The sequence below is a fragment of the Eschscholzia californica genome, unplaced genomic scaffold (genome assembly GCF_041429995.1).
Source record: "Eschscholzia californica isolate CP2 unplaced genomic scaffold, dmEscCali1.0.p SCAF_3, whole genome shotgun sequence".
Lineage (NCBI taxonomy): Eukaryota > Viridiplantae > Streptophyta > Magnoliopsida > Ranunculales > Papaveraceae > Eschscholzia > Eschscholzia californica.
Window position 1 is genome coordinate 19,058,912 of NW_028238420.1, and position 144,179 is coordinate 19,203,090.

The window sequence follows — 144,179 nt, forward strand, 5'->3', positions numbered from 1 at the left end:
TTGTAAAACACTAGTTATTTCATCATAACGGCTTTGACTTCCCAATTTTTGAGGTATTTTTTTCATTATATGTCACAAACACCAAGGGTGTTTGGTATTAGGGAATACCTTTGAAGTTGCACCATTTCATTGCTTGATCTTGATCAGTAATTATACCCTGGTGAGGAGCAACATTATACATGCATTCATGAAATTCTTAAAATAGCCAAATAAATGATTTGGTATCCTCATTAAAGATCAATCCGAAACCAAAAATGGTTGATTGACCATGGTGATTGGCCCCCACAAATGATGCAAATGTCATCTGGTACCTATTTGTCAAGTAGGTAGTATCAAATGTGACAACCTCTCCAAATTCCTTATAGGCTTTTCTACTACGCCCATATGCCCAAAACACATTTTTTGACCAATCTTAATTGTCACATTCGATTTTGAAGAAGAATCCTTTGTTTTGTTCATTCATTTTCAAGAAATAACGGTTAACTGCAAGTCCATCTGCCTCGCTTAGTCGTTGTTTTCTTGATACGTACATCTAAATAATTCCAGATGTCTTTTTCAATAAATGGTAAATTTTCATACCCTCCAGCTTCAATTACTAGTCTGTTGTAACTCTTAGTTGGACAAATTCCAGCTTTATCACCTAACTCGAGTTGTCGCTTAACAGGTTTACTAGGGTATCTATTACACCGAAAGTAGAGAGATTTTGTAGGAGTAATAATCTCATGATTGTGGTCGAAATAAACTTTGGTCAACATCCATTGACCATCAAATTTCAATCTTCCGGCAACCTTAACCTTACAACCTGTTTGTGTGGTAAGCCTTGGTTGCAATGATTTGCTAGTTTTAAGAACATTTTTGCCTTTGTCGAGAACACGAAAATGTGGCATATCTATAATTGCCATTAAAATCCACAGAAAATCCCCTTTTACTAGCATAACTTTTGAAAAGCTCAAATAATTCTTCACGCGAACTAAATTTCATACCAACTTTAGGTTTAACCATTGTTCTTCGTCCACAATAGGTTGTTGAACTTATTCATCAGTGATTAACTAACTCTTTTTCCACTACATTATAATGTACACCAAAACTATGATATGTAATATAACAACACATGGTAAGACAAAATATGTAATTTATGTATTCATGGTATCTATCCTATACTGAAATTTGTGATATCTATGTTGCAATTGTTTTACTATATGGTGCAATGGTTTTTAGTCTTTGTTGTAATATAAAAAGTTCAATAATGATAATAGTCCATAAATTCAAATGGGGAATATCCCCTTGGGGTTCACCTCCAATTTCATGGATGCTTTCATATTCGATTCTCACACAACAATTAAGGAAAGCTGTAACAAAATCACTACCAAAATTTAAAATGATGAGCGTACAATTCACAAACTCATATTAGTATAAATAAAACCATAACCCTAAAATCAGTAGCATAAAACTCTAAAATCAGTATAAATAAAACCCTAAACCCTAAAATCAGTAGCGCAAAAACACTAGTACGTTTAAATCCATAGCAAAAAGCCCTAAAAATCCTAAAATCAGTAACATAAAAACCCTAATAACACCCTAAAATCAGTAGAAATATTCCAAAGGAAGAGAGAGGTCGAAGTTTAAAGCCACTTAGTCGAGCTCCACTTTCTTGGTCGGCTTCCTCCTTGATCACGCGAGCTCCGACATTATTCTCCTATTTGATCGAATGAAGAAAATGAGAGGAAAAATGAGGAACCTTACTCTCTCTCTAAACGGCCGAACTAGGGACGAAAAGAGTGGGGGATGACGTTAGTGTTTTTGGATATTTAATCTGGGACGTTCATGTATTAACGACCCAGATTTAGTCAAAAAATTCAAACACTTCGCCACGTCATTTCGTAAAATCTTCCGTCAAAAAATTTCGTAAGTCTACCATTTCCGTATGTTTTATTAGAAATTTGTGAACAAGAAAACATGAACAAGAAATAACTCGAGTGTAAAACATATTATTAAGTCATTGTTTAAGAAACATTCAAGTTAAGATGAAAAACGCGAGATATGAATTCGGAGACAACTAAGAGTTGGGACAATTGGGAGTATCTCGAAGTCAGTTAAATCAGGAACCACTGATGTGACATGAAAATGTCACATTTGATGCGCCTAACTTGGACTAACTAGTTCGTTTTGGGTGTTATTTCTAATAACTTGTGCATGTTTTTATGATAGGTGACAAACATGAAGCTAAGCACGAGTTTGGAATAAAACTGAGCAAAACATCACATTTTCATCTCATGCGACCGAAGGAGGAAAAGAGAACTAGGATTATTTTGGTCATTTTGGTCAAAATTAGAAGTCAAATGACAAGTGGGGTCAATGGCAAGTCCGGCGGTGAAAACGGAAGTCAATTCGGAGTTCGGACGAAGAAATTATGGAAGATATAAGCCGATGTCGTTTCTTGAAACTATATTGGTAGAGAAGAAGCTGAAAGCACCCCCTTAGTTCTAAATGTAGAGACAAGATGTAGGCACCCTCCTTGTTTCTAAAGAAAAACCCAAGTGCAACTCAAAGCCTGAGAACCTAAAGAAGAAAAAGAAGAGATACCTTATGGGCACCCCTTTTAGTCCAAGTCAAAAGAGTCTAAGTTGACCAATGTTTGAGGGATTGAAAAAGTCTTTGGGTGGTCATCTTCTATGCTAAGTCTGGTTTTGGAGAGAGAAAGAACCTAGGGTTTTCTTCTAGGGTTTCTAAGTTCTTGGAGGTTAGAGAGAGAGGGTAAAGAGTGCCGGCCAAGCTTAGGCCGGCCAACACTCAAGGTCGGCCAAGCTCGGCCAGCACGGGAGAGCAAGTCGCGACCGAGTAGCAGCTCGTGACGATCTGTCTGAACCAAGCAACAACAATGACGGGAAGGGATCATCTATTCCGGTCGGACTCGAGCACTCGAGTAGCAGCAGCCTAACATGGGAGCACGAGACGGCTCGGGACGGGCAGCACAAGCTCGGAACAACACCTCCTTTGGCCGGATCTTCAAGGGTTTGCTTGGCCGAATTTTTACTTTTTTGGCCGAGAGTTTCTAGGTGTTCCGACCACATTCTTGGCCGGAAACCTTAAGGCTTTTGTTCCCATCATCTATACCTAGCTACCCCTTGTGTTTGATTTGATCTTGGGCTAAAATTTCTAAAGAGAGAAAGCTAGGGTTAAGCTTTAATGGTGGTTGATTCTAAATGAAGAAGATGATGTTGATTACTATGGGGAACCCTGATTTTTGCTAAGGGGAGATCAGCTGCACCTAAACGCTCATTTTTTCCTACGATCTTAGCCTCGCACCACATCGAGAAAGGGGGATTCTCTCTTCATCTTCTCGTCATTTATTACTCATTAACCATGTTTAGCTAACTTTAGTGTGTTGATTATGTGATGAAATGTGATGAATTTCTGATTATGTTGAATATGATTTGATGTTTTGACTATAGATTGATGTTCATTTATCTCGATTATCGTTTCGATCGTATTTTCATGTGTCTTGTCATGCACCTCACAAAGTTAATAGGTGAAACGAAGTATTCGATATCGATGGTAGTCTAAGTCATATTTTCATGTGTCTTGTCATGCACTTCACATAGTTAGGCGACTAGACAACACCCTCGACGACTCGGGTTTAACCGATTATGACGTTTGTTTGACTAAGTATGATCTTCGGATATACGTAGTACTTAGAGACATCTACTTTAGGAGTCAAACATCGATTATACTTTGGAACATTAGATCGGACTACACATAGTCGTAGGTTTATCATATCGGATTCCCGGTTCGACACCTCTCTCACGTATTTGTTGCCTCCCGACTCTTGTTCCTCCGACTCTTCTCTCGAATCTCTCTCGCCCATTTTACTTTGACTGTTTAGTAGTTTTATTTATTTTCTTTATTTCCTCTTAAACCAATCATTAAAAACCTCCCATTTATCTTTGTTCTTTTCCGTTTTGTCTAAGTTAGCTAGTGACACCTATACCGGTGGACTAGCTTCGATATCCGAGTTACCCTCCTATCCTTGGATCGACTCCGGCTTTGCCGAGTTACTACTTAATACCTTCGCTTGGGTGTGCAACCTTTTCGGGTGCATCAACCACATAGTTTGGCAATTTCTCATCTACCACGGTATATCCACCTACATAGAAATCCAGAATTGTAATAAAAACCTGGCAGTTATTAAGTTAGTAGTATCTATGTATATTTCGGGAATTAGAAAGAGAGAGTTGGTGAGGCGGTGTGTCGGTGTGTCGGTGTGCTTTGGGTTTTAGTAGCTATATAAACCGAAACAATAGGGATATCTTATTCATTCGCAAGGAATCTCTTGTTTAACTTGTTATTTATATCATAGTGAATATCATCTCGTCGTTGTTCGCCTTAGAGTAAGTCTCACCAACCAAACCACGTAAATTTCTTTGTTCTTTATGATTGTTTACTTTTCTATTGCTTTTCTTTGTAGAGTAGGTCTTAGGTTTAGATGGGCCTTAAGCTAATAAGGCCCTTTTAGTAATTGTAAGGACAATGCTTGTTTTTTTCTTCTACTTTTAAGTTACTGAGAGTATCGAAAAGTGTAACGCATCAACTTCTTCGAAGAAAATTACGAGAACTCCACCAACTACGAGAGTTCTTTTAATAAAAAATAACTTTTAGATAATTTGAATACGAAATGAGTATTAATTTAAAAAGATTTTAAGAACTACAAATGGTTATTTCTACTTGAAAAAAGAACATGAATCATTACAAATGACATATGTTATTAGAATTTTACTGACATAGCAAGTTTTAGAAAAATAAAGTCCAAACCAACTAATGCTTCATAAAACATAATTGGTGACCGAAAAACAAGTGACACATAAATAGCCTCCTATTAATCAAAATAAAACTTATTTAAACTACTAAGTGCACAATTTCCCTCAATTGCATACCAAACACTTGGAAAACCTTCATTTTAGAGAATTTTTTACTATTTTCTCCGGAAAAATGTGTATCAAACACAACCTTAATGGGGCTTTTGAACAAACAAAATTTTAATGGCCACGTCATTTCAACATTTTAATTAATTACAATTTTTGGGTTTATAGTCCTAAAAACTACACCTAAACCCACTTTTAGTCCACCCTAATCCTAATACGAAAATTTAAACTAAAATATTAATTTAAATAGAAATCTAGTCCAAATGGGTCCATCTCTATAGAAGACACAAATCTCTAGGTTTCATATTATTTCATAATACCCATAATGACCTTATATATAATACAATACCATCTTTTTATTATAAATCCCCAAAAATTTTATTTTATTTTTTATCTCCCACGGTTTCTCTCCAATCTCCTCCCAAATAGTAACAGAAACCCTTTATTCTCTCTCTCTAAAACCGAAACCGAAACCCTTTATTTTCTCTCTCTAAAACCGAAATCCTTTTTATGATTCAATAACCATTATTCATTCTCCATTTTTGAAGCTCGAAATCTTCTTCCAATCTATTTCCTTCATGAAACCACCATCGTTTATTTCGAATCCCATCATCAAATAATCAGGTTCGTATTCATGAGTACAACAACAACTGCTTGTTATGGTTAAAGTATCAAGATTCATCTTTCTATTTATTGTTCTTTATCATCATCTTTAAACATATTCATGATTTTCATTGTAATCGGTTTCATCTAATTCGTTTGAACTTTTTATCGGTATCATCTTTAAACATCTTCATCATTATAAATTTTCTCTCTCTAAGATTCATTACTTGTTTTTCATCATTGTTAAATCCGTGGCTGCATTTCATTATCTTCGATTATGTTATCATTATCTCCATGTCTTTTGTTACTTTTCATTAGTTTTAGGTTTTAGATTTTGATTGATAAAACTTCTATTGTAACCAGATGAAGGTTTCCGTACAATTTTTGAACTAGATGAAGGTTTCCGTACAATTTTTGAACCAGATGAAGGTTTCCGTACAATTTTTGAACCAGCTGAAGGTTTCCTACCATTTGATTGTAACAGATTTTAAATTATAAATATTTTACAAACATTATGTGTATTTTATTAAACATAACACATATTATTTCACATAACAGTAGGCGTCTTATTCAAACTAAAGTTTTGTTTTTATCAAACACACAATGAATTTTATTCAACATTATACATACTTTACCACATTTTTTACCGTTGTTTTTCATAAATGATACTCATTGTTGACTAATATTTACATTTTTGTTTTTGTAATCTAGTTGATACTGATCGAATTTCCTACAGAATCATCCAACGTAAGGAAGAAGATATACTAAAATCTTATGGGTGGGATAAAATCTTTACTGAAGTTGGTCAGTTATTTCCTGATGGTGCTAAAGCATTTCGATTCGCCCTTCGACAGTATAGTATAAACACAAGACATGATTTCAAGTTTGTTAAAACTGATTTAAAGCGTGTAACTGTTGTTTGTCTTGTTTACGACTGCAATTGGCGAGTACATGGATGGCCACCCTTGAAATGCGAATCCATGTTTATTTTGAAAGAAATGAAATTACACATGACTGTGCTGATTTCATTAAAAAGAAAAAAAAACCCAAAATTAGTAGGTCTTTTATGTAGGGTTGTGGTGTCTTCTAGTGTTCTAAGCGGAATCTCAGACATCTCATGGCTAACACTAGTAGGTCCCAAGATCATCATGCATAAGCTAATAATTAACTAAGAGTTTAGGATTACCTAAATCACTAAATTTTCCCTGGAACCTTTCCAATCGAATGTGAAGACCAAGAGCTCCAAGTGTTGCTCCTCTACTCAAGACACCCGAATGATCAATTTGATCTCCCACCTTGTAGTTAGCTAGAACTCCAATGGTGGTTTGATTAGAAGAACTCCTTCTTCTTTATGACTAGTTCATTAGCTTGAGAATTAGCTCTTTTTCTTTCTTTACTTGTTGTTATAGAGTAAGAAAGCTTCTTGAGAAATTCCACACCTTATTCAAGTCCCAAAGAGACGTTATAAAGAATCCTAGTTAGAGTCCAACCCCAATAAGTTTCTTAAAAGTCCATTTTGAATAAGATTAAGGAAATACTCCAAAATAGAAACTAGTTTCTATTTCTTTGTTTCCTTATTATTGGCCGGCCATATCAAGCCCATCTTGGGAAGATCTCGCCGGCCCCTATAGGGACGCACGGCCAAGTTTGGCCGTGCCCTTTTGGCCCCCAAATCTCCTCCTATGGTGCCCGACCCAAATACCCTTCTTTTGGGCCTTTTGTGTTATCTTTGCCTAAACTTCTTTTAGGCCTATGACACATGTTTATGAGACTCTCCCATGATTATATGTCTCATCCCACTAGTCATATCATCCGATCAAGTAGACATTCTTATGTGTAACCCAATGTAGGATCTGGTCGAAGTTAGCCGCGTATGACTTAATAATTCGACGATCGTAGTTGATTTCTAGATAAACACTACAACCCCTAAATCGTCCGGACTTGATGATCTTCTTCATCAATTGTCCTATCTGACAAATTGCTCGCATTACATCTTTGGTCGAAGGACATCTCCCTCAGACCCCCACTTGTACTTAGAACAAGTGCAATGCTCGATTCTGGTGTCAATTTGTATCCCATCTGATAAGTCACATCTTTCAGACTTTCTTGGTACCGAGTACAACTGTCAAAGACAAATGATTAACTTTTAATCTATTTGAGCGCGGCCACACATTTTCAGCTGTTACTTATCAATCGGCCTTGAGACACTTTTTCCTAATGTAATTAGGATGACACAATCCATTCTTGTACTCCCACTCAGCTTCATATCTATCATGTCTTTCCCAGTATCCGCTTTTATAACCTCCTTTTACAGCGCGACGTTTGGCGGAACCAAAGTCGGGCATTCCTTACATAAGATGAGCGGAACACTCATGTTTTGTCAATGAGAAGCGTTTGACGTTCATAACAAATGATGTACTTCTCATTTGAGGGTTATCCGATGCATAATCCGTATTATACACCCACGTAGTCGATTCCAATACTCCTATTCCTATAGCCCATGAAACAACGCTATCTCGTCGACCTCAGGTGTTAGTCTTCCTGAGTCATTATTGTCCATTCAATGACCTGGACTAGGGAGATGATAATGAAATATTCCAAGTTCACCTAATTGGGTTTCAATCATCAGATCACGTATCTGACAAACCTATTTGGAATGTTTTATTATCCGTGGACTGCCGTTTAACCACTAAATCAAATTTAGACGATCGTGAAATAACTAATTTATTTACGATAACGAGAGTTTGTAAATTTGAGCCTCTTCTGTAAAACCCCTTTTACATACTCAATTTACTAGTCAAGGTTACTTTCAAAATTACCTTTGTCTTAGACATTTTGTATGGCTCTCATACTTTTGTCTTAGGTGACAGTTTAGTTGACTATGTATTTGGTCCGATTAAATCTTGCTTATCAATTAATCAAAGGTTGCTTCTTTTGATTTCTATTGATAGTTTCTAGTAACCCTTTACTAGAGTTAAGACTTCCATTCTTTCGTTTTGTAGAGTCTGCAACAGTTCCCTGCTCGAAACACTTTCAGCCTATTTTCCTTCAATGTTTGGAAGTTTACATTAACATGTTCAACTTTCTCCACTCTAACTCATCCTACCAATTTTGCAAGCCTTTTAGGATGTTAGTTGTGGTTTCAGATATTCGAGATTTCTTAGGCAAATGCTAAATCATGTCCCACATGATCGATCTTATGCGTATAGCATAACTATCTTCCTCATGCGTGCTTGCTCATCAGGGTTCCCGACTCTGAGTCTTGCCGAGCTATGGGACATGAGGTTTGGGTCGAATATCTCTTTTAGAGTCTTTCCATTTTGGACTATTAAGAACCCCAAGTTTTCTTGTCCTATCATCTTTTGGTCTATACTCATAGATCTTTGATGCCCAAAGCATTTCATCCTTTGTGGTCCTTCTTTAACTGATTCCAACATCCCTATGCTGTTCTCAATTTGGGTGTGTACACTGCACACCGGACCTGAAAAGCGTTACTCCCACTAACCTTATTGAAATCCTGAGATTTAAGATTTTTTTCATTCTTTAGGAGTCAAACGTCTTTGATTTCCTCTTTTGAATCGAAGATTCCAACTCTTGCTTGCTTCATTCCTCCGTAGCATGTTTGTTTACTAATCACTAAAGTCGGCGACCGTATTGGTTTTTGACTTCCTTGTGTTAGTTATGGACTTAAACATACACTTATGTAATCTCGTTCATAGTCTCTTGGTATGAATCCACGATCTTAATCTTTTCGTCTAGTTTTGGAAAACTCCAATGTTTCTATTCTTCTCAGTTTTCTTCCTTGAAAACTAATTTCTGTCTAATGGTTTCGCTCCATTGACCAAATTATCAAGTTTTTTATCTTGATAAGAAAGGATTTTCATCATCTATCGACTCCTAGCCATTAGTAGAGTTGATTTCCGTCTCTGCGCAGGTCTATGCTCTTATCTCTTATCAGTAAGATTTCAATCTTCTGAGCTTGTTAGATAAGTAGTAATGACTTTGAGGGCTTATGAGCAACATGATACTTTCAACACTTGAGATATCTTATTTTGAGTAACTTTCAACTGCTTGATAGTTCTCTGACAAAATTTTATTCGTCTTGCGAGGTAATTACTTAGACTTTTCCTCCCACTGTTCTATAACAGTTTTGTTCCTCTTGGTCGAAGCATTCGACTTTTCCTCCCACTTATCCTACGTAACTAATTATTCCTTTCAAAACTAATTATTAGGAGGATACCATCACGAGCAACAAACACTTTGTTCTCTTGATTGGTTGCGTGAAGCCGGATTTGTTTTAAAGAAATTGCGTCAGATTTTCTAATTTATGCCTTGTATTCCTCGTACATGGCCTTTTAGCTTTTAGACGGATTTTGGTAATGTGTGGGAATTCTGTGTCTAGACATAGTGTTTATTGGAGGACAGAGATTGATTCGTACTCTTCAATGTATATCTTTTTGGACGTTCCAACTTCGATAGGTTAAAAGTGACGATCAACTTCTGTTTTTTACTCAAGACTTTATTTTTGTCAATTCGGTTCTTTGTTTCTCAAGTTTCTTTTTGTTATGTTGGAAACTCTTTCATCATCCCTTTGTCATTAGGATGATCATGTTGCATGAGCCACATTATTATTTGTCTCTTTTACATGTATAACCAAGTTTAGAATCTTTCGGTATATGTTGTTAATTTAGCACCTTTAAGACATCTCAATTTAAGAACTAAACTCTTTTATTGATTCTCCGTAATACTTAGTACAAAGATGATGTCTAACTAGAAAAACAAATTAATCTAGACTAGTGTCTAAAGAAGATTTTGATCCCGGTCAGCATCCTTAGCAGTCTTGACTTCTGCTCCCTCTTGGATCTCTTCTCCTTTAGCCAAATACTTAGTTCCATGTTGCTCCTATACATTCATAATGATAGGGCATTAGGTTTCTCATACCAAATTGGGAAATTTTCAGTATTTGATAAATTAATCGCTAATACCTGAAGTAAAAGTTATTGTTTCATTCTTCTTGTCCTCTAAGAACTTAGGCCAGTTTCTCTTCCAATTACCCTTGCCATCACCGTAGAAGTGCTTTATATCAGAAGGTGGACTTTTGTCCTTGGATTTGGCAGTTCGTTTGCCGTTTCCTTTGGACATAGTTTTCTTCTTCTGTTTTCCACTCTTCTTAAACCCTCTGTCCTTTTGAATCATGAAAATTTCCTTCTTATGATCCACTGCAGCTACATCCTGTTCGGTAGTCTGAAGCATCGCATGAAGTTCCTCTAATGTCTTGTGTCATCCATTCATGTTGTATTATTAAACCCACTATGGAGGGAGTGAAGGATAGTATCTGTCAATGGCGAGGCCAAAAATATTTTTTGACGGGGGCACTTTTTACTAATAAATATAAATAAAAAAAGTTTCATAACAAAAGCATTATATTGGTTAACTCGTAATATATTAATTCATTTCCGTCTACAGTTACTTTCGAGCGAGTTTAAGACATTGCATACACCTTCATGTCAATAATATCAAGGACACACTTCAAAATAAGTGAGTAACTTATCAGTTATTCATTTGTTTTCTGTTCGAGTGGTAAATCCATAAAACAGAGAAAATTAAACTATCTAGATAAAGACAATAAAATGGCACACCATTCGAAGTTCTTTTACCAAACATAGTATTTTATTACATTATTGTTCAAGAGATGCGAGACATTTTAGACTCTTATTTTATAATAATTATTTAATATGTCAAATTCGAATGTTAGGGATCTTTTGATATTTTTACGTTTATATTGCAAAGTTATTTGTTTTTTAGACTTAAGAGTAAATAATGATGAAAACCCTTCAATTGGGCGGTATCCTCCTTAGGAGGATTAAAGTTTTAAAAATCATTGTATTAGGAAAAATATAATAATTAACGAAATTCGTTTCAAAAGAAAATTGAAATATATTATTATGTTTGTAGAATTGTGTAAGAAAAGAAACAACTTTTGCTTAGGAAGGAAAATATTGAAATAATTGTTTCCAGCATATTGATTAACATGAAAGAAGGTAATAAGGAAAAAGTTCATGCCATGACATTACAAATACATGTTTGAGCTTTGAATTTACTAAAGTTGGGTAACAAAAGTTAACTAAATTTGAATTTTGGAGACAAATTTTGTTAAGTTGGGTATCGGTAGCCGCTTCTTGACTATAAGGAAAACCCAGTTTAGCCAGCTTACCAATGAGCTTGATCATCTGACAAACATGAGGCCCAACTGGTTTTCCTTTCTCAAGGCGCATGTCTAGTACTGTCCTCGAGGTTTCAAACCTCTCCGACCTCGACTGCTTCTGGAACATTTCCCTAAATTGTCGAATCATGGAGTAGGCATCCATGTCTATGAACTGCTCTTGAAGAGTGGGTTCCATTGTTGCCAACATCAGGCATGTTACAGGTTATGCCCTTCTTCGAATACTCTTTTTATGTTCCTTTTCTTTAGGGGTCGAACTAGAATCCAATATTGAAATTGGAGTTTCTAGCACATTCAGCTTGCCTTCCATCCTGAGAACTACTCCCAGGTTCCTCTTCCATTCGAGGAAGTTGTGCTCACTCAGTTTCTCCTTGTCGAGAAGTGAGCGAAAGTTGAATTTCTCTTTTGTCATTTAAAACTACATGAAAGAATTGCAAAGTTTTAAACTCGTTATCGTTTTTCGGAATAAAATCGTTTTTCCACATTATTAAAAAAAAAATCGTCCCTAATTGAATAAAGTCATTCCGAGATCCCGGTTCTCCGAAGTTAAGCAGACTAGGGCCCTGCCCTCAACTCCATTGTTTTAGGTGAGTGAACTACTTCACAGATCATACTCTTATGAATATAACTCGTATTTTTTTTCAAATAACACAAAATTGATGGACCAACATAAACCCTAAACCCACAAAATCGCAAATAAACAAGAAATAAGTTTAAAATCTTTCAAAATCTTACCAAAATGCTGAAACAAACTTCATTACAACGAAAAATAAGCATGCAAGATGAAATATAAATAGTTTTCACATGAGATTAATGATGGTTCGAGATTGAAACGGTTCAAAACGATGTAACGTTTGTATGGACCTCGTTTATCTTTTCACCTGAAGCTTTGTGTGAGACGATTGAAGAAGAAGGAACGATTGAATAGAGAGTTATGGATGTTCGGTTTCTAGGGTTTCAGGGGATTCGTTGTTCTTGTTCTTCGGAAGAGAGAGAAAGAGATATAAAAGTTTCTAAATCTGAAAGTAAGAGAGAGAAAGTAGTATATTCTTTACCGTTTTAGAAACCCAAAATCACGGTGATTTTGGTTGTTTAATATTTCGTTCGGCTTTGTCTACAAATTTGAGCGGGAATTGTAGTGGGATATGGAGGAAATTGGTTTGTCTAAAGAGGGTACATCAGTCCAAAATGGAAAAAGACTAAAATCCATTTTTCTGAGAAGATTTGACCCTAATCCCTTTTTGAACTTTATTTTGGGCCTAAAACCCATTGACCCTTTTAATTATTTAGAATCGTAGATAATGCAGTTTTCCAAGCGAGAACCAAGGTATTCGTCACAAAAATTTACTCATCAAAAAAGAATAATCAACTAAATAACATAAAATCCTTATTAGAACCATCTTCAAACTTAATAAAGAAAATTGAAATCCAAAGGCATCTCTATGAAGTACAAAAATTGTAACTGAAAATAAAAGCTGTAGAGATAGTGTGAACTGATCTTAGAATCCCTTGAGTTACCAAACTGTTGGTTGCCAGCTGAGCTGCACCTAACTTTGTAACTTTATTCTATGTATGCTTTCCTTACGGAGATTAAAGGGGCCCTTATAATCCATGCAAATGATTGGGGCTCAAAGACACTACTTTGGTGGTTTTGGGCCCAGTTACTTAATTTTGTCACAATATTTATAAGTTTTTGTAACGGTTGCAGTTTGTTGCACGAGGCTATCATGTATTCTTGTGTGAGAGAAATTGACGAAGTGAAGTGAATGTGTGCATATAACAAATTTAGTTCTTCATACTACTTGTGATGATCGAGTCCCACGAATTATATATAGTTGTTTTCTTTTGACATCTTGGTCCAAGCCTAATGAATGCAAGTTTTGTTCCTGATGAGAGCTCTAGAAAGGACAAACCACCCCAAAAAGGCCTGGGCTCTAGCAAAATTTAAGCTTTTTTTTTTTAGTTGAAACAATCACATTTGAGCTTGCACTATGCTTCTGACACTCCAATCACATTTGAGCTTGAACTATCACAAAAATCACCTTATAGATCCATTTGTCCAAGGCCGCGGCTTTGGGGAATAAAGAAAATTCTCCGGGGAATAAATTCTCCAGGGAATTCAGATTTTTTTTAAAATTCTCCGGGGAATAAATTTTTATGGGGAATGCAAATTAAATTTTTTTGAAAGTTCTCTTCCATCTCATCTCTTCTCTCTGCCACTTCATCTTCTCGCCACCTCATCATCTTCTCCGGCGAAAGTTGCCGGCCGAGAAATCCGGCCGGCAACCTTCAAAAAATTTTTTTTTTTTTTTTTCTCTCTTCCTCTCTCTCTCTCTCTCTAATATACTCCGGCGAAGGTAGACCTTCGCCGGAGATCCGGTCTGTCCATGAACAGACCAGATCCGGTCTGTCCACGAACAGACCAGATCTGTTCGTGGACAGACCTTGAAGGTCCGTCCAGGAACAGACCTTCAAGGTCTGTTCGTGACAGACCTTGAAGGTCTGTTCATGGACGGACCTTCAACGTCTGTCCACGAACAGATCTGGTCTGTTCGTGGACAGACCTTGAAGGTCTGTCCATGGACAGACCGGACCTCCGGCGAAGGTCTCCCTTCGCCGGAGTGTTAGAGAGAGAGAGAGGAAGAGAGAAAAAACTTTTTTTTTTTTTTTTTTATGTTTGGAGGTCGCCGGAAAATTGGTCGGCCGGCGACCTTCGACGGAGAAGATGATGAGGTGGCGAGAAGATGAGGTGGTAGAGAGGTGATGAGTTATATCATCTTCTAAAATTAAAAGCCCCTTAGCAATAAAAAATGAACAAAAAAGTCAATCTTATTTGACTAGTTTTAAGAAAAGTCTTTATTCCCCGGAGAATTTTTTTTATTCTCCAAAGCCGCGACCTTGTCCAACCGCACTTTCCAACCTGAATGGTGGGTCTTGACTCTTGAGATGCCAACTAGACTTGCCAAACATAAGTTTTCTCAAGTCGTCCACTACTGCACTTGGTAATTATTCCTCCACGCCATTGACATTGACTTGACAATTTTCTAATTATCCGTTAATCCTGCCAGAACTGATGTCTTTTCTAAAACTTTTTTCCATATGGTATTGGAAAGTCAAAGTCGTACTTCAAGTGCTTTTTAGGAGTAACATTTACTTCATACTCCATGATCCCATGGAAAATGTATCACAAGACTGGGCCAAGACTAGATAACCAATATTAAAGGACACTAATTAAAAAGGTCAAAATAATGTTAAAAATGATTAGAAAAAGAGCGCGTCTAAAGGGGCCTCCCCATATTGCTGTAGGCGCCACCTCAGATGACCGTGGTCAAACACCCGACAACCGTAGGCGCCTCTCCTCAGGCTGATCAGTCCGAGGCCCAAAGTCTCGTCTCGGACTGGCCCAGCCGAAATGAACCGGACTGTCCAGTCCGAAACCATGCATTAGGTCTTGGACTGAGAGATGAAATATCACCATTATTTTATATATAGAGAGAGAGACTCAACGATTCCGCTACTCATTCTGTATTTTTTTTTTCTGATTCAAGGTATAACTTACTGATTCTTGTTGGGTTTGATTTCCATCTGTTATCATTTTAGTTTAATTTCGATTCAGGAAAAAAATGGAAGAAGTTGATATTTCATCCCCAAATCTAGGTTGGTTTCTTCATCCCCAAATATAGGTTGGTTTCTTCATCCTCTATCTAGTGTTTATTCATCTCAACAAAACCTAGAATCTTAAGCTTGATAATTAATGGTTTTTGTGTTTCCTTTAAGCTTGAAGATCTAAAAAGAAACCTAGGTTTTTTATATCCTTCATGATGTTTAATCTTTCATTGGTTAATGAGTTTTTGTTGATAGATTAACGAATTTTGTTAGGTTTGATCTTTGATTGATTTTGGGATTGAGAATTGAGAGAGAAAGTAGAGAGAGAAAGAAATTAACGTAATGGATCTTTTTTTGCTTAATATTTGTTGGTTGAGTTTCAGATTTGAAGATCCAAATTAAGAAAGTAGAGAGAGAAAAGAGTTGAAGAAGAAAAGAAGAAGAAGGGCGCGGGGATGGAGAGACCGTATGGGAGGCGCCAACATTGGGAGGCCCTTACAGCAATTCGAGGAGGCGCCTACAAAGGCGCCCTTAAAAAACACCAAACATTTCATAATTATTTATTTTTTTTGTATTACATACAAAGATTAAGGTACCCTTTTGTCATTTTGTGTAACTAATTTTTTTATTTTTTAAACTTTAAATCTATATAACTTTATCTTGAGATGTCAAATTTGCATACTATTTATAAAGGATTTTTCATTAGTTCCCAAACAAGTTCCACTTTCAATAACTTTTTTTCGAAAAAAAACGTCATTTTTTCTAATTGTCTGCAAACTGTGTTTGCAAAATGTAAATTCCAAACTGGGATTTCTGAAATGTAAATTGCAAACTAGGGTTTTGCAAAATGTAAATTGCAAACTAAAGTTTGCAAAATGTAAATTGCCAACTGAATTTGCAAGCTTTATAGAATGTAATCTCGGTTTCATATTTTGCAAACTCAATAGCAAAAAAATCTAGTTTTATCTTCAAATCTGAAAAATTTCATCTTCATCATCATCAAATAAACTAAAGTTTCGAATTTAAGAGAGCACATCATCATCAACATCAAATTTCAAGCTCATATCACATAACCTTTCCTTAGTCTACATTGACCGTCATATCTTACCCATCTCTCCTCTAAAAAATCTCAGACCTTCTCATTATTTTCTATCTCCTCCACAGACAGTTTTGAACAAAGCCCTTTCAGTCCCTAAATGTGTTTCTCTCTCTAAATATATGCCCATGGTTTATGCGCCCTAAAGAGATCAAAGATTATGGTACACCAAAAGCCACTGAAGGTGCCTTGTTTGATAATCAAAGATCTTGTTACATGTGGTACTTTTGTGTTAGAATTCGTTGCGCCACTCAAAAGAGGTTGGTTTGAAGGTGATTGATGTTGTTGTTTTGATCGATCAAAAACAAGGAGGAAGAGAGAATCTTGTTGAGAACGGGATTCACTTTTATTTCATGATTGTTGAGATTTTGAGGAAACATGGGAAGGTTTCTCAGAGAAGGTGAAGAGGTTCTCAGCCGAGAAGAAGGAGACAACAAACCCTAAATTTTCTTGGTTTTTTTATAGAGAAAGTGAGTTTTAGTGGGAGGGCATTTTGGAAACGAAAAAAAAAATTGAAAAATGACCTAATTACTTATTACCTATAATATTTTGAACTTTATCTATCTTTACACTTAATATTTTGGTGACTTCTTGTCATTAGAAAAAGTTCCTTGTTTTTTTAACTATTATGAATAATTTTTTGACCCAAACAACCATTTTCTCCAATATTAGTACGGCCAAAACTTAAAGTGGGTAATACAAAAAAGTAACAAATCTTATGTCGCTAAAATAATTATAAGGGGTACAAATACACTACATCTAAACTGATATCCCCAGAGGATTTAATTTTTTAGATAAGTCCATCCTTTTAGATAAACCCTAGACTTTTTTCTTCTTCTTTTCAAATTACTAAGTGTGGACGGGTAAAAAGTCACACGGTTAGAAGGATCGTTAGGTGGGCACCAGCAACTAGGCTTCGGGCCTTCAAATAAACGGGTTAACGGGCAGAAGGTCGGTTCTGGTAGTCGGGTAGATGGGGTTTCGTGGATGCTTCTAGCCAGAATCTCTGTCTTAGGCTAGCTTAGACCAGAGGTCGTCGGAGTAGGTGATTTGTATCCGGAGCTTAATATAGAATGAGTGAAGTGATCGGAGTAGAGCTTCTGCAGTGCTAAGTAGAGAATGAGTCAATAGTTTCGAGTCAGAATCAGATTCCCTTCCCAATAGCGAGGCTTCCTCTATTTATAGAGTGTAGAGGATAGTAACCGCATGCTCGTCAGATCCGCAATAGTAGGATCTCACTAGACCGTTTCCGTAGCCGTTGATCTCTTGAGGGGGAAGGGTAGCCCTACGATACCCGCCACCTTAGTCTGCTCGTTGCCAGTAGAAATGGTCCACTACTCCTTTAAAGTAGCGTAAGACTCGAGCTTCTTCCATGACTCTAACTTGTAGCGACATGTTAGGATTAGACTGACTCAATCTCTAACGACTAGTCCACGTGTGCGCACAACTAGCTGGAGTGTGGGTGGATTGTCATGGCAGACCATATCCCAGCATGCCAGAAGCTTGGGCTTGAGCAAACATGCTAGACTTTCTGGGCTTACGAGGTGTGTTAGGCTTTCGGTGGGCTTCCTTACTAGGCCATTGAGGCTACTGAAGGCACCCCTCTCATGTAGTATGGGGTGGGCGCATAAGGAAGGCCCAATGCTATTTTTTGCCAATACACTAAGCTTTAGAGAGACAAAGTGTTAGAAGAACATTGTTGAAGATGGCAAGAACAAACAATGCAAAAGCACCCATAGTTGAAGAACCTTGTTAAAGAGAAAAAAACATTTTCTTCTTCAAATCCAAAACTTTAATATGTTAGGTTTTTCTTCATCAACTCACTTGAGTTTAGTTAAATAGCTATACAAATCTTGGATTTTGAGGAAAGACTTGAGTTTAGTTTAGGATCAATTCCGTTTTGGCCTCTAATTTGTGACCAACTCACTCATTGAACTTTTTTCGGAAGTACCCTAGGGGGCCAAATTGAATTAATCTTCAAAAACATTAAATCCACCGCATCTCTCCCTCTCACTCCTTCATTTCATCACCTCTTTCTTCCACTTCATCCCTCTAGCCACCTCATCATCTTCTCTAGTGCAGGTCGTCGACCGACCAATTTCCGGCGATCTTCAAACATTAAATTTTTTTTTTTTATTTTTCTTTCTTTCTAATCTTCTTCTCCATCTTCATCTCTCTTCTTTTTTCCTTTACTTTTTTTTTCCCACTTTCTCTACTCTCACAGTGGGCGAAGGGGAGGGGCCCTTTCCCCGGACTGTGAGAGTACAGAGAAAGAGTGGAGAAAGAGAAAAGAAGAAAGGGAAAAACAGGAGAAAAGAAGAAGAGAGGAAAAGAAGAAGAAGAATAAGAATAAGAGAGAGGAAGATTTATAGGAGGAATCAGTTAGGAAATCGAAGTGATAAGACGCAATAATCAAGAGGAATAATGGCAAATTAAAGAGCAATGAGCGCCAAGAAGCGCCACGTGGAGAGATGAAATATAACGCTCCAAATAGAGTTTTCCACGTCGGCCGCCATGAAAACCTATATTTAAAGGATTTCTCTATAAAACAATAAACATAATCGATGTATTCATCCAAAAAGACAAACAACACCAATTATGAAGCTCATAAGAAAAATAAATCAATTAAAAGAAACTTTATTAAGCTTTCAAAACTCAAATGGTGTCTCCAAATCATCGACACGTAGGTCAGACAAGAATGAATAAAACAAAAGTAACCTCTTAGGATATGCACCTCCAAATAACTACCTAAGAAAGAAAGAAAACAGGCACTCCTCCAAGGGCTAACTACGACTCTAGTAGGTGGCACTTTTCGATTTCCTTGACCTGAAAAATAATAGGCTGGGTCAGAACCCAGCAAGTAGATTTCCAAGTCCCTATAGCCTTAATAAACAACTTTAAGATCTATCAAGACAAAAAACACAACTCTGTAACATATATAAAGGTGTTCACATTAGTATTCAAGTGGTGACAATTACAATAAAGAAAACCACAATTTGTAACAAACAACCCAAACGTGATATACTATGTTGGTGTCCACCAGGGAAATCAGATACTTCATCTGAACCTTCCCCATAACCCTCGTTGAATGAGAGTGCGGTCCACCAGGCTACCCTTGTGTTGGCGCCGACCCTATAAGCTCTATAGCTAGGTTGTACCTCCGTACACCTTTACGATACGAACCCATCACTCACCGCAACAAACATTCGATAGAGCGGGTCGGACCAACCACAAAACTCATACAACCCTCCACCAACTCTATCACATCACACACACATAATAGCATCCCACACATATAATAGTATCATGCCATAACATACATAAATGAAAATCATATTCGCCAATATATTATTATAATCTACTAGTTTCATGCCGATAACGTTAGACAAGTAGTGATCTATGTGTACCAATAACTTAAACATCATACATTCTCATATTATGCGGAATTCTGTCACCTATTTTTGCATCTATATACAAGGAGTTCATTTATTAGCAAGAGGTGCCTAATTACAAGAATCATATACTTAAGTAATGTCAAATAAATTAATAGGGTTTCAAGCCATTACTTTGATTGTAATACTTGTTGAATTTTCCTATCATCGTACTAACTTAGATACTTATACATGAATTTAGCATAGGAATGATAATAAAGATTGTATTCTTCATTATCAAGATCATTAAGGCAAGTTTTCTTGAAAATCGAGCATATAGATGTGATTCAAAGTGACATAAAATTCTGGTTTTATAGAAGTGATTAATTTACTACTTCTAACGTGTATTTGTTTCATGAACCCTAATTTGTATTTGAATAATATCAAACCTAGGGTTTATGGTATTCTCTAATTGTCTAGATTTATCTATGAAACTGGTCATACAAAGGAGGTAGAAAGCTACCTTCAATCCGAAGTAAAACAATCCCCACACGAAGAAACAATGAAGAAAAGATCACCAACTTCAATACCTCATTCATCTTCTTGTTGTTCATGTCTTTCTCACTCTAAAAATCAAAATCTCTCTCTCCCTTTCCATCTCATGGTTGCAGTCAAAATAAGAAAAGAAGGATAGAAGTGAGAAAGTAGGTGTAGGTTTTAGAAACGAAAAGGCTTTTAAGGGATTTTTATGTTACACCCCGCCTCGAACCTCTATTGAAGTCTCTCACTAAAACTAAGATCCCATCCTTAAGTTTCTTCAATGGACTCACAAACCCTAAAATCTAATTACAAGGCTCAAACGATACGCAGATTGTATAAAATTGAAATTAAAATTATTACATCGTCCACACATTTGTTCTTAAAACAAGAATCCAAGATAAACAACTTTCTATGACATGCATGATATTCACAATAATCAATTAAATATCATGCATATCACATACATTCACATAATATTCACAATAATCAATTATGTATGCATGATTAACTCCGGGAGATACTGTGTTGACATATCTATGCCAAATGGACCTTAGGTCTATATTCGAAGAATTTATACCAATGACGCGTTTTAGCTTTGTTCTTAATGGTTTTGTTCTTAATGATTTCCATCAGATGGCCCGGGTTAGTTTTGGAAAAATACGTGTGGAACCGGGAGAAAAATCAAATTTTAGACGAAAAAACTCCTTATCGGGTCAAGGCCCGGAAAAATCTCTCCACGCGGTTCGAGATCGATCTCCGAATCACACGAGACAAGCCTTGGTCAAAGCTTGAGACCCTCTTGGTCAAGGCCCATGGGCTTGTCTCGACCAAAGACAAGACATGCCTTGGCATGGGCCAAGCATGGCTCGGTCATAGGCCAACATACTTTGGCCCGAGCCAGGCCCTTCTTTGCATGGGACAGGCGCGTTCTGGCCCCTACGACTTAGATGCATCCCAGCCCTAGGCTGGGACGTGCCCATCTTGGCCCAGAAGCGTCTGTCCCTTGGTTGATCCTAGGCCGTTTCGGTCTCCAAGATCAAGACGCCTTAGGAAAAGCCAGACGTGTCCCAAACGCGTGTGGCTGAGTCCGCTCCTTTCGCATCTCACACTCCAAGTACTAGACACGTTTGGATTTCTCAGTCGCGTCCTAGGATGCGACTTGAAGTCTGAGATGCGCGCGTCTGGCCCAGACAAGAGCTTCTCTGACGAAATTTTTTTTTTTTTGTTTTTGTATTTCCACCTATTGTTTTGAACGAATTTCAAAACTCAATTTGGATTTTCAAAAACTTCTAAAATTCATTAATTACCATCTCTTTTGAGACTCTTTTCAAAATCGAAATCTTCTGAAACCTTTTTCAACCTTGAATTTTGAAATCAATTTGAATAACTTTTAAATCCAATTCAAAACTAAACAAATTGATGTCCAAAACTCTTTTCGGAGTCATCCATCTATCTAAGCAAGTCTGAATTTAGTCTGAAACTTAGCAAAAATTATCTTCGTGCAAGAGGCTTTGACACCACTATTGGTTATGGTGGCTCGAAAACTAAGAGCTCTAATTGTAACTCCTGTACTTGAGACACCCGGACAATCAACTTGATCTCCCGCCTTTCCAGTTAGCTAGAGTTATCTCCAACAGTTAGACGAAGAACACATTATTCTTTAGACTAGATAGATAGTTGGAAACTATTTTCTCTCTCTCTACTTGATGTTTGTAGAGACAGAGATCTCTTTGAGAATTTTCAACACACGTTTTGTGTCCTAAAAAGGCCCTTATACATAATCGTCAGAAGTCAGAATCACATTCGAACAAGGATTCCTTAATGGCCACATAAACAGGTATCTAGGTCCCACTCAGATTGGAATTCCCAGATGAGATAATCATCTGGGAAACCCTAACAAGGTGGCCGACCTGATTTGCCCCTTATTGGACTGGCTTGGCCAACACCGATAGCATGACCGACCATGCCTTGGCCGACCTTCCATTTGGTCGGGCCTTTTGTCCGACCCATTACCCTTTTGCCTTGAACTTTTGCTATCTTTGTCTATAGGATTTTGGACATATTTATGGATCTAGTCCGTACTTTTATTTCTCATCCCTCAAGTCATATCTTCCGATCAAATCGACACTCTTTCGTGTAACCTGATGTAGGATGTCGAAGTTAGCCGCGAATCACCCGATTGATTCGACGATCATAGTTGGTTTATAGCTAAACATTACGATCCCTAAATTGTCCAAACTTGATGATCTTCTTCACTATTTTTCATATCTGACATATTAATCGCATTTCCACCTTGGTCGAAGGACATCTCTTTCAAAGACATGATAGATATAAAGTTGAGAGGGAATGAAAAAGAATGGATTATGTCCTCTTAAATAAGTATCTTCGGGCCCCTTGAAGAGTAGCAACTGGAAAATGCATGATCGTGCTCAAATGGATTAAAAGTTAATCATTTGGTTGAAAGTTGCACTCTAGATTAAGAAAATTTTACACGTATGACGTATCAGATGAGATGTCCTTCGACCAAGATGACAAGTTGGAAACAGAAGGAGATGTCCTTCGACCAAGATGACAATGCGCTTTATTTGTCGGATAAGACAATCATCAAGTCCGATCATACTAGGGATCATAATGCTTAGCTAGAAGACAACTAAGATAGTTGAATCACTCAGATGATTTGCAGGTAACCACTATAAAATCCTGCTATCGTTACACCAAGAGAGTCAATTTGATCAGAAATATATGACTAGAAAAAGGTTGGATTAGATCTACTTTGAGAGTCCCAAAAAGGTTCAGATAATAGACAGACAAAGATGGAAAAAACCAGGCCAAAATAGGAGGCCCAGACATTTAAAACGGGGGGGGGGGGGGGGGGGTTGCAACCAGCGCTTCCTTGGCCAACCACATCAAAGGCACGTCCCAAATGGGACAGAACCACCATATGGGAGTCCCACTTAAATCTGGATTCGAAGTCTTTCTATTTTTGTGGTCTTTTAAGGAAGCCTAATTTGATTATATAAGGACCTCATTAGAACCGGCAGAGGTGTGAAATTTTCTCAAGAATATTCCTATCTCTGCCAAGAGAAAGAGAAAAAAACTCCCAACTATCTATCTAATCTAAAGAAAAATCAGTTTTTCATTTTAACCTCTAAATAAAGGTCCTAGTTGACTCTAAAGGAGGGAGATCAAGTTGATTCGGGTGTCTGAAGAAGAGGAGTTGCAATTTGGGGCTCTCAATATTCAGATAAAGCAGTCAGTTTAATTCGCGGGAAAGCGATTCAGGTATAATTTTAACCCGAACTAGTTCATCTTTAGTTTATGCATGAGATGTAGGGAAACATATTTTTAGACATATAAACGTCTGAGATCCCGCTTAAAACATTACGTTCAACGTTTATAAAAGCCAATAAACCCATCCTATTAATCTTACTTCTCCATGTGGATGATATTGTTCTCACTGGTAATGGCTTTAAACAAAAATGACTTCCCTTATCAGTTCTCCGATGCTAAAATTTGCTACAAAGGGAACTTGATTTTCTGCACTTCTTTCCGGGAATTGACGTTACAAGAAGCATTTCTGCTAATATATCAAATTACATTTTCGTTTTCTGTTTTAAATCTCTGATATTTTCGAAAGTGTTTTGTTCATTGAGTTGTATCTTTGTATAGACTTAATCGTGAAATTCATAATCACCAATCACCACCACCACCACGATCACCAGAACCATTGTCACCACCACTGTCGCCAGTATTGTCACCACCACCCCTCTCATCACTCTTTCATACAATCTTTCTATCTCTTTCTTCTGTCTATCTCCTTATTTTCATTTTTAATTTCACTTTTTCTTAGGGTCCTAGAAGAAAGAACCCTTCATCTAGAATGACTTTCCAAACGAGCAGGGTTTTCAGATGAAAGGAATCTTTCTTCATCTGATGACTTAGGTTCTTGGCCGGTGCTAGAGAAGACAATGGTGGTTGTAAAATGTAAGATGAGAAAGATAAATGGGAGTCTCCATCATCATCATTCTTTTTAAAATATTTCCACCCTTTTCTATTATTAGAGCATCTCCAATGCAACACTCAAATTGAAAAACTTATAGTGCCACCTAGGATATTTTGAATTTTTTTATAAAAAACTCTCTCCAATGTAACACTCAATTTGGATTTTAAAATGACGTGGCAATGTGGCATCATTTCAATTAATCTTTACTATTCATATTCCTGACCAAATCAAATAATAAAATGAGGTAGAATCCCTAATATGAATCATATTAAAGAATAGTTGTTCTTGGTAATGCTAATTATTTCGTGTACGCCAAACATAGTCTTTGTGTTTTTGTCACTAATAGTAAGTCCAAGGGGGTAAGTTCAATTACCCATTATTAAGGGTGGGTAAACTCACTTACCAATTAGTGATGAGGGGGTAAGCCGAGAAAACCTGGGTTTTTTGAACTTACCCCCTCACAATTAATTGGTAATTGAGTTTACCCCCTTCAGTAATTGGTAATTGAGCTTACCCCCTTGAATTTAGTTTTTTTTGTCAAAACTACTAAGGATATGTTTGGTATGTGATAATAAAATCAGAAAGTAAATAATATATAAACAAAATTAATCTTTACTAATCATATTCCTGACCAAATCAAACAATAAAATGAGGTAGAATCCCTAATATGAATCATATTAAAGAATAGTTGTTCTTGGTATAATGCCAATTATTTCATGTACGCCAAACATAGTCTTTGTGTTTTTGTCACTAATAGTAAGTCCAAGAGGGTAAGTTCAATTACCCATTATTGAGGGGGGTAAACTCACTTACCAATTAGTGACGAGGGGGTAAGCCGAAAAACCCTAAAAACAAATCTAACAATCTATGAAATGACACCTAAATTATTTTTAAGTTTTTAGAGTGTTGCATTGAAAATGTCTTTTCAATTAAGGATCTCAACATTAACATCAAGAAAGAGAAACTCAATTGAGCCTTGACCCACAGGATAATTTGAGTTTTTGTTGAGTATTGCATTGGAGATGCTCTTAGGCTGAAATAACATATAATTAATAATATATAAAGGATTTCAAAAAGAGAAAGTCACCACATTTTTCAACATACTATTGAGCGAGCGTGCAACTATCAATGAATACAAACTACCAAGACAGCTTAAGACAAAATTACCCTCTTATTAATTACAATTATGCAATAACAGATTAAAATACACCTCTCCCTTAATGTACTACACTATCATATGATTAATAATAATACCTTCATTAACTTCACAAGTCAAACGAGACGACAACAACAACAGGCAACAGCAACTACTCTCTCTCCACTTCTACTCACTTTCTCTCTCTAAGAGGTAGAGAGAGAGAAAGTGAGAAAGAAAGAGAGAGAGAGAGTTGAATTTTCTTCAGAAAACCAGAAAAACAACAATGGAACACAAATTCAACTTTGTTATGCTCAATCACCTCTTCTTTCTTCTTTCTCTCCTTCTCTCTGCTCTTTCTCTTTCCTCTTCTCTACCGGGTAAACAATCCTCTCTCTGTCTCTCTACCTTTATACATTACGGTTTTTGTTCCGATTGTCAGAATAGTCCCACATTGAACGACTGACTCATTGCCAATTCATTTTGAGTTGGATGACCACGAACTTTATGAATAAAAATTTGTATGTTGTTTTGTAGAACCATATTCGATGCGAATAAGTTGTGGAGCTCGTGAAGATATTCATACACAACCAACAAATACACTCTGGTATAGAGATATAGCTTACACAGGTGGAAGACCAGCTAATGCTACTACAACTAGTTTCATTGCTCCTCAACTTAAAACCCTAAGATATTTCCCTCTTTCTGATGGTCCTAATAATTGTTACAAAATTAATCAAGTTCCTCAAGGCCATTACTCTATTAGGGTTTTCTTTGGATTAGTTGCTGATTCTAGTATTGAAAATGAACCCCTTTTTGATATTTCTATTGTGGGTACTCAAGTTTATTCACTTAATTCTGGTTGGACTACTATAGATGATCAATCTTTTATTGAATCATTAGTTATTGTTACTGATGGTTCGATTTCGATTTGTTTTCATAGTACTGGTCATGGAGATCCTGCTATTTTATCTATTGAAATTCTCCAAATTCATGATGAAGCTTATAGTCCTTATTGGGATCAAGGAAATATACTTAGGGTTGCCAAAAGAGTTACTTGTGGTACAGGGAAATCTGCTTTTGATGCAGATTATAATGATAATGGAGATCATTGGGGTGGAGATAGGTTTTGGAGTGGTGTTCAAACTTTTGAGAGTGATTCTGATAAACCGATTTCGACTGAAAAGAAAATCAGTAAGGCATCACTGACACCAAATTATTATCCTCAAAATATTTATCAATCAGCAATTGTAAGTACTGATACTCAACCAGATTTAACTTATACAATCGAGGTAGAGCCTAATAGAAACTATTCGATTTGGTTACATTTTGCCGAGATTGATAATGATGTTAAAAGTTCAGGGCAAAGGGTATTTGATATCCTGGTAAATGGTGATATTGCTTTTAAAGGTATTGACATTGTAGAGATGAGTGGTGATCTTTTTACTGCCCTTGTTTTGAACAAGACAGTTGCTGTGAACGGAAGAAGCTTGACGATAACCTTGCACCCAAACGAAGGAAATCACGCCATTATTAGTGCAATTGAGGTCTTTGAGGTACTTCTTGCAGAGTCAAGAACTGACATAAAAGAAGGTTTTGATCCAACTCTTTTATTTCTCTTCCAAGTTTGTATTTTAGGTTTATACCTTCCTCATCAAGCTTACTTTCTTTTTGTCACGTTCATGGGCTATACTGATTTTCGAGGGCAATATAAGTAATTTTGTTTTCGAAAAGGGTAACAGTTACAACAAGACCGCATTTCAGTATATTCTCCTACGATTGACTCCATGAATGATCATTTATAAGGCAATTTTTCCATGTGATTCGAATCCCTATCAAACTCAATCAATAACTCTCTTGCATGGGCATGATTTATGAACCTCTACTAATTTGATCTCATACTCAATTTACAGTTGAGGCGTTGCAGACATTGAAGCATGCATTAGGGCTTCCTCTTCGTCTTGGGTGGAACGGTGATCCATGTGTTCCCCAGCAACATCCATGGAGTGGAGTGGACTGCCTAGTAAACAGAGATAGCTACATATGGGTCATTGATGGAATGTACTTCATCTTCATCTCCTAATTCAGTACTTTCTTTTAGTTGTTATTTAATATTTTCATATTGTTATTTAATATCAATGTAAACTCTTGCAGAAAGCTTAGGTTTGAACTTCGAAATGAGAATATAACTAGAACCAGAAGAATGAAAAGAAATAAAATACTTGAAATAAATTGCATAAATTTGAAATAACCTTGATACTTAGATTAGAACTCTATGATAGACATAAGAGAACTTGAACTAAACTATGCATAAACCTGAAACGTTGTTTCGAAAATTAAGAGTTGACTCAAATTTTAATCATACTCCTCTATCTTTCTGCAAGACCTTGTGGATACTTAAAAGAGAGAGGGCATTCTCTTTTCGTTTCTACTCTCTAATTTCGGAAAATCCCCACTTTACCTCATTCCTTATATCCAAAGCATCTCTAAGTATATGCAGACGTAATAAGTTGGAATTGAATTACATACTTTAACAAGTTAGACAATTTCTTCTCTATCTATAGTTACCTTTGCATGTTCACGGAATCACGGGGTAGTTTAGTTTAGCATTCTTCTATGATTGGTCTTAATTTTATTTCATGATGTAAAAGATATGTTTTTTGTATTTGAAGTTACAAATTTATTTCTATTTAGCTGATTATGTGTTTTGTTTCTACATGTCAGTGGTCTCGATAACCAAGGACTCGGGGGCTTATTGCCAAATGACATATACAAACTCCAGCATCTACAGAGCATGTAATGTTAATTCTTCTATCGTACTTTTATCGGATCTCATCCTTACGGTATCTTAATTTATTTGTTTACTTTTTCGAGCAGAAACTTGAGTGGGAACAGTATACATGGGGTAATTCCATCCTCACTTGGAAATATAACTTCACTTGAAACATTGTAAGTACTTCCATTCTATTTAGTGCTTATATTAGTTTTCATTCCATCATTCGAATGACCTACTTTTAGTTTTCTTCTAATCAGACCTACTCTATGTCATCAAAAAAGTTTATTTGCTTCGTGGTTTGATGAATTTATCATACTGTTATATCGTTTCCTTCCTGCAAGATATTGAATGAAGAGTTGGGTGTAGGCTAATACTTGCAATATGCGAGGAAAATTAGTTGCTTTATATCCTCCGCGGTACGGTTTTAGCATAAATAGTTATTATGTTAAAATTTCCAATCTCATATACATTAATCCTCACTTGACTACAAAAATAAGTTCATTCGTTTAAAAGTGAGTTGATTTCATGCGATTTTGGATTATCAATGTTTTGAATTGCACAAACATGTCTACATATTTATTTCTGTGAACTTATTTTCACTTACTGTTTGGTTATTCTCACTTAATTTCAAGATGATTAACTGCATCTAGTTATTGGACAGGGATCTATCGTTCAATGAATTCAATGGTTCTATCCCCAAAAGCCTTGGAATGTTAACATCATTACGGATACTGTAAGAACATTTTTGCACAGCCTCACACATATAATTCCCCTCTATATGGCCTGTCGCCTAAGATGATATATCTACCATAGTGTTCCTAAACTCCTGAGTGAACCCTGATGCTGCAGCAACCTTAATAGCAACTTCTTATCTGGAAGAGTCCCCGGTGCACTAGGAGGACGACTTCTCCACAGAGCTAGTTTCAAGTACGTACCAATGTGTACAAAAGTCATCAATAAATAACCGTGAAGTGAAGTGAATTGGAGAAAGCGGAGATCGTAGTACAATTTAGTGGGTCGGCTTTCCTCCGATTCGTGTCACATAGATCTCAAGAAACGAATTATTTACCGTTTGCTTGTACAGTTTTACTTCTAATGCAGGTCTCTGTGGTATACCTGGCTTACATAGATGCGGCCCCCAACTTACAACCGGTGGTAAGATAGGAGTTGCAATAGGTGTAATTGTGGCAATTCTACTCATCGTTACTTGTTCAATTTGCTGGTGGAAACGACGACAGAATATCATCCGGATACAGCAATTTGCAGGTATTTTATCACACACTTCTTTCTGGAAACATCACAAGGAGGAACTAATTTATTCGAAAAACAAATTTGTAAGGATGACACTCTGTAAATTACAACACTAGCTGGAATTCAACCAAATCCCTGAAAGAACTTGGTGATAAAATCTATCTAAAGAATTGGATTTGTGCAACTCTAAAATACAATGTATCCACTTTGTCTAGCCTAGCAAGCCCTACGAAAATGCGAGGAAAATTACTAACATAAGCCATTGATGCTTGAGAAGCTAATCCCAGACTCACCGTATGATCCAAAGTTGCAATTAAGCTCACGCGTTAATGGTTTTTCTCCTGAAGGATGAGATATATAATGTACTTGCTTTTTTTTAAACAGCGAGAGATGCTCCTTATGCAAAAGCAAGGACCCATTATATGCGCGACGTGCAAATGGCTAGGCAACACAATTTTGGAAACTCAAGAACCGCTGGAGACAATATTTTACTCTCTTGATTGACCGACCACCCTCTCACTATGTGATAAATTTTGCTCCTTTCAGATGCTTACTGGAATGCTGACTTTGTTGTTATCGAAAGGATTTCTCTACGTGCCAATCTTACAGGTTTTCATCTAATATCTTTATATTCTGCCTTCTTTAAGGTGGGTTTTTTTTTTTTCTCTCATCAATGTAAAATTTCATTTTCAAGGCCATGAATCATGATCGTCGACTTGTTCCTTAAGGCTTGGAAAAACTGTATTGTTGTTATAAATTCAAAATTTCATGTATATCTTTTTTCATTTTTAAGTTTCACAGGAGGAATGTAACAAAAAAAAACAGAATATATTTCTAAATTGAAGTATGGTTCCCTCAAACTTAACCAAGATATGATTCATCAACTATATTAGACACTAATTTAATCATCTTCTTTTTGTGATATCAAAATTAGACTCACAAAGCAAAAAAATCTGTGTTCGATCCACTGATTTTTTGTATTTTGAGGATCAGATGATATTAGATTTCGGGATACGTACTGCTTTGGTTGATTCACGTAAGTGCATATTAGATCAAATGGTGATCAGTGGCGGTTTAATCGTTTCCACTGATTATGTGATTACTTCATCAAATCAACTAATCCGTCCACCCGATCTTTATTGTTCGATAATCAAACTCCGAACATCATACTAAGAGATAGAGCATTGGCGACTGGAATCAAATCTGACTAATTCTCGCCTAGTGATCTATAATTTTATACAAGTCCATGCCAGATCAATTTTGAAAATACAAGACCCTGCTAGCTCCTGGTCACATGTAAACCTACAAAGCCATCCAAAACTCAAGGAACTTTCCAAACACACCCTCATTTATAAAGGATTTCAGAGTTTCGGTTACATATTCTTGCTCATACGAGTAGTTTCGGGAGTTAAAGTTTTGACACTAGATTTGGAGCAAACAAAAGACATAGATACAAACAACTTTAAGATGAAATGGGTTCCTTCACAAGCAGGAAAGCAAAATGAAACCAAATATTTTACCACTTTGTTCTACATTTAACAACAGATAAGTTCAAGTCATGGCAATTCTTAGACACTTAAAGAGGCAGAAGGGTCATACCAGCCATGGTGAATTTCCACAGCTTTCTTTCTTCTGGCAAGCCGAGACTTCCTGTTGGCTCCAGTATTCCTGTGCAACGATCCTGCTTTAACTGCTTTATCAATAGCTGAATATGCTTCAGCGATTAGTTTCTCAACTTCGACGATTTCTTCAGATTTTGCATCTGTTTTCTTCACTAGTGTACCCAGTGCTTCAAAGACCTGCAATAGAAGGATTCAATTTAAACACCATTCATCATCACTTGAGCAAATTCGGGTTCATTCTCGCCACTCGGAGTCACATATGAGTATAGAAGTTTATCTTATAATTATAAACATAGAACTATATCAAATACATACGTTAATACTTAATACGAATGGACAATGTGTGGAGAAGTTAGTGTATATTGAAAAGTAAACGTAGCTACTATTAGCATTACCCCACAAAACCTGTGCATTAGTATTTGTGAAGTAGATAGGTTTTGGGTAATCCTTTCCTAGCAAAGAGTTAGGCCCAATTTCATCATTATCAGTTACCAACCATCAAAGATCCTCAACAAGAAGCAATAGATAGTGAACTGAAGTTACTGAACTTGAAGCATTCTAAAAGTAGATTCAATAGGATTCATGTAAACATGCCACGTATAACCCAAACAATCATTTTTTTTTTATTCTAACGTGGGTTCTGGAACATGCAAACCCCGCACATGCCACGAATGACAACCCCAGCAATATATCCCTCGATTCGGTGCAAGTACTCAAACCATTTCTCGGAGTTTTTTCGGATAATGCAAACCCCCTCATTTGTAAAGCATCTAAGACTTGTGAGAGTTGAGTGACTTCAGAGGCGTGTAAGCAGTCTTAGAGTTCTTTTTGTATTCTTTAAGTTCTTAACAATAAAGTGTTCAAGTTGCTTTCAAGCCATCTTTGAGTACTTTATTCTTTCAAGCTCTTGCTTGTGTTGGATCTTTGCCTAGTTAGTCAAGGTTACTCTTGGCTTGTGGGAAGGCTGAGACTTGTGCTAGTAAAGGGGCGAAATTAGTAACAAGTGCCGCACGATGTCCAAAGTTCGAGGCGTGAAACTTTACCCTGTGACATTTAGCTTAGCAGTTGATGCATATATGTATATCTGAAGCTGATCTTCCGATAGAAAATGGGCAAATTGTTGTATGTCGTACTGAACTTGAAATTAGATATACTAAATAATTGCATCATTTGACAAAAATCTTTTATCAAGCTCATACATACTAATCTTAGCGTGGAACTACACATATATGACTTCCTAAGATGATAATAAATCCCCAATGAGTTACGATGTTCGGGAAAGTTTAGGTTCTTATTCTACTTGTTTCTTTTTCAAGAATTTCGAAAAGATAGGGTCTTGGTAATAGGTTATATTTAGAGACATTAACTCAGCATTTTGTGAAGTTCCATCTCTACCAAAGAACAGAACAAACAACTTCTTCACCCCACAAGAAGCAATTCATAGAAACTTAAAACCAGTGAAAGGTCAAGAAAAGAAAATGAAACCCATCTCATGAAATGCTAGGGCATAAAGTTAGTCAATTGAGAAGTGAGGTACCTTCTTCATTCTGGTTTTCATCTCAGATTTCTTGCCTTTGTTGTAAAGGCGTCTTTTCTCCGATTGTCGAGCTCTTTTAGCTGCCGAATCAGCTTTCTTGGTTGGAGCCGCTTCACAAACAACTGAAGGACGTGATTGTCTTCCACCTATCTTCAATGCTAGACTACCTGAAAAGAAGACCCACGAAAATATAAAACGAAAAGACAGAAAGAAGAACGATGAAAATGATGAGACAGAGTACCTTTTGAGAAGGGACTATCAGAGAGGTTATTGGAGAAACTGAGAGACATGAAAGTAGCAGAGTTGCTGCTACTGCTGATTCCTGTGAAGTGCTTGGGAAATGTCAAGCAAGAAGAAAGGCATTGAACTACAGCCATCTCTCTCTCTCTATACTCTATAGTTTCTTATCTCTGTAGTTTCTTGTGCCTTATCGGGTTGGACTCTCTCCTATTATCCAGTTAGGTAACAAGAGACAGCTTCCTATATTCATCTCAAAAGGTTGAGTGTTGATTTTGTATACCCATTTTTGCAGTGGGTAAATAATACACCAATCAGTTTTGGGAGATTTTACACGCAATGCCCGAACTTGTTATAGACAATCTAGATAAAAACAATTCCTAGTTTGGTTAAAAGTAATGTGTGTTAAGAGACAATCCATGTTTGACCTAACGACGTCGTCGTCGTTCGCCGGGGGCAGCTGATTTTTGTAAATATTTCTATTTTCTTCTCCACGAGCTGAACCTGAACCCTAACTTCTTGGGACTTCTTATGATTTCTGTTCCAGCCAAATCTAAGAAGAATAAAAAATCACTCGATCCCTCTCTCAATCAATTACGAGTAATTTTCTTGTTCTTCCAAGACTCAATTGGAGAAGAAATTGTAAGAGGTCCTAGGAAGTTAGGGCTCGGGTTAAATTTGTGGAGAGAAAATAGGGATATCCAGAAATTCTTGATATCCCTATATATGGGGTTGGGGGTAAAAAGGGAACGAGAAAAATGTTATAGTTTATGGCTGCCCTGTGATATAGTTGCCTAGAGACTACATCATGACGGGTGCCTGTAGACTTAATCTTATTTTAGTGGATGCCTTCAGAATTGCCAACTTGATATCCAATTGGCATTGCCTTTCATTCAACCAATAGGAGATTGAGGATAAGGGTCCAATAACATCCAATCCTTTGGTTGCAAGCTTTGTTAGTCTTTCGAGGTTACTTGCCGACTCAAGGCACCTCCTCCAGATCTTTGCCTATATATTCCTCATGCCCATTTGTATTCTGGGACTTGTATCTTTCTTTCACCATAATTTATAGAATTGAATTTTTTCCTTCACTTGTAAGCTTTAAGAGAGTACATAATATTTCATCTTTTCTCTCCATCTTTATCTATTAATTTTATCACGTTATCAGAACGAGCCTCTAGGAGAGTTCGTTATTTATTCGTTCTTCCAAGTCGAACAACTAAGCCTCACTCTTCCCGTTTGTCGACGCCAAAGATCGAACAACTAAGTCGTTACTCTACCCGGTGAAAGGTACAATATTTTTCATTTCCATTTCAAGATGTCTAATTTAGCTAGGCTTGATTTTGCAGCTCTTGATGTAACAGGTAAGTATTATATGGAATGGGCAGTTGAAGCTAGACTGACTCCAAAATATAAAAATCTTCTAAATACTATCGTTAAAGGAAATAATGCAGATTAAATGTTACGGGCTCATGCTTTAAGTTTTCTTAGACGACACATACATGATGACCTGAAGTCAGAATACTTGTTTGTGGAAGAGCCATTAGCTTTGTGGAATATATTAAAAGATTGGTATGATCACCGGAAGATGGTCATCCTTCCAAAAGCTCGAAATGATATCATTAATCTCCGACTACAAGACTTCTCTTCTTTTTCTGCTTATAATTCGAGTCTTTGTAAAATTGTTGCAAGATTAAAAGTGGGAGGTAATATTATCACTGATGAACAGATGATAGATAAAACATTGAGTACGTTTCATGCCTCAGATATTATCCTGCAACCACAATATCGAGAGCGACGTTTCTCTAAAATTCTCCCAGTTACTGACCTATTTCTTGGTCAATGAACAGAACAACCAGTTGTTGCATAATCATGAATCTCGACCCACTGGGTCTGCACCTGGCCTGAAGCACATGCAATATTACCAAAAGATCATGGAAGGAAACAAAATCACAAAGGTAAACGTGGTTCTGGAAGAAACCACCAACGTGGGCCCCGCACGAAGAAATGGGAGAAAAACAGACAAACCCCTTACCACCGAAAGTGAGAAAAGGGAGAAAATTCACAGAATTATGCAGCAAGAAAGCCTGATAAAGCAAAGGATAAGAATTATACCCCTCTCAAAGCTCGTGAAACAGCTTGTTACCATTGTGGTATGGAAGGTCACTGGTCCCGTACCTGTTGTACGACGAAACACTTGGTTGACCAATATTAAGCATCTCTGAAATCTAAAGCTGCACCAGAGATGAATCTTATGGAGCTTGATCCACCATTATCTATTGGAGATTGTCTCCCTGAAGGAGTCAATCAAACAGATGATATGTTTAATATTACTGACTAGTGTATTATGTTTCTAACTATTATACTGTTATATTGTAATGTGTAAGATAACTTTTGTTTGTAAGATATTAGATATTAGCTTATCTATACTTGTAATAGTTTTGTTTATACTATTAGTATAAATAGTGTGGTTTGAATCTTATATCATATTCTTTAATTTTATGAAAGGTATGAATTTCGGAAGAAACATATCTAAAAGTGATGAAGATACATGTCTAGCAGACAGTGGGACCACAAATTCGACAATTCGAAATACAAAATATTTCTCGACCTCAAAATTATTTGAGGCAAATGCGATTACTATCGCTGGCTCATCAAGCCTTATAGAAGGCTCCGGAAGAGCTACTATAATATTGCCTCGTGGTACTAAACTAATTATAGACGACGTTTTGTACTCGACCAGATTTCTGAAGAATCTGTTGAGCTTCAAAGACATATGCCGAAATGGGTATCACGTCGAAATTGGGTGTGAGGATAATAATGAATATTTATATATCACCTCGAGTATATGATGTCAGAAGCGTGTTCTAGAAAGACTTGAAGCTCTTTCTTCAGGGTTATATCTTACAGAGATTAAAATAATTGAATCTTATGTTGTTGTCAACCCGAAGTTGCGCGATCCAAATACTTATAAGATTTGGCATGATCGACTAGGACACCCAGGCTCTACCATGATGAGTAGAATAATACAAAACTCTTAAGGACACCCTCTTCAGAACCAGAGGTTTCTGATAGATAAGGATTTTACTTGCACAGGTTGTTCATTGGGAAAGTTTATAACTCGCCCATCCCTGACAAAATCGAATCTCCCAAATTTTTGGAAAGAATTCAAGGTGATATATGTGGCCCTATACACCTGCAGTGTGGACCATTTAAATATTTTATGGTATTAATCGATGCATCAACTAGATGGTCTCCTGTTAATTTGCTCTCTACCCGTAATCAGGCGTTTGCAAAGTTACTAGCTCAAAAATTCGTTTACGAGCTCACTTTCCTGATTATCCGATTAAGTCGATTCGTCTAGATGGAGCAGAAGAATCTACATTAGGTACTTTAGATTTCTATTGTCTCTCAGTTAGAATTAATGTTGAACATCCTGTAGCTCATGTTCATACTCAGAATGGTCTAGCTGAATCATTCATTAAGCATATCCAACTGATTGCGAGACCTATGTTGATGTGGACGAATTACCTGCCACTGCATGGGGACCCGCGGTCCTCCATGATGTAGCCTTGATAAGGTTACACCCTACTTTAAATAACCACGCCTTTGCAATATGTTCAAGGCCAGCAGCCCAACATATCTCATTTGCGTATTTTTGGTTGTGCTGTATATGTTCCTATTACAGCTCCACAGCGTACAAAGTTTGGGCCTCAACGCCGACTAGGAATATATATTGGTTTCGATGCACCATCTATTATTCGATATATCGAACCATAGATGAGAGAGACTTTCCCTGCACGCTTCGTCGATTGTCATTTTGATGAGACAGTTTTCCCACCATTAGGGGGAGTGAATTTTCCTGAAGCAAATATAATGAAAAAGGAACTATCTTTGGTTTACTCCAAATTTGTCTCACTTTGATCCTCGTACTAATCAATCTGAAGTTAAAGTAGAAAAGATAATACATCTACAAGAGATTGCTAATAAAATACTTGACGCATTTAATGACGCAGTGAGATTGATAAAATCTTATATACCTGTTGTTAATGTTCCGCCAAGGATAGATGTCCCTGAAGGACAAGATAAAAATATTACAGCAAATGAATCGTCCAAAACACGTCTGAAACTTGGACGACCAATCGGTTTTAAAGATATAGTTTCCCGGAAGAGGAAAAACCAATCACAAGCAAATAATGTCCCATAAGAGACAACAAATCAACAAGCTACAACTTTAGCTAATACACCCCTAGAAGTGGGTGAAGCCTAAGAAGAGGCAGAAGCTCTAGAAGAGCATGAGCTATCTCAAAATGAAGAGATATCTATAAATTATGCTTGAAATGGTAAAGTGTTGAATCGAGATAACATAATCATCGATGATATATTTGTGCTTTCGGTAGCCACTGATATTATCACCAAAAATAATGATTATGAACCACATTCCATTAAGGAATGTCGGAAAAGGACCAATTGGGTAAAATGGAAAGAAGCAATACTGACAGAACTGAATTCACTGTCAAAACGTAACGTTTTTGGACCTGTAGTCCTGACACCCAAAGATGTAAACCCTGTAGGTTTCAAATGGGTATTCGTTAGAAAACGAAATGAGAACAATAAAGTTGTTCGCTATAAAGCAAGACTTGTGGCACAAGGTTTCCTGCAGAGACCAGAAATTGATTATGAAGAAACATACTCTTCAGTTATGGATGGAATAACTTTTCGATATTTGATCAGTTTAGTAGTTCTGGAAGAACTCGAGATGAACTTAATGGACGTGGTCACTGCATATCTATATGGAAAATTAGATACTGACATTTATATGAAAGTTCTTGAAGGATTTAAATTGCCTAAAGGCAACCCATGTACCATGTATTCCCTAAAGCTTAATCGAGCATTATACGGACTGAAACAATCTGGACGAATGTGGTACAATCGGCTTAGTGAATATCTGGTCAAAGAAGGTTATGTAAATGACCTCATTTGTCCATGTATATTTATCAAGAAAGTGGATGCTGGATTTGCTATTCTCGCAATCTATGTTGATGAGATCAACCTTACAGGAACTCCGGAAGAACTTTCTAAAGCAGCAGAATATTTGAATAAAGAATTTGAGATGAAAGATCTTGGAAAAACAAAATTCGGTCTTGGCTTACAAATTGAAAGAAGTACCAGCGACATACTTGTACATCAGACTTTATGCACTGAAAAGGTCCTGAAGAGCTTTAACATGGAGAATTCTTATCAAATGAGTGCTCCCATGGTTGTTAGGTCCCTCGATGCTCTGAAAGATCCATTACGTCCTAAAGAAGAAGATGAAACACTCCTTGGTCCAGAAGTACCATATCTGAGTGCTGTTGGTGTATTATCATATTTGGCTCAATGTACAAGACCGAATATTGCTTTTACAGTAAATTTATTAGCCAGATATAGCTCTGCACCAACTAAGAGACATTGGGTCGGAGTAAAGCAAATTCTTCGATATCTTAGAGGAACTACTGACCTAGGATTATTTTATTCTAAGAATTTATCTGGTGATTCTCAAGTAAAGAGAGACACAGATGCTGGTTATATTTCTGATCAACACAAAGGGATTTCACAGACAGGTTATGTTATCACAAGCGGAGGTACAACTTTCTCATGGCGATCTAGTAAACAAACTATGCCTGCAACCTCATCTAACCATGTAGAAATTATTGTTCTCCATGAAGCCACAAGAGAATATGTATGGCATAGGTCCATTATTGAGCACATTAGAAGCTCAAGTGGTCTTCTCTTTATCACAAATTCCCCCACAGTTATTCATGAAGATAATTCGGCATGCATCGCACAGATCAAGAAGGCTATATAAAAGGCGATGGAACTAAGCATATCCCCCCGAAGTTGTTTTACTCACACCATATCGAAAGAATAATGAGATTGGTATCAAGAAGATTCAATCATGTGAGAATTATGCTGACTTGTTCACCAAATCTTTGCCTACTACAACGTTCAGAAAACTAGTAGAAGGCATCGGTATGCGACGTGTGAATAGTCTAACGATGTAAGACTACATCAATCTATCTAATACTCATCAGGAGGAGCCAATTATAATATGGAGGTTTCTGCACCATTAATAATGGATATCTACGCTCTGTACTTTTTTTTTTCCTTCGTTCAGTTTTGTCCGAAAGGGTTTTCTAACAAGATTTTAACGAGGCAGCATTTTGCTTATCCAGTTCCACTCAGAATATCTTCTATTGTACTCTTTTTCCTTCATCAGTTTTGGTCCCCTTGGGTTTTTCTCACAAGGTTTTAATGAGACCATTATTTATAGTGGTGGCCATCCAAAGGGACGTGTTATAGTTTATGGATGCCCACTGATATATAGTTGCCTAGAGACTACATCATGACGGATGCCTATAAACTTAATCTTATTTTAGTGGATGTCTTCAGAATTTCCAACTTGATATCCAATTGGCATTGCCTTTCACTCAACCAATAGGATATTGAGGATAAGGTCCAATAACATCCAATCCTTTGGATGCAAGCTTTGTTAGTCGGTTTTGAGGTTACTTGCCGACTCATGGCACCTCCACTAAATCTTTGACTATATATACTCATTCCCATTTGTATTCCGGGACTTGTATCTTTCTTTCATCATAATTTATAGAATTGAATTTGTTCCTTCACTTGTAAGCTTTAAGAGAGTATATAGTATTCCATCTTTATCTATTAATTTTATCAAAAAAGACATTCTTGCAGTATCCAAAACTTGTGGCCAATATATGGACAACTAATTTTCTTATATGGACAACTAGAAACATTAAAAATGTTATATAGCCAACAATTTTTCTGGGGACACCACTATATTATTTTTCACTCATGTCCTATAAGAATTAGATGTTTTATTTTAAGTCCTCCCCCTTTTCTTCCATAAACCCCATACTTTATTATGTTTCTTCTTCTTCATCACCCACAAATTTGTAGATAAAGAAACTTTGGAGAGACATTGTTGATCACGGCACCAAGAAATCAACGAAAATTATTAAAGAATTTTCCCACAGAGAAAGGTAAGGTTTGTTCCAACATAACACTTAGATTTGAGATGTTTTTTCGTCGAATTTGTTAGATTTTTGTTTGAATCTTCCCCAAATATAAGTTGTTGAACAAAACCAACCCAGTCCAAGGAAGATCTGGTTTCATGTGCATGTGTAGCGCCCCGACCTTCAAGTCAGAAATTCGGACGAGTTAAAGCGTCGAGCAGAACTAGTGGTTTATTTTGGATTTAACTTTAGATACTTATTTTAGTTGATTCAGACAGCTCATCGGTTAGATCTCGAGAAAACACGCATTTTGACTGGTGACGTGTGAAGAACATATATTGTTTAGCTATTATTCCGTATTCGGCAATTTTATTCGTAATCAAATTTTAAGGGTTAAGAATTTGTTCATGGTTTGTTGTGGGAGGAAAAGAAAATAAAGACTTAAAGTGAGGGTTATAAAGTGATTAATTAGGGTTGAATTATCAGGATATGAATATGAAAGGACTTACTTATTTGTTGTATATGAATAGAGGGACTTAGAATTAATTCTATATCATGGCCACTTCATAGCTAGACATATGGCAGTATTTGTTCTTTTTAAATAAACCAACCCCCACCTCACCTCCCCACGTAGCTTCTATCAAACCTATCTCATATGAAACTATTTTCATTCCTTGTTAGCCTTATTTGCAAAACAGGAAAGTCGAGAAATCGAATGAGTTTTTGGCGGCGAAGGATTCCGAAATTTCAGTCGTCGATTTTTTCGCGAGTTTCCGTCATAATTTAATGAAATTTCTTCCATATTTAGCGGTTCAGAATTTTAATTTCGTCCAAATTTGATGGTTTTATTGATGGTTAAATCGATAACTGTATAGTTATACTAATTTCATTTGGGATCAAAATTTGGAGCTATTTAGACAATTATTATTCAATTTCTTCGAATGGTTTGTGTTCAGAAACATGTTTAAGAGATTGTAGACTATTTTGGGGTGTCCAAATATAGACGGGGTGGTGCCGAATTATTTTAGTGGTCGAATTTCATATTTGGAATAGTTTTGGAAACGAATTGGAATATAGATGGTTACCCGAACTTTGTCGTATTTAACATAAATGGATAGGTTGAATTATGGATTCGTAACATTAGGTTAATTTTATGATTTGATAGTACAAGATTCATAGTATTTGGTTCGTTATATAATTTGTCAGCTTATGGGATATCGGAAATGTAAAATAGAGTTTGTGGGAAGTTGGTTGGTTGATTTGTTTGTATTTCAGTTATTTGATGGGACGTCTCAGTGATCTCTTTAGTTCCGATAAGACATTTGTAGAATAGTTTCATTCATTTTATGCATTCGTGCTCGGCAAGAGGACTCTTGACAGTTATGTAACTGTCAAATGATCGTTTTGCCCTTTCATATTTCAGTAGGACTAATGAACTGCAATAGGGAGCTCGAGAGAAGTGGAGCTTAGTCAGGAGCACCGTTGGAAGCGCAAGAAGAGGTAGGATCCTATGAATCTTACTTGGAGCACGGGTATTCCCCGTTTCACCATTATATATATATATATATATTGAGTTATTATCTTCTTTTTATCTTTATCTAAATCAAATTATGATATGATATGGCATGACGTGAATGTATGTGGTGTACTCTATGTTATGGATGTTTATCTTTTCAAAACAATTTTTTTGAAAAATAATCACATGGTGGCGGAATCGCTTGGCCTGTGTGATCGTTTTGTGTGAACTGTAAACACGTGGTGGCGGAATCGCTTGAGCTGCGTGTATATAACATGGAGGTGGAATCGCTTGATCTGTGTTACGTGTATTGATTGTTTGATGTCAGGCATTGGTTGGTCCCCTTGTTTATATTTTTGTTTACATTTATGATATCCAATATTAGCCATGAATTCATGTCAAGGGTTACACTCGGTGCGTGTGGCCATCCGTTTGGTAACGACCGTTCTTGTTTACCCGGAATGGGGTCCGAGAAAGATTAGGAGTTGGGGTATTCCGACCCTTGGAGTGATTAGGGGACTGACCAGTGTCATGTTTGTTTATTTATTCTACTAAGCCACTGGTGAGTGTGATTGGAATTCTGTAATGACTTGTGTTTGATACTTACAATGTTTCACCGAACTGAAAGAGGGTGTTTACCCAAGTTTTCTTAATAAGAAAATACTTAATCTCTGAAAGTGGAAACTTGTAAAAGCTTGACTTTAAACAGGGTTTACCCTACCTTGAGACACAAAAACGCTCTTCTCCTTCAGTTGCTGGGACTTGTTAGGAGGGCTCTGTTCTTGTAGCTTTAGGAGCCTATCAGATCATTTAATATTATTATAGGTTCATGCATATGTTTGGGTATTCTTCGAATGGTTAATGAATTACCTTGCGAGGGAGCGTCAGATCTGGCCAGAGGTAAGACGCGCCTCAAGACGAGATAATTGTATTGTCGTGGGTATATGGCTCTACTAAGCGACGATATTCTTATAGTCGTCTGGGTAAGTCATGACATATTCTAAGCGTATCATTGTTTGGGTGAGATTTACTATTCGATTCGTATTGAGATCACAAGCCAGCCCGATGGGCGATGATGACGAAGGGAGAGTTATGGAAGCTCTTACCGAGGTATTACGTGGATCCATGTGTACACTGCAGTAGTCAAACGTTCGATAAGGAGCCAGCTGCCTACACACTAACAAAGGCTGAAAGGTTCTTCCTAGCCGAATAGTAGGTGAGCCCGACTGAGGGCGTATTCAGTCGTGATCTTGGTAAGCTAGAAGAATTATCTTGCTATATTGCTTTACTTCGTGTGCATCTTGATATCTCTGTATATATATAACACTTATAACTTTTTATATATTAAAATGTTGATGTGCGTGGTGCGGGTAGGATGTCTAGGTATCCTACTGAGCGACTTTCGGGTTATCTCATTCCTATTGGTTGTTGTTTAGTTGCAGGTATTGGTGACCCAAAGTGACATAGTTTACTTCGACGGCTCACATTATGTAAGATTATAATTTTTATTATATTTTCAACATAATCACAACGTTAATATTATATATGTATCGTCTAGAATAGTTAGGATCATTCACTCACTCGTTTGCGCTTGTACACATGTAAATAGTATGCACATTATCACTTTTTTTATTTGATGCTATTGATATTTAGAAATTTGTGAGATATGTATGAATGTTTGACAGGTTTTCAGGTTTGATATGTTCAATTTATAAAGGAGACTCTGTCCTAATCCAGTCCCTTCTGTGAATTGTTCATATAAATGAATTCAAGTTATTTTATCTTTATAAAAAACTATTTTTGGGTTACATACATTTTCCGAGCATATTTTCAAAAGGTTTAAACTATATTGATTTTCCGCTGCGTTTGTTCTTGATTTGTAACCCGTGATGAGAGTTTTGGCTTGGGTTTATATTTGAAACTAGTTTGAGTCAGTATTAGACCGAGTTTCTTTTATAAACTGCCTGGCAAACCGTGATTCGGAACACGGGGGGTCACAGCATGGGGCAACGAAACTAAAGGAAAAGGAAAAATAGAAACTATTTTCTATTTTCGACTATTTCCTTAATCTTATTCAGAAGGGACTTTTTGGGTATCCTAATTAGGGTGGGACTCTAACTAGGGTTCTATGTAATGTTTCTTAGGGACTGATGTGCCACGAAAATGTCACATTTGGAGAGCCTAACTTAGACTAATTATTCCTTTTCGAGTGTTTTCAATAATATTTTATGTGTTTTTCATGTTAGGTACTTATTTTGGAGTTAAGTGTGTGATTCGGAATAAAAGGAGCGAATTATCACTATCATTTCATGTGCCGAAAATGAGAGAAAAAGACTTCAAGCAAATCAAATGACAAGTATAGTCAATGACGAGTCCGACGGTGAAAACGGTATTCAATTCAGAGTTCGGACGGGGAAGATATAAAAGAAAGAATTCCGAGGATATTCTAGTCCTTTGTGAGAATTTGAAGATGTAGAGACAAGGATGGAGGCACTCTCTTGGTTTCTAAATCAAAGTCCAAGAGCCCAAGGAAGAATGACAAAGAAGAATTATATGGGCACCATCTCTTTATGGATCCAGGCTAACATAGTCTAAAGAAGTTGACTAAGTCAAGGGACCTTAGGGTTTGAGTAGTAAACACAAGTTAGAGTTTACTATTCATCATCTTCAACCTTGGAAAGGTGTTAGGGAGAGAGGGGGAGCTAGGGTTTTGAGTTTTGGGAGTTTGAGAAAACTAGGATCCGAAATATGAAGAAATAGATACGCCTATAATACTAGATTCTATGGATAAAATATCTAATTGATAGGGGAAGCGCCGTAAAGATCAATTAGCGAGGTTTTGGGCCGATACAATAAGAACTGCTTACTTATGTCATGATATGAGATAAAAGTTAGGAATCAACTTATGTAATAGAGTCGATCCACTAAAGTATTGAGCAGCGGTGTAGCATCAGATCCCAAAGATAGTAAGTCCTTTCTTTCTTATGGAGGAAAGTCTTTTTCAAAGATTCTATATGAATTTCTATATGAAACCGAGATAGTTACCTTTCAGAAAATTCTAACGATAGCGGGGATGCCTATGCTTCATTTTTCTGAAGGTGAGAGAAAAGAGAAAACTGATTATTAATAAAAATTCAAGTTTGAAACTCATGTAAATGTAATTAACCTCTTCTGGTCTGGTTAACCCGTTTTTGGTAGAGGAAGGGAGAAAAAGAGAGAGGAAGGTGAAGGAGGCCGGCCAAGCTAGGCCGGCCAGCACTAAGGCCGACCTAAGCTTGGCCGGAACAGCAGCTCGGGTTGAAGAGCTCGGGAGCCAAAGGAAAACCGAGAGGAGCAGCAAGATATCAGCTCGGGTAAGCTCCCATTGCTCGGGAGCAACAAGACCGGAACAGCAAGCAGCAGGCTAGCACGGGCCGTTCTTCACAGCAGCTCCAGACGCAAGGCAGCAGCCCGAGCTCCATTGGAGAAGCTCGGGATTTCTTCTCCCAAGATAGGATGCAACCAGCTCGGGACGGACAGCACGGGACAGAAACAGCTCGGAACAAGAAGAAGCAGCTCGGGACAGTAGCTTGGGATCCGGCAGGACCTCTATCTTGGCCGGAATCTTCAACTCTCGGCCGGAATTTTCTAGGGTTTCCGGCCACTTTATTGGCCGGAAACTTTAGGGCTTTTGTTCCCCATCATCTTGGCTAGCTACCCATATGTTTGATTTTGGTTTTGGGTTAGAAATTGCTAGAGAGAGAAAGCTAGGGTTAGCTTTAATGGAGTTTGAGTAAAAATGGAGAAGATGATGATGGTCACTATGGGGAACCCAGAAATTTTCTAAGGGGAGATCTGCTGCAACTAAAGACTCATATTCTCCGACGATCTTAGCCTCGAACCACATCGAAAAAGAGGGATTCTATCATCATTTTCTTTCCATTTCTTATTCAATCACCATGTTTAGCTAACTTTAGTGTGTCGATTATATGAGATGAAATGTGATGAATTCGTGATTGTGTTTAATATGATTTGATGTTTTCATTATAAATTGATGTTCATTTATTTCGATTATCGTTTTGATCGTATTTTCATGTGTCTTATCAAGCACTTCACATAGTTAATAGACGAAACGAAGTATTCGATATCGATCGTAGTCTAGTCATAATTTCATGTGTCTTGTCATGCACTTCACATAGTTAGGCGACTAGACAACACTTTCGTTGACTCGGGATTAACCGATTATGACGTTTGTTTGACTAAGTATGATCTCCGGATATATGTAGTGCTTATAGACATCACCTTAGGAGTCGAACATCGATTATACTTTGAAACATTAGATCGGACTACACATAGTCGTAGAATTATCATTATGGATTCCCGGACTTCGACGTCTCTCTCACTTATGTGTCTCCCGACTCTTGTTCCCCGACTCTTGTTCCTCCGAACTCTTCTCTCGAATCTCTCTCCCCCGTTTTACTTATACTGTTTAGTTAGTTTTGCTTGTTTTCTTGTTTTGTTACTCATTCAATCTAAACCCCCCTATTTATCTTATTTCCTTTCCTTTTTAGCCTAAGTTAGTATTTGACATCTAAACCGAGGGATAGGACCCTTCGTTATCCAAACTACCAACTTATCCTTGGATCGACTCCGGTTTTACAGGTTACTACTTGATACCTCCGCTTGGGTTGCAACCTTTTCGGGTGCATCAGGGACTTTAATAAGGTGTGGAGTTTCTCAAGCAGCTTTCTTGCTCTACAACATCAAGTAGAGAGAGAAAGTAAGCTAATTCCCAAGCTATCTAACTAGTCATAAAGAAGGAGTTCTTCTAATCAAACCACCATTGGAGTTCTAGCTTGCTACAAGGTGGGAGATCAAATTGATCATTCAGGTGTCTTGAGTAGAAGAGCAACACGTGGGGCTCTTGGTCTTCGCATTCGATTGGAAAGGTTGGAGGGAAAACTAGCGATTAAGGTAATCCTAAACTCTTAGTTAATTATTAGCTTATGCATGATGATCTTGGGACCATACTAGTGTTAGAAATGAGATGTCTGAGATTCCGCCTAGAACACTAGAAGACACCACAACCCAACAGTGGCGTCAAAGTCTCTTGCAAATAGTTAATTTTTGCTAAGTTTCGGATTAATCCATGATTGATTAGATAGATAGTTATGTCTAAAAGTGTTTTAGGATTCAATTTGATGATTTTGAATGTGATTTAAAAGTTTTCAAATTGATTTTCAAAGTTCATGATTGAAAATAGTTTCAAAAGATTCGATTTTGATTGATTTAGGTATTGAAAAGGGATTTCAAAAGTTTTGATTTTCATTGATTTGTGTAATTGGATAATAATCAAATTTTGGTTTTTTAGAAGTTTCCAAATAGATGGGGATAGCTGCTTGAGAAGCAAAAGAAAAGAAAAACGAAAAAGGGATGGAAGCTTTAAAAATAGAAGTTGTCATAAGTTATGGTCGGACTTCCTGGACGCGTCTCGGTAGCGTCTCGGGTTTAAGAGCGTGTTTAGCACGAGGCCCAGGTAAACCCGAGTGTGTCTCGGAATAGTCTGAGACGCAATGGGACTTCACCAGACGCGTCTAGGATGCTCGGGTAATCCGAGCACGTCTTGTACTTAGTCTGAGACGTCTGGAAGCTCCACTAGACGCGTTTTAGACGCGTCTGGGATGCTGTAGGCATCTCGGTCTAGGACCGAGATGACCTAGAAGTTTCGGCCGTAGGCCAGACGCATGTAGGATGCGTCTGGGACGACATAGGGAGTCTCGGACTTAGTACGAGACATCCCAAAGGCTCGGCCTTAGGCCAGACGCGTCTGGGCCATAGGCCAGCGTCCTGACCTAGTGTCAGGATGCGTCCTTAGCCTGGTCTGAGACCGAGACGCGTCTGGTCTCGGTCAGAATGTGCTGGGCACGGCCCAATGCACTTGGCCTTGAGCCGAATAGAGCATGGGTCAGACCCATGCACCACCCGAGTCTCTTTTGGGTCGGACCACCATGTTGGGATTTGACGTTAGGGTCTTGGGCCTTAACCCATGATTTTCCCAGGCTATTCCGAATTTGACTTAGGTTCATGGGCCGAAGTTTTACTGGTCTTGATCCGAGGGGGAGGTTTTCTGACGAAAGTCTAACTTTTCTCCCGGTCTAACCCAAATTACCGAAATTGTTTTGGGCCACCCAAAGGCCCGAAACGGGTTTTTCTTAACATTGATTTGGGAAATCATTAAGAGTCAAACCATATTTTTCCAAAATTGACCCGGGCTCTTCAAAAGCCCAAACGGAGTTTTTCTTAAACTTGATTCTAGAATCATAAAAGGTAAAACCGGAACGCACCAGTAGTCGAATTCTTCGAATTTAGACTTAAGGTCCGTAATGTGACATAGAGTTGTCGACAAAAGTATCTCCCGGATGATCATGCATATATAATTGTTAGCCTTGAATATTATATGAATGCGTGTGATGTGAATGCAGAAACTAGTATGGCCATAAAATTTGTTTTATTCTATTCTTGTTTTAAGCACGGATGGGTGCAATTTGTAATAATTTTAATTTCACGTTTATACGATCTGCGTATCGTTTGAGTCTTGTAATTAGAGTTTAGGGTCTATGAGTCCATTGAAGAAACTCAAGGCTGGAGATCCTAATTCGAGTGGGAAAAATCAATGGAGGTTCAGAGATGGCGATCTTGGCGAACCAAAAGGCGAAACAAGAAGAAATCCTAAGAAGATTAGATCTTTTAGGACTAGGGGTCATACTAGGATCCATATGTGCTTGATTTACTTTCTCGCGCGCATTTACTTATTTATTTACGCTTTTTGTTGTGGATATTAGTTAGGCTAAATAGTTCACTATAACACATACCAGACTAAGCGTAAAAGTCCCTATAATTAATTTTGAGAAAGATGCCTACCCAGACTAAGACACCCTTTGTGCCCTTGATCATGGATGACGGGTCGGCCTTCACAGAGCGCCTCCTTTATCTTGGGACAATGCAGGTAGACTTATGGCAGGGGTCTACACGTCTAAATGGTTTTTTCTCAACGAGATCAACAAAAGAGTTTTGGATACTCTAGGCAAAAGGATAGATTGGGCATTCATTAATGCAATCTATCAACCAAGAATCATAAGAGTATGGTCAGTGAAGTAGTTCGCTCACCTAGGACGACAAAGTTGAGGGCAGAGTCCTAGTCCGCTTAACTTCGGATTACTGGGATCTTGGAATCACGTTATTCTATTAGGGTCGATTTTAAAGAATAATGTGGGAAAACGAAATTTTTCAGAAAAACGAGAACGAGATTAAAACTTTCCAATTATTTCATGTAGTTTTAAGATGTCGCAAGACAACGAGTTCAACCTTGAATCGCACATAAGGGAAGTGCTGAACAACTCTATGCATGAACGAAGGAATCGAGAGATACTTCAAATATTGGATAACGGGTTTGAAAACGAGCTAGATGTCTCAGACTATCTAATTTCGGAATTGGATGCTATTTCGACAACTGAAGAGGTAGAGCGCCAAAAGGATGATCGAAAGAGGGCATAACTGGAATCGATAACTTCTGGGATGCAGGAAACCATGGAGGCAACTCTTCTTGAGAAACCCTCTGACATGGAAGCCCGCACCATTAGCTGACAACCTGGGATGTCATCCCGAAGCATGTCGAGGATGGAGAGGTTTGAAACCACCCAGAAGTTATTGAATCTGCACCTCGAGGAAGGAAAACCAGTAGGTCCTCATGTTCTGTAAATGATTGAACTCTTTGCAAAACTAGAAGGGCTTGGTTCTCAAATTAGCCTAGATGCGGCTAACGATATCATCCTTCATTCACTTCATAAAGGGTTCAATCTATTCCGAATGAACTATGACATGAATGGATGGATCAAGCCCTTAAAGGAGCTTCATGCAATGCTTCACGCAGCCGAGGAATTTATAGCAAAGGTGGAACCGAAGAATGAGATTCTCGTGGTTCAAGAGAACAAAAAGCAGAAGAAGAAACCTGCGTTCAAAAGGAAAAGGCAAGAATGCTAAATCCAAGAACAAAGTTTCCCTTTCTGATGCAGACGTTTCTACTGAAATGGCAAGGGCCATTGGAAAAGAAACTGCCTAAGTTCTTGAAGGACACGAAGAATGAAACAATAGCTTTTACTTCAGATATTGGCAATTAATTTATCATATACTGAAATTTTCCCAAAATGGTATGAGATACCAATTGAAGGAGTTGAAGGAGATGTCCTTCGACCAAGGTGACAATGCGAACAATTTGTCGGATAGGATAATTGATGTGGAAGATCATCAAGTCCGATTGATTTAGGGATCGTAGAGTTGTAGCTAGAGACCAACTACGATCGTCGAATTACGAAGTAATTCGCGGCTAACTTCGATCGGATCCTACAACGGGTTACACATAAGAGTGTCAAATTGATCTAGGATATGACTAGTGGGAGTGAGATATAATCATGGGAGTTTCCCATAAACATATCTCATAGGCCTAAAAAGGAATTAGGCAAAGATAGTACAAAAAGGCCAAAAACAGGGTTTTTGGGCCTTAGCCGATTCGGGCACTTCTAGGGCTCGGATTGGGCTGATTGTTGGAGGGACGTTTCCTTATGTTATGAACATTAAATCTGCCAATTTTGTCTTGGTTTGGACGTCATCTCCTTAGGGAATTGAGAAAATATCAATAGTTGCTATTTTCGACTATTTCCCTTAATCTTATTCTAAAGGGTGTTTTAGGAAACCTAAAAGGAGGTGGATTCTTATTAGGGTTCTATATAAACACTCTTAGGGCAGAGAATAAGGTGTGGAATTTCTCTCTAAGCTTTCTTACTCTACCACATCAAGTAGAGAGGAGAAAGTGAGCTAATTCCCAAGCTATCTTCTAGTCAAGCAAGAAGAAGGTCTTCTTATTATCCAACCACCATTGGTGTGCTAGCTATACAACAAGGTGGGAGATCAAATTGATTGCTCGTGTCCCAAGTAGAGGAGCTACACTTGAAGCTCTTGGTCTTCTTCAATCAATTCAACTAGTTCGAGGGAAAAGCGATTAAGGTAATCTACTATCTCCATTAGATTAATTACTAGTTTTGCATGTGATCTTGGGAATACTAGTGTAGACATTAGATGTCTTATTTCCGCTATAAACACTAGTATAAGGGTTTAAATCCCTACAGTGGCGTCAGAGCCTCTTGCATTGAACTAGTTTTTGCTAAGAATCGAACTAGTTCATATTAGATATGATTAATAGTTTGATAAATTGAGTTTATAAAAGTATTTTAAAAGTGTTTTAAAATTATTTAAACTCACAATTTGATATTATTGAATGGGACTCAATGAATTTCAAATTGAGAATCAAATTGATGATTAAAAGTGTTTTAAAAACTCAATTTGATTGAATTTCAAACTAATCCATGCTTGATTAAGTTGATAGTTTTTAAAAGGTTTTAAACATAAAATTTGATTAATTTTGAATTGGATTCAAAGATTTTTCAAATTGATTTCAAAATTGTTATTTGAAAAGTTTCAAAAACCTAGATTTTGATCCAAAATTGGTTTGATTAAGAGTTGTTTTTAAGTTTTGGAAACTTTTGAAAAACAAAAAATTTGGAATTTTAGAAGTGTTTTGAGTTTTAGGAAACTCTCAAAACAAAATTTGGAAAATTTTAAAAAGTTTCTACAAGTTTTGTAAAATTTTAGAAGTGTTCTAAAAGATTTAAAAATTTAGAAAGAGTTTTAAAATTGGAAATTAGCAAATAAGATTTGCACAACAAAAAAAAAAAAAAAAAAAATTTTTGGAAACTAGGGTTTTGGAAACCCTAGTGTCCGGCCAGGAAGCTTCCTGGCCGGACAGAAGCTGCTGGTCGCGTCCACTGGACGCGTCCAGAGCAGCTGCTGAGACACGTCCAGGAGACGCGTCCAGCAGCTGCAACCAGATTGCCACTGGTCGCGTCTAGGACGCGTCCAGAGCAGCTGGGACGCGTCTTGGAGACGCGTCTAGGTCGAGTCTAGGACTCGACCACCAGCTGTAATGGAAGCATCTGGACGCGTCTTGGAGACGCGTCCAGAGCAGCTCGGACGCGTCTAGGACGCGACCAGAAGCTGCACTGGTAGCTTCCTGGACGCGTCTGAGACGCGTCCAGAGCTCTCGACCAGACGAGTCTTGGAGACGCGTCTGGGAGGTTCTGGGTGTCTCGGACTAGTCCGAGACACCTAGTGCTGGTCCGGTCCAGCACCAGACACGTCTAGGACGCGTCTGGTACATGGACTAGCGTCCTGGCTCCGGCCAGGACGAGACCAGGCCTTAATAGGCCTCGGCCAGGACATGCCGGCCCTATGGGCCGTGCTATGTCCGGACCTTGTCCGAGCCCTTTTGTGGGCTTGGGTCGGGACTTGTCTAGGACTTGTCCCGGGCTTTTTCAAGTCTTTTCGGACCACAAAAAGGGACCATCATTCGAGTGGGAGTTTTTGCCAAAATTTCTTCCGATTCCAACCAAATAATTCCAAAATCAATCCGGGCCATCCAAAAGGCCAAAACGAATTTCTCTTTAAATTGATTTATGAAATCATTAAGAATCGAACCAATATTTTTCCGAAATTGACCCGGGCTTTCTCGAGCCCAAAACGGAGTTTTTCTTAAAGTTGATTTTAGAAATCATAAAAGATAAAATCGGAACGCACCATTAGTTGAATTCTTCAAATTTAGACTTAAGGTCCGTAATGTGACATGTGATGTCAACAAAAGTATCTCCCAAGATAATCATGTATATATAATTCTTAGCCTTGATATATTATATGATTGCATGTGATGAGAATGCGGGAAACTAGTATGGCCATAGATTTATTTCTTTATTCTTGTTTTAAGCACGGATGGGTGCATGCTTTGTAATTAATTTTAATTTCAAGTTTATACGATCTGCGAATCGTTAGAGTCTTGTAATTAGAGTTTAAGGGTCTATAAGTCCATTGAAGAAACTCGAGGATGAAATTCAAAGTCGAGTGGGAGAAATCAATGGAGGTTCAAAGATGGCGATCTAAGACGAACCAAAAGGCGAAACAAGAAGAAAACCAAAGGAGATTAGATCTTCTAGGTTAGGGGCCATACTAGGATCCATGTCTGCTTGATTTACTTTCTCGCGCGCATTTACTTACTTTTTACGTTTTATGTCGTGGATGTTAGTTAGGCTAAATAGTTCACTATAACAAACGCCAGACTAGCGTAAAAGTCCCCAAAACGTAATCTTGAGTAATCGCCTATCCAGATTAAGACACTCGTTGCGCCCTTGTTCGAGGAAGGTGGGTCGGCCTTCGCAGAGTACCTCCTCTACCTTGGGACAATGCGGGTAGGTCTATAGAAGAGGCCTACACGTCTAAATGGTTCTACTCAACGAGATCAGCAAGAGAGTCTTGGATACTCGAGGCAAAAGGATAGATTAGTCATTCATTAATGAAATCTATCAACCAAGAGTCATAAGGTATGATCAGTGAAGTAGTTCACTCACCCGGAACGACGGAGTCAAAGGGTAGGGCCTTCGTCCGCTTTACTCCGAAGAACTGGGGTCTTGGAATCACTTATTCAATCGGGGACGATTTTTATTGAATAATGTGGGAAAACTAAGTTTTTCAAAAACGATAACGAGTTTTAAAACTTTGCCATTTCTTTATGTAGTTTTAAGATGACACAAACGATTTCAACTTTAAAATCACACCTAAGGGAGGTGTTGATCCACTTCCTAGAATGGAAGAATGAATCCGAGAATAGTTCTCAGATTCAAAAGGAAAGCTTACTAGAATACCCAATCCCAATGTTGACTCATACCGAAGAAGGTCAAAAGCCATTTGCAAGCAATCTTATAACATTCTCTTTGGAAGAGTAATGGATGCTAGCATAACCATTAAGACAAATTGAGGAAGAATTTCCCACATAAGTCATAAATGGAGAGGTACGAGACCTCCAAGGCAATCTGAAAGTCATCCTAACAGAAGACAACAGAATACATCTATCACCCAATTCAATATCGATTGAACAAAGATAGATAAAACCTTAGATGAGTCACTCAGGTTGTTACGAACAAACTGAGCAGAACATACGGGAATATCCTGTCTAAGAAAGGTTCTTGAGATTTGGTACAAAGAATCTAAGAAAGAGCTCTTGAGATTCAAAAGGGCAAAAGGATCAGTCAAGTGAGACAAACATTTGATCAAAGAAAAGCAGCTACCGAGTACATGATCAAGAGTATTTCTCATTACTGTGAATGTTTCTAAACAATGGCTAGACCATTTAAAAGGAAACTACCTTTAGCACCTGGAGGACAAAAGGAATGGAATTATGAATTCCGGTTCCGTATCCTTGTTAACAAAGTTAAAAACAAGTATCGTAAAATTCCTTCATCAGGTATTTAAGACCAGATGAGCGGCTCAGTGGGAGCTTAAGGGAATTACATACTTGACTAAAAGAAGTAAAGATCCAAGAGGGAGCAGAAGCAGTAATGCTAGGGATGCTGAAAGGGATCAAAGTCTTCTTTTAGACACTGATCTAGCTTAGAACTTAATAGTGATTATTTTGTTCTTCCAGAAACATATGATGTTTTAAACCAGTGGTAAAATTAACTGAAGGTTAACATTGATAATGGCTAAAATCAAGAGATTCAAACTCATTAAACTTCAGCATTGTCAATTAGGTCTTAAGGACTAAATTGACAAAGTCACCCTTTTTTAAAAGGCATAGAGACTAGTAATCTATTAGGACTCATACAGTGTTATGCAGACATATAAGTTTACTTGCAGAAGCTAACGAGAGAAACTTCAAATACGTACTCTGACAACTTCATGAAGTATGGAAACGTACAAATCATAAAGTATAAGTCGGAATGTTTGAAAGGTTCAAACAAAGTACAAACCGAAGTAAAAGAATCATTTTGACAAGAGAGTTTAAGTCATCCGATTAGATTGGAGTGATAAAAACTTGAGTCAAATACTAAATAACCATCAAAGGAGTTGAGAAAACGTTTCCCAACTCGCTCCATGGAACACATCTGAGGGATGGTGGATTCAGTGGGAGTAATCGAACATTGCTATGCATAATTCGATCAAAGATGGGTTTAAGCCAGTCTTCCGAATATTTTGGGACATATTCTATAAACGATTGTTTTCACACTTACCAAAGTCCGTCTAACAGCTAAGCTTGTAAAAGCATTACAAAATTAGCTAAAGTCTGACGCAATTTCTTTAGAAGAAATTTGGGCTTTTTCCACAAGCAATCAAGAGAACAAAGTGTTTGTTGCTCATGATAATATTCTTCTAATAATTAGCACATCTAGTAGTCTGGGAGAAAAACACTAATTATTACAAGAATAAGTGGGAGAAAAGTACAAGTCGATTTAATTCGATCATGAGAAAAATCATGAAGAGTCATGAAGAACAATCATGAAAACTTGTACAAGACGATTAAATTCGACCAAGAGCAACAAACTGCGGCTCCTCGGAAAAGGAAAGGTTAAAGATATGATCTTGTAAACCCACCGCACAAAAGCGAATGTCATTCGCAGGAGAACTCTCAAAGCGAGTGAAAGTGTCTCTAAAGGAATATCTCAAAGTAGTTGAGAAAATTCCAAATTGTTGTTCAAAAGCCCTGAAAGGTCAAAATAAAATCTCAAAGACACAGAAAATAAAGGTTATTTCTGAAGAGATAAAAGACCTGCGCAGAAACGGAAACTGACTCTAGATTTTGGCTAGAAGCCAAAATCATCGTGGAATCCATATCTCGTCAAGACATGAAGCTTGATAATTTAAGTCAACAGAAGACCTAAATTGGTTTTCCAAAATAGAAAACTGAGAAGGATGGAAACATTCATGTTTCCCGAAACGAGACAAGAAGAATAAGATTCTTCCAATCAAGTTATGTCCACAAGCATGCTTCAGAAATCTATCGACGGATTAAAAGCACGCAAGAGTTAGAATCTTCGATTCAAAAGGCAATCAAAGAAGTTTGATTCCTGAGGAATGAAGAAAATCTTGAATCACGAGTTTCAAGAAGGTAAATGGGAGTAAACAAACCTTCCGGGTCCGTATGCAGAGTACATACAAAAGATTGAGTACGACATAAGGTGTTGTATAACAGTAACGAACTGACTCAATAAAGGACCACACACAAAAGGATAAAATGCCATTTTGGGCATCTGAAGATCTATAAGCATAGATCAAAAGGATGATAGGATTAGAGAGACTCAGTACGCTGAGATGCTTGAGATCCGAAACAGAAAATCTAAGACTCGGAAAGTCTAAAAGATTTCGACCCAAAACTCATGACAGAGGGCGTTGCAAAACTCGGAGTCTGAAAAGACACCGATGAGCTAGCACGCATGAGAGAGACATTTATGTTCGAAAACATAAAGTCAATCATGTTGGACATGATTAGCATTTAAACATCCGAATTCGGATTGGAAAACCGAAACACTACTTAGTACATCCTAGAAGGCTAAAGGATGAAGTAGTACAAAAAATTGAACATGTCATCGTAGCAAACTTTCAGACATGGAAGGAAAGTAGGCTAAAAGTGTTTAAGCCGGAAACTGTTGCAAATACTACACAAAGAATTAAAAGCCTTAACTCTAGTAAAAGTTACTAGATATTATCAAGGTTGAAGTTAGCAATCTTCAAATTAATTGATAATAAGCAAAGTTTAAAACCGACTACCACGGTAGTCAAACTAAACTGTCACCTAAGACATAGTATGAGATTCATACACAGTCTAAGGCATGAGGTATAATTTTAAACCTCGACAAGTAAAATTGAGTGGGTAAAAGGAGTTTTACGGAAGAGGCTCAGATTTACAACTCTCGTTATAAAAAATAATAGAGTTATTTCACCAGTCGTCTAAATTTGGTTTAGTATTTAAACGACAGTCCATCGATAATAAAACGTTCCGAATAGGTTTGTCAGATACGTGATCTGATGAATGAAACCCTATTAAGTGAACTTGGAATATTTATTATCAAAAACCCCTGGTCCAGGTCATTGCATGGACAACAATGACTCACGAAGACTAGCACGGGAGTCGATGGGATAGCGCAGTTTCATGGGCTATAGGAATAGTATATTCTATTCGACTACGTGGGTGTGTAAAAGGTTTATACACTGGATAACCCTCAAATGAGAAGTACATCACTCGTGATGAACGTCAATACTTCTCATAAAGACAATTGGAGAGATTCCTCAAAACATGAGTGCTCCACTCATCTTATGAAAGGAATGTCCGACTTTGGTTCCGTCAAACGCCGCGCCGTAAAAGGAGGTTATAAAGACGGATACTGGGAAGGACAGGATAGACATGAAGTTAAGTGGGAGCGCAAGAATGGAATGTGTCACCCTAATCACATTAGGTACAAAGTGTCTCAAGGCCACTTGATGAGTAGCAACTGAAAATGCGTGGCCGCGCTCAAACGGATTAAAAGTTAATCGTTTGTCTTTTACAGTTGTACTAGGATATCAAGAAAGTCTGAATGACGTGACGTATCAGATGGGATACTAAATTGACACGGGAATCGAGGCATTGCACTTGTTCTAAGTCCAAGTGGGAGTCTGAAGGAGTTGAAGGAGATGTCCTTCGACCAAGGTGACAATGCGAACAATTTGTCGGATAGGATAATTGATGTGGAAGATCATCAAGTCCGATTGATTTAGGGATCGTAGAGTTGTAGCTAGAGACCAACTACGATCGTCGAATTACGAAGTAATTCGCGGCTAACTTCGATCGGATCCTACAACGGGTTACACATAAGAGTGTCAAATTGATCTAGGATATGACTAGTGGGAGTGAGATATAATCATGGGAGTGTCCCATAAACATATCTCATAGGCCTAAAAAGGAATTAGGCAAAGATAGTACAAAAAGGCCAAAAACAGGGTTTTTGGGCCTTAGCCGATTCGGGCACTTCTAGGGCTCAGATTGTGCTGATTTTTGGAGGGACGTTTCCTTATGTTATGAACATTAAATCTGCCAATTTTGGCTGGGTTTGGACGTCATCTCCTTAGGGAATTGAGAAAATATCAATAGTTGCTATTTTCGACTATTTCCCTTAATCTTATTCTAAAGGGTGTTTTAGGAAACCTAAAAGGAGGTGGATTCTTATTAGGGTTCTATATAAACACTCTTAGGGCAGAGAATAAGGTGTGGAATTTCTCTCTAAGCTTTCTTACTCTACCACATCAAGTAGAGAGGAGAAAGTGAGCTAATTCCCAAGCTATCTTCTAGTCAAGCAAGAAGAAGGTCTTCTTATTATCCAACCACCATTGGTGTGCTAGCTATACAACAAGGTGGGAGATCAAATTGATTGCTCGTGTCCCAAGTAGAGGAGCTACACTTGAAGCTCTTGGTCTTCTTCAATCAATTCAACTAGTTCGAGGGAAAAGCGATTAAGGTAATCTACTATCTCCATTAGATTAATTACTAGTTTTGCATGTGATCCTGGGAATACTAGTGTAGACATTAGATGTCTTATTTCCGCTATAAACACTAGTATAAGGGTTTAAATCCCTACACCAATGCCCTAGCATTGTGAATGTACAGAAGCAGCTGGGAATTAAGTATTTGACTAAAGGAGAAGAGATCCAAGAGGGAGCAGAAGCGAAGACTGCTAAGGATGCTGAAAGGGATCATAATCTTCTTTAGACACTAATATAGATTAATTTGTATTTCTAGTTAGACATCATCTCTATACTAAGTATTACGGAGAATCAATAAAAGAGTTTACTTCTTAATTGAGATGTCTTAAAAGTGCTAAATTAACAACATATACTGAAAAGATTCTAAACTTGGTTATACCTGTAAAAGAGACACATAAGGATGTGACTCATACAATAGGATCATCCCAATGACAAAAAGATGAGGAAAGTATTTCCAACATAACCAAAAAGCATGAGATGCGAAGAATCGAATTGACAAGAAAGAAAGTCTTGAGTCAAATACAAAAGTTGATCGTCGCTTCTAACCTATCCGAGTTGGAACGTCCAAAAGGTTATAAATTGAAGAGTACGAATCAAGCTCTGTCCTCCGCTAAACACTATGTCTAGACACAACTTCCCACACATAACCGAAATCCATCTAAAGTCTAAAAGTTCCATGTATAAGGATTACAAGGCATCCTTATAGAACAGTACGAGGAAAGTTCCTACCTCGATATTCGAATGGAGATTCGCCAGACAACTCTCAAGTAGTTGAAAGTTGCTCAAAACGTGAATATCTCAAGGAGTTTAGAGTATTCCGAATTTTTGTTCTTAAGCCCTGAAGATCTTTAAAGTTTATCTAAAAGATCAAAAGATTGAAATGTTACTGATAAAAGATAAAGAATATAAACCTGCGCAGAGACGGAAACCAACTCTACTATTGGCTAGGAGTCAATAAATTATGGAATCCTTTCTCATCAAGATCCCAAACTTGATAATCTAGTCAATGGAGCGAAACCATTAGACGGAAATTAGTTTTCAAGGAAGAAAACTGAGAAGATCGTGGATTCATACCAAGAGACTATGAACGAGATCTTACATCAGTCTATGTTCAAGTTCATAACTAACACAAGGAAGTCAAAACCGTAACGGTCGCCGACTTTAATGGTTAGTAAATGAGCACGCTTCGGAGATCCATCAAGGGATAAAGCAGGCGAGAGTTGGAATCTTCGATTCAAAAGAGGAAATCAAAGTCATTTGATTCCTAGAGAATGAAGAAAATCTTAAATCTCAGGATTTCAAGAAGGTTAGTGGGAGAAACACTTTTCAGGTCCGGTGTGCCGTGTACGCACCAGAATTGATAACAACATAGGGATGTTGGAATCAGCTAAGGAAGGACCTTTAAGGATGAAATGCTTTGGGCATCAATGGTCTATGGATGTAGATCAGAATATGATGGGACTAAGATAAGAAAACTTAAGATTCTTAAAAGTCCAAATACGAAAGACTCTGAAAGAGATATGCGACCCAAACTCATGGTGCATAGCTCGGGAAGACTTAGAGTCGGGGGACATTGATGAGCAAGAACACATGAGGAAGATTGTTATGCTAGAGGCATAAGATCGGTCATGTGGGACATGATTTAGCATTTACCCAAGACATCTCGAATACTAGAGTATTGAGAGGTGTTAACATCCAAACTCAGATAAAACAATCTGAAACCACACTCACATCCTAAAAGGCTTGTAAAATTGCTAGGATGAGTTAGAGTGGGGAAAGTTGAACATGTTAATGCAAACTTCTAGACATGGAAGGAAAGTAGGCAGAAAGTGATTCTGGTCGGGAACTGTTGGAGACTCTACAAACGAAAGAATGAAAGCCTTAATTCGGGTAAAGGGTTACTAGAAACTATCAATGTAAATCAAAGGAAACAACCTTATAGTAGTGGATAAAAGAAAGGTTTAATTGGACTACATCAGTAGTCAACTAAACTGTCACCTAAGACAAAAGTGTGACATACATAAGTCTAAGGCATAAGGTATATTTTGAGAATAACCTTGACTAGTAAATTGAGTGTGTAAAAGGAGTTTTACGAAACATACTCAAAATTTACAAACTCTGTTATCGGAAATAAGTCAGTTATTTCACAATCGTCTAAATTTGGTTTAGTATTTAAACTACAGTCCACGGGTAATAAAACATTCTAAATATGTTTGTCAGATACGTGATATGATGATTGAAACCCTATTAAGTGAACTTGGAATATTTAATTATCATCTCCCTAGTCCAGATTATTACATGGACAACAATGACTTAGGAAGACTAACACGTGAGTCGAGGAGATAGCGTTGTTTCATGGGCTATAGGAATAGGAGTATTCGAATCAACTACGTGGGTGTACTATTAGGAATATGCATTGGATAACCCTCAAATGAGGAGTACATCAACCGCGATGAACATCAAAACACTTCTCATTGACAAGATTGGAGAGATTTCTCAAAAAATGAGTGTTTTACTCATCTTATGTAATGAATGTCTGACTTTGGTTCCGCCAAACGCCGCGCCGTAAAAGGAGGTTATAAAAGCGGATATTGGGAAAGGCCTGATAGACATGAAGTTGAGTGAGAGCACAAGAATGGACTGTGTCATCCTAATTACATTAGGAGAACGTGTCTCACTCATGCTTGATGAGTAGCAACTGAAAATGTGTGGCCGCGCTCAATTGGATCTGAAGGACAATTGGGATCCACATTGACACGGGAATCGAGCATTGCACTTGTTCTAAGTACAATTGGGATCTGAACGAGATGTCCTACGACCAAAGATGAAAAGCCAGCAATTTTTCGGATAGGGCAATTGATGAAGAAGATCATCAAGTCCGGACGATTTAGGGGTCAAAGTGTTTAGTTAGAAACCAACTACGATCGTCGAATTACGAAGTAATTCGCGGCTAACTTCGACCGGATCCTACATCGGGTTACACATAAGAATGTCTATTTGATCGGATGATATGACTAGTGGGATAGGACATATAATTATGGGAGAGTCTCATAAACATGTCTCGTAGGCCTAAAAGAAGTTTAGGCAAAGATAACACAAAAGACCCAAAAGAAGGGATTTTGGGCCCAAGAGAGAGGCCGGCCGTTGCCCATAAGGGGCCGACCAAATCTGGATGGTTTCATGTGCATGGGGCGACCACAACTAAAGGAAAAGGAAAAAATAGAAACTAGTTTTTATTTTCAACTATTTCCTTAATCTTATTCAGATGGGACTTATTGGGAAACCTAATTAGGGTGGGACTCTAACTAGGGTTCTATATAATGTTTCTTAAGGAATTTAATAAGGTGTGGAATTTCTCAAGAAGCTTCCTTACTCTACAACATCAAGTAGAGAGAGAAAGTGAGCTAATTCCCAAGCTATCTAACTAGTCATAAAGAAGGAGTTCTTCTAATCAAATCACCATTGGAGTTCTAGCTAGCTACAAGGTGGGAGATCAAATTGATCATTTGGGTGTCTTGAGTAGAGGGGCAACACGTGGGGTTCTTGGTCTTTGCATTCGATTGGAAAGGTTGGAGGGAAAACTAGCGATTAAGGTAATCCTAAACTCTTAGTTAATTATTAGCTTATGCATGATGATCTTGGGACCATACTAGTGTTAGACATGAGATGTCTAAGATTCCGCTTAGAACACAAGAAGACATCACAACCCATCACACGTAAGCTAGGTCGATGCCTCACACCCTAAACTAGGGAAGCAGAAGCACGCCGCAAGCTTATCGACTCAGTCCCGGAATCTCCCTAAAAGATCCCAGTCGGTTAAAGATCGTAAGTGTTTAAGCAAGCTTGGACTTTAAGGATCTCAGAGGAGGAAACATCTCCTAGAAGATCTATCACATCGGAAGGATATCTACGAAGTATTATTGAACTTAGGAACTTCTATTTATCCTAGATACGAGATAATCTATTAGGGCAACCCTAACACAGTGGGAAACTTCCCAAAAAGGTGGATCACAACCGCCTCATCTACGCCGTCTATCACAGTCAGCCTAATTCAGCCTATAAAAAGGCCCCAACGTCTTTCACAAGACAAGTTCACTTCACTGAGTTACCAAAACTCGCCCCCAAAAGGTTCAACCAATATTCAATCTTTTATTGGAAAGAGCAATCTGACTGTCTTGAGCGTCAGAGCGGTTTCCGAACCCTTTGCAGATTTTCCCCCAAGTTTACAAGGAGCAGGAATAGGAGAAGGAGCAAAGAGCAGGAGCAGGAGTAGGCAGAAGGAATCTTGATAAACTTAACGAAAGATTCAATCATAACGGATGTTGTCATGCAACAAGTCCTTATTTCATGACTGATTAACGAAAAGTCATTTTTCGACTTTAGCATTTGGAGCTAGAAGGAGGGCATATCATCAATTCGGTAACCCGAATCCTTAATCAATTTCAAACTAACCACTTTCGTCCCTCTAGGCAATCATGTCTTCAGACGATCACACTCCCCGAGGATCTTAGGCCAGACTTCCCACTTCGGATGAACTCATAGCCGAAATCGAGTAGCTCAAGGCTGACTAGTTACAAAAAGAGGAAGAGATAAAGCAACTTCAGGAGAGTCTTCGTAAAGCAGAAGCAGCCCGGAAAGAGCCAAACACAGAGGAAAGGCAAGAAGCAATCAGGAGTCGAGCTCGTAAACTCTTCCCCACACCAGTTAGTGCCTTTTCATCCGGGCAATTAAAACGGCTTTCTGGAATAGGGCAATGTCTCTTATAGTGTCTCCATTAGAGACAAATCCAGGTTCAGCTTCGTATGGTATATAAGGTTTCTGTCTAGGCAGGGAATTATGTCTGAATGTCGATCATCGCAAACCTTCAGAGGCAGAAATAGACACAACAGTCATTTGTAAAACACTTTCAGAAGCAATATTCATAACGGTTAGCGTGTTTGCCCCCTGATGGTTGAGAGTCATAAATGATACAAAAAGGTAACAAAGAGCATAGAGAGTGATTGGTGGTGTGGGAGGTCTGATCAGTGCATTCTTGAGTGTGAATTCAGGTACATTTTACTATTACAACTTTAAGACTACACATGTACTACATATATTACTGCATTCCAAGAGGCTGGTGTGGCACTAATGGGCGTTTCAGCAAAGGAATTGACCCTTTTAAAAGTAGTCGACGAAGCAGAGTTCTCTGACAGTACGAGGAATGACATCTTTAAGCAGTATACATTCAAGTAAAGTAACATAACAAATTTACAATGGTGAAAGCTCGGTCAAATCAATAGTAGTTAAGGTCGAGCCTCTGGATTTTGCAACAGAATCACACTTTCTTTTGGAGTTCATGAGTAACATCAAATGCTAGGATATCTTATAAAATATGAATACTTATGAGTCTTTCTAATGATATTTAGATTAACTAAGTATGTGTTTTCTACTGACATTGACACTTGCTGTAAACGTCACGTTATAGGTGACTATTCTTATGTGGAATCTAAATCGTTCAACTTATATTACTTAATGAAATATTATCTTAAATCTAAAAAACTCTTTACATGTTACATCTCCGTAATGAAATATTACCGTTATGTCTGTCTTTACAGCTTTGTGGTCTTCTATCATTGCCATCTTTTGAGTTTCTTATCCTGATTTCAATATTCTTTTTCTTCTTCTAGAGAGTGATCATAGGGATTTTTAGAATTTGATTCTTTAGCTGAGTTATATTGTTGAGAACATTATATTTGAATACCTAGAATCTTTAGGTTGGGTTATTTTAAAGAAAACCTATATGTAGTTCATTTTTAGTACATTGCAATACATAGATCATACGATTTTTAGAATTTGATTCTTTTGATGATTTTTAAAATTTGATTCTTTTGATTTGAATACCTTTGGCAATAATAGTATTAGATCAAAGTAGTATATAGAAATAGAAATCAACTGAGTGTCATGTGCACACAACATGTTCGATACAAATCCCCAAATATCTTACATCCTTGAACATTGTTATTATTTGGCAAAAACATACTTGAACTGAGTTTGTTGTTTCATAATTGCTTACTTGAAACCCATTCGATATGTTACAGCATCGAACTGTACCCACTAGGTTTGTTTGAATCAAACCAACATTGAATACATCATTGAACAGAGTTGGTTGTGTAATTTCATAAGTGTTTACTTGAGTTTTCTGTTTCATATTTGTTTACTTGAAACTCATAAGTGTTTACTAAAAAACCATTCACTCTCTTACGACATTGAACTATACCAATTAGGTTTGTTTGAATAAATTATTTCATAGTTTTAATTTGCAATCAACACTGAACTATACCCATTAGGTTTCTTTGAATCGATTCTTTCATAATACTAATTTACAATCAATACTTAAGTATACTCATTACGTTTGTTTGACTAAATTCTTTCATAGTTTTAATTTGCAAGTCAGTGAATGAAATCCATTTTGAGTTTTTGGTTTCTATCTGTATATGTAGGTGACATCAAAATGATTGAGCAATCATCTGATGCAGAGCTCCTAAGAAAAAGAAAACTTTTGCCATCTGGTAACTAACAATCACCTAATACCTCTGGCTAGACTTCACCTAGGACAACTCTTCTAATACATATTCTTATAGTTGTTCTGAGTTTAATGTCATCTTCAATATATCTTAAGAACTATGATATTTAGTTTTTGGTACCTAAATTTTGGTTGTTGACTCTTGGAGTTACTAACAGTCCCGCGCCTTTAATTTAGAACTACGATTTACTTTTTTACGGTACATTGTGACATTTGCTTAATGAAGGGTGTTATGAGGTATGTTTGAAATTGAAGGAAGTTTTTTTTTTAAACTCATGTCAGAACTATGCTATGATTAGTGTTTTCCTTATTGCTTTGGGTATGATAATACTTGCATATACCCTGAAATAGGAAATGACGAGTTGATAATGCCGATGTGATAAGCTCTTATACACATTGTTCATAGTATGATATTACTACTATGTTTAATGATATTACTGATAATGCAAATTTTGGTCAAAGCCTTATGTAAACTTAAAGGTATGAGGTGTGTAAACTTATATTACTTAATGAAATATGATCTTAAATCTGAAATTCTCTTTACATCTTACATTTCATTAATGAAATATTAGAGTTACGTCTATCTCTATAGTTCCACGTTCTTCCATCACCATTTTTTGAGCATTACTGGATCCAAAATCTGACTGTTACATCCACTTCATCAACGCATAGCAAAATTTGCAGCGATTCCAACAATAAAAATGAAGAGACCCAGGTACATGTACGCGTCTGATTAAAGTTATTTTATTTATTTATTTGTCTTTACATTCTACACACGTCAGTCAATTGCATGACAACATCAACACTATTCTTACCCAACTTCGTCATAGTAGTTAGCCCATTTTAAGAGCACAAAAATGAATGCCACAAACAAATAATACATCTCTATTTTGAATTTCATATATACATCGTGCATATAATGTCAATAACATATTTAAATCTTAGTAAATACTTACTTCCCCCCACATCTTACATATATATTTTCCTTAACTTGCACATCTTTCTTATAATTATTTCTTAACTTCCTACATTTATTTATTTATTTTCTAACTGCATTTATTAGGAGCGCAATGCAAGTGAACGTCTACGTCATGAGAGGGAACGAGTATCACGCAATAATAAGGGAAAATCTTTGGTGATACCTAATAATGTAGGTCCCTATTTTTTCCTTTATTACTCAATCTTACTTGACCTTATTAATCTCTATTGCATTCTAAATTACTATTTACTTCAACACCGATTGGTTCGAATGACACAATTACATATTTGCAAAAAAGTTCACCATTCACCAAAATATATCCCCAGTTATTTTGGGACTAATATTACTTAACTATGAAATTACATTATACAGAAATCGTTGGACCGCCCCTTCAGTTTCATACAAACTACACCTTTACGACCTTTGAGAATAGATGACACAAGATCAACCATACCCATAGAACATGCATCACCCCCCAAGAATGCATACAAAAATGAGGTTTGTTTGAAAAGATTTACAAATTTGTTCTATACTAGGGTATAGCTCGTGCCCATAGGGCACAGACTTTAATAATTATATTATGAGAGAACAATAAATATACAGTAAAAATGATAATTGTTATTACATTAAGTTTGGAGATATATTAGGGTTGTTTGAAGAGAGAGGCGATGGAGAGAAATGATTGTCTGAATTAATAATTTTAATATAGGAGACAAAAATAGTTAGAGAATTTGTAGGGAGTGAGTAGTTATTCTAACTTTTACATCTTTATCTTTCAAAGACTCGTTAAAAAGAAGGGTCATGATTTACAAAAAAAAATTGGACGACCGAGATTTTTAAATGAAAGTTATGACATGGCACAAAAACCTATGTCATTTGTTATATAGACTAGGTATAGCCCGTGCCCTAAGGGCACGGGAAAATGCTTTTATAACATCATAGGAGGCTCAACTAAAGATGTACTAACTAAAGACGTTCACATCATATAAGGCTAAAATGAAAAACAACATACCAACTGAAACCATCATTTAACTTCTTTTGTGATTTCATAACTCGTCTCTTATTTAACGAACTATTAATTTAAATTAGGTAGGTTAGACACCGTATAATATAAGCAATACGATTCCTCCGTAACGTAGTCGGCGTGATAGTCCATTAAAAATTGAAGATAGTTAATTTTAGTTCATCTCTCAATACAAAATTCGTAAACCTATTGGACAAGATAAAACAGGACTGTATAAATGGTTGAATTCATTCATTATTTAAAGGAAATCTAACACCCGGGGTAAAGTCATCAGCATCTGAAGGTCAACAATTCAACAACAACAACATCACAATTTATCTATGTAATAGACACAAACCCTCCAAGTACTGCAAATCCATTCATAGAAAAATCATGCACACTTAGAAAAAGAAGAAAAGTAACAATGCACTAAAAAACCATCTCATTGAGTTTACTTACATATCTTGCTCACGTTCTTTTATTAGTGGAGTATTTGCAACACAAGTAAATGCATCATCAACATTTAAATCTTCTTTTTCGGATGTTTCGAAATAGGTTATGTTCCCCCTGTTTGCACACTAATCCTTTGCTTTCTTCTCAGAGACCTGCAGGAAGATGGGTAGATAGAAACTTATGATATATATAAGATGAAACAAAAGCAAATAAAAATATTCTATTTATTTATTTTCTATTTATTATGCTGCCATTCCTTACCACTCTTGATGTTTCCATCGTCTATATCAACCTTATTTCTGAGCAAGACAATTGGGGAAGTTTTGGTGTCCACTGGACTTGCCTGAAATACAAAACCGATACAAACAAAATTAAGAAATAAGAACACAAACATGTAAAATGATTCAATTAGGTCAACATAGTTTTTGGTGACACAAAATGACAGAGAACCTCATTTTTTAGATTTGACTGTGCATCCACAAAAAAATGAGGATGGACGATTAAAAGATATTGTGTCAAGTAGTGTCTCAGAAAAATGTGTCAACTTGGGATCCCCCAGAAGGTTTTACATAGTTCAAGTAACAGGTAGATGATTTTAAGGTCAAATAGCTAGAAAAAGAAATAACCAATTACCACTTTCGGAGATGGGAACATCAGGATGGCTCAAGATGAGGCGATATGAATTGCGTTAATTAGGCATAAAGGATAGTGTCAACTTGATACTTGAAGAAGTCACAGACACAAAGGCATTCACATGCTATTTCAGACCTTTGAACATATTCATTACAAAGAATTTTGGAATTCGAATATGTGAAATGAATCCAATGAAATTTCGTCGTGGGTACTGGCTATAGAGTGGAACTCACTACGAGAGCCCTACTCGGACAGGTTGGGAGTAGGTAGAGTTACTTGAGAGTACTCGGCCTTGAACGTACATACAGTTTTAAGTATATGTCTAGAAAAAAAAAGTGCTACGAAATTGTATAAAAAATTAGTTCTCGGTCTCAACTCTATAAAATAAACTTGTATGCAAAATAGAAATCATAAAGCTAAACGATAACTTCAATCTATTTTACTGAATTACTCGGACATGGAAGTCCTCACCCTACTACAGTGAAGTACTTGAACTACACCAAGTATGGGGAAGATCTCTACTCGCATAGGCTCTACCATGATAGCGAGTAGGTCCATGTTGCTCGGGAATACTTGGCAAGGCATTTTACTAACACCTAAGGTAGAAGAGTTAGCCAACAAAAGGAATCATCGTTAACAATTAACCATTACATAGATTAACTAAATCAACCTAAAACAAGCTTTCAATGAATCCATTATCATCACTATAAGAACCTGTTATAGATATATTAAAGCATAGATATAACTATCTGAGAAACTCCTCACGCCAATTGTCGAGACTATCAAACGATTTGAATACATTTACATCATAGACTAAAACGCAGCAATCTGCCTCTCTATAAAATGCAACACCTAGGCTTTGAAATCTTTCTTGCCCAGATGTCTCCCAAATCTAGCAGTCCAAACATGATCTCATCCATCAACAACAATCTACAATAATCATAACAATGAAACGAAAAAAAAATATTACTCTTAAATCGAATATAACTCAGAACCCACTTGTAATCTTATAATCCTATCATCAATCTGTAAGTACTTCGCAATGAAATCAGCACCAATAGTAGCTTTATATTGCTGACTAAATTTCTAACGAACATATCTAAAATTACAGTTAAAAACCCAAATTGCTGAATCTAATTTCAGTAAAAACCCTAATAAAACCAATGGTTTCATTTCATACACCAATCTCAAGTATCACAAGTCTCAACAAAAATTTTAAAGTTATAAAATAAAAATTAGCAATGCTATATATAAACTTGAGCTTGATATTATGAAACAGACCTGTAGAACGGACGATTGACGGATGCGGATGAGGCACAAGATGATTCCGCTGATATTAGGAATAAAAACTTGAACTTGATATTATGAAACATGATATGAAATTGAAACTGTGACATGAAATTGACAAAGAGAAAGACATATCCTACCTGATAATTAACCCCCAAACATTGAAGTTGTTTCAAGGTGGACAATCTTTCTTTTTCTGAACAATCATTATAGAGAGGCAGGCCAAAATTTATTCGTTAAGACTATCTTACCTTGAGAAGTTAATACATTTTACATTTATTCTTAAATCTAATGTAAAATGAACAAATTTGAAACTTAATATATAGCATCTATTCAAACAAACATATTAGACTCAATTGAAGCCAAGTTAGAATTAAACAAGCTAACATTACCTGCAGTATTTGGCAAAAACCTATATTATGAATGCATTTAAAAAAGAAAAATTGTTAATTGCAAGAAAGATAGAGTAACTTTCATAGAACTTGGTATTGACCCAGCTCTGCCCAAAAACCTATTAATCCCTTCAATCCCAAAAGAAGAAGATGAGTAATTACGCCCGAGAAAATTATCTATTGAACTCAAGATTTAACACCCCAATCATTATAAGTTAACACCCTATTTCATGAAGATGTAAAAATATATTAGTTTAGTCAATCGACATGTACTTGCCGCAAAAAAAAAAAAACATAAGAACCGTAGGTTAAGATCTTCTTCGAAATTTAACGTCTTTACTTGCCTTTCCACCAGTGGAATTTGATGGAGTAGCAACCGAGCATACAAACAAAAACAAAACAACGATAGAGATAAGACTTATAAGTGATTTACATTTCGCCAAAACTCTTTGCATTAGAAAGATAAGAAATGTTAAGAAAAAACATGATATTACTGTATCCATCTATATACTTTTTATACACAAATCAATGTTTAATTGGTAAGATAAGAAACTAAAGATGTTTCTAGAGAAAAAAAAAACAGTTATAAATCGTTAATCAAATCAATGTTGCCTTAATGATATGATTTCGGTATGGCAAATGCGGTCAAGAGGGAGAATTACTGTCCCGATCAAGCACATGTAGTCTTCAGCTCATAAGAAACTACAACTAATGAGTATAACTTATTGTTTGGAAATTGTTTTTCCGCAAAAGAAGTTTTAACGTTGTGTTTTATAAAGGATCAGTATATTGACATTGAAAAGAGCTTACCAATTCAAACTTTTCCAAAAATGCAAAGATATCCAAAGGGAGTACTGAAGTTCACAACGCCTCCTACAAAAATGCAAGTCTAGCATAACGAAGTAAAAGCGTTAGTGGAAAATTTTGAAGACAACTCATAGATAATACTGCATCTCTGTATGATGTACAAACCTGCAAGGTTGCCTTGGTAGGAACTCGGAACTTGATTACAGCAGAGAAGGCTTGGTACCCACTTTAACTTAAGAATACTGAATGAAATAGTGTGAAACAATGGTACCACTAATACCATATTTTTGTTAGTTTCATTTCATAGTCAAAATAAAGCAAAAAATGGCTCCATCAATAAAGTATTGAAATGAAAAGAGAGATTGAACTCACATATCACACCTTTCCCATGATTTTGAGGTGTTATCCCTTACAAATTCGAAGACATCAGGAGCCCAACTATCATCAGTAAATGTGGTGTATGCTAAATCGTAGCAGAACCAAACTGAGCCCAAATGAACTCTTGAAAAGTACTCATGTGAATCTTTCCAGTTCCAGGAGGTTCAAATAACAATATTCCTCTACAAGGCTCTAAAAGTCCTTTAAAAGGATCTGATCTATGAAGAGGAAGCATTACTAACCGTTGAAGTTAATCTTTAGTCCTATCTAAAACCAATGTCTGCAAATGTTACTCCTATCTAATTTACAGGGATAACTTCAAGTTGTATTCGAATCTCAAAGTCGTTTTCAGGAAAAACTTGTCAATGAAGTAAACAAATAAAACATCATTCAAACTATAAAATAGTAAGATCAAATTAATTTAGATTATGAAGTAGTTGAACTTACATCACTTTCGATGGAGTTGATGCGGCGTTCTTTGGAAATAATACACCACATTAGAACACCTTATTTAGAGTCAAAAGAAATACTATAAAATATCAAGCAAATTGGAGGCCACACTACTTCGGGACTGATTGAGGACTTTCATCGAACAACTGGAGGTCATAGTAAACAATTTTATGAGATAGAAACTAAAAACAACAAACATATTTCTGAAATACAAAGTAAAACAACACTCAAGTTTCTAATTTAGTCATGAAGGTTAACAGAGGAGGTTCAATGAAAACGAACATGTTTTACCTTGAAATTGTCTCACCATTCTTCTGAGATAATGGACACTGTCAAGAAGGTATGTATAATGAATGCTTCAGATGTTTCCTTATCATAATCTATTTTCAGTTCTAGATTCTGGGGAATTTAGGTCCAAAAATAGCGAGCCAAAACTGTACTGAAAGGAATAGTTATTCCAAGATCGCACAAACCGTGATGTTACTCCAAAATCGACTGAAAAATAGGAGCAGACCTAAATCCGTTAGAAACTCGGATTAGAAAATTTATTTAAATCTCAACTCTATAATACCTATCATCAACTTGATTCACTATACCCTGAAATCAGAAGCATGAAGAGAAATTTATCGTTAGTTGAATCAGAACCCCAAAATTAAATGCAGTCACCTTGATTTGAAATCAGAAGCATGGACATAGGAGAATTTGTTAGTTGAATCAGAACCCTAAAATTGAATCTGGAGAACAAAATAACATAGAGAGTTGAAATCTAAAAAATTAGAGAATCTTCAATCGAAGGAAATGATTCAGATGCACCCACTCTTAATGGATTAGAACCCTACAACATAGAGTTGAATCAAAACCCTAAAACTGAATTGTTTTACCTTGAAATCTCTAAGGCTGGGATTCAGATGCAACCACTCTTAATGCTTCTTGAGCTCTTTTAAGGTGGTTTAATGAGGGTGAAAAGGAGGGTGTAGTATGAGATTGAAAAGGAAGAAGATGGAGGATATTGTAACCGCATAACGAAAAAGAGAGATAGAGATAGGGGAAGAAACCGATCAGGTGAAGCATTTGGGAGGTGCGTTTTGTTAGATTGGGGAGAAGGTTAGTAACCGAACGAAATTTATGAAGAAGATTGATATTCGGGAAAGAAAGAAAATTGTAACGCGCCAACGGAGTTCAACCGTGCAGATTATGATTTTTGACGGTCTGGATTAAGCAGTCCATTTACTTCCTTTTACTCAGTGGGTCAAAAATAATAATAATTTTAGGGCGGGTAATAGATCAAAAGGTGAGGATCGTATCAAAATCACAACGAACGACTGGATTTGTCTTTCGACTTGTCCCTGTCAGCACAAAACATTGTGTTTTGTTATATAGATTTTTATCTTAACTGTTGCACTTTTTTACCGTCAAAAGTAAAGACCAAATTAAATGACACATTTATATGTCGTTCTAAGTTAAACAGTTTATATATTGTCTCACATAAATCAGGCACTTGCTACCTTAATCTGATTCAGCTAATCTCGCATAAATATTTCCCAAAATATTGTAGCAGTAAATTATGGCCTTCTTAACTTCATTTACTTCTTATTCTAGAAAAATCGCAGGATAGCTCAATTCTTGCTTCGCAACAGGGAACGACTAACCTCCCAACATAACGGACATCCTGTTGACATTGCTTACTATCACAGCATTATAGAAAAAACTGGTGTTGATTTTGATGAAGATGATCATCATCTTGACTCAACACTAAATCAAGAACACCCAAAGATCCAACAAGTAGAGATGGCGACCAAGAAGAAAAAAAATAGAACTGATGTGGCGACAGCAGAAGCAGTGGAAGCAACTGAGATGCCTGTAGCAATGGAACAAGACAACTCCAAGGGAGAGAGTTGTTATAGTTGGGAGATAAGAATCTTTAAGAGTGATGTAGATGTCCATCAATCCTGGATCTTTCTCCCCAACTGTTGTTAAATCCGACTCAATTCATATTTGACCAAGAACGAAAAACGAGAAGTCGACATTAAAGAGGAGGGTGGAGTCGTTTTGATGAGTGATAAAGAGAAGAAGAAAGCAGCAACTGCAGGGAAGGGTACAAAAAGACTCGGAAAGGAAAGAGAGTGATGGTTGTTAATGGAGAAGGTTCGACATGGAATGTTGACTAAAGAATATGGGGACCGGAAACTTTGAATAAACGTGTATTTACTAATGGGTGGGACGAGATGGTTGCGGCATTAAACATGAAAGAGAGAGAAAAAGTTCAACTATGGTGCGTCGGAGCAACTCTGCCTGACAACAATGAACGTCCAAGACTCCATTTCACCCTTAACGTCCAAAGAATCCACCAAAACAAACATTGATTATTACTTCTTATTCTCATCTATCTCAATTTTTACACTTACCATTCTAAGTAGTATTCCATGATTTATTCTTAGTTGATAAAACATTGTTCTTTTTAGCTTATCCTTATGTTTTGTGCATATCTTTTCTCGTTATATTCGACTTTATCCTAATGACATCTTTACAAGCTTATCCTCATCGAGGAACAAATATTATACCTACATTTATAATGAACTCAATAAAAGTCTACCTTCTTCAACAGGATAAATACCCAAAACATGGTTTTTATCCAAGGCATAAGACTCAACAAAAAAACTCAGTTTACTGGACTATTACAGAGTGGTATGAAGTGAAAAGAGAGTGAATTATCGACTGTTCATTCTCAATGCCGCAAACAAAGATATTAAGATACATAATAAATGAAAGAATTAAAGAGTTTAAAAACTTATGTCTTTTGAGTTGATGTAGAAGAGTGTATTAACAGACTCATTCTTCTACTCGGCCCAAGCAACAACGTCAATCTCCAACTAAGTACTCGTGTATAGCTCCAGACTTTTTGCAAGTGAAGTTCGACGTTCAATAACTTATGTGTCTTTATCCAACAATGCACTTAACTGCTTTCTCTGCAAACAATTTACAGACTTCAAAAAAGTTTGTTTGGGACATTTTATTTAACTCAAACGAGAGACTAGAGAGAGAAACTTAGAAAATTTATTCAATTTAATAATTCTCATTTTTCATCTTTTTTAAATGGTTGAGTTTATTACCTTCCATAATTTGGTTTATTAAATCTATTATACAAAACAGATCCTTGTGACTAGGACAAAATTAATATACATCAATATGACTTGGCAGTGTGACTAAGACAAGATTAATAAATTTTCTATGTGACTAGGACCACCACATTACAAAAACAAATCCAACCATCCATTTTCTTTTCCCGGACTTAATCTGACTGCCACACTCCAATGTCCGTTTGGCTACCAAACTTTTCATTTTCCTTTTGCCTCTCACGACTTTATTCTCCCCTTTATCTCTGCAACACACTCAATGTAATGGAGTCTCATCTCATCATCTTCAATCGTTTGTCTCTCTCATCTCTTTGCCAACATTAAAGGTTAGATTGACTTTTATCTCATCATTTTTCTATGTCAAATTGTTGTTTCTGGTCTAGGTTTCTTTTGTTACTATTATCTATGGAATTGAATATACAAATGAAATCAAAGAGTTGAGTGGGTAATAGTTTTAAGTTTTGATGGGGTTGGTTTTTCATATAGTTCGAACAATCCCTAAAAACTATTTGTAGTTCAAATTACAGAGTTTTATGGAAACTCCTCGGCTTCATCCATCGTCCTTCTTCCCAATCATACCAAACGATCATTTGAATTTGTACTTGTGTTTCTTGAATCGTTTGATCTTGAAGATGGCTCCAGTCTCTGCTTTTGCGAAATACAAGCTTGTGTTTTTAGGAGATCAATCTGTCGGTAAAATGAGTATCATCACTCGTTTTACATACAATAAATTTGATAATACTTATCAGGTAACTAATAGATTGCGACTGATTTTTTCAATTAAACAACTCAAATCGTATTTGAATCTTGTTATTGTGATGGTTATGCTTGATTAGTATCATGATCGATTGATTTAGTGATTATTTATTTCTCTTTGATCTCATTTTGGTTAGGGATTTGTCGTTTTCAGTTCTTTAGGGCTTCTTTAATTCGACATTTCTTTTCATTTTGTTATGATCTCGTACTGCTATTGGATCCCATAATTTTGGCAAACTAGCTTTTCTTAGGTTTCTTGTTCTCATGAATATTTGTTTGTACTTGATAATCAGGCTACAATTGGAATCGATTTTCTATCAAAGACAATGTACCTTAAAGATAGAACAGTCAGATTGCAACTTTGGTATATATATATATATATATATATATATATATATATATTCTGATTGAAAATGAATTTTTGTTTATTTTGATCTAGCACATTGCGTCTGGTCCCTTGGGTTGAATTTTCCTGGTTAAAACTCTGTCTCTCCATATGAAGATTGTAACCTCTTTTTTTGTAGAAAGGGAATTCTATAATACCATATAGCCCTTGTCCCCAACAGGAGGTTACGAAAAAAAAAGCATAAAGAAATGAATTTAAAATATATTACATTCTAATTAGGACATCCTTCATCTCATTAGATCAAAATAAGAAACCGAAAACAAAGAAATGTAGCCAGCAAACAATAACAACAGTAAGATTAGAACATTAATTCTAGATAATGAAATTGTCTCATTAGGTTCTCCGCTTCCATTCTAAATAAGAATGACTTCTGAATGTTACCGGTTTTCATGCTGAAAGCAACTGATTCTAGAGAGTGGAGTGGGAGAAACCATGTGAGATTTAGAGAGGAATTCAGATTTTAGATAGATGAGGTAGTTATGTTTCACTTTAGGGAGAATTGAGTTCAATTCCATAGAGGTCAAATTGAAAAGAGTTCAAAGAGGAGAATCAGTATAATAACAATGGACTTAGTTGGAGATGAATGTGGAGAGTGGTTATGGTTATTGACGTAATGGTGGGAAGATTATGGCAGCAGTTATAGTTCACTTTGATTCGTAGCCGTTGCATCAATTAAGATCTTTTGAGAGAGACCTAGATTTGTAGACTCGAATAGATTGTCAAGATTTATAGATGTCACTTAAGACATGGCACCACAACCATTGTGTTTATATATTATATACACAACCACTCTCCACATTTGTTATGACACGCAGGGGTTTTAAAGAAATATATGCCAGACAGATTCGTGTATCCCTCTCTGTGAACGAAAAAATTGAAAATGCTCTTTCATATGTTCCTTTGTTACAGGGATACTGCTGGTCAGGAAAGATTCAGGAGTCTGATTCCCAGTTACATTAGGGATTCTTATGTTCCTGTCATTGTGTATGATGTTGCAAGTACGATATTCTTTCTTTTTTACATTCTCTTTAACATATAGAAATCTATATCTCATTTAATAATTATTTCATGCATTTTAGTTTTTTCAAATTGTTGCATGAGCAAAAGTAGCACGACTACTTTCTATATTTGCAGTTCCAAGTTACTTCGAAATCTTGTTCCATGATTTCATTTTTTAAATTTATTTGGGATATAGTATTATGCGTGTGTCTTGTAGAACCACGAGTTATTCCTTACTACCTTATCTTTCTTAGGCCGACAATCATTTCTAAACACTTCAAAATGGATTGAGGAGGTTCGCACTGAGCGTGGAAGTGATGTTATTATTGTACTTGTGGGAAACAAGACTGACCTCGTGCACAAAAGGTACATTTTTCAGTTTGTCATACAATGTCTCAGAACACACTTTTATGTTTCCTTCTATTCATTCAAGACGAAGACTATAGCTAGGAGGCTTTGTTATTAGTAAGCTTTAATCATGAGTCATGGCACATTAGTACCTTGTCATGATATACTGCTGGTTTGTCAATGGTCTGTTACTGAGGTCCTCTAAATCTCACACATGGTGTAACAGGCAAGTCTCGATAGAGGAAGCAGAGGCTAAAGCGCGTGATCTCAATATTATGTTTATTGAAAATAGTGCTAAAGCTGTTTTTAACATAAAGGTGATATTGAACTCTGATTTTCTTTCTTCTTCCTTTCATTTGAATAACTCTGTATTTTGTCAAATAAATCGTAAGAGCCACCTATTGACAGATACTTGTGCAAGATAGGTGCACAAGTGATGTTGCTATTCAAATGAATCCACGTTTAACAGTTTAAGCTCAAAGTTGTTCATTTGTAAAATCTTGATTATCCGAACTATTACGTTCACATGGATTGACCTATCTTACATACTTAGTATTTTATTGTCTTTTCGATCACCTCATAACAGTGTTAGATACGCATCTTCGTTCTTGTTATGCATACTTGACATTATTGTTGTGTGTAACGTGTGTTGTTTTATTGGACTATACAAAACACATCAATATGACTAGGACAAAATTAATATACATCAATATGACTTGGCAGTGTGACTAGGACAAGATTAATAGATTTTCTACGTGACTAGGACCACCACATTACAAAAACAAATCCACCCATCCATTCTCTTTTCCTAGACTTAATCTGACTGTCCACACTGCAATGTCCGTTTGGCTACCAAAACACATCAATATGACTAGGACAAAATTAATATACATCAATATGACTTGGCAGTGTGACTAGGACAAGATTAATAGATTTTCTACGTGACTAGGACCACCACATTACAAAAACAAATCCAGCCATCCATTCTCTTTTCCTAGACTTAATCTGACTGTCCACACTCCAATGTCCGTTTGGCTACCAAATCTTTCATTTTCCTTTTACCTCTCACGAATTTATTCTCCCCTTTATCTCTGCAACACACTAAATGTAATGGAGTCTCATCTCATCATCTTCAGTCGTTTGTCTCTCTCATCTCTTTGCCAACATTAAAGGTTAGATTGGCTTTTATCTCATCATTTTTTCTATGTCAAATTGCTGTTTCTGGTCTAGGTTTCTTTTATTACTATTATCTATGGAATTGAATATACAAATGAAATCAAAGAGTTGAGTGGGTAATAGTTTTGAGTTTTGATGGGGTTGGTTTTTCATATAGTTCGAACAATCCCTAAAAACTATTTGTAGTTCAAATTACAGAGTTTTGTAATATAGATTTGATTTCATTGTTTCCAGTCTAGAACAAATAAATTATAGCTGTGATTAAGGGAGATTTCTAAAATTTGGTTACACAAAGAGGGAAGATATGTTGAGAATCTGAGATATCAAAGGATTGTGTCAAAGTATATGTTGAGTTTATTTGCAAACAAACTCGTAATTTTTTCCTTTTCTCATTTTCCATGGGAAAGAACGGATCTTCAACTTGAATATCTGTCTCAAAGTATCAAAATTCTGTAGGTTAATTGGATTTTGACCATTAAACTTTATCTGGACACAAGCAGTTTGAGAGAATGTTTCATAGAGGTTTGAAGTATCTATTGTGTAACGAGAGTAGCTGAAATGAATTGAGACGATGAAATATGCGAGGGTCATTTTTATTTGCTATTACAAAAAATACTTATGATGTTGGTAAGGTCTGCACAGATTTATAGTGGAGGAGGTGAGAATGTTGTTGGGGCTTGCTCGGAACTAATATATGCCCCGATCGGTGAAATTTTTTCAGATGATGCTCCCCTACTGCCCTCTGGATTTCGGATCATACCCTTGGATACAAGACCAGTTGAGTTCTTATTTTACACCTTTTCTTTATACACTTCCAGTAGCGGGAAATGTCATCTGTTTTATACCTACGTCGCGCACTAATGTTTACAATTATACAGAGTGAAGTGCAGGACAGATTGTCGGCAAATCGTACATTAGACCTTGCATCAAGCCTTGAAGTGGGTCCATCCACGAATCATGGAAGCGGAGATGCTTCTCCTAATACATATAGTGCACGTTTAGTGTTGATATTTGCCTTCCAATTCCCTTTTGAGAGCCATATGCAGGATACAATTGCAGTCATGGCTCGACAATATGTACGCAATGTGATCTCGTCCGTACAAAGGGTTGCCATGGCCATAAATCCTTCTGGACCTCGCATCCAGGTGAGGCCCAAGCTATCTGCAGGTGGTCCTGAGGCTCTAACGCTTGCTCAATGGATCTGCCAGAGCTACAGGCAAGTTTCACTCAATTTAGAGTTACCTTGAGTCCTTACTTAATAATATGAAATGGCATGCATGAACTGGAATTTTTCAAATTCTCGATTTTAGGGATCTTTAAGCATCTTCCTAGAGGCTTAGTAGCCTGACAACTTCTGCAAGTGGTCACAAGTTCACATCCTCATCTATGCCTTGACGATGTTAATTAAAGTGCTATCATGACAAATTCATAGTTAGGTCAAACAACTTCAACAAAATTAGGTGCAAGATTGTTAGTTGCAAATACAGCTACAATTATTCACCAATTTTTTGTCAGACTTGGACTAACTAAAAGTTGGTTTGCATGTTCTGTTTGCACTTGAAAAAGAGAAGACCAAAACATAATCCAACTATGAAGTATGAATATTGGCACACGTTCACATAATGCCAAACAAAGAAACACTTTTGTACGAATGTTCATGGATATCTTCTTTAACCAAAAAAACTTTCCTTCGATATTATCAGTTTCTATCTAGGAGCTGAGATTCTTGGACCCGTCCACGAGGGAGGTGACTCTATATTGAATCTTTTGTGGCACCATTGGGACGCTATATTTTGTTGCTCGATGAAGGTATGCCTACAACTCTTTGAGGAAGAAATTGCTTTCGATGTTTCATTTCTAAAATAATTGGGAGGAATATGGTAAATATGTGTGTATTTTGATCATGTTTTAGGAAGAATTAGGGCAACTTATAACATTACAAGTTGAAAAAAGTTGGTGTAATTGATTTGTTGGGATTTTACAGGCACTGCCAGTATTTACATTTGCAAACCAAGCTGGGGTTGATATGCTGAAGACGACAATGGTTGCATTTCAAGACATTAGCCTGGATAAGATATTTGACGAGGCAGGTCGGAAAGCATTGTGCTTCGACTTTACCAAATTAATGGAACAGGTAATTCTACTTTTCTGGAGACTACCAAATTGGTGGTCCAAAATTTTCTTTACTTTGAGATGCATGATCTGGGTTCTTATTTATGTGACCATATGTGAAAAATTTAAAGAAAGGGAACAATTAGGAGTTCAGAAATAGGAACTTGGGTAGTTTTCTGTTTTTCTCATTGACTTAGTTTGATTCTTCTTTCTTTTAATAGCCTGACTTAAACGGACTCAAAATCAACCTCAATCACTCTTGGTCTATAGAAGTTTCTTGATCAAATTATCAAATTGAGATTCGTAGTTCGCCCCTATATTTACAGGTTTTACCAAGTCATTTATTGTGAGTAACACCCATATTCGTGGGATAAGGTTTTAATATTATTACTCTGTAGGGTTATGTAAATCTCCCAGCTGGACTGTGTGCATCGACAATGGGGCATCATGTGTCGTACGAGCAAGTCATAGCCTGGAAAGTCATAGCAACTGATTTTTTTACCTTGCACCCCAATCTGTAATTACTTTTATGCAATTTCTTTCCTTCTAACTCTTCTTTTTATTCACATCGTACTTGTGTTATTGATGGCGGGATCCCAATTGCAGTGCCACTGTTTATTTTATTATAATAGGTATTGATTCCCACCGCTTCTCTTAGCGATTTATGTAACTACATTTGAATTACTAGAATGCGAACAATGAGATTATTTTAGATTGGAGAAAGCATTGAAGTTTCCTTTATAGACAGATGTCTACTAGGGTTTTCCGATACCCTGAAATTCTTCGATGTAATTTTTATCATCTTACATCATTACATATTTTAAATAGTTAATCTTCCTTTCCTTTGTAGGTCAAGGTTGAATTGCATCTTATTTTATCAAATTGTATGATCCTAAAAGTAACGAACTTCGCGTGCTTCGTGATTTTCTTGGTTGCAATCATTTTTTTGGTTTGCTTCTTTCTTTTGTTTTTTGCTTTAACTCATTGTGTTTCATAATCTTAAATAACTTCTTCTATTTCGAAAAAACTTCTCTTTGTTATTTTTCTTTATTTTCCTAACTATAGGTGGTTATGTACCTAAGCACCAACTCCCATCATGTGATACATCTTTGATAAATTTAAGTACCCATTGGATTCACTAGGTATCTTTCTCCGTTTCCAGTTATCAGGGTATTCTTATATTTCCTTATTTGGAGTTAATGTCACTATCTTATTGTTCTCTTTTATATTTGCAGATGAGTTGGGTACATTAGTGTTGATGAATCAAACGTGGACACACCCTTTTGCTTTATGCACAATTTTCATTGGAAGCTAATGTTTGATCATTGATATATCTCGTTTGAATGTGAGTTTTTGTTTTTTGCTTCATTCCATTTTGTTTACACATTTTTCTACCTTTGTTGATAATGACCTACATATACATGATTAAATAGGGATTTTTTTTCATACTACGGACAGTTCGAGATATCACTCTGTTTATCTAACTATATTTCCCTATATTTCTGATATCAGAGGGTATATGGATCATATTTTGTAATGTGTCTTTTTCCGCTACTGTTCTTTTTCTTACCCCAATTCCCTTCCTATTTTCAGTATTTGGTTTTGCTGAAACCCCGTTTTTAGTGTTGATGATGATTTAGGACAAAAATTGATAAGATTCCCTTGTTTCATCTCTCTGCAAACGCTTTAGTTGTTAGTGGCACTCCTCGAATAAAAATTAAGCCCTTCGTGTCTTTATATTTTCACTTGTAAAAAATGAGTTCTATATGTCGTATGATTTATCTTAACTAATACTTGGTTTTGTGTGTTTTTTTTCAGAACTGGAATATCTTCCCGGTATCATTAACCAATTAGGTCTTTGTCTATTTGTAGTTTTAACAAACAAGAGATTCCTGATCACTCTCCAGACTTAGCTATTTCTTTTTCATGGTAATAAGTGTTAACTAACAGAAAAATTAAGGTCAAAAGATGAGTTTGTACATAACATATAAAATTTGGAAACAAAAGTAAGATTGAAGTATCACTTGTGCAAAAACAATCAGAAAAGGTTAAAGAACTTGATGGGGAGCTTGACTTGAAAATGGAGGAAGAAACCAATAGGAAAAGAAATCTGAACTTGTTAATGACATATTGAAGGAACAGAAGAAACATTAATTTCTCTTTAACACAAAGGTTGTCTTACTTCTCAATTCTTCCTTTCTCGTAAGACAATAGTTAAGATCGTTTCACTTAGTTATCTGGTTCAGGTCAAGGAGTTAAACCAAGAAATGAAAGAACAAGGAGATTTGGAGTCATTGACACTCTCCTAGAAGGTATCCACAATTTTTTTTCTTTGAAATAATTTTCAATATGAATGGACGACTAAAACACATCATAGAAGCTAAAAATTTGAATATTTTTTATTGAAAAATTTGATTTTGTAGGTTAAAGCTATCAAAAGCAAGCTAAAAGAGAGAACACAACAACAGTTTCAATTTGTTATTACCTTCAATAAATGTTAAGGGCTTAGTAAAAGAGAAAACACAACAACAGTTTGAATTTGTTTTTATCCTTCAACAAACACAACAGGACATGGAGTAAAACAAGGTACATTTTTTAATTTTCATGATGTGTCTCCGACTGTTCCGACTAACTAATATTCGCAAATATTTTTTAGAGTCTACATCCTCCTTTAATTCTACCGTCGGATCATTTATAGTAGCTAACACATTCACATCTAATGTATCCACAAATTTATGACGAATAAACTGCAATTCAAGTTAAATTCTTACATTAGGTGAAGCTGCAATTTGTGGTGCCCCTCTGGAAACTCTTTCTTAGTTGGTTCCTGTGTTAAAGGTGGTGGTGAATACTTAAGGAATTTGCAATACGTGAATGTTGTGTTCCGTCATCATTTTAAGTTTTTTATTATTTAATATGTCGTATCAGTATCTCTGTTGTCTTGCTGGAGAGTCATTTAACACATGCATATTGGTAAATGTTAAACCAAAAATATTGACAAGTGGTGATTTAGATGTTTGTGCCTAAGTCGTATTTGTTTTTCTAACTGAGCAGAGTGTCAAAGTAAATTTTATATATGTGTAACTATACATTTTATCTCTGAAGATTCATGAGGTTACATGTATAAAAGCTAATAAACCCTTCATCTCAATCATAGATTACAGTAAAATTTGTGTAAATGATTGAAATGTGATTGGGTGCATCCCCATCAGAAAATTTCCCCATGTGAACTCTGTTAGTGCCAAGACTTTAGCAACATTATTGTTGCATACATGTTAAACTAAACAGTTACTTGTTTCTGAAGCTCAGGTCGGAGGGACCAACATCTCCTTGCAAAAAGATTTTGGATTCCATTATTCAAAAAAGCGATAAAGCAGGAGACAAAAGTGCTAGAATCTTGCTCAAGTTGATGTCCTTAAGATGGTAAACTCATTCACAAACTTTTTTCAGTTAGTTTGTTCAGTTAGGTGTAACTTGCATTTTTTGCTTTACATTTTATAAAACACATTAGATTCGGAAGAAGTAAAGATTTGATGCTACTTATTCTTCTTTATCCTTCGACATAGGTTATTTTGGAAGCTCTACATACCGATCCAAGGTATAATCGCATTTCACTTCATAGTTTATCACTGACATGAGCTTATTCGGAGCCATAACTGGTTAAAAAACTCAGTTACACTTGGTCTTTGCAACATGTAATCTAAATAACTCATTCATGTGTTAATATTTGGAACCTATATGAGTTATCGGAGATGGTGAGCGAACTAAGACCCAACCGAGGAAACGAAAATACGACGAACACATTGACACATCTATATATGTTGTTGTCTTAGTAAATTATGCCATTATTTTTATCGAATCTTTTTTTGCTTTTGGATGACCTTATTTTAAATTATTCACAGAACGACGTCCAACTAGACTAGAGGAATATTTTTTGGTCCTAACATGATTATATGCAACTTGGCAAGTATAAACAAGATATCTATACAAATTTTCACATTTTACCTATCAAAGACACGGTTACTTTACACTAGAGATTGATGCATATCTTTAAGTTAGTGTTCTGATGTTTAAGTTTCAAATTGTCGCCCATGTGTTCAGCTGGCTGCTACAACAATTTTAAATATTAATATTAGTGTTGTGAATCTCAAGACATCTATGGAGGCTACTGTGTTAGGGGGAAGACATTATATTGAGAAGAAGCCAACAAAAGCACACAAGGTGAATTGCATTTTGATGTTCTAAAACCCCATTGCTTCACAATTTATAATTTTTGTTTTAGACACGTTTCTGCAGTCCGTGTAAGGACCTGATTGTCAGGATATGTGTACAGGAAACTGGTGAACACCTTCCACATGGAGAGGATTCAAGCTTTTTCTTCCTTCAGTGAAGATGATTATCTGATAGTTAATATAGAAAATGCGAGTATAGGTGTGACATCTATCTAAAGAAAGTTGAGCAAAATTTAGAAACAATTGAATTGCTACAACATGAATAATATACTTTATCATGAATTTCATCTCCAAGATTTTGAGATAAATTAAATGTTGTGCCTGAATATCTTACTTGTTATCTTTCTAAATTAGGAATACCCATTGTTGTAATAACTGGTGCTTCACAAGATCCTACATATGGCCTCCTCCATTAGAGTATAGTCTGTTAAATTTCTTCTGTCTTTTTTTCACCATTTTGCACTCTTCAGTGTAAAGCTAAGGTCTGTATTTTTTTTATCATTTCCTTTTCCAATTCTGTAGTTTTGACTTTTAGTAGAAAAATCAATTTAGAGGATTTCTCAACCACACAAAGGTTGGAGTTCGTTTTGAATTTCATTACAAACCATAGTTATTCCTTCAATTTTTGTCTGACTTGTATTTGTTTAACCTATTCATCACATAAACAACTTTGTTTTGAATGGGTGATATTTTTTGGAACACAACACCAGTCGTTTTCAACTATATATAATATAATGTGTTATACTCATAGTTGCATACGATACATAAGTGTAGCCAAGTGTACCAATCTCAATTCATTGTCCCACTATTCACAATTCGTAAGGGGCGTTGCCCCCGCACGTAGTGCGGGGGTTATGCCTAGTCTATATTACAAATTAAATCAATGTGACTAGGACAAAATAAATGCTCCTACATGCTTAGTTGGAAGGTAACTTGGACAAATGAATGTTGACTAGGACAAAACCATTTAGAAATCTCCACCATCCAATATCTCTCGTGTGGCGCATTAATACCGTTACCCCGACAGCGGTGCCAAAAACTTGATGGGCACCCTAAAAGGTCTCAACCGGCAACTATACGGGCGTCAAGTAATAATCCCGGTAAGATCGGGGTCGATCTACAGAGACTTAGTCAAACTTGTTCTTAACCTAAACTAGTATGGTTTTTCTTCAAAGGTGGTTTTGGTGATGAAGGGGTTGGACAGAAGGCTGTCTCGGACCGTTCTTCGTCCTGTGTTTTCTCCATTACCAAGTTCACCCTATCAGATCAAGGATGTAAACCACATGATGAATGTAGACCGTTCTCCGACACGTGTTCTTTCCGTTACCAACTATACGAGCAGTCATTTATGTCCACCGCGGAATGAATGACATCCGGTTATATAAAACCCATGTATCATCTCCTACCGTTAGTATTGTGAAATTTATTAAAAGTTACTGCCTTAATTTTCAACTTCTTCCTCCTCTCCTCTAATTTTCCACCAAAAATGTAAAAAGAAACAGAAGACCATCAAATCGGTCTCCACCAAGAAAGCGTTACAAACTCTCTCCTCATTTATCTTTCTTCAATGGAAGATGCTATGAGCAGCCGTTTAACATTAATTTCAGGGCGACAGAGCTACCGAGTTACATTTTATTTGCATCAGTTGTTCTTGAGGAATTAGTCATTATTCTTTCCCCTAATTTTTTTTAGCGTTACAAACTCTCTCCCCTAATTCTTTCACATTTTATTTTACTTACTACTATGTTTTCCATTAGTGATAGTTTTCTGGGATTTTGAGTTGGGAAGTGTTCTTTTTGGTTTTTGATTTGCATAAGTTGCAGGAGGTCACGAGTGATTACACTGACGACACACTTGTGGTAATCTATTTTATTATTGTTCTAATCGACACTTATGACACAATTGTTTGTTCTAATTGTTTAGAATAATTTTGTTTGCCATTTCCGTTTCAATGAATACTGATGTTAATCTTCACTTTTATTACTGAATTGTTCCTTTTGTTCTTACTGACTATCATGCTCATGCTGGACACAGCGGATCACAACCATCTAGATCTTAACCATAGCTTCTCAAACAGGTATATATGAGTTTGTTTTGAGTTGAGACGAGAATGGCCTATGCCTTGGATACCATGAACTTTCTGTAACAACCCATATATAAGGGGGTACTTTTAGAATTTCGTCATAATAAAAAACCCTAGAAAAAGAAAACCTTCTTAAGTCCTTATAACCTAAAATCCTTCACATTCTTCATTTCCTTATTATTTTTCAGCAACAAAAAGGCAAACCTAGAGAGAGAAAGTGAAGGAGAAGAAGATAATAGAGAAAGAAAGTGAAGAAGAAGAAGGAGCATCAAATAGGCATCTTTGGTGGTTAAGTTTCTCATTGTTTGTGCTACAAATCAAGTAGGTTTCTTCTTCCCTAGGGTTTACATAGCCCTCTTCAATTTTAAACCTAGTTTTGAATAGGTAGAACTATAATAGCTTTAAACTTGCAAGTGTTGCTAGGTTATCATCAAATTAGTACCAATTAGTGATACAATAGACGTATACTATGATTAGAAACTAATTCCAACAACAATAAAGTAACCCTAGAACATTATAGTTATATTAATGGAGTATATACATACCTGGACAACAACCTAGGTTATTTAGGTTATATAAATATAGTATAAATACACCCGGACAACAACCTAGATGCTAAGGATTATTTGTGTTTATGTGATTGATGTTGATAATTGATGTTTGTGATCAATTCGATGTAGTATTTTGCATCTCTAGACATATTTATAAAAGTAAACTCATCGTAATAGGTTATAGTGATATTATAACCAATACTTATCATGTTTGGCTTGTTTGATTGTATCAGATTATATGTTTGATATTGGAGCATAAGTGTTATCAATAGTTGTGTGTGATATATTGCTTTAGGTTGTTAACCTAGAAAGCATAGTGATGTGATGTGAAAATATCACATTTAGGTCACTTAACTTAGATGAATTAGTCCATTTTACGCTTCAATTCTAATAAGATATGTTTATATTCATGACAAGGTACCACAAAAGAACTATGCAGGGAAATGAGCTAAGGAGACCCTAGAAGAGTCAAAAGCACTTAAAAGAATCTAAGAAAAGGTCCTTAAAGTCTAAGAGCAAAAGGGAGCAAGTAAGGAGATAAAGACTCACCAAGGGTATTATGGTCATTTGCATCTAAGAGGGTCAAAATATAATTTGAGAAAGTCTATGAAGTCTTTGGAACATGATTATCACTTTGGTGAAGACTAGAGATGAAAAACATAAGAAATGAACAAGTTAGGAGACAAGGGCAAAATTGTCATTTGCACCCTTTGGTCAAGTTAGAGAGCCCATTATTCAAGTTAAAATGAAATGGAGTCATTGAATGAGTCAAAATAACTTGAAGAAGTCAAGCTAGACAAAGGAGTGACTATAACTACTAAGGAAGGGCAAAGTGGTCTTTTAGGGTAGGAAATAGAAATTAATGCCCTAACTTGGTCTCTACACTTCATCTTCTTCCTTATGTGCTGATTTTTAGAGAGATTTAATGTAATGGAGGCTAGGGTTTTGGGTTTCATGAAGATCTAGAGAGAGAAACTTAGATCTAGAGAGAAATAGCAAGGAAAACACCAAAAAGGGAGCAAAAGGGGCACTTGGACAACAATTATAGCACTGGGGCAGCAGCTACAATAGCCGACCAGCAGCTAAAACGGCCAACCAGCAGCTTCATTGGCCGACCAGCATGTCACAGCCCACACATTTTGAAGCACCCAAACAGCAGCTAAGAGGGCCGGACAGCAGCTAAGAGGACCGGACAGAGAGCTCAATAGCAGCCCAAACAGCACCTATACACTAGGCTGCATTGTGCATAGTTGGAGCAACCATTTTGGCCCAGCCCAATGGAGTCCTCTAGAGATGGCATGGAGATATTTTGAGAGAGTTTTCTAGAGATACTTGGAGCTCAAGTAACCTAGAGATTTCCATAGCCATTAGATGGGTTACATGTGGGTAAATCCCAACCGTCCATTGTATATAGGAACTAGTATAAATAGGGGATCACCCCTCATTTGTAAGGCATCCAAGCAAGGATTCAAGAAGTGTTAGAGAGAGATTGAGTGACTTGGGAGTTGTGCCCAAGAGCTTTTTTGTAATCTTTAAGTTTCATCAACAAAGATCATCTTCTCTCAAGTTTGTGCTTACTTTGATAGCTTCCTTTGCTTGGAGTCATAGTGTTGGAACTTGCCTAATAAGTCAAGGTTACTTAGGCATTTTAGTGGAGAAGGCTTAGACTTATGCTAAGACAAGTGCCGCACGGTGTTAAAGCATAGGCCGAAACTTTACTCCGTGACAGTTGGTATCAGAGCCACGTCGGAACTATGTCGAGTGAAATTGAGAATGTTCCACAGGAGGGACGTCCAAAAGCCAAGAGGGCTGCCCGAGAGAAGTCAAGAGACCGGGAAGCTTCCATGGAGGCAAGGTTGGTTGCAGCTGAAGAGAAGCTAGACATGCTGCTGGAACGTATAGAGAAGCAAGAGGAATTTGCTAATGATGTTACCGGCATCTTATCACGCCAACAAGATGCTTTCGATGGAATGGAGAAGTCGGTAGAGGCGACATTGGATGTGATGAAAAGGGAGATGGCCAGCAAGCTTAGAGCATCGGAGAAGATGCTTGCCGAGTTCGAGGACTTCAAGACTCGATACTTATTGATGGAGAAGGCCGTGGCCAATAGTGGGAGTAGCTCGGCTCAAGTAGGAGCTAGGGTCAAGGTGCCAGACCCTATGAGCTTTAGTGGAGCAAGGAGTGCCAAGGAAGTTGACAACTTCCTATGGAACATGGAGAGGTACTTCAAGGCCCTCCATCTTGAAGACGAGGATGCTATGGTGGATGCAGCAGCCATGTACCTCGTGGAGGATGCAATGCTGTGGTGGCGACGCAAAACCGTGGAAGTCGAGAGAGGGCTATGTCGGATCGATACATGGGAGGACTTCAAGAAGAAGTTCAAGGCGCAGTTCTTCCCGGAGAACGTAGAGTTCCGAGCAAGAGATAAGCTCATGACCCTCAAGCATACAGGTACCATCACTGATTATGTGAAACAATTTAACACCCTTATGCTTGATATTCCATATATGCACGAGAAGGATAGGCTGTACCACTTCCTTCATGGCCTCAAGCCCTGGGCAGCAACCGAGCTACGAAGAAGAGGTGTCGAAGATCTGCCCACAGCCTTGTGCACGGTGGAGAAGCTAGAAGACTACTCGTATAGCAGGCCGGAGCAGTTCAAACCAAAGAGTAGTCTGAGCAAAAGTGGGGGAGAGAGGCCACCACTGAAGGAGTCAAGGAAGGATGCACCCAAGGAGAATCAGAAAGGTCCCAAAGAATGGAAGGCACGGTGGAAGAGCGGAGGAGATCGCCCTAGAAAATGCTTTATCTGCACGGGAGATCACTATGCATACGAATGCCCGAACCGGACCAAAGTGAATGCCATGTTCACAAAGGAGACGGAGCAGCATCTCGAGGAGGAAGAAGAGGATGAGCCGCAGATGGGAGCACTCAGCTTGAATGCTCTAAAGGGGACCGTAGCTGTCAAGCCAAAGAAGAGAAGGTCCCTCATGTACGTGAGCATAGCATTGGACGGGAAAGAGGCTACAGCCATGGTTGATTGCGGAGCCACCGACAACTTCATTAGACCGGAAGAAGCGAAGAGGCTCGGACTTAAGTTCGAAGAAGACCGGAGTAAGATGAAGTCAGTGAATGCCCCACCTAAAGCCGTGCACGGCATAGCACGCAACGTACCCCTGAAAATTGGCACATGGGGAGGTGTTGTTGATTTCATGGTTGCCGAGATGGATGACTTCAAGATTATGCTGGGACTAGAGTTCATGGAAGCCGCTAGAGCTGCCGTTATTCCATATCTTAATGTGGTGAGCATCAACGATGAGAAGAGTCCATGCATGGTCCAAGCTACCAGAGGCATAGCCAAAGAAGGTACTCTCTCTGCCATCCAGCTAAGTAGAGGGCTTGCAAAGGGGAAAGAGACCTTCCTGGCCACTTTGAAGGAGGAGTGTGAAGGGGCCGAGGAACTAGTCCCACTTGAAGTCGATGTTGTCCTTGCAGAGTATAGGGACATCATGCCACCCGAGTTACCAAAACAGCTACCACCTAGGAGAGAGGTGGATCATGAGATCGAGCTGGAACCCGGGGCCAAACCACCTGCATTGGCACCATATAGAATGGCCCCTCCTGAGTTGGCAGAGCTAAGGAAGCAACTCAGGGAGCTCTTAGATGCAGGGTTCATTCAGCCGTCAAAGTCGCCTTATGGAGCACCAGTCCTATTCCAGAAGAAGCATGATGGAAGCTTACGCCTTTGCATAGACTACAGGGCTCTGAACAAGGTGACAGTGAAGAACAAATACCCCATCCCCCGAGTGGAAGACTTGTTCGATCAACTGGGAGGCGCCAAGGTCTTTTCCAAACTTGACTTGAGATCGGGATACTATCAAGTCAGGATAGCCGAAGGAGATGAACCAAAGACTACGTGCGTCACCAGGTACAGAGCTTATGAATTCCTTGTGATGCCTTTTGGTCTAACAAATGCTCCAGCTACATTTTGTACTTTGATGAACAAGGTATTCCACCCATACTTAGACAAGTTCGTAGTAGTATATCTCGATGACATTGTTATATATAGCCGGACTATGGAGGAGCACATCGACCACTTACGAACTGTCTTCCAAGCCTTAAGGGAAAACTCTCTCTTTGTCAAAAGGGAGAAGTGCTCATTTGCTTCTAGCAAGGTGTCCTTTCTTGGACATTGGATCGGGGATGGGCAGATTTGGATGGATGGCAAGAAGGTGCAGGCCATCCAAGGTTGGGAGGAGCCAACTAAGGTAACTCAGCTTAGGTCCTTCTTGGGCCTTGTGAACTACTACAGGAGATTCATTGAAGGGTATTAAAAAAGGGCCGCCCCTTTGACGGATCTTCTAAAGAAGAACCATGCTTGGTCGTGGACGGACGAGTGCCAAGCCGCTTTTGATGATCTTAAGCATGCAATAATAAAGGAGCCTGTTCTTAAGTTGCCAAACCATTTGCTGCCATACGAGGTATATACTGATGCTTCTGACTTTGCCATAGGAGGTGTTCTTATGCAGGAAGGTCATCCCATTGCCTATGAAAGCCGAAAGCTCAATGACACGGAGAGGCGGTACACGGTGCAAGAGAAGGAAATGACAGCCGTAGTGCATTGTCTAAGGACTTGGAGGCACTATCTATTGGGGACTTCCTTCACCGTCTATACTGATAATGTGGCAACAAGCTACTTCCAAACTCAGAAGAAGCTAAGTCCCAAGCAAGTAAGGTGGCAGGATTTCTTGGCCGAATTCGACATGAAGATGGAGTACAAGCCCGGACGCACCAACAATGTAGCTGATGCACTAAGCCGGAAAGCCGAACTTGCATCCATGGAGTTCCATGCCACAGTTAGTAAGTCGGACTCTACCATCTTGGATCGGATTAGAGAGGGTCTTCAACAAGATCCCCATGCTAAGGGACTTATACAGACATCCTTAGAGAGAAAGACCAAGAAATTCATGATGTATAATGGTCTTCTCTTCACCAGGAGGAACCAACTTTATGTGCCAAAGGTTGGTGGTCTCAGGAGAGCACTCATGAGGGAGTGCCATGATAGCAAGTGGGCTGGACACCCTGGCCAAAGGAGAACCATGGCCTTGCTCGAGCTTAAATATTATTGGCCCAGAATGAAGGATGACATAGATGCATATGTGAGAACCTGCCGTATATGTCAACAAGATAAGGTGGAACAGAAGAAGGCGGCGGGACTGTTGGAGCCACTTCCCACCGCTGAAAAACCATGGGCCAGTGTTTCTTTGGATTTCATATCTGCCTTACCAAAAGTTGATGGTTTGGGTTCCATTCTAGTGGTGGTGGACAGATTCACAAAATATGCAACTTTCATAGCTGCCCCCGTTGATTGCACAGCAGAGCAGGCAGCACGGTTGTTTGTCAAACATGTCGTGAAGTATTGGGGTGTCCCAGCCAACATAGTAAGCGACCGAGACCCAAGGTTCACCGGGAAGTTTTGGACCGAGATATTCAGGCTACTTGGGTCAGAGTTGAGCTTTTCTACGAGCTTCCATCCTCAAACTGATGGCCAAACGGAACGGGTCAATGCATTGTTGGAGTTATACTTGAGGCATTTCGTGACCGCCAATCAAAGGAATTGGGTGGAGCTCTTGGACATCGCCCAGTTCAGCTATAACTTGCAGAAGAGTGAATCTACTGGGCATAGTCCTTTCGAGTTGGCTATAGGCCAACAGCCACTTACTCCTCATACTGTTGCAGGTGGGTATGGAGGAGCTAGCCCGGCAGCTTATCAAGTTGCCAAAGGATGGCAAGAGGAACTCGACGTTGCCAGGTCATACTTAGAGAAGGCCGCCAAAAAGATGAAGAAATGGGCCGATCAAAAGAGGCGTCCTTTGGAGTTCCAAGATGGAGACTTGGTGATGCTCAAGTTCAACCAAAATCAGTTCAAGTCCCTTAGGAAGGTACACAAGGGGCTAATCAGGAGGTATGAGGGACCATTCCCCATACTTAAGAAAGTCGGGAAGGCGTCTTATAGGTTGGAGCTTCCAGCACATCTCAAAATCCATCCCGTCTTTCATGTGAGCTGCCTAAAGCCTTACCATGCCGATGCAGACGATGCAACCAGGGGCCAAAGCAACAGAGCACCCGTCACTATGACTACCTCATTTGACAAAGAGATAGAGAGCATTGAGTCGCATAGGCGGATTTCCAGAGCCGGGCGCATCTACAAGGAATACTTAGTGCGATGGAAGGGGCTACCAGACAGTGAAGCAAGCTGGGAGCATGGAGACACCCTATGGCAATACAAGGATCTCATTGCCAAATACCATGAAGAGATCGCGACGAGGACGTTCGCGGCTTAAGTGGGGGAGAATGTCACAGCCCACACATTTTGAAGCACCCAAACAGCAGCTAAGAGGGCCGGACAGCAGCTAAGAGGGCCGGACAGAGAGCTCAACAGCAGCCCAAACATCACCTATACACTAGGCTGCATTGTGCATAGTTGGAGCAACCATTTTGGCCCAGCCCAATGGAGTCCTCTAGAGATGGCATGGAGATATTTTGAGAGAGTTTTCTAGAGATACTTGGAGCCCAAGTAACCTAGAGATTTCCATAGCCATTAGATGGGTTACATGTGGGTAAATCCCAACCGTCCATTGTATATAGGAACTAGTATAAATTGGGGATCACCCCTCATTTGTAAGGCATCCAAGCAAGGATTCAAGAAGTGTTAGAGAGAGATTGAGTGACTTGGGAGTTGTGCCCAAGAGCTTTTTTGTAATCTTTAAGTTTCATCAGTAAAGATCATCTTCTCTCAAGTTTGTGCTTACTTTGATAGCTTCCTTTTCTTGGAGTCATAGTGTTGGAATTTGCCTAATAAGTCAAGGTTACTTAGGCATTTTAGTGGAGAAGGCTTAGACTTGTGCTAAGACAAGTGCCGCACGGTGTTAAAGCATAGGCCGAAACTTTACTCCGTGACAAGCAACTTGCTAAGGCATGGGACAACACCTAAAATGGCCGGAGAGCAACCCTTTTGGCTCCTTTGCTTAGTTTGCTTAGATTTTTCACTCCATTTGTTCTCCAAGGGTTTTTCTTACTCATTTTCCTCTTGTTCTTGTTTGGGGTGATTTAATTGATTATCTAGCTTAGTCTTGTTTGATTTTAGGGTTGCTAGCTACTTGTATGTGATGAATTCTAGAGAGAAATTAATTTATATGAGGGATTCATGTCATTAAACTTAAATTTGAGTATGCTTGTGAATGATTCCTTTTATATATGATTGAATTTGTTTATTAATCTTTCTAGAGTTTGATTGCTACTTGTTCTTGCTTAATAAACCTAGGTAGAGAGAAATTAGAAATAGAGATAGTGTAATTACTTGTCTCACGATGTCTACACCATTGATTACACTCTCATTTGGGATGGAATGCAATAATTTCTCTATGTGTAGCTAAGCCTCTTGTTGAGGATTATGATGAAATCTTGATATGCTTATGTATGTGGTTGTATTGGTTAGATGAGTATGTTTGATGTCTCTCTCACGAGGTTAATCGTTTAAGCTTGTTTCATGTCTTATGTCAAGCATATGTCATAGTTACTTCTTAAGCGATCTTTCTGATTTTAGACTCGATATTTAATGGAATATGATGACCCTTTGACTAGTTATGACCATTAGGTATATCTAGCACTTAGAGCATCTAATGTAAAGTCGAGATGACTCAAACTTAATAACTGACCCAAGCAAGAACTTACATAGGTATATCTCGATGGATTCCCGAATCCTTGACCTCTCTCATATGTAGAATAAGACCCTAGCCTCCCAATAAGCTTTAGTTAATAGTTTAAGTTTAGTTATTTCCCTTTTGTTTATTTTCGAATCATGCCTAACTATCAAAACCCCCATTTATCTTTGTTCTTTCTATTTTTGTCTAAGTTAGCTAGTAACACTTAAACTCGTGAACGAGACCCTCCGATAAACAAGTTATTTTCCTATCCTTGGATCGATCCTGGTTTAGCCGGGTTACTACTTGATACCTCCGGTTCGGTGTGCAACCTTTCGTGTGCATCACATAGGCTAGTCGGAACCAAGAATGGTTGGCTCGACATGTGGGTCGATTGCAAACACTAGTTACTAATCCGATATTGGATAACTTAGTGGACCATGATCTTGAGTTTTGTTAATGGATTGAACTAAGACTGGTTGGCTCGACATGTGGGTCGATTGTAAACACGGACTTGCGAATTTGATATTGGACCACCCAGTGGACCAGGGGGTTGAGTTCTAATATGGATTGACGGTTGTAATCCATAAGTAATCGGTGGTTGGCTCGACAAGATGATCGATGCAAACACAAGTTCATTCTTGTGGACCACATACTTCTAGTTTGAGAAGTAATTTACCAACTAGAGGTCTGCTCGCCTCCTGCTCATATGTGAGTGCTCATGTTGCACTGTGCTCGTGTTGCACGAATTCCCTTTGTGTGTGGTATCCCTTGTCTATTGAGAGGTTTAAGTCGATGCAAACACGGATGGCAAGTGAAGCTATCTCGTGGACCTCACAATTGGTTATGCCCCTCCAAAAGGGAAGTTGTATTGTATGAATCTTTTCAACCGTGTTACAGGTTAACTTCAGTCGTGTTGGCACGAAAGGTGTAACTCAATGGACTATGTTATTGTTTTTCTTCTGTTTGATACTTGGTTTTGTTGTTGAATTGGTCTATTTAGACCTTAGGTAATTAGAAATCTACGAGCTGAGTTCTGATCGAGCCTACTATTTTTCAGGTGATAAAGAAAACGATAAACTTGATCAATAATAAACGATAAACTGGATTAATAATAAAACTCGATTCATAATATTCTCTATAACAAGGACAGACCTGACTTCCTTTTATAGGAACATAGAAACTTCTAGATAGACTCAAACTAGGATTCCTAAATATCAAACATACTCAAACGTAGAAACTTCTAAACCTAGACTTAGTAGGAAATACTAAAACATGGAAACTCCTAAACTCTAACCCTAATGGACTAGGCCATGAGGCCCTCTAACTAGTTCGGTCGTGAGGCCCATCTTGATGGTCTCCATCATACTCCCCGACCGAGAACGAACTTGCCCTCAAGTGAGACTGAACAATGCAATCCCTAATTCCCACTTCGAGCGAATGGTGCATTGGGGTCGAAGGACACCCACTTGGACGAAATCACTAGCTTCAATTTTATAGTGCAAAGAATCTTGCAAAAATAAATGTAGGAAAGAAACTTCCACAAATTGCAACATCTCCCGTCATCTTTTAATTTGATGAAGAAGACCACAAACACCACATAATATTTTATGCAAAAATCAACCTTGAATTTCTTCACTTGAACGATCTTCCCACGTTTACGTGTTGCTTATAAACCAAACTCGAATATGGCTTAATCAAATCTAAACTAGAATGAACTGACTTTTTCAAGCTAAAAGAGGATAATTCACTTTGTTCTTCTTTTTCCTCGGTCATTGAGAAAATTTTGTTCTTTTTGTCAAGAACTTCTTCTTCAATACCATCGAACACGGTGACCGAAGTAACATTCAAGAACTGTCTACTTGATTCAATCTTTGTCTCCACATATGAAAAATATTCCTCAGGGATTCTAATAGGACCACCCGCTAGAACAACATTACTAACATTGTTGTCATCCTTCTTAGAATTTTGCAAACACTTCTCAACTGTCTCCATACACTTCTTATAGAGATCCATGTTCACTTCCCCGAACCTAGCGCGGGTAATGGTGATATAAAAATCAACACCCGCGCAGAAAGAATCAATCTCAACTGTGGTTTGGGTAGTTGACAATAGCGTCTGTTTCACCCTCTCACAAGTTGTTCTCAATCTTCTAAGGCGATATGATTTCTGCTTATATCTTTCTTATGCCTCTTCTTAAACTCCTGTACAAAGTGAATCACCATCCTATTATCAAAATTTTCTCCTCCGAGATGGTTATCTCTAGTAATTGTTGTCACTTCGAAAATACATTCTGCAAAGGTGGGATGAGGGACATCAAAAGTACCACTACCAAGATCAAAGATCAAAACATTATTTTTGCCAACACTTGATGCTTTTTTATCAAGACCATAAGCAATAGCAACAGTTGGGGGTTTATTGAGAATATGAAAGATGCTTGCTGGTCTTAATGTATTGCTGGTGTGGTTTTTGGTCTTAATGGATTGAGAATAATTGAAATAAGTAGGGACAGTTACAACGGCATTCTTCACTTATCTATCAAGAAATGCCTTTACAATTTCATCCATCTCAACTATTGACAAAATCTCCTCAACTGCATATTGCGTCTTTTCATCTTTATGGTAGACGACAATCGTCGGTTTATCACGAGGTCCAGGAATAACTTTAAACGACCATAATTTCATGTCGCTCTAGACTGAAGGATCACGGAATCTTCTCCCACTCAAACGTGTCGCATCGAAGACAATGTTGATAGGGTTCATGGTAACTTGATGTTTAGCAGCATCACCGGTCAAACGTTCAGTATCAGTAAAAGCAACATAAGAAGGAGGCATTCGATTTATGTCGCATACAGAACCCACGAAAAGCTTTGGAGAATTTGCATCTACTCCCTCGTTAATTCCCTTTTTCCTGTCTAAAAGTATTGCGAGTATCGACGCATATTAGCGGTGTTAATCTCAAGCAAATAATGAAGTTCAGATAACAACCACATCCGGCTATCCTCATTGTCCTCATCAACTGCACCAAACGCCAAAGGAAACATATTACCATCATGATCTTCAACGTGACAAATAACAGCTCCTTCAGGTATAGAATTTGATGGAAGAACATTACCCACCATTAGATTAGCTTCCTTCCCACAATACAGGAACTGACTTGTATACATACCTTCAGCAGCAACAAAAAGTTCATTCTGCTTTTTGTATTGAAAAGGGCAATGGAAAGTACCATTGGCAAGTGGTGGTGCATCACGACCTGGATAATGAATGATATTGGTCACGAGACCTTTCGGGTAACCGTTTCGTTCACCGAAGTCGAGACTTCTGAATCTAGCAGGACCTTTTCGCTGATTAGTATTGGATTTGAAGAAAAACCCAGCTCCTTTACGTTGTGCACAGATAACTCTACCCATCTCTACTATAGGGTTAGGGTTTGTTTGAGCATCAAGAGTCGAAACCAATGACCACACGGATTTAGACGGGAGTATTTTATGATTTGAAACAAAAAATTCTTTTCCTGGAATCATATACGGATTAATTGAATTGTCTGGGCTCGTGTCTTTCAATGGAATTTCTTCTTCTTTATTCTTCTCAACGAACTTTTCTCTCTCCGTAGTAGGAAAACTAACACTTTTTTTTATCAGGGATCTCATCTTCAACAATCATGGTGGTCGAAGGAATATTTGATAAAATTACGTTTGATTCAATTCGAGATTCTACATAAGATAGGTATTCATTCGAGGGAAGAAAAGCAAACTTGAAGATACGTTTTAGTTGATCTCAATCGTCTATAAACTCTCTTCCTTGACTAACGAGTCTCCATTGCATTTCGTTGAATTTTTCAAAGACTCTTGTAGACAAGTGTTGTTCAAGAATAAAACCCTTATCTTCATCACAAACCTCTTGGTTTATAAACAAATCCTCTATCTGTTGAATCCAAAAATCTATATGATATTGACAATCAAACATAGGGATTTTGGAAATGACATTAATTTTGTTTTGATCTTTTCGATCAACGTAGAGTTGTTGTGCATCTCTAAAAGGATCCCAACCTAAACGCGGAAGATTTTTCCAACATTCAAGATGAGAAGTATCTAAAAAATATTTATCTTTTTCCAGATTGTTGAAGCTCTGAATACCAGCTGATGTAGATTGTTGCGGAAGCGTAAAAGTAATGGAATCCACCATTGTTATTAAATTAAACTAATGAAATAAAGCTGATGAAATAACGATAAAAGAAATAAAACGATAAACTTGATTAATAATAAACGATAAACTGGATTAATAATAAACTCGATTCATAATATTCTCTGAGCTGAATAAGAAGGACAAACCTGACTTCCTTTTATAGGAACATAGAAACTTCTAGATAGACTCAAATTAGGATTCCTAAATATCAAACATACTCAAACATAGAAACTTCTAACCCTACACTTAGTAGGAAATACTAAAACATGGGAACTCCTAAACTCTAACCCTAATGGACTCGGCCATGAGGCCCTCTAACTAGTTCGGCCGTGAGGTCCATCTTGATGGTCTCCATCAGATATTTTCCTTTTAATCCAAGTAAGAAATATTTTCTTCACTTATTTTAGGTTTCTATGATGAAAGTTTATTTTAAATTTTGATGGTGAAAACTTAAAACTTATTTAGATTTTTTTCCGATTGTAGAAGAAGGGGGTGACATAATTTGGGTAAATTGATGTTTAAATAGTCGTTGTTTTCTGGTTCATTTGTATACATTTGGGTTATGCTTATGTGATCTATCATCGTCCGAATTTATCTTGCAAATTTTTTGTTTGAGGATTTTTGAGTATTCAGATTTAGGTCTCCTTATGTGTTTTGTCATCTCGGCATCTGTTGGTCTCACGCAAATTTTGTACGATCTTCATAGAAAGCTTTTGAAGAAGAGATCATAGTTTCAAAAAAATTCCGGAGGAAGATGATGATTTTTTTGTTTTTTTGTTGTTGAAAAGATGATAGTTTTCTTACGTATCAAGAAGATAACCAAACTAGTTACTTGCGTTTCAAAAGCAAACTGCAAAACTTTCAGAACAACAAGCTCTGCTGCTATGAGAGACCCATTATAATTTCTTCACTTCTTTGGACCGTGGGTGACTTTGATGGCGATCTCGCGTGTCGCTTGGGTCATCTCACAGTTGATCCTCTACAATTTCATTGGTGGCGAAAGTGAGTTTTTTCACCATCTATGATGCTTATTGTTTTTCCACTCTGAAAATATGAGAGTTTAAGGAAATCTTCATCCAAAAACAAAGAGTTCTTAATCTTCATTACCAATTCATGGAATAAAATGGGTTAACGAGTCTTACCAAAACAAGTTGCCACACCGAATGGATAGGTTGTTTTCCGTGACCAGTAGCAGTATTGTGCTTGAATCTTTGGTTGGGGATGAAAATTATTTGCCATTTCAGCTTGGCTAAGCACTTAAATGGTAGGATCCCGCCCTTCATCCATTTTAATTTCATTTTATGTAGTTAATTATTTTTGTGGTCTAAGTCTTCTTCTAGGTTTTTTATTTTAGGGGTGATCTTATATCGATATCTTCATATTTATTACGATTTACCTATTTGCCTCTACGTTTTGGTTTTGGTTTTAGTTGATGTTTATGTTATTTCATTTCAATTTTTGTCATGCATTTATCAAAAATTTGCTTTTTATGTGTGAGTTTTGTTAATTGTATGAATTATGTCTCTAATCTTATAATTTGTTTTCAATTATAATGGTAGTGCAACAGGAAGGAAGCATATAAAATGTTCTGGATTAAGCTGATAATAAAGTGGAGCTGTTACAGATGGTAAGATTTGAAGTTGAGATCGTCATCATTAGTTCCAAGTACAATACTAGCACAGACAAGGATATTGATGAAATCACGAGTAAACGAGAGGAAATAAAGGTTGAGCTTGACGCCCTTGTGAATTTTTTTTTACAGAAGATGTGATCCAATTTAAAATGGATGACAATACGGGGATACACCATACATCTTCACGACTTATCAATTGACTGTTTGATTTTTTTCGCTATATAGCATAAAGGGAGATTTTATAGGGCCCCTTCATTTTTGTTAAAAGGCCCCCCTCAATGATAATTTACCAAGTAAAATGGTTCACGGGGAGGCCTTTTAACAAAATTGGAGAGGCCTTATAAAACTTCCCTAGCATAAATTGTGAGGTAATTTAGTATTTATCCCCTCGACTTGTACATTTGTTTTAATAAAATATCTTTTATCTTTTTAACCTATTTAGGAAACTAACTATTTTCACGTTTGATTCCGAGACTTATTGATGCTTTATACACAGTTTTTATTTGAAAGTCAATTGCGTATGTGCCTATTTGTATCTTCTAGTTTATCAACATATAATTCATGTCACTTGTAAAAAAGTTATAATTCTTTTTCTCAATCAACATATAGATCATGTCATTTGTAAAAAAATTATAATTCTTTTTCTCAATAATAGGTGATGTAAAAGAGAGCTTTCATACAGTGGCGGACCCTGAAAAATTGCTTTATGGGGGCACTTTTAGTTACAATGATTTTTAAATCTTTTAAAAATCTTGATTTAACGTCCGAACGAGTGAATTCTATACATTACTGTTACATTCCAAGCCAACTCAACTACTGTTGATTTACAAGTTGTGTTGATTGCAACCAATATAAAAAGTAGTAGTATACACATTCGAATTGTGTAAAGAAGTTAAAGGAAATAGAGAGGACCAACTCATTTTAAAAACGTGAAGAAAAATAGCTCTAACAATGTATAAGGAGTACAATGAATTTACAAAGAAAAAGAGACTAAAAGATGAATTGACCTGTAAATAGGGGTAAAAACGAAGTAATACAGGGTTGATAGGGTAGCTAATAGAAAATTAGGGGCCATATACGAATTTACCCATAAAATAACTAAAAAGAAGACTACTGGTTTCGAACACAAGACATCTTGCGCATAGGGTTTAATGTGAGACCACCTCACCAACCACTTTTTAACGATTAGTATATAGAGTTTTACGTTTTTTATACAACTTTTCCTTTGTCTAGAACAGGAAACTTTAGACCCGTGGGGGCATGGGGTCCCAATGTGGGTCCTTCTGCTTTCATATCAGTGCAGCAAGAGGTGTAGATAGTAGTCAGTATAAATGGCCTTCAGACGGTACTTTTTAAGACTATGTTTTTGTGTAGAGGATGCCTCATGTGCGTGGGCCGAGTTTTATCTATCTTTACGTTACTTTTGAAGGGAAAAAACAGATTAAGGTGCATATGCCTTGTCTATGTGGATCTCATCAAGTTGTCATGATTGTTTCGTCTATATGCCTGAGTGATATAATCAATACAAGCTGTTATTGAAGATTGATAAAACCTATGCGATTCTTCTATAATACATCGTATTTGGTTTTCCTTACACGTACAACTGGTTTGTTAGCCGTTAACATTGCTTGATCTACAAATAAAAAGTGTAGTATTTGGACATCATTTGCTCATGTGTGTATTTTAAGTAGTTTTGCTCTTCTGTTTGATCCTATATAGATAATTTTTCTCGGAATTTTCTAATGATTTTGCAGTTACCCGTGAGAAAATTCTACAATTTTGTCTTATTCTAGATTGAATTCACGAAAAGTTCTTTTCAGTCACAATGCATTCTTGATTTTTATCTTAAGTTTGTTAATTTATTTGAGTTACCCATTCGGCATTTGTTTTTTGTAATGTTTATAGTTACTATGTAGTGCTATATCTTATTTATTTGTCTATTATTCCTCCTCATTTTGTAAATATCTAAGTTTTCGAAAATAAATTCGGGAAAAACAAGTTTTGGAAAAAATAATAATTTGAAAATAATTATATTGTAGAAGATAATATTTTTTGTTCATTTTAAGTTTGAAATCTAGATTTATATCACCAAAATCCTTGTAAATTAGAGAGTTGGGTGAGATTTTAGTCAAATCCAAATTTTGGACTTAGGAATCATTAGGATTCATGAATCTTTAAGATTCGTGGTAGCCAAATACACCAAGGATTCTTGATTCCTAACAAATCTCACTTTTGTCACTTTTGACAAGAATCCTGTTTAGGAATCCTGCAAGCAAACACACCATTAGAGAAATATAAACTGGTTCAAAAGAGAAAAAAATATTTTACTTTTAAAAGGAAAATATTGTAGTTATGAGAGATACAAGATGGAGTATATAGAGAAATTTAATAGTGGATGGTAGGAGAAGAAAATATGAGAAAATTGGATCGTGAGGGAGATATGTCACTAAAAGTCTCCAAAAAAGTTATCTGCAAATTTCTTTATCTTTGTTTTTACTATATTTTAATTTTCTTAGTTTCTTCGTTAGGTGCATAACATTTGTAACTTTTATTATGTATTGATTGTCTTTCGAATATCAAAATAATTTAGTTTTTTCATAAATAATTCTTTTAAAGTAGTAAACTAAAAATGATAATTCGAGTTGGTTTCAGAATTGATAAAAGATAAATTATTAACGAAGTTTATAGAAGAAAAGCAAGAGAAACTTTATACAAAAAAAAACATAAAAAATGTAGTAAAGATTTACCCACGAAGAGGATATATGTGCTTCTATCGTTTTACAAAAGTCGTAAAGTGTAGCTAAAAGATCGTAAGAATACCATCTAATTTTAATCATCTCAAAGAAAGTTTTGAAAAACAAAAAAATAAAATATTTCAAATTGTAAATTTCGAAAAAATAAAATAACAATGAACTCTCTAAAAGTGATGCTCTTTCAAAACCAATTAGAAACGACTCAAGTGGTACAAAACGATTGAAAATCAAACCGTCCAAAATATTAACATGTAAACGAAACCAAATCCTTAAGTGAACCAAAGTCCACTATATAATTTGTATAATAAAATGAAAATAAAAACAAAAATCAAATAGATAAGGAGAGAGAGAGAGAGATTTACTTATTAGTATCAACAATTGTTTTTATAGTTAAACATAGCAGTAAACTTACAGAGAATACACAATATTAAATTGATAAAAGAGCTATATTGAACTCTCCGTATTAATCATATATTAATAATTACATAATAACAACATTAAGGAAAAATAATACTAAATAACTAAGAAAAACCAACTTTTCAGTAAAATTTATTTTTCCGTCTCTCTAAACCACAATTTGTTATCTGTACTACTGGCAAGCCTATGAGGCATCAATAATTAAAATAAGGAAAAAGAAATTCCATCATAAACTAAGTAGATTTGTAGACAAACTGCTAGCCGGTATTGTTTTTAGCACATGTCTAGGTAATACTTCTTTTGCAGGAGCTAAAAGAAGAATTAATAGTACAAAGAGAAGAACCAACTTGTTGCCGATAACAGTTCTTCTACTAATAAAGGAGAAATTGCAGTGAGCAAGAGAGAGAGAAAGAAGTGCGAGGAAGAAAGGTTGCGGGAAGAAAGTATATATAGAGATAACTAATGTAGAATTTAACAGTTAAGACAGAATTAAGCAGTTGCAAAATATAGATAACTAATGCACATGGAATGGATTCCACGAGAAATTGACAGGTACATAATTAGAGGAGCTAATAAATAGTTAATAATAAACGAAAAAAAATCAATATAAGAATAGGAGCACTATAACAATTTTAATTCTTATTTCACAAACTTGAGCTACATCTAATTTAGGCTTTTAATCGATAACAAGAACTTCAAAGATAATATATGTTTGTAAACAATTATCTTTAAATTCAGGATTTTAATCTGTAATAAGAACTTTAAAGATCATGGTTTGCAAACATATATTATCGAAACTCTCTCAATTCTTAAATAATGGGAGCATGTAATGAAAACAAATTACATAAAATGGTTGGTGTGATACTCTTATTCGGATGCAATGTAATCATAATATAGTCTTCCGCCTAATTGAATATCTCGGCTCGCGATGAGTAGAACTCAACACTCGCCATCTACGCCGAATCTGATAGATTTGACATTTTGCTTCTTCTTTCCATCCCTGTTTCATGTATATTGGACTTTAGACTAATTCGTAAAAGCAAATCATTTAAATCATTCATCTGTCATTTGACTAACTAGGTACGTTTGGTGTACCGTGCCTCTCACCTCAAAAGCTAGCCCACTAGATGATGACGCTCCCAACAAGGTCCTATATTCTCTCCCATACCATACTCATTTCCACCAATATTCCTGCAACTTCACCCAATGGACCCTAAGGATCAAATTGAAAATCTTCAATCTGGAAGAATTCAATTACTTTGAACCATAGGGAATTCTGCAAATGAAATCAAAATAATCCATTAATGACAAAATATACTCCTATTGAAAATGGAGGAAACCCTTAACGCAAAAACTAGAAACACTTTAATTAGGAATAAACCATTAAGGTACTTTTAAGCTTATTTGTTTTAGAACTAGAGGGACAAACCCAATGAAAGGGCTAAAACCAAAATGGTTGTAAGACAAAATAGATATACTCTCTCAGAATTGTTTTGATTACATGAAAGAGATCGATGTAACACAATATTATTGGTAGATCCATATCTTTCATGTAGTCAAAACAATTCTCTGAGCTAGAGCACACCTATTTTTGCCTTACACCCATTTTGGTTTCAACCCCTGTTAATTCATGGTTTTGTCCCTCTTGTTCTAATACAAAGAAGCTTAAAAGTACGTTAGATGACCTAAATTGAAATTTATAATGAATTTGTAACAATAGGAAAGATCTTTTCATATCGATAACTACAAGAAGTATCATAAAGATCATTTTTTTAGAGAAAATATCTTAAATATTATGATTATTACAGTGTACGATTATCTCGTAGGGAGCAATCAACAAATTCCGGCGAAATAGAAGATCTAAGTGACCAAATTTTCCTGTTCAAAAGAAGATCTCTTTTCTTCTTCATTCTCAACAGGAATGCATCAACAAAAGTGCCATTCCATATAGATATGTTCTGGCATGGACTAATTTCTGCTTTTCGCCACCCCTGCCCGCTTACTCTATTTGAACTATGTTTGAACATATTTTATCAAACTGTTGTGGGAAGTTCATGTAGATTCTTTAGCTCAAGTGTTTATTTTGGTCATGAACCCATTTTGAGTCTAGTTAAATATATTGTCTGTTGATAGATTATTTGACATTTGCTTTTCCCAATTTACCTCACATTAAAGAAATTAATTGATCTCCCTCTAACATAATTGACATTTACTTAGCAATGAAGAAAGCACCTCATAAAATTTCTCAATTTGGGCAGGTGAAGATAAGTTCAGGGCTAATTTTAGTCGGACATTAGCTACAAATAAATTTCACCATCTAATGTCTTCGTTTATAACGAATCTAAACTTTTTTTTTTGTTGAAAATATAACGAATCTGAACTGGGTGCTGAAAAGAAAAAGAAACCTTTCTCATTTTATATACTAGCCACGAACAAAGGATACAAACAGAAAAGTAACCTTTTTTTATTTATCAAAGGGAAAAATTGTTCGATTAGTATTCAAGTTGCAAATAACGTATGTAATCGTCATTGTTTTTTGTCTGAACATGACCTCGTCTGAGTCGGATTTATCTGAACTTGATTCATCTAGCTCGAACTTATTATTGTTAGGGTGAGAATAGTCATTTCAAATTAATAAATTCTTGATTCAGACTTAATTTGTATATGACTCGAATAGAATTAAAATCACTCTCAATCAACTATTCAAATGAATCGAATATATGAGTCAGATAAAAGTTTAAACAACCTTAAATCCACCCGAGTCAATGCAACCTTAAATCCACCCGAGTCAATTCAAATATCAAATTAGATTTACGATCTAGTTTTGAAAAGAAAAAAAAACACTACCTACATCTTGATAATGAAGAAAAGAAATTGAGCATAGTAAAAAACTTTGCTCTAAACATTATTAAATAGTCTGAAATATAATGAGAGATTTAGTTACCATATATAAGGGTTGATGGTTGGCAGTTGCTTTCCCATACCACACATTCCTAGATTGTTTCACCTCACAAACATCACTGCTGGCATGGCATTTCAATTTTATAAAAAACTGTGAAAGAAATTTTAGATCCAAACATAAATTAGAGGATGAAATTCAGACAAAATCAAAATCAGAGAAACTTACCATCATTTTCGAGCCCTTTGACCTGCTCATTATGTATCTCAAACGCCATATCTATCATTTCAGATAGAAATCTTCTCAGGATGACAGAGAAAGTGTCTATGGTGTTTCTTTTATATACACCTAAAGCCCATAGTTTTCTTTCAAAACCGCAGCGATGAGCCCCTAGTTTTGAAAAAACCTTGGTTTTCAAAAAATACTTCTCTCGTCTGACGTGGATCCTAAGATTCTAGTTTCTACAAATATACCGTTTTCATCTCGCGTGACTCCCAGACAGTAATTTTAAAAAATATCTCCAAATCCTTCCTATTCAAGGATCTTACGTAATGAAAAGTCTTCCGCTCATTTTTTTGGTAAAATGTAAAATTTTCATATCATTCTAATTTTCTTATAGCCAGAAAAAGAAGTTAATAAGATGTGATGATAAAACGCAATTTTTTTTTCGTAAGGGGCGTGGATATTCTTCATTTTGTGAAAGAGACGTGACCTTTTGATTAATTAGGAATCGAGTCATGAATATTAACTGTCAGTTTTTTTTTTTTTGAAATATTCAGCGTGCCTCGAACCCTTGACCTCTAAAGTGGAAGACTATACCCCTTACCACTCCAATCAAGGGTTGTTAGCATATTAATTGTCAGTTAACTTCAACTAACAACCGTGGATGAATTTGTTAAATACAAGAGAATTACTTATAATTTTTTAAAGGCTATGTCAGGTATTCTTATTCTAAGAGTTCCTTAAACATTATCAACTCTTTGTCACTCAAAAAGATATGTTGGGAACTGAAGTCCAGTTCTCCATTTGCATGTTATACAATTACAAATTATTAAAGAGTACCTAGAAATAATTATTACGGGAAAAACTAAACATCTCAAAAATTAGGTCGTTGGTGCTTTGACTCTATAATCTCATGCTGGATGTTTACATTGTGCATTATATTTAGACTCCAGATATATTCAATTAGATGTTCTATAAAAATAAGGAAAGTTGGAATGTTCATAAACTTTAATGTAGTGTAAAATGACCCTAGAATTTTTAAGAGGTAACAATTCATCGTCCGCGTGAAAATTAATAAAGAGTGGGTACTTATTCAGACCTAATTAACAACTCCACAAAACAAATCAATCATTGCTCTCCCTAGCTACTCAGACGACTTTTTTAATTATCCACCACCAACCAAGAACTTGGTCCTTAATGTTTACAGATGCGATGTACTTGGTATAGCCCAGGTGACGTAGCTAAGATCTCGTCGTCTCTTATAGATGACCCAAAAATCTTATGCCAACCCAGTTTTTATGTTCTAAACTGGCTTTCTTCCATGAATCTTTGTTTGTGGTTGATATTAATCCTCCACTGTGACATCCGCAAGGAGTGCCGAGGGAACTCATCTGTTCTTACTCATTTCTTTGCGGGACCCAACTCAACCCCTTGTACTCTTGTTGCAAAGTTTAATGAACTTAGTGCCTAACTAAGACATTTTATGCAGAACACTTTCCACAAACATCAAAGTGTGTTGAGTCATTTCTCGCATGGTAATACATAAATGTAAAATAACTAACGAAGTTCATTTGCAAGTACCATGTCATTCTTCAACAAAAAAAAAGTACCATGTCATTCATCCAATTTCTTTTTAGTGACAATGCAAATAGTTTTCCCATAAACAAAAGACATAGAAGGAAGTCAGACATCAAAAAGTAAAACTAATAACCAAAATATCTTCAAATTCTAAAACGATTAACATCAAACTCTGTAAAAGTATCATCGTCCAACACTCATAAGCATCTTAATAAACTCAATTGAGAAAAATGTGGAGAGAAAAAAGTGTATGTATCTCCAGTAATCTGCGTCCTACAGGATATCATTAGATCTGCAAAATCAAATCCAAAACATATCATCTTAAAACTTGAGTAAATTAGCATAAACGAAAGAAAGTAAACCAGAGTTAATTAACACAAACAAATTTAATTTCTATAAAAATTTAACCTTTAACAAGTTACATTATTTTAAACACCAAATAGGCAGAAGAAAGCAAAACTATTATTTAGATAAATACCTAAATAAATCGAAGATGAAATTCTAGAGTCAACTTCTCAAAATCATGAAATCTATTTGCAAACATATAAAGCAATAATATTAGCTGCGTAAAGAAAGAGGAGGGGAGAAATATTAGCTAGTCTAAAAAACTATTTATTTGCAAACATATAAAGCAATAATTTCAGCAGTTTCGTGATGAAAAACATAAAATAATGATTCAATCATTGCTCAAATATGATTTTGGATAGTGATTTTATCCGTTCAAGCAAGAAAATAATTAGAGAAAGGAAAATCAAGAAACAAATTAGAGAATAAGATGAAACCTTGATACATAATAGCAATGGAGGATTTTCATCCGTTTGAGCAAGAAAATAATTAAGGAGAGTAAGGGCAAGAAATAAATTAGAGAGAAAAAGATGGTAATTTGGGAGAGGTAAATTAGATAGAAAGTTGAAAAGTAATTTCAGAGAGATTGAAGGGAGAAGGTAGATACCGTTTCAATCAGCCTTTAGGTGGAGAGAGATATAAACGGTAAAGAAGGGTTTGAAAGGGAGACATGAATCCTTCAAACACCTAATATAATTAACGGAGATTTAGTAATTTACCTCCACTTATTTAGCTATATTAGGACTACACCCCTAAAATGATTATGGTTTAGGCGTTAACCCCCAGTGACCTATTTCCCGTCAAATGTCCGTTACATGAAGAGCGTGTGACCCACACGCTTCTTCTTGGACTAAACTGCCCCTGTCTTAATATGACGAATATAAAATAACCCCCAAAATTAACGACCAGATGAGTGATGGAGAGAACAAAAAAGTACCTGCTAATCTTTTTTTTAGCTCATAATTAGTTACCCGGCATGGCCAATTTTGTGCGCCATAAAAGAGTAGAGGAAGATCATAACTAAAGTAGACCTCTAACTCATTGGAGATGCTCTAAGTGAGGCAGGAGTAAAAATATATCTCCAACTCATGATGTGTAATCAAGTTTAAATACTAACAAATTTGAGATTTAGAGTGACATTTTATCATCTACACTTATCTTTTGTAGTTTATAGGTACATATATACACATTAAATCAAGTAAAGGTAATTGGTCGATCAAGAGCCTACCAAGTCACGGTGCTACACTACCCTGGTTCTTCGAATTTGGCCCCTCATGTTGCTTGAGTTGGTCGCTTGACAAGAATAACTAAATGTTGGTCTCATCTGTAGTTAACTTATTTGGGTCCTTTTAGGTTTTAACTCTCTATAAGGATATTTTTATTTGATTTAATAGAATCACCGCTAAAAAAAAAAGTTAAGGTAATGTTTGATGGCCTTTGTTAACCGTCATGATTTATTTTCATGGATATTGGAGTGCTAGTATGATTCTTGTTGGTTTTGTGTAAGTCTCGTCTTTTGATGCATCTATATCTTATAAGCATGAGAATATCAACATCTATTTCAAAATAACGGTTGTGGTGACTGAAAGATAAAGAAAGAAACATTGCATGACTTTTGGCATCCAATCTGTCAAGCAATTCTTCAACCATGGATTCACCTTAATCCATATGTTGTCACATTTCAAAATTGGGCTCCAAAGGTTTTCTTTTGAAAATATACTTGAAGCAATAACTATGAGCATCCATGAACGATCAAAATATACATTGCCTCTAAGAAGGATGTTGAATAGCCGAAACTCGTCCAGTCTCATCATTGTTCTTCTTCTTCTTCCCAAACACCACAAAGTTTGAATTGCCAATTTGTTTCTATTACTTTTTGCTAATTTAGTACCACTTGAAGGTGATTTCTTCACCAAGGTTGTGTCGTTGTTTTGTAAATTGTATAGACGCTAGTGATTGACGATTTTTATTTTTTTTTGCACTTCCACGAAAAACAAATGTTGCCTTCGTTTCTAATCCTTGATCTACATATATTACGGATAGATTGCTTCTTAATGCTCTCATTTAGAGCAGACACTCGCACACAAAAACATGTTCTACATGTGAACTTAACCTCCATATTGCATTTCATGTCAGTTGGTGAAAATTTAGTGCAATTCTTCTGAAGCCTGAATACAAAACAAATATGGTACTTGTTCGTAAGAAAACTAACAGCGATCGTAACCCAACAGAGAAGTTATACATTGAACTCCACTAACTGTTGATAGCATCGAATTCTTAGGACATCTATTATATTAAAACAACTCAGTCAGTTATCAAGGGGATAAGTCTGGCCGTCCATTCTTTGTGTGGATTTTGCATCAGACGATTGAAATCATCCCAAAATTTGTTTTAAATGTTTGAGTAATTAGGTACCCTAGCAGAGGTTATTTTAGTCATTTATCAGACAATTCCATTTTTTTCTCGCACGATCTCTCCTCCCTAACCGGCAATTACGTCCACTCTCTCCCTCAAAACAGTTTTGCGTTATTGTTTAAATTCCATCTGTCCCTCTCTTTCTCTCAATTTGAATCGACATCTTACTTTTGGTTAAAAGCAAGTTATTCTTCTGTACATAATTTTCCGTGGAACTTTTGCTCAAAAATTTTGAACATCTTTTGAATTGTAGTGAGGTATTTTTTTTCCTTCCACCTTGATCATAACATTTACTTAAAATCTACTATTCCACTCTCTCTCTCCCTCTTTTTCAAAACAGGTCTGCATTTCAGTTTTTTCTTCTTAAAGTCACACTTTTTTCTTTCTTTTTCTTTTTAGTAAATCACATTTTCTTATTTCTTTTTTTTTTTTTTATCATTTTTGTTCTTTTTAGTCTGGCATTAAAAAAATGCTTAACTGAATTCTCATATGACATCTTTTGACTTGAAGTTTGCTCAGAAAGTGTTTGAAGAAATGCTTTTATGGAACTTTTTTTCATTTTTGTTCTTTTTATAGTTAAATGTATAGGTTCGACACTTACGAATTCTACCCTTTGTTGTCTTGCTCATAAATATTTTGTTTCAAATTCATTGTCAACATTTTGTTTCTATCTCTGGATTGCTCTTCTCGAATGTTTTCTAATTGATTAGTAATTGGTTTGAATTGAATCGTAATTTGTTTGGATTGCAGTAGGCAATTACAATACAAATGTTTCTCTACCTTTTGAATCACAAATGCTCCACTCAAGTTCTCTACTTTTGAATTCCTGATTGAACTTTTAATAACTGTTACACAGTCCCTCTCTAGTTTTCTATTTGGAAAGAACTCACACTTTCTTTTAAGTGGTGAATTTATGTTTTTTGTTTACTAGTGCATTCCTTTGTGTTGAATCTTTGATTATTAGTATTGGATTTTTGCAACCTAAAATCAAACTAATTTTGTCAATTGTGTTTGTTTCTTTAATTTTGTCAGTTGTGAATCTTTGGATGTTTGTTTTGATTCCTCTTTTCTAACTTCAGGTAAATGTTTCCTCTTTTTGGCGATTAGAAGGACATGAAGCAAAAGGGGGCATGGAGTTCTTCAAGGAGAGTAATGTTATTGAAAAGATACATGTAATTCTTTTGTATTTTGTATTTTTTTTTTATCACATTTATTGTTACTTTAGTGTATTATTTTTTTCATCTAAGTGTATGTAAATCAACCCTCTTCATTTGTTTTTAGTTTTCTATTTGTTTCTTTAATTGTTTTTTTGTGCAATATTTTACTATGTTTTTTTAGTGAAATTACATCTAGTGGATACTTGTGAAAAGACATAAGTTATGGGTAGTCACAACTCATATGGAGAGCCATCTTGTGGATTTGTAGAGTAACGACTAACTATATAAATACACAATTTGATTTCTCTTTTAGATAAGTTCTTAGACAACTTTTAATCAAGTATTTTAAGACAAAAAATTTATTTGTCTAGAGTCGTATATGAGACCATAGTAACTCGATAGTTCGATGGAGCATATAGAATTATAATGCTTCTTTCTGTATGACGCAATCGTTGTATGTTGGGAGACCAGTGTCCATAGACTGTTAGCACCATTGCGAGGGCATGATTGTCTTAAGGAAAGAGTGACCACTCGCCTTGATCAAACAAGATAAGTTTTTGTTTTTATAGAGTCACTCTCCATCGAACATAGTAACTCGATCCTATGTTTTTGTTTTTCTAATAAGTTGTTAGACCACATTCTATCTCGAAGGCGTTAGTCAAAAGGGATAAAATAGACACTCATTGATCCCTAAACAAGATAAGTTGATAGACGTAATACATGTACATTTGGTCTTACTCGCAACTCCGATATATATGTATCACTGAGATGTCATCGGCCTTGATAGGCATATTGCCACATCACATATTTCACATCACTCTAAACTCACGAAGGAGTTAGCCAAAAGGGATCTACAGCCTACGGGCGCGGTGGTAACCTAGTGAAGATAGAATAAACTCAACTACAAGTAAATTAGTCTAGCTAGCTACGATCGCAAAAATTGGAAACTTGAAAACTTTTTTAGGTCAATACCCAATATTTATGGCTATGTTTCATGATATTTAGGAGCTATAACTGTAAAAAAACAAAGGTAAATAATGGTTGGTTATGAGACAAAAAGGAGTTTGGGATTACTTGCTACATATTGACATGCATTGCAGTTGACAAGATCTCTATAAACCAAACCAGAGAGTGACATTAGACAAAAGCACAAGCTAACACTCAAAATAGTTACGCGGAATAAGAAATGAAGGTAAAATATATGATATAAGAAATTGAATATACGGGTGTAAGACTTTTCATTGCAGATGAATAAAGAGATGAATAACTGGAGTAAAATTTGACGATCTTACTAAAGTAAGTGAACTATTATGAGGAGGTTCCTCTTTGAACTTTTCCTAACCTCTGCCCTATCATTATGAAAACCAAAGAACTTTGAATTTAATAGCTGCAAACCAATATAAGTATGAAGTAAATTCGAATTGATAATAAGAAAAAAATGTTTAATCACTTACTTAAAGATGAAGAACGCTTGAGCAAGTGTTTCAGATTATTAGGAGTAGAAGAAAATCATTTCTTTACTTCATAACTTTGCTAAAACCACGAATTAAAGAACAGAGATATAGTCACAAATAGAGAAATGAAAAAAATGGACACGTACTAAAGCGATTAAACTAAAATGGGAGATAAACAAATGAGATTAAAATCAGTATATGACCAGAAGTCGTGTACGAAGATGTATATATATATTGATATCTGTTACAGATGAATAAAAGGAAAGAAAAAAATCAAATTACCTATTTGTAATCCGTAAGTAGCCTGCACTAAGAATTGGAACTACCCAAAATGGCGTTCCTCTTGGAAGAGAAGGACATGCTGGGCTTATCTACCAAAGATTGGGAAGAGCCTTCAAGATAAACTACCACACTCGCGATTCAAAATCAACAATTTAGAATTAACATTGGGAAGAAATGAAAATCGACAAATGACAAGTTGATTTATGATACAGGTCGGAATTTAGTTCGTGGGAAAGCGAATCTAGGTATTCTTCTTCATTCTAGTTCATTGATATGTTCATGTATAGATACTGGACAGCCTAATATTAATCATAAGATGATTGAGATTCCGCTACCAATACTAGTAACATGATTAGGTTATGTATTAGATACATATAATTCCAACAGTTGTATCAGAGCCGTTTGTATGAAACTATCTTTGGCTAGAACGAATTAGATTCGAAGTTTAGATTGATAGATAGAATTGTTTGAATAAAGATTCGGACAAAATTTTGATTAGTTTGAAAAGTTTTAAAACACTTTCAAACATGTATTTGAAAGGGTTTCAATGCATAAAATAGTTAAAATTATATGTTTCTGGGAAGGGTTTTCGAAAACAGAACTAATGGACTAAAAATTTTGAAAAACGGATTTCAAAATCATGTATTTTGGGTGGTGAATAGTGCAAAAACATCAGCTAAACACCATTAAAACAAGGAAAAAGAAGGAAGAAGGTTGGAAGAAAGATTTTTGGAGATCTCCAAAAAAATCTCCAGCTGGACTGGCCAGGACGCGTCCTAGACGCGTCCGGACGGTATAGCAGGTCTCGGGACAGAGTTCCGAGACCGTGGTACACGGGACAGGAAGTCCCAATCCGTCTAGGACCGGGATTCCTAATCCCGGAAGGACTGGGAGTCTGAGATGTTCGCATCTCGGACATCCCAGATGTGTCTGGGAAGTCCCAGTCCGAGTTAGACTAGGAAGGTCCGAGATGTTCGCATCTCGGACGTCCCAGACGCGTCTTAGACGCCTCTGGGATTCCCAGTTGGTCTCAGTCTAGGACCGAGACCAGGGACGTGTGTCAGGACGTGTCTAAGACGTGTGTCGAGACGTGTCTAGGACGCGTCTGGCATAGGGGTGGGAACCGGGCGGGTATGGGCGCCCACGGGTGGAGATGAGTCGGGCTCGGGGGAGTCGGGTAGATTTTATTCTTGGCTATTAGGGTAGTCGGGCGGGCATTTTACAACTTTGCCATAGTCAAAGCCCGCCCAAGCCCACCAAAGTACTCGAGTAACGGGTCTGCGGGTATCGGGCGCCATGAAATAATCATGAAAAAATAGTACCAAAAAATTACCAGATTCCTTTCCATAAGAAGATGAACAAAAATGATTTACATCCATATACTTTTTATTGATATACATACACATAAACCTATACCTAAACAGATTTACAAAGAACTACAAGATAGAGAGAGAGAAAAAGATGGAAATATTGTACAGATCTAAGAAAAATAAGTATATAAAAACATGCAACACAAATTTGGGTGTCTTTCACTTTGTCATTGTCTTCATCTGTTGATTTCTTCTTTTCCTCTTCTTTTTTTGCACCAAAAAATCCTAAACCTTGGTCACATAACAAGGGTTCAGATGAAGATGCAAGGAAAATGAAAGAAGTAGAACTTATATTCCATTTACAAGAAGGTTATTAAAAGAAGCCCAAAGAAAAAAGAGTGAAATAATCGGAGAGAGAGAAATAGGAAGTTTCCAAGTAACAATGGGATGATAAAGTGTGTGTATATATATATATATATATATATATATATATATCTTTAGTATTCCAATACTAAATTAAAGCTTCTCAAGCTTTAACTATCTTCTTTTATTTGTAAAGTTTGCAACAGTCTTCGTCTAGAACCTATCCAGCTTACTGTTCCTCCAAGTCAAGATTGTCATCTTATTCTGGAAGTTTGCAATATATGACTTTTTTCCTACTTTACACAGAGAATTTATCATAAGTCTTTCTCAAGTACTTTATGATATTTCTCAGTTGCGATCCAGATCAGCTTATCTGGATTTGATTGGTGACGACCATAAATACTCCAAGTATTTCGATACGTTGAGGTGAACACTGATCATGTCTAACATAACCGATCTTATACCTTTAGCATAACCATCTTTTCCCATGCGTGTTTGGACACGCTTATCCCGACACTTACAGAAACCTCTTCTAAAGAGGAACGTGAGCAAGCTGAAATTATCAAGATAAAGTCAGGACCAGTGACAGCACTAATGCTGGTATCCATGGAAACAAACTATCTAGATACTTTCATTGACATGGATGCATACATCATCATTCAACAGCTAAGAAATGTGTTCAGAACACAATGTCAAATTGAAAAATTCAAGATCTTCTCAAGTTTGCTTGACAAAAGCCAGCAAAAAGGGGAACCAGTCCGACTTCATGTCTTACCATCTTAGTGACTTGAAGTGGTTGGGATCTCCTATGGACGTTAGTATAGCAATTGACACAATTTTGTTGTCCTTACATGATGGATTTGAGCAAGTAAGGAATAATTTCAAACTGAAATTTGGATTAGTATCACTGGAAAGATTGCTCCGTATTCTGGAAGTGGCCGAAAGCAGATTCGTTGTACCTGAAAATCAAGATGAAATTCTTCTTATTCAAGAGGGTACCAACTCGGGAACGGAAGATGTTAGGAGAAGGAGACATTCTAGGATCAAAAGGAGCGGGAAAGTCCGAAGACCTAGAATTCTCCTTCCTAACAACAGCTGCATATTCTGTGGTAGCCAATCTCATATACGGATAAGAGATTGTCCACGCTACCAAGAAGAGCTGAACAACGGAAATGTGATTTTCGATCAAGGTAATAAAAATAACAAGTTGATTCAATTGAATACAATTCCTAAAAGGTATTGGATACCTAAAATTATTTTTTTCATTATGAATGACAGGAACAAATGGAAGCTGAGTATTTATTGAATAGGAGACAAACCTGTCAAAAGCTGAAGGAAGCAAAAGTTGCTACATAAAGCTGGAGAAGGATCATGGGCTCCATAGGCATATCTTTAAATTAGTTTTTAGTTTTCTTTTTTTTTTTCTTTTTAAGAACATTGACTCTGTAATAAGATTATGGAGATAAATAAAATAATCAGTATTTTATAAATGTTCTCAAGAAAAATGCCTATTCAACTTTTAACAATTATACTGAACGATCCAATTTAGTTATTCTAATCTAGTCAAATAAATTTGAAAGAATATGGATGAAGCTAAAGTTGATTGATTTCGTGTCTCTCAGCGATAGTTAATTATGGTTCAAACAAAAGAAATTTGACGAGATCCCAAAGGTCAAATTACTCACTAGAATTTATGTTAGACATAAGAAAGTGACTAATATGACTAGAATAGAATAAACACTAGATTAAAGGAAAGTCTTAGAGACTAAACCTAAATCAAGTAAGGATCAAATCTGACCAAAGATTATGATGAGATTATAAGTCTAAAAGTCATAGAATCTTCCAAAAGTAAAAGTCTAAATGCACATCTGCCATCCCACTAAAAACCTAAAAAGCTATAGCAAATAAAAGATCCATACAAGTATGGATTTTAGAAAGAGTTCTAAAATGATCTTTTATTAAAAGTCTAAAAGACCGTTAGACATAGATTCTTCGAACGAAGAATAACGAGGTTTTCTCACAAATCATCGGAACAAGTTTTGTTGCTCTCGATGTTGTCCTATTTAAAAGAAGACATCTTTTAAAATAGACAAGTGCGAGGAAATAAATATTCGAAACAAGTTCGAAAAAGAGCAACAAATAGGAGTAAGGAGTTACTCACCAAGAGACCTCTTAAAAGAATTTAAAGAAATACCTTGATATGTGCTCAAAACCCCCAGTGAGTCTTAGAAAGAAGATTCACAGAAACTATAGAAAAACCACTCCAAGTTTAGACTGAGAATCTAAGCAGATAAGATCTAAAGAGTGAGTTTCTAAACATTCGTAAAAAAATTGTCTAGGTTCAATTTCTTAGAATGATTAGTCTTGTTCGACAAGAAGGTAAGTGGGAGTGAAACAAGAATGTTTCAAAGTCCTGTATGTAGAGACATACTGGGATTGAGAAAAAACATCAGGAATGTTAAAAACAGTTGGAGAACTGACTCTATAGGACAAAGACGAGGGTAAACTAATTAGGGCATCAAAATCTATATCAATAGATTAAAGTGATGAGAACTCGTTCAAAAGGAATTTTGAAAGAGATTCTACCCATCTCACATGAGAACTGCCAAACAAACTCGGAATTTGAAAAATTCTGACAAGCGAAAGCAAAAACATGAGAGAAATACTTATGTTTGGACACCATAAGATCGATCATGAAGATGATTGAGATTTACCCGAACATCTAAAAGAAGTACTTGGAGTACAAAAGATGTCGTCACCCATAAGAATCAGAGAAAGACCTAAAATGCTGGAAGCATCTGGGATCTTATCTCTGAACACAAAGGTTGAAGAAAGTCATAAAAGCAATCTTCTGAAAATAAAGATAAGAATCTTTTAAGAAGGGCGAAAAGATGAAAAGGAGTTTTCATGCTGGGAGTCGTTGCTAACTCTACTAGACAAGAAATTAAAATTAGAACTTAGGAAGTACTAATTTCAGTTTGAGAAACTGATATTATCGTAATAGCTTATAAAGACGTTCAGAAGCAAGATAATAATAAGCAAAGTGAAAACAAAAACTAAACTGTCACCTTAGAACGAACATAGAAGATGAACGGATCTAAGGAATTAGGATCAAGGTAGAAAATCCTAAAAAGACTTGTAAAGTTGAGGAATTAGGATCAAGGTAGAAATAAACTCAGTTTATTTCGTCATCTGAATTGTGGTTTAGAATTTAGAAGACAGTCCAAAATAATGGAGTGTTCCAGGTAGGTTTATTAGATGCGTGATCTAATGAAAGAAACCCTACTAAGTGAACATGGAAGCACACCATTATAATAACCCTAATCCAGGTCATTGGTTGGACAACAATGATTTAAGAAGAATAGCATGAGTGATTGACGAGATAGCGCTGTTTCTTGGGCTATAGGAATAGGAGTATTTAGAGTTAACTTCATGGGTGTATAAGCTGATACACTGGAAACCCGCCAAGTGAGAGTACTTCTGGAGAAGAAGTCGTAAGATATCATAACTCTCATTTAACAAATCGGAAAGGTTCCTCAAAACATGAGTACTCGCTCAGTTTATGTAAGGAATGTCGAACTTTGGTACCGTTAAACGTCGCGCGGTAAAAGGAGATTATAAAGGCCGATTACTGGGGGAGACACGATAGACATATAATTGAGTGGGAGTACAAGAATGGAATATGTCTTCCCGAGTAAAATCAGGATAAAATATCTCTGGGCCACTTGATGAGAAACAACTGAAAATTGCATGTCCATGCTCAAATGGATTAAGAGTTAATCATTTGATTTGACAGTTTGTTCTCGGGATCAAGAAAGTCTGATAAGTATGACATATCAGATGAGATATGAAAAGACATGGGAATCGAGCATTGCACTTGTTCTAAGTACAAGTGGGAGACGGAAGGATATATTTCCTCGGTCCGAAGGAATGGTATCCTTCTAAGGGAATGTTCTCTGACCAAGATGGAAATGCGTACGCTTTGGCGAATAGGATCATAATGACCTTATACGGAAGATCATTAGTCCGGTCGAATTAGGGGTCGTAATGCTTAGCTAGAAGCTAACATAGACCAGATCCTACAAGGGTTACACATAAGAGTGATGATTTGAACGGAGAGATTGACTAGATATAAAGTGGCAAATAAGTGGATTGGATCCATTATTTAGTGTTCGGAAGAGTCCGGACAAGTATACATAAACCCGGGCTAAAAGGGAGGCCCGGGAGTGCCCATAAAGGGGCCGGCCATGTGATGGCCGACCTTAGAAAGGGGCCGGCCAGCACATGGCCGGCTAGACCCTTAAGTGGGCCGGCCACAAAGCCCATAATGGGCTATAGTGGTCGGCCACACAATAAGCCCTAATTTTGTTCTTGTGTGGGACTTCTACGGATATGTCTTTAAGTGAGATATTTTAGGAATCCTTGTTTGGGACAAACTCCTACACTCTGTTCCCTATAAATAGACCTCATTAGACATAATTATGTATGCAATTAAGAGCAAAGTTAAGAGAGCTTTTCAAGAGAGAAAAAGCAAGAAAGAGAAAAAGGAGTTTTCTCGGTTATCTAGTCAAGAAAAAAGTGTTCTTCATCTCAACCTTCAAGAAAGTCCTAGCTGACTCGAAGGAGGGAATTCAATTCATACACTCGGTGTCTCAAGTAGAGGAACTACAGCTGAAGTTCTTGATCTTCCGAATCTAGTCGGAATTTTTTTCGTGGGAAAGCGATTAAGGTAATCTTCTTTCCATTCTAGTTCATTGATTAGTCATGTAAATATCGATCCTGGATGTCTAATATTAACGTATAGATGTTTGAGATTCCGCAATAAACACTAGATAGTGTATTAGATACATACGTAACTCTACAGTCACCAGCTTCTAGAAGAGTCAACGGTGTCATGTATATACTCTTTTGCTTAGTGATTGATCATTATGGTCTTAAGCAACGTGACTTGAGAGATGGTCTTTTCATGGTCTAAACCAAGAACTTTGTGATCTTCTTTTCTAGTCTAATTCTGGGAAACACTAATAGTTTCATCCTTGTTCATTTTTCAAACTCTTTGAAAACCTATTCTATTTAATAAAAACTATCCCGTTAAGTAAAATAGACCAAGTTCCAAACTTGATTTCAGATATGGATTCCATTCTGATCTTATGGCTCCAAACCATATTTCGGAGTGATTCCATAGCTTTTTGTGTAGGTAGCTCATTTTCTTCCCCAGTAAGATTTTAGTCCTCTGAGACGGGTCTATAAGCCTCCAAGACCTACTTGGGGTTTGAACAACTTTGAGACGCTCTCAACTTCTAGAGGGCTCTCGTGGAAATCTAATTAATTCGTCTTATGCGGGAGGATCTCCGAGATCTTCTATCTATACCTCTCTTTCCATGTCCATCGACTACGAATAGATAGGAATCGCGATTTCTGACGTTTGTATACTACAATTGGTTTGTTATACCATTGTCAGTTTGTTGCTCATATCGAATTTCTTCGATATCTTCAATTTCTCTCATTTGTCTTCTTGGAAATAACTCTTATTTCAAGGAAGACACATCACGAGCAACAAAAACTTTGTTTTCTGATGGGTTGTAGAAGGATCCCCTATATTGCTTTATCCCGTAAAGAAATACTTTGTCTGATATGCAAATTTAGATTTCGTGAACCATTTATGTTAGTTTCGCAATTTCAGACATTAAGAAAAGGCCACTTTGGAACCATTCCAAATCCATACCCTTATGGTGTCTTTACAGCTTTTAGACGAAATGTAGTTAGGTAGGAAGAACGATCGTGTTGAGAATATATCTCATAACAATGTTTGGAATATTGACATATCCCATCATTAGTCAACTCATGTCTAACATGTTCGATTACTCCCACTGAACTCATCATCCATATGATGTGATCTTTGGAGCAAGATGAGAAACTATTTCTCAACCCCTTTGATGGTCATCAAATTCTAGACTCAAATATTCACCATCCCGATCTGATCGGGTGAATCATAATTTCTTGTCAAGTTGATTCAAAACTTCATCTTGTGCTTATTTGAACTATTCAAACAATTTCGACTTGTGCTTCATGAGTAGTATGTTCCCATACTTTCTGAAGTTGTCAGTGCACATGGTAAAGTAATTCCGGTTAACTTGAGTTGAACGGTTTGAATCCTTTGATTATTGTAGCTAACCGCCTTGAAATCGAAGATTTGAGACCTTCAAACTGGATCCACGAGCAACACCTACCATGAGTGCACAATCAATACCTGAAAAACAAAATAGCTGGGTCAAAACCCAACTGCAGTAGATTTCCTCCAACCGAAGTCTCGGGTACGCAAGCTCAATCCCCAATCAAGGAAGCATTGCATTCATATTCATTATTGACATTATCTGAAATTTAACGGTGAATACTAACATAATATATCAGATTTATCCAATCCCTCTCGAAACTAATAATTTATGTCCTTTGATTAATTATTAGGTTTTCCGATTCTCGTAATTTAATCTAATACTAACCCTGATAATACAACGATCTTTCCATTTTTTTCAGCAGATAGAAAATATCATACCTTTAACTAAGGTAAACCTTTATAGCCAGAAACCTGACATGTACGTCTACAAACACATTATGTCGAAAGACACAATCATCAAACTCTCGTTCAGGTATCTCAGACCAAACAATTCAAGTCAACAACACATGACAAGTCAGAAGGGATGATGCTCATAGTAGATCCTCACGTGGATCGCAATCTCAAACAAGCAAATAAAAATAATAATTAACAAACATAGACTCACCATTAGAAGTTATCTACCTAGGAGATACATTGCCTAAAGAACAGAAACCATGTGAATTATCTCAATAAATTCGTCCATCAGAGACTGTTCTGACACCTCGTACAAAAACAATCATAACTTCTCACTCGAAAATCGGATTAATGAACCGTTTGAACTAATAAAAAGTACACGAATAGACCATTCCAAACATATAAGGACCAAACTTTGATTCATTATATATCTACAACAGATTCAATTTTAATATAAACTGACGTGCAGTAGACACTGTTCTGACACCTTGTACGAAAACTATCGTAACTCTTCACTCGGAACTCGTATTAACAAACCGTTTGAACTACTAGAAATTATCCGAAGAGACCTTTCCAACCATATAAAAATCACACTTATATTCGTTATATATATACACCAGATTGAATTTTAACATAAACCGACGTGCAGTAGACACTGTTCTGACACCTTGTACGTAAACTATCGTAACTCTTCACTCGGAACTCGGATTAACAAACTCTTTGAACTAATAGAAAGTAGACAAATAGACCTTTCCAAACATATAAGAATCACACCGAGATTATTCATATATCAATACCAGATGTAAGTTGAATTTAGACCGAAATACTGTCCTCTCTATATGTTTTATGAAATTCTAGATAAAACTAGTCTCTAAGCCATTTAATCGTTCTTTCATGTGATTAACAATACTATACCTATCATGTAATAAATTTAAAGAGCCTACAAAAAAATTAAGAGATAGGACATCTACCTCTTTTCGCCTTAGATGACTTTAAGACCACAATCATGGCTTGTTCTCTCTCTAGAGAACTCTATTTCCATCACTTTTCTTCTTTATTCCTCTTCCCTTCACTAAGGAGCGGCTGCACCCTCTTTCTTTTCTATAAGGTTTTCTCAAAAGTGAAAAGAAATAGGGTTTTTAAACCCACCAGTATTTCATCTAAACATAACTGACCTAGACTTTTATTATTTCCACCCAATTTGGTATATCAAAAAAATAGGGGTGTTACAATCTTCCACCCTAAAAAGAGGATTTCGTCCTCGAAATCAAACATACCACAATCACAAACAATATGCAATCAAGTGTAGCAAATGCTAGAACATTAATGTTATACAAGCACAAGAAATACAACACAACTGAAGTCAACCTGTTACACGGTTGAAAAGATTCATACAATAGAACTTCCCTTTTGGAGGGGCATAACCAATTTTTGAGGTCCACAAGATAGCTTCACTTAGCATATGTGTTTGCATCGACCTAAACCTCTCAATAAACCATTGATACCTCCCAAAGAGGGGATCCGTGCAACACGAGCACTTTACATATGAACAGGAGGCGAGCCAACCTCTAGTTGGTAAATTACTTCTCAAACTAGTATGTGGTCCACAAGAATGAACTTGTGTTTGCATCGATCATCCTGTCGAGCCAACCACCTATGGATTACAACCGTCAATCCATATTGGAACCCAAGCCCCTGGTCCACTAGGTTGTCCAATATCACATTGACAAACCCATGTTTGCAATCGACCCACATGTTGAGCCAACCAGTCTTAGTTCAATTCATTACTTCTCAAACTAGAAGTATGTGGTCCACAAGAATGAACTTGTGTTTGCATCGATCATCCTGTCGAGCCAACCACCAATCACTTATGGATTATAATCGTCAATCCATATTAGAACTCAAGCCCCTAGCCCACTGGGTTGTCCAATATCACATTGACAAGCCCGTGTTTGCAATCGACCCACATGTCGAGCCAACCAGTCTTAGTTTAATCCATTAACGAAACTCAAGATCATGGTCCACCAAGTTATCCAATACCGCATTAGTTAATAGTGTTTGCAATCGACCCACGTGTCGAGCCAACCATTCTTGGTTCAATCCAATAAGTAGAACTTAAAATCATGGTCCACGAAGTTGTCCACTATCAAGACAACAAACTCGTGTTTGCATCGACCAACATGTCGAGCCAACCATTCTCAGTTAACATTTTCTCATCGAAACAAATTTTTAAGTTGATTCATAATCAACTGATACACTATCACCCAACACACATTCAAACAACCCAAAACCCCATAAAAGTAGGGATTTTTAGTACCCTCATGTATATCATAAATATATGTATTGCTACAATCACAATCAAATACCTTAGGTTTGACATCACGGTCAAATAAGACATTTACTCGCACGCATCACAAACAAAAAGTACATCACATCAATAGCCATTATCCTTCCCATGGAAAATTTGCACTCACAATTTAGATTCCGAAAACACAAAGACAACTTCTTCCAAGTTTTCACAAGAAAGCAATTCTAAAAGCACATTCTAGATTCAACCAGTTGTCCAAGACACCAATTAAAGTGTTCCTAACAATGACGTGTCTAAAGACGACAATCAAACCCACAATACAACCCTAGGACCACTAAACCTAAACTCTGATACCACTTTGTAGCGCCCCAAATCCCAAATCTCAAGCTAACCGCCTTGAAATCGAAGATTTGAGACCTTCAAACTGGATCCACGAGCAACACCTACCATGAGTGCACAATCAATACCTGAAAAACAAAATAGTTGGGTTAAAACCCAACTGCAGTAGATTTCCTCAAACCTAAGTCTCGGGTACGCAAGCTCAATCCCCAATCAAGGAAGCATTGCATTCATATTCATTATTGACATTATCTAAAATTTAACGATGAAAACTAACATAATATATCAGATTTATCCAATCCCTCTTGAAACTAATAATTTATGTCCTTTGATTAATTATTAGGTCTTCCGGTTCTCGTATTTTAATCTAATACTAACCCTGATAATACAACGATCTTTCCTTTTTTTTTCAGCAGATAGAAAATATCATGCCTTTAACTAAGGTAAACCTTTATAACCACAAATCTGACATGTACGTCGACAAACACATTATGTCGAAAGACACAACCATCAAACTCTCGTTCAGGTATCTCAGACCAAACAATTCAAGTCAACAACACATGACAAGTCAGGAGGGATGATGCTCATAGTAGATCCTCACGTGGATCGCAATCTCAAACAAGCAAATAAAAATAATAATTAACACACATACTCACCACTAGAAGGTATTTACCTAGGAGATACATTGCCTAAAGAACAGAAACCATGTGAATTATCTCAATAAATTTGTCCATCAGAGACTGTTCTGACACCTTGTACGAAAATAATTATAACTTCTCACTCGAAAATCGGATTAATGAACCGTTTGAACTACTAAAAAGTAGACGAACAGAAATTTCCAACCATATAAGAATCACACTTATATTCATTACATATCTACACCAGATTCAATTTTAATATAAACCGACGTGCAGTAGACACTGTTCTGACACCTTGTACGAAAACTATCGTAACTCTTCACTCGGAACTCGTATTAACAAACCGTTTGAACTACTAGAAAGTAGACGAAGAGACCTTTCCAACCATATAAAAAAATACTTAGATTCGTTATAAATCTACACCAGATTCAATTTTAATATAAACCAACTTGCAGTAGACACTGTTATGACACCTTGTACGAAAACTGTCGTAACTCTTCACTTGGAACTCGGATTAACAAACTATTTGAACTAATAGAAAGTAGACAAATAGACCTTTTCAAACATATAAGAATCACACCGAGATTCTTCATATATCAATACCAGATGTAAGTTGAATTTAGACCGAAATACTGTTCTCTCTATATGTTTTATGAAATTCTAGATAAAACTAGTCTCTAAGCCATTTAATCGTTCTTTCATGTGATTAACAATACTATACCTATCATGTCATAAATTTAAAGAGCCTACAAAAAAATTAGGAGATAAGAAATCTACCTCTTTTCGCCTTAGATGACTTTAAGACCACAACAATGGCTTGTTCTCTCACTAGAGAACTCTATTTCCATCACTTTTCTTCTTTATTCCTCCTCCCTTCACTAAGGAGCGGCTGCACCCTCTTTCTTTTCTATAGGGTTTTCTCAAAAGTGAAAAAAATAGGGTTTTTAAACCCACCAGTATTTCATCTAAACAAAACTGACCTAGACTTTTATTATTTCCACCCAATTTGGTATATCAAGAAAATATGGGTGTTACAACATAAATTATTAGTTTCGAGAGGGATTGGATAAATCTAATATATTATGTTAGTATTCACCGTTAAATTTCAGATAATGCAAATAATGAATATGAATGCAATGCTTCCTTTATTGGAGATTGAGCTTGCCTACCCGAGACTTAGGTTTGAGGAAATCTACAGCAGTTGGATTTTAACCCAGCTATTTTGTTTTTAGGTATTGATTGTGGACTCATGGTAGGTGTTGCTCGTGGATCCAGTTTGAAGGTCTCAAATCTTCGATTTTAAGGGGGTTAGCTTGAGATTTGGGATTTGGGGCGCTACAATTATAGACTTAAGTATCATTGTTAACCTTTTAGTTCTCCTAGAACCAAATTTGTTAATTTAGCACTGGTTTAAAACCTTTGATGCTTCTAGAAGAGCATAATAACACCTGTTAAGTTCTAAGCTAGATCAGTGTCTAAAAGAAGACTTTTGATCCTTTTCAGCATCCTTAACAATTACTTGCTTCTGCTCTCTCTTTTATCTTTTCTCCTTTTAGTCAAGTATATAATTCCCTTGAGCTCCCACTGAGCCTCTCATCTAGTCTTAAACACCTAATGAAGGGAGTTTACGATACTTGCCAAATTATTTTTGTTAACGAAGATACGATAACCGGAGTTCGCAATTCCATTTCTTTTGTCTTCCAGGTACTTAGGGTAGTTTCCAATGACTTAGTCATTGTTTTAGAAACTTTTACACCAACCCTTTTGAAGGATATATGTCCTTGAGGTCTGAAGGTATGTCCTTCCGAAGGAGTGTCTTTCGACCAAGATCGAAATGCGTACGATTTGACTCATAGGATAATGATGACCTTATTTCGAAGATGAATCAATCAGGTTCAATTAAGAGTCGTAATGCTTAGTTAGAAGCCGCTTACGACTGTCGGATCACTTCGATTATCCGCGGCTAACATAGACCGGATCCTACAACGGGTTACACATAAGAATGGTAACTTAAGCAGCGAGAATAGACTGATGGGAAATGGCATATAGATGGATATGATCCAGTCTGATAAGTGCTTAAAAGATAGAGAAGAATCGGGCTTGAAAGGGAAGCCCGGAAAAACCTAAAACCCACTTTTGGGCCAACTAGGTTAAGCCCTTTAAGGGATTGGCCTTAGCCGGCCAAAAGAAGGTTTTGGGGCGGACAGACTAAGCCCATTAAGGGGCTAGTCTGTCCGGCCAAGCATAGGGGAAACCCTAATAGGACTTTGGTCCTAATAAGGATTCCCAGTTAGATGGGACTCTAACTAAAGGTTATCTTTTCTAAGGGACTTTTAAGAATCCTTACTTGAGTAAGACTCTACCAAGGTGTTGCCTATATAAGGACCAACTTAGAGTTCGGAAAGTGTGTGGAATTTTCTCAGAAGAAAATCATCTCTCTCATACATCTCAGAGGGGGAAGAGGATTTTAGAGAAAAGGTTCCCATTTTATCTATCAAGTCTAGAAGAAGGTGTTCTTCATCTCAACCTTCAAGAAGGTCCTAGCTGACTAAAACGAGGGAGTTCAACTTATACATTCGGTGTCTCAAGCAGAGGATCTACACTTGAAGTTCTTATCTTCCGAATACTGGTCGAGATTTAGTTCGTAAAAAAGCGAATAGAGGTATTCTTCTTCCCTTCTACTTCATAGTTAGTTCATGTATATGATCCTGGATAACTTAGTGTTAAACATTAGATGTTTGAGATTCCGCTACCAACACTAGTTAGATGATTAAGGTAGTCTTAGAGACATGTAATTCCCAACACCTTCGTCCCTTTGAATCATAAGAACTCTTCTTATAATCCTTTGATTGCTAAATCTTAAGAACTTGCTTCTTAAATTCAACGTTCCTTACTGTTCTTTTCAGTTGTCTTCACAAACTGAGTGACTTATCCACGACATTATCCTATCTTTGTTCAATCTCACTTGAATTGGTGAACGATAATATCTTTTAGTCATTGCTTGAAGAAGAGAAAATGTAGTTTTTCTTCTTAAGAAGACTTTCTTAGAGGTACTTGACCTCTCCATTCATGACATATAGAGGAACTCTTCCTTTATTCGTCAAATGAATGTGTATGCATCCATATTATTAATCTCTATGAAAGAGAAAACTTTTATGGATGTCCACAAAAGACTTTTCAGATAATCACATCCTGCTTTTATACTCCGTTGAGGTAGCACTGAACATTACGATTGGGATATTCTCGGACGTTTTTTTTTTTTCGAATTCGGGAGTGTTTCTCGGATTCTACTCCAATCAAGGAAATACTTTCGTTTAATTCCTTATGAAGGAATGAACGAAGACTGGAAAACTGTTTCCTAGCAGTCATGTATACTATACGTTTTAAGAAAAAACAAAATCTTAAAACTTATTATCATAGCAAAAACACAGTTTTTGCCACATTATTCAATGAAAATCGTCCCTGGTTTGAACAAGGCGATTCCAAGATCCCATTTCTTCGAGGTAGCGTACAGAGCACTGTCCTTAACCCCGTCATCCTGGGTGAGTAACTCTTTACTGATCATAGTCCTATGATTCTTGGTTGATGCATAACACATTTATGTGTTGAATTCGTCCTTTTGCCTCAAAATCTAAAACTCTTTTGCTGACTCATTGAGAATAACCATTTAGACGCGTAGACCTCTTCAGAGATTTACCCATATTGTCCTGAGGTAAAAGATGGCATTCTGCGAAGGCCGACCATCGATAAACAAGGGTGCAACAGGTTTCTTAATCTGGGTAGGCTTTACTCAAAATTATTTTTGGGTACTTTACGTTTTTATCATGCATGCATTACTGTGAACTCTAACGTAATCATCCACGATATAAAACGTAAATTAGTGAATGCACGCGAGAATTAAATCAAGCAGAATTGATCCTACTATGGCCCCTATCCTAAATATTTAATTTTCATAGATAGCTTCTTGTATCGCCTTAGCTTGCACGGATCTCATCCTCGAACCTCCATTGATTTCTCTCATTCTAACCACGATCTCATCCTACGGTTCTTCAATGGACACTTCTATTGCCATACAAGTCTATGCATTCACGTTTATACATACAATAATATGATGTTCATAGTACTTTTATGGTATGTATGAGATTAGATTCTAAGATCGAGTCTAGGTTCGTTATAGTCTAAATAGCTCTTCGGGAGAAACTATTGACATCTATATGCCAAACAAGCCCTAAGTCTACTTTCGTAAATTCGGACTAATGGCGCGTTTTCGTTTTACCCTAAATGATTTCAAAAAATCAATTTTAGGAAAAACTCCGTTTGGACCCTCGGATAGCCTGGGTTAATTCAGGAAAAAATACTTGTTGAATCGGGAAGAAAAACGGGACAAACTCGCACTCGGATCAAATCCCAAAAGAGCCCGAGTCAAACTCGAAAAACCCAAGTCAAATCCTTGGTCAAGGCTCATTGACAAGTCTCGGGCAAGTGATGAGTCATGAAAATGCCTCATTTCAATCTCTTAATTGGAGCTAGTTTGTCCATATCGAGCCGTTACTCTGATGAACTGCTTGATTTTCTTTCTCAGGTATTTAGGGTAACCTTTTAGGCCCATCAGCAAGCCTGAGCGGGTAAAAGGAGTTTTACGAAATAGGCTCAGATTTACAAACTCTCGTTATCGGAAATAAGTTGATTATTTCACAGTCGTCTAAATTAGGTTTAGTATTTGAACGACAGTCCACAGATAATAAAACATTCTGAATAGGTTTGTCAGATACGTGATCTGATGAATGAACCCCTATTAAGTGAACTTAGAATATTTATTATCATCTCCCTAGTCCAGGTCGTCGCATGGACAACAACGACCAAGGAAGACTAGCACGTGAGGTCGACAATATAGCGCAGTTTCATGGGCTATTTGAAGGAGTTGAAGGAGATGTCCTTCGACCAAGATGGCAATGCGAGTAATATGTCGGCTAGGACAATTGATGAAGAAGATCATCATGTCCGATTGATTTAGGGGTCGTAGTGTTTAGCTAGAAACCAACTACGATCATCGAATTACGAAGTAATTCGCGGCTAACTTCGATCGGATCCTACATCGGGTTACACATAAGAATGGGTATTTAATCAGATGATATGACTAGTGGGAGTGTGATATAACATTGGGAATGTCCCATAAACATATCTCACAGGCCTAAATAGAATTTGGGCAAAAGATAGCAAAAAGGCCCGAAATAAGGGTTTTAGGCCTAGCCGGTTCGGGTACTTTCGGGACTCGGATTGGGCTGAATTTTGGAGGGTGAGTTTCTGACATACCCAGTAGTATGCAAGAAAAATTTCGTGGTGTTTGGACACCTCGTCCTTAGGAAATTGAGAAAATATCATTAATTGCTATTTTCGACTATTTCCCTAAATCTTATTATAAAGGGTGTTTTGGGAAACCTTTGAGGAGGTGTATTCTCATTAGGGTTCTATACAAACTCTTAGGGCAGAGAATAAGGTGTGGAATTTCTCTCTAAGCTTTCTTACTCTACCACATCAAGTAGAGAGGAGAAAGTGAGCTAATTCTCAAGCTATCTTCTAGTCAAGCAAGAAGAATGTCTTCTTATTATCAAACCACCATTGGAGTGCTAGCGAGATTTCAAGGAGGGAGATTAAATACACCGTTCGGTGTCCCAAGTAGAGGAGCTACGTTTGAAGCTCTTGGTCTTCTTTAATCTATTCAACTAGCTCGAGGGAAATAGCGATTAAGGTAATCTACTATCTTCCTATTAGTTAATTACTAGTTTTGCATGATGATCTTGGGGATACTAGTGTTAGACATTAGATTTCGTTATCCACTATAAACACTAGTATAAGGGTATAATTCCCTACACTATTGAATAGGAGTATTCGAGTCGACTACGTGGGTGTGTAAAAAGTTTATACACTGGATAACCCTCTAATGAGAAGTACATCACTCGTGATGATGAAGGAGTTGAAAGAGATGTCCTTCGACCAAGATGGCAATGCGAACAATTTGTCGGATAGGACAATTGATGTGGAAGATCATCAAGTCCGATTGATTTAGGGATCGTAGAGTTGTAGCTAGAGACCAACTACGATCGTCGAATTACGAAGTAATTCGCGGCTAATTTCGATCGGATCCTACAACGGGTTACACATAAGAGTGTCAAATTGATCTAGGATATGACTAGTGGGAGTGAGATATAATCATGGGAGTGTCCCATAAACATATCTCATAGGCCTAAAAAGGAATTAGGCAAAGATAGTACAAAAAGGCCAAAAACAGGGTTTTTGGGCCTTAGCCGATTCGGGCACTTCTAAGGCTCGGATTGGGCTGATTTTTGGAGGGACGTTTCCTTATGTTATGAACATTAAATATGCCAGTTTTGCTGGGTTTGGACGTCATCTCCTTAGGGAATTGAGAAAATACCAATAGTTGCTATTTTCGACTATTTCCCTAAATCTTATTCTAAAGGGTGTTTTAGGAAACCTAAAAGGAGGTGGATTCTTATTAGGGTTCTATATAAACACTCTTAGGGCAGAGAATAAGGTGTGGAATTTCTCTCTAAGCTTTCTTACTCTACCACATCAAGTAGAGAGGAGAAAGTGAGCTAATTCCCATTAACTATCTATCTAGTCAAAGAAGAAGGTGTTCTTCTTTCCAACCACCATTGGTGTGCTAGCTATACAACAAGGTGGGAGATCAAGTTGATTGCTCGTGTACCAAGTAGAGGAGCTACACTTGAAGCTCTTGGTCTTCTTTAATCAATTCAATTAGTTCGAGGGAAAAGCGATTAAGGTAATCTACTATCTCCGTTAGTTTAATTACTAGTTTTGCATGTGATCCTGGGAATACTAGTGTAGACATTAGATGTCTTATTTCCGCTATAAACACTAGTACAATGGCGTCAGAGCCTCTTGCAATGAACTAGTTTTTGCTAAGAATCGAACTAGTTCATATTAGATATGATTGATAGTTTGATAAATTAAGTTTATAAAAGTATTTTAAAAGTGTTTTAAAATTATTTAAACTCACAATTTGATATTATTGAATGGGATTCAATGAATTTCAAATTGAGAATCAAATTGATGATTAAAAGTGTTTTAAAAGACTCCATTTGATTGAATTTCAAACTAATCTATGCTTGATTAAGTTGATAGTTATGTTTAAAAGGTTTTAAACATAAAATTTGATTAATTTTGAATTGGATTCAAAGATTTTTCAAATTGATTTCAAAATTTGTTCTTGAAAAAGTTTCGAAAACCTAGATTTTGATCCAAAATTGGTTTGATTAAGAGTTGTTTTTAAGTTTTGGAAACTTTTGAAAACAAAAATTTGAAATTTTAGAAGTGTTCTAAAAAAGAGTAGTTTTGAGTTTAGGAAACTCCCAAAACAAATTTGGAAAAATATAAAAGTTTCTAAAAGTTTTGAAAAATTTTAGAAGTGTTCTAAAAGGAATTTCAAAATTTTAAGAAAAGTTTTAAAATTGGAAAATAGCAACTTAGAGTTGCATAAGAAAAAAAAAAAAAAAAAAAAAAAAAAAAAAAAAAAAAAGTGGAAACTTGAAGTTTTAGAAACTTCAAGGTTGCTGTCCTGGTCAGGCCAGGACGCGACCAGGACGCGACCAAGACGCGACCAGGACGCGTCCAATGCCGCGACCAGGACGCGTCCCACTACTGTGGTCGCGTCTTCCAGACGCGACCAGTAGCTATACCAGGACGCGTCTAAGACGCGTCCAGTAGCTACCACCAGACGCGTCTTGGAGACGCGTCTGAGGTTCTGGGTGTCTCGGACTAGGTCCGAGACACCTAGTGCTGGTCCGGTCCAGCACCAGACACGTCTAGGACGCGTCTGGTACATGGACTAGCGTCCTGGCTCCGGTCAGGACGAGACCAGGCCTTGATAGGCCTCGGGCAGGACATGCCGGCCCTATGGGCCGTGCTATGTCCGGACCTTGTCCGAGCCCTTTTCTGGGCTTGGGCCGGGACTTGTCTAGGACTTGTCCCGGGCTTTTTCGAGGCTTTTCGGACCACGAATAGGGACCATCATTCGAGTGGGAGTTTTTGCCAAAATTTCTTCCGATTCCAACCAAATAATTCCAAAATCAATCCGGGCCATCCAGAAGGCCAAAACGGATTTCTCTTTAAATTGATTTATGAAATCATTAAGAATCGAACCAATATTTTTTCCGAAATTGACCTGGGCTATACAACAAGGTGGGAGATCAAGTTGATTGCTCGTGTCCCAAGTAGAGGAGCTACACTTGAAGCTCTTGGTCTTCTTTAATCAATTCAATTAGTTCGAGGGAAAAGCGATTAAGGTAATCTACTATCTCCGTTAGTTTAATTACTAGTTTTGCATGTGATCCTGGGAATACTAGTGTAGACATTAGATGTCTTATTTCCGCTATAAACACTAGTACAAGGGTATAAATCCCTACAGATGAACGTCAAACGCTTCTCATTAAGACAAAATTGGAGAGATTCCTCAAAACATGAGTGTTCCACTCATTTTATGTAAGGAATGCCCGACTTTGGTTCCGTTAAACGTCGTGCCATAAAAGGAGGTTATAAAGGCGGATACTGGGAAGGACAGGATAGACATGAAGTTAAGTGGGAGCGCAAGAATGGATTGTGTCATCCTAATCACATTATGTACAAAGTGTCTCAAGGCCACTTGATGAGTTGACAACTGAAAATGCGTTGCGATGCTCAAACGGATTAGGAGTTAATCGTTTGTCTTTTACAGTTGTACTCGGATATCAAGAAAGTCTGAATGACGTGACGTATCAGATGGGATACTAATTGACACGGGAATCGAGCATTACACTTGTTCTAAGTCCAAGTGGGAGTCTGAAGGAGATGTCCTTCGACTAAGATTGCAATTCGAGCAATTTTTCGGCTAGGACGATTGATGAAGAAGATCATCAAGTCCGATTGATTTAGGGGTCGTAGTGTTTAGCTAGAAACCAACTACGATCATCGAATTACGAAGTAATTCGCGACTAACTTCGATCGGATCCTACAACGGGTTACACATAAAAATGGGTATTTAATCGGATGATATGAATAGTGGGATTATGATATAACCATGGGAGTGTCCCATAAACATATCCCACAGGCCTAAAGAGAAATTAGGCAACAGATAGCAAAAAGGCCCGAAAACGGGGTTTGGGGCCTAAACCGATTCGGGCACTTTTAGGGCTCGGGTTAGGCTGATTTTTGGAGGGTCGGTTCTTTATGTTAGGAACATTAAATCTGTCAATTTTGACTGGGTTTGGACGTCACCTCCTCAAGGAATTGAGAAAATATCAACTAGTTGCTATTTTCGGCAATTTCCTTAAATCTTATCCTAAAGGGTCTTTTAGGAAACCAAATTAGAGGTGGATTCTTATTAGGATTCCATATAAAGACTTTTAGGGTAGGGAATAAGGTGTGGAATTTCTCTCTAAGCTTTCTTACTCTACCACATCAAGTAGAGAGGAGAAAGTGAGCTAATTCCCAAGCTATCAACAAGTCAAACAAGGAGTTCTTCTTATCAAACCACCATTGGAGCACTAGGGGCTTTCAAGGAGGGAGATTAAATACACCTTTCGGTGTCTCAAGTAGAGGAGCGACAATTGGAGCTCTTGGTCTTCTTAATCGATTGGAAAGGTTCGAGGGAAAATAGCGATTAAGGTAATCATCTAATTTCTTATTAGTTTAATTAGTTTATGCATGATGATCTTGGGACCTACTAATGTCAAAACATGAGATGTCTGAGATTCCGCTTATACGACATTAGTAGACACCACCATAACCCAACAAGTTCCTCATGGTATAACCATATGGTTTGAGTGATTATTTTTTTTTTGTCTTTTGTCTCACCTTAAGTGAAAATTATAACTTGTAGTTCTTTTTTATTAGGTTGTTACTACCTCGTTGATGCTGGATATCCTAATAGTGAAGGATTTCTTTCCATATAGAGGTCAACGCTATCATTTAAATGAATGGCGGGAAGGACAAACACCTACTACTCCTGCAAAGTTTTTTAACATGAAACGTTCAAGTGCTCGGAATGTGATCGAAAGATGTTTTGATTTACTAAAGCTTAGATGGGCCATCTAGAGAAGTCCTTCATTTTAGCCTGTTAAGATGCATAATCATAATGGCTTGTTGCCTCTTCACAATCTCATACATCAAGAATTGTCAGTAGATCCATTAGAAGAAACATTAGACCGACATATGTTAAATTATGCACAACCACACGGTGATCCAATATCGTATGTCGATTCTTCAGGACAGGGGTCTACATGGAGGAACGAATTAGCATCCAAAATGTTCAATGAGTGGCAGACATCTAGGAACACTTAATCCCATGCCTTCTTCTTATTATTATCTTGAAATGTTTCATATTAGATAAAAAAACGGGTTTATTTCTTTTTCCAATTACATTGAATATTAATTGTTATAATAATCTTATTTTTGTTGCAAGTTTATTCATTGATGTTGGTTATCTATTTTAATTATATGTGATATACTTGTTTGATATACATCCAGATGGCACCTCCTACTGATTTACAATCTCGCTCCAAACCAACAAAACATTTATGGCTACCTAAAGAAGATGACAAATTGGTCGAATGTTTGGTAGAAGTTGTTGTTGGTGGACATTGGAAGGCGGAAAATGGTTTCCGATCAGGATATCTTTCTCAACTAGAAAAAAATTTTGAAGAAAAATTACCTGGATGCAATATTAAAGGGGTGCCTCACATTGAATCACGAATCAAAACGTTAAAAAAAAAAAAGACAGCAGCTATCTCAGATATTATTTCAAACACAAGCGATGGAGCGAGGAAGAAAAAATGGTTATATGCGAAAAGAGTATTTTGATGAATGGGTTAAGGTAAGTCCACTATTATTATTTATTATTATTCTTATTGGATTTATTGTGCATGTTGAGTTCTTTATTTATCACTTAAATATTATTTTTTTTCAGACTCACCCATCGCCCAAGGGGCTTAGAAGTAAGCCTTTCCCACATTATGATGTCTTGGCAGATATATTTTTGAAAGAGAGGGCAAACAGAAAGGATGCGGGAGCACCAGCTGACGAGGAGGAACAAATTGATGCAAATGAAAATGATTCCTTCATTGATGGTGTTGATGGATTTGATGGTGAAATCAATACGGAATGTGATTATAAAACATCATTTGCTAATGAGGAAGAAACCCATAATCCTAGTCCAGCTCCAACAACAAGAACCTCAAACTCTAACAAGAGGAAACGTTTTCGAAAATCAAATGAATTCGTAACAAGTTTGGGAAATATTGCTAGTTCGATTGAAAAAATTGTTGAAGGAACGATGGAACATATGGATAAGATGGTTGTAGCTCATACTCATAACCAAGAAAATGAAACTGCAACCAAAGTGGTAGTCGAGCTATCTAAGTTACTAGAAAGATTGGATTATGACCAAATGGTAGAAGCAGCCGATATCCTCAATAGTGACTCTTCGAAACTGTTATTTTCTTTGCACTGCCACCTGAATGTCGTTTATATTGGGTTCGTAGGCTACTTGGAAAATATAGATCCTAGATATAAAAAATTATTAGTTTAATATTTTTGTGGGATTTGGTATTAATAAGTACTATTTAGGTTTATGAACAAAATTAAATTTTAAATAAATTTCTATTTAGATTTACGAACAGAATTTTATTTTAGATGAATTTTTATAAAGACTTTTATTTATTATCTTTAAATTCTAATCCTTTGATGTATCTTGTTATTATTTCATATTTACGAATTTGAATAATAATACTGATTTTAATATACAACAAAGTTGATGTGTATTTTATGTAGTTTAAGTAAGGATAAAAATGAACTTTTACAAATATTTACATTCCTATTCCTATACGAACCAAACACCTAATTAGGAATATGTCAGGAATCAAATTCTCATTTCTGGTCTAACCAAACATTAAACTACAGTAATCTGATTTCCAAGAATCACGTTAAGGGAATGTGATTCCAAGGAATCACATTCCATTCCCGCACACCAAACATGGCCTAAGTGAAATGTATTAAAGGGGAGAAGGATTGAAGCATATTCTTTTTCTTATTCACCTTTTGGATTTATTATCTTATGGCAAGAGGTTATGTTGTAATGACCGGAGAGGTTCATTGCAAGATAAGATCCATTCTTAATTTTTCAGAAGTTTTTTTGTTATGTATTTGAAGGTTGGTTATTGGAGTAAGTAATAGATTTGAGTTTTTTTTCTATTGTTTTGAAAAAATAAAAACTTGAGTATATAGATGTTGGGTTTGGATTAGGGATCCTAATTTGGAGGATTTTGAAATATGTTACAACTTTATGAACTTGATCTTATAATGAGGAAGGCGAGGGTAGTTACCATCCTAGATGGAAGAGATAGAGATTTGTGCTTCATAAGAGAGACAAGGCTCTTACTCTTTTTGATTTATTTTTTTGTTTGTTCTTCACAATCTTTCAATATTTTAGTCTTCTTATAAAGTTTTAATGGTTATGTACTTGATATATTAATGGAACATCCAATTTTCTCTGAAAGCTAAGCTCCTCAAAGTAAAGTGTGAAGGACAAATTCCAAACTATACTAAGTTGATCTTTTTGAATAAGTATCTCAAAAGATGTAAACGCTAAATTGTGGATATTTTTCTCTCAAATTTTCGTTTAACATTTTATTTTTGTTTCACCTTATATGATTTTCACTTTTTTCTTTCGATTTTGTTTTAGTAGTGATGTGTTCTCTGATATGTCAAATATGCATTCATCACTCTGAGATATAGTTATTTCACGGCTTGGTTTGTTAATATTGTTATAGTTGCTTTGGAGCACTCTCGTATCCATTTTGTTTTTGTGTTCAAAAGATTGTGAAGAAATTAATAGTTTTAAGTAGAAAATTGAATAATTTTATAATCCAAAATATCTAGGTCCGATCATCAGACCTTCTCGATATCGTCAAGCCTAAAATTAATTATACTGATATCTAATCTAAAGAATATGGAAGAAATTGTGGTTGTTTTATTCATTATCTATTTATATGTTCACGTATCAAATATTGCTAAACTTATTTTGTAACTTGTGATGAACTGAGTTATTAGTGTATTGATAGGCCTAAAATAGGTGTATTCCCGCAAGTATACGGATCAAATTATAGTAAAGTTTGTAAATCGGGAAATCGTTCCAAGGGACAAGTAATTTTATCTAAATCTTAAATTAACACTCCATTCATTAATTTTGGTTTGATTTTGAGAAAACAATTTTTAAAAGAAAACAATAAAAGACTAAAAGAAATGAAATCAAGATGAGAAAGAAATCTAGGGTTGTTGATTCCACCACATAAATGAACTATCTAAAACATGCATTCAATCAACAAATTCTTTTTCCATATATAACTCAAAATCTAACATAATAAACTACTTAGATTTCGGAAGATATTCTTTAGTAACACATTTCAAAATCAAGTAATTTTAATTGATTATCGCATATAAGTTATATTCCTTAATAATCATTCATCATCTAATAAGCATATCCCATCTAATAACTTAACAAAAGCATGAAATATCTCACAATGAAGCATGAACAAAGACAAGATTATAAAATCTATATGAAATAATAATTAATAGACATTGAAGCTCAATACAAGGATTCATCAATCAATAACATATTTCAAAATAAGCCCAAGTATGGGTTTCCTCTAAAACTCTAGATACAAGATTAGCTACTCATGAAATCTAAAGTAATATTCATTGAAATTCTAAAGTAAATGGAATTACAAAAGATAATAAAAAGAAATCACCAAATGAGATTTAGATCCATAGCTCCTTGTGCCTCCATGTTGATGTCCAATATTAGCTCCAAATGTTTCCAAGAATATTACCCAAAACTTCAAATAATCGCTTTTTTAGAAGATGAAAGAAGAGAAATTTAGAAGAGAGATAGAAGAAGAGGAGATTTTAGAGAAGAAGTTATGGAGAAATTAGAAGTTTAGAAGCAGAATGAAATTGTAGAGAATAGATGAAGGTGGCTAGAGAAAGTAGTAGAAGAAATGAATTAGGGTTAGAAGATAGAAGGAGAAGTGGCTTAGAAATTAGAGAATGAAGCCTTTTGAGAGGGTTTTCAAGTCTAGAGAGAAATGAGAGAAGTAGAGATTTATTTATAGATGGGTTGATGGTTAGGGTTTTAGGAGTTAATTGGGAGAAAATTGGAGAAAGAGGGTTAAAGTTGGAAGTTAGGGTTGCTTTCTACTCAAGAAATAGATAAGCATTGGCTAAGGAATCAACTAGTACAATTGGGGGCAGATCTGGAATTTTTGGTGAGAGTTGTGGTGAAAAGATGGCCACTTGTCAATTAGTTATAGGCTGAAAATTAAGGAAGGACAAAAGGAGGGGCTAGAAGGTAATTTCGGAGGGCTTAAAAGGAGAAAAGAGGGAACCACGGTATTTTGTCCGTGCATTTGGGACGCCACTTCAATGCTGAGCGGGTATACGGTACTAAGATACACCTTCCTTTAGATTTTTCCACGTCCTTAATTTTAATCCCACCAGCCAGAAAATTACCCGAAAGTGTCCCTCCGTGTATCTTTTTCTCATTTTTAACCATTTTCACACCTAACTCCGCAAAACACACCTGATCAAGAAAACCAACCATTTTATTGAAATAAAGACTCGAAAAAAACTAACTCGGCTAAATTAAACGACTCAAATGAGACATTTTCATGACTCATCATTTATTCTCTTTTTTATTTAGATTTATCATTTTATGAACAGAGTATAAAATTTACAGATTGACGATGAACGTAATTTCGAAAATTCCAAAAAAAATCCAAAAAAATTCCAAAAAAATTCGAAAAGAACAGATTTATCATTTTATCATTTTATGAACAGAGTATAAAATTTACAGAGTATAAAATTTATTTAGATTTATCATTTTATGAGACATTTTCATGACTCATCATTTATTCTCTTTTTTTATTTAAATTAAACGACTCAAATGAGACATTTTCATGACTCAAATGAAAATTCCAAAAAAATTGTAAAAATTTGGTTAGATACTTATCGGCATATATAATATTAAAAAAAAATGATAAAAATATTTTGAACTAGCGTACGTAATTTCGAAAGGATCCAATTTTCATTAAAAGAAACGCTCAAATTCCTTTATCGAAAAATAAAGTCAGATGCATTTCTTGATTTTGGTTTAATTCTTTCTACTTACTACAAAAATAAAAATCTGGTATGTTTGGACCAACTGGGATTGTTCGACTTTCAACATGTGAATAGGGAAATTACAATGGTTTTGAAAGTCCGCGGAGTAAAAATTAACTAACATGGATCAAATGCCTTTCAACAAAAAAAAAATGGATCAAATGACTTTAAAAAGTTGTAAGTTATTTTCTTCCTCTACGATTTTGTGGAACACAAGGTGCTTTACGAAATTTTCGGCACGGGTCATGCCTAGTTGATGACAAAACACATAAAAACCATATGTTTTGTGTTCAACAAAAACAAAAAATCAAAAATCGAAGTTGATATCATGAAACAATAGCTGATCCTCGATTGTTAATTGCAATCTAAAATCAACAAGAAATTGAGAAGAAAAGTTTATAAAATCATTGATTGGACTTTATCAAACTCGTTTAACAGAAAGTTGAATGAAATTTCTCTCCCCGTAATAGTTTAACCAAAATTAACTGAAATCCTACAAAATCAGTTCAAAATCAAAACTAAAGAAAACCAAACATCGTCAACCTAGAATCGCTTAATGATTCAATCTTAATCTCATAGAGAATTCAACCCGTTGTCTCCAGCTTGTCCCGATGGCCCTCTGTTGTTGTTTTCTTCCCAAATTAAGTAGCTTTTTATGTCGGATTTAGGAAAAGTTTCGTAGTTAAAATAGGTACATTATCGTCACTGCCAAATCGAAAATTAGATATAAAGAGCATTTTGAAAAATTTGGTGCTGCCCAAAGACTAAATATATATGAAGTCAAACTATCTTCTTTTCTTGAGAAGCATCTAAAACTCTCTAGAATTTTTGGGTTTAAAGTCCAAAAAACAGGTCATAATAGCAGATATAGTCCTCTCTAATCCTATAAAGGGTTTCAAACTCAAAAAAATAATATAAATGGATATCTAATCCATTTGGTCTCATCTAGAGAGAAAACACAAATTCTTAGATTACATATTAATTTATAATACCTACACTAACCTTCTTTATATATAAAATCTGATTTACATTCTAAAATCTAAAATATCTTTTTTTTTCATTTTTATCTCCACATTCTCTCTCCAATCACGTTTAAATTCAAAGTAACCACTATCTTCAATATCTCCCGTAACTGAAATCTGGAAATATTCTCTCTCTCTCTCTCTCTAAAAATGAAAGCTCTAATAAACCTCCATTAAACTCACCAACAGCAGTACAAACCTCCATTGTTTCATCTTCATTACAACAGCAGTCTAAAAACCTCCATTGTTTATCAGGTTTTAAACTGTGAAACTCTTTTTTCAAACCATTGATAAGATCTAATATTGCTTCTCAGGTTAAAGAATCATATTCTCTCTCTCTAAAAACATCATATTTTGACAGAAATTTTGTTTGAATCTGTTTAACTTTGATTACTATTTTCATTATCATACTCGATTTGTTGTTTATTTTCTCTCTCTAAGATATGCATAACTGTTAATGATCTTGATGTTTAATCCTTCTTTACTGATTCCTTCAAATCGATTATGTTTTGTTTTCATCCGATTATTATATCATTTTTCATTAGATGTAGGCTTAAGCTTCTTGATTTTCTGATATTTCTTCACCTCAGATCTTTGGTTTCGTACAATTTTATGAACCAGGTGTTATTTCGTACCTTTATCATAACAGAATATACAATATACGTAATTTACAGTAAATTTTCATACTTTCTAGTACATTACGCAAACATCTTCCGACCCATGTTTTTATAAGACTATGTAAAATACGCGTAATTTGTTATACATTATATATAATTTATAATAATTTCTAAAACATCGTATTAGTGCACATAAACTATGTATTATTTATTTACCGTTACGCGTATTTTTCACACTAAACAGTAGCCTTGTTGAGCTTACCAAACTACTCAAAACCTTCAAATATTGTCAAAATTTGACAAATATTATACATAATTTACGGAACTGTACATGTAGTTTATAATACAATATATGATTTTTTTTTTTGATGTATGTGTATTTATGTGTGTAGATTCGATATAACAGATGGAATTTCAAACAGAATCATCAGATCAAAGTAAGTCAACAAAACTAAAACCTGATGGGTTAGATAAAATATTTACTGAAGTTGGTCAGTTGTTTCCTAGTGGTGCAAAAGCATTTGGATATGCTCTTCGACAATATAGTGTAACTTTTGTTTGTCCTGCTCAAGACTACAAATGGAGAGTACATGGATGAGCACCATTTTTGAACCAGAGAAGATTTTGTACGTTTTTTTAGTAACAGAATGTAAACGATGTGTAATGTAAAAGAAATTATGTGTAATTTATTGAACAAGACCCACATACATTTGATAAATTACGTTGTATACATGACAAATGATGGTTTCCTCGTCATAAATAACACATAATTTACGTATTTGTTAAATAATGTGTATTCGATGTGTATTTATGTGTGAGTAAAAACGAAAACAAATGCTGCTTTAATGTTTCCAGAAAAATATACTATTTCCAAATCTGAAAGTTAAGTTAGAGAAATGATATATATGTTTCGTATAGGCCAGCGCTTTGGGGAAAGCTAAATAGTTTCCGGGGTGTGAAGATTTGGTCAAAAATTGGTCAATTTTGTTTGACAATTTTATGTAGGGGGAAAGCAAAATAGCTTCTCCACCTCAGCTCTCTCCCTCCACCTCACTTCTCTCCCTCCACCTCATCTTCTCTCTCTCTTCTCCGATAGGTCGCCGGCCGGAAAATTTTCCGGCCGGCGACCATGAAAGAAATTTTTTTTTTTTTTTTTCTCTCACACCTCTCTCTCTCTAAACTCCGGCGAAGGGGGTTTCCCTTCGCCGGAGTTCCGGTCTGTTGAAGAACAGACCGGAACTGGTCTGTTCTTCAACAGACCGGATCTGGCCTGTTGAAGAACAGACCAGATCGGTCTGTTCTTCAACAGACCGGAACTGGTCTGTTGAAGTTCAACAGACCGGATCTGTTGAAGAACAGACCGGACTGGTCTGTTCTTCAACAGACCAGTTCCGGTCTGTTGAAGAACAGACCGATCTGGTCTGTTCTTCAACAGGCCAGATCCGGTCTGTTGAAGAACAGACCAGTTCCGGTCTGTTCTTCAACAGACCGGAACTCCGGCGAAGGGAAACCCCCTTCGCCGGAGTTTAGAGAGAGAGAGGTGTGAGAGAAAAAAAAAAAAAAAAAATTTCTTTCATGGTCGCCGGCCGGAAAATTTTCCGGCCGGCGACCTATCGGAGAAGAGAGAGAGAAGATGAGGTGGAGGGAGGTGAGATGAGGTGGAGGGAGGTGAGGTGAGGTGGAGGGAGGTGAGGGGGAAATTTTTTTATTTTGAGCCATATTCTCCATAAAATATGTTTCTCCGGAAACTTTTCAAAATTTTGCATATTCCCTTTAAAATTTCAAACCCCGGAAACTATTTAGCTTTCCCCAAAGCGCTGGCCTTCGTATATTAACCCCCAAATCACACTAAATTGATCCCAGAAAATATACTCTTTCCAAATCTGAAAGTTAAGTGAGAAAAAATTGATTTGAATCGAAAAAAAAAATTACATAGTAAGATAGAGAAAATTGATTTGATTTCCAAATCTGTAAAGAAGAGAGAGAAAATTGATTTAGAAATATCCGTGGTGATGGCGTTTTGTTTTGGTCAGGATTTTGGTTTCTGATTGATTCGGATAATAGGAAAGAGAAAATTTGATTTCCAAATTTGTTTAGAGGAGAGAGAAATTATGA

General features: G+C 36.5%; 7 protein-coding genes, 5 long non-coding RNA genes and 2 pseudogenes across 14 annotated transcripts; 8 read left to right on the forward strand and 6 right to left on the reverse strand.

The window, feature by feature from the left end:
- Nucleotides 1-4,055: 4,055 nt before the first annotated feature.
- On the reverse strand, nucleotides 4,056-10,775 carry LOC147548867 (uncharacterized). The gene is made up of 2 exons (XM_086668139.1): nucleotides 10,508-10,775; nucleotides 4,056-4,144 (listed from the first exon to the last, which is right to left on the reverse strand). Exons 1-2 carry the CDS (start codon nucleotides 10,773-10,775, stop codon nucleotides 4,056-4,058), a joined length of 357 nt encoding a protein of 118 aa, XP_086524265.1.
- Nucleotides 5,413-30,392, forward strand: LOC147548868 (receptor-like protein 4). Of its 2 annotated transcripts, none has more exons than XM_086669194.1 (9): nucleotides 5,413-5,543; nucleotides 26,034-27,089; nucleotides 27,410-27,557; nucleotides 28,221-28,292; nucleotides 28,374-28,445; nucleotides 28,934-29,005; nucleotides 29,122-29,199; nucleotides 29,357-29,538; nucleotides 29,908-30,392. In XM_086669194.1, exons 2-9 carry the CDS (start codon nucleotides 26,045-26,047, stop codon nucleotides 30,021-30,023), a joined length of 1,785 nt encoding a protein of 594 aa, XP_086525320.1. In that variant the 5' UTR covers nucleotides 5,413-5,543; nucleotides 26,034-26,044; the 3' UTR covers nucleotides 30,024-30,392. The 2 variants fall into 2 exon arrangements, with proteins under 2 accessions (XP_086525320.1, XP_086525319.1); XM_086669193.1 differs by lacking the exon at nucleotides 5,413-5,543 and adding an exon at nucleotides 25,594-25,876.
- Nucleotides 30,393-30,853: 461 nt separating this feature from the next.
- LOC147548869 (small ribosomal subunit protein bS20c-like) lies at nucleotides 30,854-33,545 on the reverse strand. The gene is made up of 3 exons (XM_086669195.1): nucleotides 32,924-33,545; nucleotides 32,683-32,849; nucleotides 30,854-31,322 (listed from the first exon to the last, which is right to left on the reverse strand). The coding sequence occupies exons 1-3, from the start codon at nucleotides 33,057-33,059 to the stop codon at nucleotides 31,092-31,094; spliced, it is 534 nt and encodes a 177-aa protein (XP_086525321.1). The 5' UTR covers nucleotides 33,060-33,545; the 3' UTR covers nucleotides 30,854-31,091.
- A 692-nt stretch (nucleotides 33,546-34,237) lies between these two features.
- Nucleotides 34,238-38,767, forward strand: LOC147548870 (secreted RxLR effector protein 161-like). The gene is made up of 2 exons (XM_086668140.1): nucleotides 34,238-34,283; nucleotides 38,328-38,767. The coding sequence occupies exons 1-2, from the start codon at nucleotides 34,238-34,240 to the stop codon at nucleotides 38,765-38,767; spliced, it is 486 nt and encodes a 161-aa protein (XP_086524266.1).
- A 27,891-nt stretch (nucleotides 38,768-66,658) lies between these two features.
- On the reverse strand, nucleotides 66,659-71,936 carry LOC147548871 (uncharacterized). The gene is made up of 7 exons (XM_086669592.1): nucleotides 71,711-71,936; nucleotides 71,496-71,563; nucleotides 70,167-71,426; nucleotides 70,005-70,083; nucleotides 68,797-68,845; nucleotides 67,144-67,225; nucleotides 66,659-67,034 (listed from the first exon to the last, which is right to left on the reverse strand). Exons 3-7 carry the CDS (start codon nucleotides 70,282-70,284, stop codon nucleotides 67,027-67,029), a joined length of 336 nt encoding a protein of 111 aa, XP_086525718.1. The 5' UTR covers nucleotides 70,285-71,426; nucleotides 71,496-71,563; nucleotides 71,711-71,936; the 3' UTR covers nucleotides 66,659-67,026.
- Nucleotides 71,937-74,510: 2,574 nt separating this feature from the next.
- Nucleotides 74,511-76,946, forward strand: LOC147548872 (ras-related protein RABH1b-like). Its single transcript, XM_086668141.1, has 6 exons — nucleotides 74,511-74,712; nucleotides 75,013-75,083; nucleotides 76,035-76,123; nucleotides 76,379-76,490; nucleotides 76,699-76,789; nucleotides 76,881-76,946. The coding sequence occupies exons 1-6, from the start codon at nucleotides 74,596-74,598 to the stop codon at nucleotides 76,944-76,946; spliced, it is 546 nt and encodes a 181-aa protein (XP_086524267.1). The 5' UTR covers nucleotides 74,511-74,595.
- A 2,073-nt stretch (nucleotides 76,947-79,019) lies between these two features.
- LOC147548873 (homeobox-leucine zipper protein REVOLUTA-like) lies at nucleotides 79,020-80,889 on the forward strand. Of its 2 annotated transcripts, none has more exons than XM_086669054.1 (4): nucleotides 79,020-79,457; nucleotides 79,633-79,782; nucleotides 80,159-80,392; nucleotides 80,826-80,889. In XM_086669054.1, exons 1-3 carry the CDS (start codon nucleotides 79,452-79,454, stop codon nucleotides 80,279-80,281), a joined length of 279 nt encoding a protein of 92 aa, XP_086525180.1. In that variant the 5' UTR covers nucleotides 79,020-79,451; the 3' UTR covers nucleotides 80,282-80,392; nucleotides 80,826-80,889. The 2 variants fall into 2 exon arrangements, with proteins under 2 accessions (XP_086525180.1, XP_086525179.1); XM_086669053.1 differs by lacking the exon at nucleotides 80,826-80,889 and adding an exon at nucleotides 80,611-80,808.
- A 106-nt stretch (nucleotides 80,890-80,995) lies between these two features.
- On the forward strand, nucleotides 80,996-83,423 carry LOC147548874 (uncharacterized). The gene is made up of 6 exons (XR_015237570.1): nucleotides 80,996-81,105; nucleotides 81,579-81,932; nucleotides 82,007-82,072; nucleotides 82,184-82,346; nucleotides 83,070-83,183; nucleotides 83,327-83,423. It is a non-coding gene; the product is annotated as an uncharacterized LOC147548874 (long non-coding RNA).
- Nucleotides 83,424-83,860: 437 nt separating this feature from the next.
- LOC147548875 (uncharacterized) lies at nucleotides 83,861-84,318 on the forward strand. The gene is made up of 2 exons (XR_015237571.1): nucleotides 83,861-83,981; nucleotides 84,094-84,318. It is a non-coding gene; the product is annotated as an uncharacterized LOC147548875 (long non-coding RNA).
- A 3,235-nt stretch (nucleotides 84,319-87,553) lies between these two features.
- On the forward strand, nucleotides 87,554-93,904 carry LOC147548876 (uncharacterized). The gene is made up of 2 exons (XR_015238863.1): nucleotides 87,554-87,748; nucleotides 93,591-93,904. It is a non-coding gene; the product is annotated as an uncharacterized LOC147548876 (long non-coding RNA).
- Nucleotides 93,905-95,034: 1,130 nt separating this feature from the next.
- LOC147548877 (heat shock cognate 70 kDa protein pseudogene) lies at nucleotides 95,035-97,941 on the reverse strand (annotated as a pseudogene).
- LOC147548878 (large ribosomal subunit protein uL2x pseudogene) lies at nucleotides 97,244-97,741 on the reverse strand (annotated as a pseudogene).
- A 5,993-nt stretch (nucleotides 97,942-103,934) lies between the features above and the next one.
- Nucleotides 103,935-106,369, reverse strand: LOC147548879 (uncharacterized). The gene is made up of 3 exons (XR_015238209.1): nucleotides 106,264-106,369; nucleotides 104,427-104,595; nucleotides 103,935-104,319 (listed from the first exon to the last, which is right to left on the reverse strand). It is a non-coding gene; the product is annotated as an uncharacterized LOC147548879 (long non-coding RNA).
- Nucleotides 106,370-110,875: 4,506 nt separating this feature from the next.
- Nucleotides 110,876-112,079, forward strand: LOC147548880 (uncharacterized). Its single transcript, XR_015236779.1, has 2 exons — nucleotides 110,876-111,035; nucleotides 111,858-112,079. It is a non-coding gene; the product is annotated as an uncharacterized LOC147548880 (long non-coding RNA).
- Nucleotides 112,080-144,179: the final 32,100 nt, after the last annotated feature.

What these genes read in the sequence shown, in the direction of transcription:
- LOC147548867 (XM_086668139.1), bottom strand. Translation starts at nt 10,775, where the DNA reads ATGCTTCAGACTACCGAACAGGATGTAGCTGCAGTGGATCATAAGAAG. An exon ending in AACAATAACTTTTACTTCAG is followed by an intron (nt 4,145 to 10,507) that starts GTATTAGCGATT and finishes ATTTCTATGTAG; the next exon opens with GTGGATATACCGTGGTAGAT.
- LOC147548868 (XM_086669193.1), top strand. Translation starts at nt 25,783, where the DNA reads ATGGAACACAAATTCAACTTTGTTATGCTCAATCACCTCTTCTTTCTT. An exon ending in ATAACTTCACTTGAAACATT is followed by an intron (nt 28,446 to 28,933) that starts GTAAGTACTTCC and finishes GTTATTGGACAG; the next exon opens with GGATCTATCGTTCAATGAAT. An exon ending in CCGGATACAGCAATTTGCAG is followed by an intron (nt 29,539 to 29,907) that starts GTATTTTATCAC and finishes TTTTTTAAACAG; the next exon opens with CGAGAGATGCTCCTTATGCA.
- LOC147548869 (XM_086669195.1), bottom strand. Translation starts at nt 33,059, where the DNA reads ATGGCTGTAGTTCAATGCCTTTCTTCTTGCTTGACATTTCCCAAGCAC. An exon ending in TGATAGTCCCTTCTCAAAAG is followed by an intron (nt 32,850 to 32,923) that starts GTACTCTGTCTC and finishes TCTTCTTTTCAG; the next exon opens with GTAGTCTAGCATTGAAGATA. An exon ending in TGAAAACCAGAATGAAGAAG is followed by an intron (nt 31,323 to 32,682) that starts GTACCTCACTTC and finishes CTTCTATTGCAG; the next exon opens with GTCTTTGAAGCACTGGGTAC.
- LOC147548870 (XM_086668140.1), top strand. Translation starts at nt 34,238, where the DNA reads ATGTCTAATTTAGCTAGGCTTGATTTTGCAGCTCTTGATGTAACAG. An exon ending in TGCAGCTCTTGATGTAACAG is followed by an intron (nt 34,284 to 38,327) that starts GTAAGTATTATA and finishes TTGCTTTTACAG; the next exon opens with TAAATTTATTAGCCAGATAT.
- LOC147548871 (XM_086669592.1), bottom strand. Translation starts at nt 70,284, where the DNA reads ATGGTATTAGTGGTACCATTGTTTCACACTATTTCATTCAGTATTCTT. An exon ending in TTTTGGAAAAGTTTGAATTG is followed by an intron (nt 68,846 to 70,004) that starts GTAAGCTCTTTT and finishes TCCTAATATCAG; the next exon opens with CGGAATCATCTTGTGCCTCA. An exon ending in GTCAATCGTCCGTTCTACAG is followed by an intron (nt 67,226 to 68,796) that starts GTCTGTTTCATA and finishes TTTGTATTTCAG; the next exon opens with GCAAGTCCAGTGGACACCAA.
- LOC147548872 (XM_086668141.1), top strand. Translation starts at nt 74,596, where the DNA reads ATGGCTCCAGTCTCTGCTTTTGCGAAATACAAGCTTGTGTTTTTAGGA. An exon ending in ACAGTCAGATTGCAACTTTG is followed by an intron (nt 75,084 to 76,034) that starts GTATATATATAT and finishes CCTTTGTTACAG; the next exon opens with GGATACTGCTGGTCAGGAAA. An exon ending in AAGCTGTTTTTAACATAAAG is followed by an intron (nt 76,790 to 76,880) that starts GTGATATTGAAC and finishes ACCTATTGACAG; the next exon opens with ATACTTGTGCAAGATAGGTG.
- LOC147548873 (XM_086669054.1), top strand. An exon ending in TTACCAAATTAATGGAACAG is followed by an intron (nt 79,783 to 80,158) that starts GTAATTCTACTT and finishes ATTACTCTGTAG; the next exon opens with GGTTATGTAAATCTCCCAGC.